At 48.8% G+C, this 103,894-nt stretch overlaps 2 protein-coding genes across 8 annotated transcripts; both read right to left on the bottom strand.

Annotated features, from left to right (window-relative positions):
• Positions 1-3,728: 3,728 nt before the first annotated feature.
• On the bottom strand, positions 3,729-23,696 carry NADK (NAD kinase). Of its 4 annotated transcripts, none has more exons than XM_043923512.1 (12): positions 23,478-23,670; positions 13,941-14,162; positions 12,357-12,440; positions 9,092-9,221; positions 8,737-8,845; positions 8,539-8,624; positions 7,561-7,663; positions 7,054-7,208; positions 6,804-6,903; positions 6,570-6,727; positions 5,886-5,968; positions 3,729-5,460 (listed from the first exon to the last, which is right to left on the bottom strand). In XM_043923512.1, the coding sequence occupies exons 2-12, from the start codon at positions 14,111-14,113 to the stop codon at positions 5,280-5,282; spliced, it is 1,362 nt and encodes a 453-aa protein (XP_043779447.1). In that variant the 5' UTR covers positions 14,114-14,162; positions 23,478-23,670; the 3' UTR covers positions 3,729-5,279. The 4 variants fall into 4 exon arrangements, with proteins under 4 accessions (XP_043779447.1, XP_043779448.1, XP_043779450.1 ...); XM_043923513.1 differs by lacking the exon at positions 23,478-23,670 and adding an exon at positions 22,988-23,287; XM_043923515.1 differs by lacking the exon at positions 13,941-14,162 and having other exon boundaries at positions 23,478-23,696.
• Positions 23,697-27,699: 4,003 nt separating this feature from the next.
• GNB1 (G protein subunit beta 1) lies at positions 27,700-103,611 on the bottom strand. 4 transcript variants are annotated; one of them, XM_043924691.1, is made up of 12 exons: positions 103,364-103,611; positions 60,218-60,266; positions 49,953-50,055; positions 46,004-46,042; positions 44,359-44,465; positions 40,366-40,429; positions 39,136-39,298; positions 32,721-32,787; positions 31,177-31,378; positions 30,254-30,470; positions 29,603-29,718; positions 27,700-29,358 (listed from the first exon to the last, which is right to left on the bottom strand). In XM_043924691.1, the coding sequence occupies exons 3-11, from the start codon at positions 50,007-50,009 to the stop codon at positions 29,612-29,614; spliced, it is 1,023 nt and encodes a 340-aa protein (XP_043780626.1). In that variant the 5' UTR covers positions 50,010-50,055; positions 60,218-60,266; positions 103,364-103,611; the 3' UTR covers positions 27,700-29,358; positions 29,603-29,611. The 4 variants fall into 4 exon arrangements, with proteins under 4 accessions (XP_043780626.1, XP_043780625.1, XP_043780627.1 ...); XM_043924690.1 differs by lacking the exon at positions 60,218-60,266 and having other exon boundaries at positions 27,700-29,355; positions 103,364-103,610; XM_043924692.1 differs by lacking the exon at positions 103,364-103,611 and having other exon boundaries at positions 27,700-29,355; positions 60,218-60,283.
• Between the last annotated feature and the right edge of the window lie 283 nt (positions 103,612-103,894).

Here is a 103,894-nt window from a genome sequence, read left to right as displayed (position 1 = left end):
GTGGGAGACCTGGGTTCGATCCCTGGGTTGGGAAGATCCCCTGGAGAAGGGAAAGGCTACCCACTCCAGTATTCTGGCCTGGAGAATTCCATGGACTGAATAGCCCATGGGGTCCCAAAGAGTCGGACACGACTGAGTGACTTTCACTTTGTTTCAGGTTTGTTTGGCAGCAGCAAAGAATTATAACTCAGGACATGCAACTGTGATAACCACATGCAAGTCTGGTAAAGCAGAGAGGACACTCTTTTATAGAGGAGGAAGGGAAGTTGTTATTAACAAGCAGTCCATTAAAGGAAACATTGGAGTTTAAATAAGGTGGCTTCTCATTGGCTGAGCCGTTGCCAGGCAAAAAGATCTGCCTGGTAGTGGCGGTGAGGTGGCTGCTCTGGCCACAGGTGCTGGGACTCTCTTCCTCTCTGGTTCTGTGTGGACATCGGGGATACATGCCTGAGGACTTCTACCTTGTGGCCTCCCAACTCCATTTTAGTTGAGGTGTCCCTTGATTAATTTTCAGATAATTCCTCTCTAAATATTTGCAGGAGACATGGCTTTGCTGCCTGTGAAGGGCTGTGTGTGACTTCCAGTATCAGAGAAGCCACAGGAAGGATCTGAGTGGTTTTACCGACGTTTGCTGGAGTTTCGACTTATTCCTTTGACTTGATGCCAAGTAGAATTTGGGGTAAAAGACAGTAGACCAACCAGGATTCTTCACACCCTTGTCATCTTCAAATAAGATCGTTTCAGCCTGTTTGCTTATTTGCAAGTTAAATACAATACCTGTTAGGAAGTTGTTCTTATGAAGGAGCCCTAGCCAAACCCCCTACCCTGGCCCCGCTCCCTGAAACATCCTGCACAGCCCCTTCCCTCGCATCCCCCCATGGCATGCTGGTGTCTGCTGGAACCTCTCAGTCCTTCCCTACCGCCAAGCCAGTCCCCTGCCCCTCGCACAGGCTTGGCCTGTATCCATATCTTGGTCTGAAGTGATGGCTGCAGTCAGGTGGGCCCAGAGGAGCCCATGTTTCGAGGGAAACATGAGATAGCAGCAGATGTGGACCTGGGCCCAGGAGCCCACAGGGTCCCGAGAACCGGGTCGTGATCAGAGGGTGGGAGAAAGGGTATGGGCCCCCCACCTCGAACCTCCAGACCCACTACAGCACTGACCCACATGATGTAGCTTCCAGGGCGCCCATCCTGACCACAGCCCCTCCAGGCCCATTTTCTATCGCTGCACATTAGGCCTCAAGGTGTCTCTGTGTTGCACGCCATCCACATTCGCCTCACCACACCTTGGGGTGCTTCTGGGCACCTCTACTGGCCTCCCCTAATTAAGACATTCTGGAGGAGGGCAGGTGGAGTGGTCAGCAGTGTGGGGTCATCAGAGCTGCCAGGGCAGAAGGTGGCGAAGGCTCAGACCAGGGGCAGGTAGCCCTTGGGCACCCAAGGCATTGGGGTCTGAGCCTGTTCTGGGTGTCTGAGGGTGGCGGGATCCCAGGACGTGGTCCCCTGGGAAAGGACTTCACAGATCTTAAGTACCATCCCAAGCATGCGGGCCTTCAGACCCAGCTAGCGGGCAGGGCCTGGAGGGGAGCCCCACCGTCAGGTGAGCCCACTGGGGTCTGTCTGGGCCTGGGCTGGGCCCCTGGCCACCCCAGGTCACTTGACTGGAGGGAGTTGAGGCGTCTGGTGCCCTCCTGGGTATTTCCTTCCAGGCTCTGGGACGCTCCCTCGGGATGGCCAAGCAGCCCTTCTGGATGCTTCCCCTGGTCCTGTGGGTCCACTCACCTGCATCCTGGCTATCACCTCAGCCAGTTGCTTCAGGGGAGCCAGGTTTCCGTCTAGTATGGGCACTGTGCCTTGCATATGGAGGTGGGGGCTGCCATAGCTGCAGCCGCTAGGGCCTCTGGCTCGTTCTGACTGGCAGGTGGGGAAACAGGGACAGCACCACTTTGGCTGCCCTTTGGGTACCCTTTCCACATGCCCAGTGGCATGACCCCTGCCCTGGCTGACCCCCCCCAGTCCCCACCTTGGCCTGACCCTGGGGCTCAGCCTATGAACTCCATGGGGGTGGGAGGGGACATCTTAAAGTCACCCACCGGGCCCCAGGGCGGCAGGTGGCCCCTTGCGGCTTCAGACCAGTGTCCAGGAGTGTCCTGGGGACCCAGGGGCCTCACCAAGCTCCCAGGAAGTTGAGCTGAGGTCAGGCTGTCCATCTGTCCCCAAGGCTGCCTGTCTGGAGCTTCTGGGGGCGAAAGGCCCTCCCCATAGCGTGCCCAGACCAGCCCTGAGTCCTCTGTGGGCTCCTCCCCCTCCTTGGCCTCGCCCACCCTGACCTCACCTCTTTCACCAAACATTCTGGTGTTTCCTGGTTTGGACGCAGCCCAAGCTCCAGCCTGGCCCTTCTGAGGTGAAATGTGCGAACAGTGGCCAACTCCCTGATGTGATGACTCAAGTACCCCCACCCCTGTTCCCAACACCCCGTTCCCAACTTCTCTGGACTCCTCCGATAGGCCCCCCCTTCCCCCACAGGGCCTCCATCTCCACAGCAGTTCTCCCTCCCAGTTGGCACCCTGGCACTTCCAGCGTCCTTCTCGCCAGTGGCTTCTGGGTGTGGGAACCTCAGCAGGACAGGCCTGGCCCAGTCTGCCCCAGGGCAGGAACTGCTGGACGTGGAGCCTGATCTGAGATAGAAGGGAAATCAGCTGGGTGGGTGCCCAGCACTGAGGCCTGGGAGGAGGTCAAACAGGCCAGGAAAGGCCACCACCCTGACAATTGGGATGTCTGCGGGACCAAAGGCCTGAGCCCACAGAAATGCCCTCCCGTCCTGCGGCCTCTGTGCCTCCAGCTCGCCGCCCCCTTCCATGTGCTCTGCAAAGCCTGGAAGGTCAAGGTTCAGAGATCAACAGCCTTTGGCAAGAACGGTGACCCTGCAGGTGGTGCCTGTGCCCACAGAGCCTGCACCTGCGGTCCAGAGACCCCGGCCAGTGGGCTGACTCCTGCCCTCAGGTAGACTCTCTGCTCGTGGAGCAGCAGAGCCCAGCCTGGGGTCCACGCATGCTCAGCTAAGTCCACAGAAACTCGGGCTCCGACAGCACGCCTGCCCCACTGCCTGCAGACACACTGGCTTCCTGGCAGACATGCTGGCCACGGAGCCCCACTGCAGAGGAGATAGCAGAGGTCTCACAGCCACTGAGACTCCTGGGCAAGATGGGGTCATACTCCCACATGCGCCTGGATGCGAAGGGAGCCGGGGAGGCAACCACACACACATGCCTCTGACCCCGACAGGAAGGCCCTGGGCTGCTCCACAGCTGGGGCACCCACTGCGCCTGTCCTGTGCTGGCCTCACAGCAGTGCCCACAGGGTGCTTGTCCCAGCTCCCAGGCTCCAGCCCACAAGGCTGTGTCTGCGTCCAAAGTACCTGCTCAGGCTCTTGGCAAAGCCTGGCCCCAGGCCCGAGACGGGGAGGCCCAGAACCAGAGAGGGGACCATGCTCCCACTGGCCTCCGTGGGGCACCCTTGGCCCAGAGCTTGGGCTCCTCCTGCAGGACAGGCCTGGAAGCCTGTCCCCAGGATGTGACAGGTGGGGTGCTGCTGGAGTGTGACCCCCCCACACCCTACAGGTGTGCCAGGGGTAGCCTCAGTGCATCTGGACTCCCCAGGCCTGCCCACCGACTCCGTGTTTTGGTGTTGGTTACAAAGAACCAAATAAAGTTGTCGCTAAACCCCAATTTTTAAACAAGTCTGTTTATTGAAAGAATCTGAAAATAGTAATAAGGCTTTCAACATTTAACAAATTTCAAGATATTAACAATATGAAACATTAAGAATTTACTTCAAAAACCCAAAGTTTCCTAGGTCATTCCCCATCATTCTGCAGGACTTGGTCTGCACCTGCTCTGTTGTCTGAATGTGTGACCTGCGCTCTGACCACTCTTCTAGACCTAAAGCTGGGGGTGTCACCCCCTCAGCCTGTGGGAGGCCTGGTGGGCCACTCTCTGTGCTGGAGCTCATGGGCAGAGGGTAGGAGCCCACCTCCATCCCCAGCACTGGCTGAGCTGTCCAGACAGCCACTCGGGTGGACAGCACCCAACAGATATGTGAACCGTGGCCACAGTGCTCAGGCTGCAGGGCCAGCCCTAGAGACCCCAGATGCCCTCCTATCAGACCATCATGTTCCAGACAGGCAGAGCTCAACCTCCCGGCCCCCAGCCCTCCAGAAGTGAGTTTGAGAAAGTACAGGCCCTCCATTCTTTCTGGCCAATTTCACAGGTGAAAATGCAGCTCAGAAAGAAATGAATTACTCAAAACCAGGACGCCCATTAGGCACCAGTAACCAGAGGCCCACTGACCACAGCCCCCACCAGACTCCATGTGGGCCCAGCCCCAGGCAGCTGGTCAGCCAGCAATAGAGGCATAGGGGCTGGAATGACAGACATGCACTTGAAGCCAGGCCCCTGGGGAGAAGCCAGAGCAGCAGCAGTGCCTCCCCGGCCCACCAAGCGCCAAACCCTCTGAGCAGAGCCACCCAGCTCTCTAGATGGCCACTTGGGCAGCACAGAATGGTCCCACTTCACAGCACAAGCCCTCCCGCAGAAATCTCACAGTGTGTACAAAAAAATCTGTACGTAAGCACTCTCAGAAAAGTTTAAAAGAATCTCTAAAAAGTAGACACAGGATTGAAAACACCTTCCAGGGTGGGGAGGCACGCCCCTGCTTCCCGAGGAATGTGTGTGGTCCGGGCCCTGCCTGCCGCGGCATCACCAGAAGCAGGGAGACCAGGCCTGGGGACCGAGGCAGGAGGCCCGGCAGATTCAAGATGAATGCCGAGCTGGGGAGCGGCTCTCAGCACAAACTCCCCCCAGTGGCTTTCAGGGACGTTGTGAAGCTGAAGGGAGATTTTTGGCCGTGAGACGTTTATTTTCAAGACTGTAGGACAGACCGGTTCATTCTGATCCCCTCTCAATTTCAATAGACTGATTCGTGGAAGTTTCCTGACAAGGAATCACAAGGAGCCCACCACCTGGCTCAGCCATAACCACCCGGCTCGGCCATCCCCGACTGGACTGGGCTCTGACTGTTTGCCTAGTGGGTGTGCCTGGGCTGACTTCAGAGCTTGTGTGGCCTGCTCACTGGCTTGTTTAGAAATGCAGAAAAGTCAGATTTAAAACGTTAAAAACAACTGATCTGGTCGACACAAGGCAGACTGCAGGCCCTTCCTCTGGTCAGAGACAAGCGGCGCGGGGCCCGTGACATTCACAGAGCACAGACAGGCCACCAGCCTAGCTCCCCGCCCGCTCCTCCCCGCCCTCCTCGTCCGCATCCTCCTCGTCCTCCGGGAAGTGGGCCTGCTTCTTCCGCACATTCCAGTGCAGACACTGCGCCAGGCTCTCGAACCAGTCGCTCACAGGGTCGCGGACACAGATGGAGGGAAGGGGGTAGCAAGAGGTCGTGATGCTAATGCTGCAGCAGAAAGGAGATGAACGTGGCCCCTCCTGGAACTGAGCCCCCTCATGGAACTGAGCTCCCTCGCTGCCCACTGAGCAGGACCCTCGACAGCCTGGCAGGTGGACCACCTCAGCTCTGCTTGCACCACCTGCTGTGTGGCCTGGCCCCATGTCCTCTGGTGTCATGGGCACCTGGCCATTTTCCAGTCTGGCCCTGAGGACAGCCAGGCTAGGGGCTCAGTGGTGCTGTTGTGCTCCCCAGGACAGAGCCGTGGACCCCCTCACTCCACCCAGGTCCATGAAGGGGACTCCCAGGGCAAGGTGGTGGGAAGACGAGGAGCAGGTGCAGCTGGCAGGGTGCCATCACCCAGGCAGAGGTCCACAACTTAAAGCCACCCTAGGCCCACCTGCCTCGGCCGCTGCATCCCACAGTCCACATACCTGTCTCCGTGGCGGATCTCCTGTCTCTTTCGTCCATCGAAAGACACCCATGCAGTGTTCCTTGCCTCTGGTGACAGCATGATCTGAAGGGTCAAGCAGCACATGAGTGGGGGGCTCAGAGGACTCTGATTCTGAGGGTCAGATGCATTCTGAGCACAGCTAAGTACCACGGACCCCACCCTGGGGCACAGCACCGGCCAGGAGCAACTCATAGGCAACACAGTGCCCACTGCATGCCACGGTCAGCTCCAGGCCATGAAGTCACTGCACTATGTGGACACCAGCCACAGGGTACAGAGGCCTGGAGCTGTGTCCAGCAGATGTAGCCCTGCCCGCCAAGGTTCACACCAAGGACGTGCTGGCCCAGGGTGGCCTGCAGCAGGGAGCTAGGACCAAGGAAAGAAGAGGTGGATGTAGAACGGCAGTGAGGCCAGTCAGACACCAGAATGTGGCCCCAAGGGTGTGCCAGGCAGCAGTGGTTAATCGCCTGAGGGCCTCCCCACCCCATTCCCACCACAAGACTGTCCCCACCCACTCAGGCTGAGCGCCCTGCCCCACCAACCAGACCCTCTGGGGCGCAGGACACATGACGAAAGGCCAGAGTGGACAAAGTCCCTCCCGCCCCCAGCAGGGCAGGCAGGCAGCCCCACAAGGGCTCCAACAGACAAGGGTGGGGGCTCTGACCTTCAGCTCAACCCCCGCGGGCACCACAATGGGCCGAAAGGACAGCGAGTGGGGGCAGATGGGCGTGACCATGATGGCGGGCACGTTGGGGTGGATCATGGATGCCCCCGCGGCGGCCGCATACGCCGTGCTGCCCGTCGGGGTGGAGACGATCACGCCTGCGGGACAGGCTGCAGGTCAGGCTCGGGCACCAGCCCCACGCCCCACCCCCGGGCAGGCCCGATGCCCACCTACCATCACCCTGTACTGTGGTGATGAGGTGCCCGTCCAGGTAGACGTCCACGTTGGACAGGTAAGAGGAGGGGCCTCTGTCGATCACCACCTCGTTCAGGACCTGGGGGCGGGACCAGAGCACCCTGAGCAGGCAGGGCAGCACAGGGGCTGCCCCCGGGCTCCCGAGCAGATCCAGCCCAAAGTCCCCGCCCTGCACCCCCTGCCTGAGGGCAAGGCCGGCACCGGGTGAGGGAGGGGCAGGCCCACAGACCTGGTACTGCACAGCCTGCTTCCCAACCTCCATGTCCAGGCTTGCAGCCAGCAACCCGTTCTCGCTGATGCCATTGGGCACGGCCACCTTCTTCCCTCGGGGCTCCTTCACGACCCTGACCTTCAGCCGGCTCCGGAGAACAACAGCTGCGTTCCCTGGAGGCCAGCAGGGGTCACGCCCAGGGAAGTCAGCAAGTGGGGACAGTCATGCCACAGGAGAGCTCCCCGCTCCGCCAACCAGGGACCCCCTCCCATCTTCACACAAATGGAGGTCGACACCCTGGGCTCCTGTGGAAATCAATCCATTGCCGCCCGACACAGCTGGCAGCTGAACTGTGGTGGCTTCAGCTCCTCTCTGTGAGGACAAGGCGTCTGACCCTCAGAATCAGAATCCTCTGAGCCCCAAACACTCAGCGCTACTCTCAGCATCATTAAAAACCTCCCAAACCAAGCAGGATGACTATCCCACATGGGAACTGCTCTCGGGCTCAGGAACATTCCAACTCACCCTGTATCACCTGAGTGACTTGCGACTGAAAGTTCTCGAAGTTGAAGGGGGTCAGGAAGCCCAGGGAGCCCAGATGGAATGCCATGACTGGAGGCACGCTACCCTGTGAGCCAATGAGGCAGGTCACTCGCTGGCCAGTCCACGCGCAAGGCACGCGAGCACCAGCCCAAATGGACCTGCGCCCGGACGGTCCCTGGGAGAGCTGGGGGTGGGGGGAGCGGAGCGCTGCTGACACATGGGGCACAGGGTCAGCCAAACGCCGGGGAGCCAGAAGAAGGACAGCTGGAGAGCCGACGAGAAACGGGGGCAGGGGGACTGACCACTGGCCACAGAGGACAGGAAGGCGCGGCAGGGCAGGATATGGGGGCTCTGACACACAGAGGCCATGCCCAGCAGGCTTGGGAGGGCAGTGGGCCCCCATAGAGATGCCAGGGAAGAGCATGGGCAGCCGGGGCAGGAAGCCTAGGGTGGGACTCAGGTCCCACCAGGTGGCTCTGCAGCCACTTCTGGTGAGGAGGCTCCCAAGGGAGAACGAGAGCTCTGAGCAGGTGGGACGCCCCAGGACCTTCAACCTCGGCCTCTGCCAGTCGCTGCTGCCACAGGCCCTGCTGGACCCCACCCTCCTGCCCCACTGGCTCCCTCCCACTCCCAGGTGTCGCTCTGGGTGCCCACCCAACCTCCTAACACACCCTAGCAAGGTCCCTCCCCGGCAGATCCCTGCCATCTGCAGCCTCCACAGTCCCTCCCCCCACCACACCTCCCAGTCATCCTGGGGCTGCTGCTCTCACCTGCTTCTGACTCTTGGCCCCCTTACTCGGCCCGCATGCCAGCTCTCCCAGGGGTCGCCCTCCTCCCAGCCGAGCCCCTGGGCCCCCATGCATCATCAGCTGGCCTGGCACAGCTTCCAGCACCCGCAGCAGTCCCAGTTCTGTGTCCTATCGCCTGCAGCCCTACGGCCTCAGGTACTGGGGGCCTCACCTGGAAGAGGGAGGAGGCGTACAGCAGGGTCCCATCACCCCCCAGGCAGATGATGAGGTCAATCTGATTGGAGATGTCATCGTAATCTGGAAGACACAGGAGACGTCAAGCACCCCAAAGGCTGGGCACAGGGCGAGGCAGGGGTACCAGAGGTCCCACGGGTTGGGGGCAGCACCCTGCCACCCAGGGACAACTTGCCTTCTCTGAAGGTGCAGAACTTCCTCTTCACTGGCCCGAAGTGGTCATCGCTCAGGAGGGCGGGGTCTTCCAGAACCTTCTTCTCCACATACACAACCATGTTGTTCTCCTGGAAGGACATGGCGGCATCATCCCCGCCAGGAAGACAGGTCAGGGCGCCAGTCTTCTAGAAGCCTCCTTCTGCATCTCAGGCTTTTCTGATGGGGGTGGGGGAGAGGGGCACGATTCCTCTGTCTCTCGGAGGCAAAGTGCCTTTGTTGTGCTCAAGGTACACGCTTCTGAGCTCCTGCGCCTGGCTTATGAAGCCTCCTGACTTGAGCAGATGGGAGGAGAGCCCAGAGTCCGCCCCACTCACCTCCATCAGGTACGCGCAGAGCTCCTTGAAGGGCTGCAGCAGGCTGGCATCCCGGATCTTCTTGATGACGAGGACACTCTTTGGGGACTTGTTCCACGTCAACCTCTGGCTGGCAGGGTCTTGGATGTGCCTTTGAGAGGAGAGGAGCACTCACACGGGCCCCAGGCTGACCCCCTGGTACCTGGTACCTGCACAATGTAGAGACCCTCCCCATGCCCAGCTGTGCCCCTGCCCGAGGTTCCTTCGGGACAAGGCTCACACAGGGACCTGCTTAGAGGACGTCCCACGTGCACCCAGACTAGCCAATAGAGACTTGGGCTTCCCGCTGACCCAGGTCCACACCGCTGTGTGAGCAACTCAGAGGACCTTTGCCTCCACAGGTAAAACTCAGTGGACCTTCGTCTCCATGGGTAAAACTCAGTGGACCTTCACTTCTACAGTAAAAGCCTCTTTTAAAGCCAGTGGCAGGATCTGGAGCAGTGAGACTGTGCCGTGTCATTTCAATGGCGAGGACATGTCACCAAGCGTGTCCACGACCCTGATGTGAAAAAAACTCTGGTGACGATGACGCGTCAGCACAAGTTCATTGTTTGTCACAAATGCACCGGCTTCGGGGATGATGACAGTGGGGAGGCTAGGAGGAGTGCAACAGGGAGCTCTGCACCTTCTTCTCACTTTTGCTGCGAACCCAAAACTCCTCAAAAAATTAAAAAACAAAAACCAAAAGAAGTCAGCTGGGCCTGCCTGCTGACAACAGTTCCAAGAGTCCCGTGGCGCCCAACCTTGGTCACTGGTGTTGTAAGGGCCTGGTACGGTCTGTGGGCAGCAGGTCCTCCCCCAGGGGCAGGGGTGTCCGAGGCCAAGCCCTCATATGGGGGCGGGTCCCCAAGCAGCACCTCCGCCTGTTGGGAAACAGCCCTGAGGGCTGCAGGCCATGGGAACGGCCCTTCTGATGCAAGTTCCCCAACCAAGACACCTGCTCCAGATCATGCCCTATGGCCGGTGCCTCCCTGAGAACCTGATGGCCCCACCAGCAACTTTCCACACCATGATGAGAACCACTAAACAGGTGGTGGGTCCCTGGCTGCAGGCTGTAACTGACTGACCATCACTCACCCTCTCCAGGCGTTTCTGCAAAGGAGCGGGTCACTCATGACCCTCTGCCGGCGTCTCTGCCAGCCTGGGTCACATGCGGAGCTTGGCGGAGGGTGGTGCTGGGTGCCCAGCATCTCAGTCATGCTTCACTAATGGAGGGAGTGCGATGCACCCCAGCCCCCCCAAGACTCCCCAAGTGTGCACTGGCACCATAACCCCGCTGTCTGTCTCCTCATAACTGAAAGCAAAACATAAAGTAAAGTGACTTGCTAAAGGCTGCATAAAACAAGTGCAGAACTTCCTAAAATGAAAACTCAAACTAAACAAACTGTATTTGATCTTACTGCTCACACCATCCTCTTGTCCAATCGCCTCTAACAGCAAAGGAGCCAGACCTCAGACAACTGCTCCTCACCAGCTAGCCGCTGAGCTTTGCCGCCCTGGGCAGTCAGGACGGGCCCTGTCCAGCTGCAGACAACAGCACTGGGCTGCAGAACCGGCTTGGCCCATGGGAGGGGCCTACACGTGGAGGGCGGGCACTTGCAGGCCTCTCGTCACTCCACCTGGCCCTGGGCCTAGAAGGAGGGCAGGTGGAAGTCTGCCTGGTTGCTGAGGTAGACGTTGAAGCCCCCTCCACACTGAGCAGGCAGGTGAGGCTCACAGCCCCTCCAGACCTGTGAGTCGGCCACGCCTAGCCACTGCATCGCCATTGGCTCAGTCTTAGGCGCCAACTGGTTACTCAACTTCCTGCTGGGTCACTGCAAAGAGGGAGGCTGAGGCTCTGGGCGCCGGGCAGCATGGCCAGACACCCATGTGAGCCACAGTTTCAAAAGCCGAAGGCATCAGATGCTGGTAATTCCACATGTTTCAACATAACAGAAAACACGCACTCATTGGTGGGATATGAGACAACCAAATAGAAGATAAGACTCTCGTAATCAGCTCCTCTACACTGTCAGGGGAGAAGTCAGGTTAGCACACAACCCCTGCCCCTGGCCAGGCTGTAGGAGGGGCAGGGACCAGTCGGGGAAGGGATCCCACCCTACCAGGGTGCTCAGCCTATCTGACTGGGCTGAGCCAGGACCAGGGGGCAGAGAAAGTTGCTTGCTCAGCCCTCGACACTTCTGGGGCACCTGCTCCTCTGCTTGGAGCACCCCACAACCCCACCTGACCTTGGGGAGCAGCTCAGATGCCGCCCTGAGACCCCACCCAAGGCCTGTGAGGGCAAAGCACACACACCTGGGCTGCTGTGGGCTGGGCAGGGCGGCAACGGCCAGTTATGGTTGGATAGCCAAGGGCCACCAGGGTGCACGGAGGCCAGGCTGTGAGTGATGAGGCGGGCGCGGCAATGCAGGGCTGGGACACAGGGAGGGGTCTGGGCAGCCAGTGAAGGCCACACAGGGCGGGCACACAGCAGGGCGCAGCCAGGCGAGGGGTTTGGGGGGCCAGCTGCCAATGTGGCTGCTGTGTTGGGTGTGGCCCTTAGCCTGCCCCCCACAGAAGTCAACATTCCACAGCTCCCCCGAGGAGGGGGCACGGATGGTCCATGCAGCAGGCAGCCCACCGCCAGGCCTGACAGCAGAGCTGGTTGGAACTCTGCAGTTTCCTCACCAAGCTCTGGTGGCCAGAGCCATTTGCGCGTCTTCTCCCCAAGACAGACTGCACAGAGACAACAGACAACAACAGCTCCTCTTTGGCAGTGTCCAGCGCTAGGAGGCGGCACTGGACGGGTGGAGAAGACAGCCTAGGTCTAAGTGTCTGTGAAATAACCCAAACTGCTTAGTTTTTAACTAGTTTCTCAGGTGGCAGCTGTTGCTAAAATGCAGGCTTATCTTAAAAAAAAAAAAAAGCCATGCCCACAAGGCGGGACTCAAACAAGTCAACTCAGATTTTCAAAAAACACCAACTGACATCTCTGCATTTCAATAGTAATGAAGAGAAACATATGTGAGTCACCAAATGCATCAGCATGCAATACGATATTTTTTCTCCTTGAGTTTTTCCTGTCGAAGCTCCTATGTCCCACTGTGCCCAAGGAGCAGGCCCCACCACCTTCTCACCTGTGGGAGTCGGGGACATTGCCACGTGGCTGCCAGGCCCATGCCCTGCTCCCTGGAGCATCAGAACCTCCCATAGCTCCCCCTCCCCGTGAAGCCCCCCGCTGACTCACATGATGGTCTGGGGATTCTGTAGCACGCAGGCCTTTGGTCCAAATGTGGTCACTGGGCACGGCCCATGCAGGGAGCGGGTCCTCCTGTGGGAGAGGACGCAGGACGGGCCCTCAGTCACTGAGAGACACGCATGTGGACGAGGCACTAGCTCAGACTCTCTGCCATCTTCACTCCAACAGCCTGAGCACCGCCCTCTGCCAGCACCCAAGCAACGGTCCCAGAACACTCACCTGATCCCCAGAGACGCCCTGAGGGTCACATGCTATGGCACTGCCCTCAGAGGGGGTTCCCAGAAACTCCTTACAACAAATGACCCAAACCAGGGCAGGCACCCGGGCTCCACCCCAGAACAAGGGGATGTACCATGGGGCACGGGCCTGCGGCTCTGAATTCTTGTCCAGGCAAGTCTACTTGAGGACCAGTTGTTGGGCTTGTCCTTGGGAATCAAGACCTCAGAAACCAGCCCCCAGCCATCCAGGTTCTAACAAAACGCCCATTCTGAGTTGTACTGTCGACAAAGAAGACAGCACTTGAGCGGCTCAGCATTTCCAGCCACAACTGAATCACAGGGCACCGTGGCCAGCACACGTCCTAGGGACGACACCGCTCAGTGGCCTTCCCTGTCCTCCCCTCAGGGTCCAGCGCCGGTCCTTGGGAGCCATGTGGACGCCCCACAGTGACAGGACGGAGGTGTGTCCATCCTCACAGAGTGCCAGCTCCAGAGGCTTCGTGGTCCCTTTGGTTATTTTTTGTTAATTTTTGGCCACACCACATGACTTGTGCAATTTTAGTTCCCTGACCAGGGATGTATGCCACCTCCCCACTGGACCACAGGGAGGTCCCCTCATGGTCCCTTTCTGCACCAAAAATACTGGCACAAAGACAGCCAAACAGATGGCAAACTTGCTTTCGTCTCTGCCCATCTCAAGGCTCAACAAACGCCAAATCCCCACATGGACAAGGCAGATTTCCTATTGTCTCGTGAAGGGCAACCGAGCCCAGGAGAGTCGGTCTGGTCAAGGGCTCCCCCAACTCCCCAGCTCAAGAACGTGCAGGAGCGGCCGCGGGCCATGGCCTGGCCTCTGGGGAAATGCTGTTCACAGCAGGTTTCTCTAAGTCTGCATCACAGTCAACCTTTGAGAGCAGCCACCTCTGACCTACTGCCACTGCACCAAGTTCAACGTTCTCTGAAGGGAAAGGGCAGGAATGCCCCACCCCACAGAACCAGCAGCCAAGGTCACCCACCCGCCCACTGGGACTCTGACACAGGAGGGTGACCAGCTGTCCACATGGAAGCTTCTATCATCCTTGGGCCCTGCACCCATGGCAGTGCTGGCTAGGACAGCTTCGCCCTGGACTTGAGTGACGTTCACATGACCAAGGCCGGCACAGCTTCCCCACTGCCCACTATGTGCCCAGGGCCTGGGGCCACGCTGGGCAGCACCCCCACACCTCAGCCTCCACAGTGAGGATGGGCACTAGCCAGGGGGAGGTCGGCTGGGAGTGCCCTCTGGGAGGCCATGCCAGCCAGCACAACCCCCTCCTGCCTCCTGAACGCCCCCACAGGCCCAGGAGGCCAGTACCTGAACTCGCGGGCGCTGGCCAGGACAGGCGCGGCCGACAGGCTGCGGGACTTGGCGCGGCCCCGGAGTGGGTGGCCCGGGCCCCAGTCCTCGTCCCCATGGCACGCGGAACAGCGGTATGAGGACGCCTCTGCACTCGGGTCCTTGTTCCCATTGACTTTTTCTTGTTCCATTTCTGCAATTGATGGATGTGGAGGATTTTGGCCCGAAAACCCAGGATGCCTTGATTTAATAAAATAAATATTATTATTATTGTTTTAATAAAATAAAGCAATGTACACACACACCTATACCCCTCATCAGGGAAAATGGCTGAAGTCCAGCCTACCCAGTCTGGGAAGTCTGTTTTCGTCCCAAAGGCACTTAACAACTCCGGAATCTACCTGTGGTTTTCCATGAATCCAGAAGGGCTGGGAGTCCAAGAGTGAAGAAACAACCAGCAGCCTAGCACGCAGCCACATGCTGGGACTTTGATGAGAGAATTAATGGTCATGCGGTACCTCTCACCCAAAAAAGTCTGGGTGAACACGACTGAAGACCAACCATGGGCAAACACTGCACCCTCGTCCTGCAAACAAAGCCACGCTTTCCTCCAGTGCCAAAGAAACACTTGCCCAAACTGACTTATTTGGTCCTCAAAGAAAACTTCAATTTTCAAGAGCTTCATCTCCCAACCACATGCAGTAAAGCAGGAAAAGATGGAAGCAGACGCAAAACAACAGTCCTCAACCACCTGGGAACATCTCAACTTCCTCCTAAGCCACTGAGGGCACACAACCACACCCATACCCATGTGACGCTGCAGTTAAGAGGGAGCACAAGCCTGGTCCACGCGCCCATCCAGACCCACGTGATGTTATAGCAAAGAGGGAGTGCAGGCCGGGTCCGCACACCCACCGAGCTGCCCCCAGGTCCTTGAGAACAGCAGTCAGCAGCGGAGGCCTAGTCAGAGAGCCGGAGCAGGAATCAAACAAGCGTAAGAGAAGTGACAGAAATATGGCAGAATCCAGAGCGATGACAAGTAGAAAGAGCAGAGCAGAGCTTGGGCAGAAACCACATGAAGAAGCCAGTTTGGATGACTCTGAGAATTTGGGCCAAAAGGTCATTTTCTTAGGAAAGTGCTAACAGGAGAGGCCTGGCGTTGCTGCTGGGGCCATGGGACCTGCCTGTCCTCCGCGCTCACAAAGGCCCAGCAGCTCATCCTGCCTCATGGCTCACGATGCCCTGAGGACAAGGAAGGGGAATGGGGCGGGACCACAAGGCAGGTGCTGGCATCAGAAGGGACAGTGCAGGGGCCACAGAGAAGCCCGGGGCCTCTACGACGAGGTTAAAGGTGAGGGTCCCTGAGTCCCCTGCCTCCACCTGCACTTCACAATCACATCAGGAGCTTGTGAAATACTAACTCCCACACCCAACCCAGACCAAAGGCTCCAGCAGTCATTAAAAGCTCCTGAGACAGGGTGTTCCCAGGTGGCTCTGTGTTTTCACTGCCAGGGCCCAGGTTCGATCCCTGGTCAGGGAACTAAGATCCCACAAGCTTTGTGATGTGGCCAAAAAAAGAAGAAAAATGAAAGAAACTGAAGCTTAAATATACCATTTACAGTAGCACTAAGATATAACACATGTAGGGATGTAGTTGGCAAAAAGGAGAGTAAGCCTCACTTCCAGTTGTAAACTCGGTCAGTCACGGAGTGTAGCGCACACTGTGGTGGCTCCGGTCAGTGATGCTGTTGTGCTTATCTGAAAGGTGCTGAGAGGGGAAGTCTTCAAAGTTCCCACGAGAAAAAAGCCTGGTGATTAAACGTGGTGACAGACTGACTGTGGTGGTCACTTCACAACACATACAAATACTGAATCACTAGGCTTCATGTAACTGAGGGTCGTATGTCAACTCTACCTCAGTTTTAAAGCACCGTGGACAGAACTGAAAGGAAACAAGTCGGTGGAGAGACATACCATGTTCATAGACCAGAGAACACGATATTGTTAAGATCTCAATTCTTTCAAGCCCAGCCTTTTCTATCGGAAGTAACAAGATGATTCTAAAATTTAGCTGGAAACTGGAAACTTAAAAGCTCAAAAAAAAAAAAAAAAAAAAAAAGCCCTGCTGGAGGACAAATGCTACCTGATCTGATGACCTGCTATAAAGCTGCTGCAACCAGACTGTGTGGTACTGACACAGAGACATACACATAGACAAAGGACCCACACGACAGTCAGGGCTTCTCAACGGAGGTGCTGAGGAGAGTCAATAGGGAGAGGACAATTTTTCCTCCGACCATTCCAGGTAAATTCCACAGCCACACCTAACACTATGAAGTTCAGTTCTCCTCACAAGTTGGCAAAGGTCAGCTCATGATGGATTATACACCTAAATGTAAGAATAAAAGGTATAAAACTTTCAAAAAAAAGCAGTAGAGAAAATCTTCATGGCCATGGATTTGGCAAAGATTTTTTAAATAGGATAAAAAAAGTACAAAGTTTAAAACCTGACAAACTGAATTTCACTAAAATTCAAATCTTGTACCCTTCATAAGACAGTGTTTAGAAAATGAAAATATGAGATGACAAAAAATATCTGCTAAATGTATATATGACACAGGACTTGCTTCCAAAATATATAAAGAATTCTTAAAGCTTAGTAAGAAAACAACTCACTTAAAAAACAGGCAAAAGATAGCAACTTTGGGCAACTTCCCCAAAGATACATTGATTGCATCATGAAAAGCACATGAAAAGATGCTCAACATCCTTAGTCACTGGAGAAATGCAAATTAAAAACAGGAGACTTCATCTCACACCTACGGAGAATGGCTGAAATGTAAGAAAACTGACCATGTCAAGTGTCGCGGAGCCTGAGGAGGAAATGGAACACTCAGACAGCACTGGTGGAATGAAAACAAGGCAACCAGTTTGGAAAACAGTTTGGTGGTTTCTTAAAATGTTAATTGAGCATGGTCCATCCTAAAGGAGATCAGTTCTGGGTGTTCATTGGAAGGACTGATGCTGAAGCTGAAACTCCCAACACTTTGGCCACCTCATGCGAAGAGCTGACTCATTGGAAAAGACCCTGATGCTGGGAGGGATTGGGGGCAGGAGGAGAAGGGGATGACAGAGGATGAGATGGCTGGATGGCATCACCGACTCGATGGACATGAGTCTGAGTAAACTCCGGGAGTTGGTGATGGACAGGGAGGCCTGGCGTGCTGCGATTCATGGGGTTGCAAAGAGTCGACACAACTGAGCAACTACTGAAGCATGGTTCTGCCATCTGCTACAGCCCTTCCACTCTGAGACATTTACCCAACAAAAAAGAAAGCATGGCCACACGACTTGTTGAGACACCTCAGCCGTGACACGACCGTCCCTCGGATCTGTGCTCAGATGCCACCTGCTCAAGAGAACATCTGTACCTCCCACTCCTACCCACGCCCAGTTCCTTTTCTCTGCAACCCTGACCACCACCTGCTGCCAAGTTCCTCTTCACAGGGGTCTGACTCCCTTGTAGCCCGAGGAGGGACGCTGCAGAAACTCTGCATCTCTTGGGCCTGACTTCACGTGATCACTACTGGCCAAGGGGAGATGACGTGCTGGCAGCCAACAGTTCAAGCCTAGAGCTTGGGGACATGTGGGGCTGGGCTCTGTCTGCACACGGTAACACTGACAACCATAGAACCAGACAGGCTCTCAGGACTGAACCCGGGGCACGCCAAATGGATGGATCTGGATAAGAGTCTGGGGGAATCCTGGAATGCTTAGTGGAGAACGCAAGAGTGCTAGGGTGCTGGGATGGAGAGCCCGAGGCAGCCCCAAGTGCTAGGAGATGAGGACAAAACCACCAGCCGTGGGGTGGGGTGGGGAGGGGGCAGAGTGAGTTCACGAGTCTGGCTACACAGAAGGGTCACGAGGCCTGAAAGGACACAGGACAAATTTGCAAGTAGTACAAGAAGGCAGGTTTGGGCTCAGTTAAAATACAAAAACTATGTACACGTTTCCCTCATTTCAGTAAAAACTGCCCAAGATAAAAATGCAATCACTAACCTCACTGCTTGCCTTCTCGTGCTGGCCATGCCCTGACTGCCTCACTCATGTATATCACTTAATCCCCAGGAGGACCCCACAAAACTGCTGTGATGGACCCTGAATTCACAACTTAAAGAAGAAACATTGTTTTAACAAAAACAAAAAACTTGCTTTAAGCTGTTACTAAGAGGCCTGGTAGTGGCTTCACTCTGAGACCTGGAAAAGGGGGTTGCAGAGGATGAGATGGTTGGATAGCATTACCAACTCAGTGGACATGAATCTGAGCAAACTCCGGAAGATATTGGAGGATAGAAGAACCTGGCATTCGGCAGTCCATGGGGTCACAGAGTCAGATATGACTTAGCCACTGAACAAGAATAACATGAAGAATAGCTGTCACAGTGTAGGAGTGTAGACGCTTACCCCAGACTAGGACGACCAGCCACAGGGAAGAGCAGGCCAGGGAGGCCAGGATCACAGTGTGGGAGTGTGAACACTCACTCCAGGCCAGGAAGACCAGCAAGCAGCAGAACCAGTGCCGACACTGCCGGGCCCTGTCCAAGCACTTGACTCAAACTGCCTGACTTGCCCTTGCAAGGAGCTGCGTGCGGATGTCCAGCAGACCAAAGCCCTAGGTGACACAGTGAGGAGGGCAGAGCTGGTATCTGGGCCTCTGGCATGACCTCAGTGACACAGACGACAGAACCCAGCAGAGAGGCTCAGGGTCCTGGGAGGAGAGAGGACCCTTCCCGCCTCATGTTCTGGAAAACAGGCCTTTGACGTAGCCCGTCCTGAATGACAATAAGGTTCTCTCAGGGCACACATCCCAGGCTCCAGTAACACGTAAGATCAAGAGACAATGATTACAGGCAGTGATGTCAGAACCCTGGCCAAACAGAACGTGAGGACCATTATCCTGGCGCTGCACCAGCTGCAAGAAGCTGAAACCTGCTTGCCAGGAAAGTGAGACGTGAAAGCTGCTCAGTTATGTCTGACTCTTTGCGACCCCATGGACTGTAGCCTGCCAGGCTCCTCCATGGAATTCTCCAGGCCAGAATACTGGAGTGGGTAGCTGTTCCCTTCTTCAGGAGAGCTTCCCAACCCAGGGATTGAACCCAGGTCTTTCGCATTGCAGGCAGATTCTTTACTGTCTGAGCCACCAGGCTGCCTTAAAGCCAGCTGAGCATGCAGGTGATGCGGTAATCCTAGGAGTGTGTGGAAAACTCTACCATCCCAAGAAAACACAGAAATAACTATCTAATTAGAGCAGTACAATCCTGAGAAGGTATGGATGAAGAAGCAGGTGATATGGTAATCCTAGGAGGTGTGGAAAATTCTACCACCCCAAGATTGAGACACAGAAGTAACTAGTTAGGTTACTATAATCCAGTTAGATTACTATAAACCTGGGAAAATACAGACAAGGAAGTAATTAAATCCTACGATGCTGAAATTTTCAAAAGTCTTATAGCTGATTATATAATCATCGGATTTTTACATACTTTGTTTGCTATTATGGGCAATATATTCATTCAAAAGAACAAATCATTCTCCAAAGTAATTCTCATCTAAATAGCTGAGATGAATTTATGTTTGTTAACAGTGTTTTAAATGCTGCCCCCATCCCCACCAGGGACCTCCACCAACAAGCAGTGCAGAACCTTCTGAGCTGCTCATTGACCAGTAGCCTCTCAACCAACTCTGGGACAAGTGCTGAGATGTCATTTCTTCTGCAGCTAAGTATGCCAGGGATGCTGTCTCAGCTTCTACTTGCAGTTTAAGAATTACATCACACTGACTCTCAGCGTAATGCATTATTTCACACATCCTCAACACGGACACAACACAGAATGTTTAAAAAGGATCGATCGACACCACGTGGGGCGTATCCCAGGAACGCAAGTCTGGCTCAGTCAGTGTAACCCATCACATACACCAACTGATGGGCAAGAAAGTGGAAAAAATTCAACACCTGACGGTGGTAAAAATTCTCAGCAATTAGGAATCAAGGGTAACTTCTTCAGCTTGGTAAGGAGCACCTACAAAAAAGCTACCCCTGCTATTAACTTGATGGTGAAAACATGACTGGGAGCCAGGCAAGGATGTCTGTTCTGACCACCCTTAATCAGCACAGTTCTGCATGTCTGAGTCACAGCAACAGGCAAAGAAGGTAGAGTCTGAAGTTAGAGACAGTATCATCTACAGTCACTGAAAAAATACTCGGATGAAATATAACAAAATACACAGAGGACTTGTATGCTGAATGTATTTTAAACACTCTGATGAAAGAAATCAAAGAAGATGTAACTGAGAGATGCCCTTAATCGTGGATCAGAAGACTCAATGCAGCAGAGATGTCAGTTTTCCCCACATTGATCTACAGGGTTAGTGTAATTTCTACACAAATCCCAGCAAGATTTCTTGGCAGATACGGCCAAGTTTATTCTAAAATGTATGTGGAAAAAGCAAACATACTAAGACTTTTTTTTTTTTTTAAAGAAGGATAAAGGGAGATGAGTGACTCTGAAGCCTTCTCTTTAGCTGTAATAGTCAAGACTGTGGCCTTGGGGGAGGTCAGATACAAGTCAATGGAGAACAGAGGGCCCATAAACACAACCACACAAACACACTTGATTAATTTTTGACAAATGTACACAATCAGTTCAAGGAAGGAAAGATGATTTTTTCAACAAAGGGTGCTGAAGTCATTCACATCTACAGGCAAAAAAAGTAAACCTCGGCCTAACCTTCACACCTGACACAAAAATTAACTCCACATAAACTAGAAAGCCTTGATAATAAAATACAGAAGAGAGGATTCCCTGGTTGTCCAGTGGTTAGGGCTGTGAGCTTTCACTGTTGAGGGCACAGGCTTGATCTCTGGTCAGGGAACTAAGGTCCAGCAAGCCACATGGCATGGCCATGAATAAATACACAAGTAAATAAAACGCAGGAGAAAGTTTTGGGGACCTAAAGTTAGAATCTTTTTTTTTTAGACAGAATCTTTTTTGTACATGATTGCAGTTTAAGAACTACATCGCACTGACTCTCAGCGTGCAGTTTAAGAATTACATCACACTGACTTTTCAAAAAGCACACTTCATAAAGTTTAAAAAAATTGGTAAACTGGGCTTCTTAGAAACTTGCTCTGTGGAACCCTGTTAAGAAAGCAAAAAAAAAAAAAAATCAAGCTATAGACAGAAAATATTTTCAAACTAGATATCCAACAGAAGATCTGTACCTATAAAACAGCAAAACTATCAAAATTCAACAGTAAAAAACAGTCCAACTAGAAAGTGGACAAGAGATGACCGGACAGATGAGATGTGCCCATGGTAAAGAAGCAGGTGAAAAGATGCTCCACGCGATGGGCCAGAAGGAACTAAAAGCACAATGAGATGCCACTGCACGCTGACCGGAACAGCCAAACAATTCAGCGCTGGAGAGGTTGCAGAGAAACACCTGCTCACACACCACCCAGGACCAGAACACGTTCAGACACTCTGGAAAGGGCTGACGCCTTCTTATAAAAACTAAAAACTAAACAGACAGTCTAGCAAGTGAACCTGAGCATCTACCCCAGAGAAACACTGATGCTCACAGAAAAACCTGCGCCTCAACATTCACAGCAGCTTTTTATTTGCAGCAGCCAAACACCACAGACAGTCCAAGCGTCCCCACTGGTGAGCGGGCCCGGTCATCAGAGGGAGTGGACATGGACTCCGAAACCAGCTGGGTGCCCCAGGCTGACTGCAGGGCGAGGCAGGTCACATGATAAACGTTCCCATTTACACAACTTGCTTTTCATCCTTTCTTTCTTTCTTTTTTGGGGCATGCCACACAGCATGTGAGATCTTAATTCTCCACCAGGGCCCCGTGAAGTGGAAGCTCAGAGTCCTAAGCACTGGACCACCAGGGAAGTCCCTTACACAACTTTCTTGAAATGACAAAACACAAGCGCATGGAGAACAGATCACTGGTGGCCAGGGAGTGTGGGGAGCCTGGGGTGGGCTCCCTAGCTGACACCAGCTCTGAGTCTGTGGTGGCGGACACACAGCTGTGCCCCGGGAAAGTGGTGAACCCCAGTAAGGGGTGTGACAGAGGTGCCAGGGTTCACATCACTGTGCCACGGATGTGGGGTAAGTGCAGGAGTTCCTCTGTATTGTTTTTCACAACTTTCTGGGAGTCTAGAATTATTTCAGTTCATTTTCAAAAAACATCCGCACTGGGAAGTTTTAACAGAAAAGTGTTGGAGCATAATAACCAAGATAAAGAACTTCCCCAGAAGGAAAGGAGACACACCGTGATGCCCCTAAGTAAAAGTCACACACACAAATATAAACATAATAACATGATGCCCAGTGCGAGCTCTCAACATACACCTGCTGAAATACTGAATGAAAAACCAAAATTTATCCCTCCTTAACACTGAGGCAATAAAAGGTACCTATTAAATCTCCCCTCTCCCGCCGGTAGGTGATGTCCAGTGCTGGCCAGGACCTGACAGAACTCAGCCCGCAGAGGGGCAGAGCCTGGTGGGCGGAAGAACAGGATCAGAGACGCCAGGGGGGCTCCAAGGTGGCAGACCCCTCCCCCGGGAGAGGACGCGCTTGGACTGAGGCAGGTATTTGCACACCTGGCTCCCTGCAAAAACAGCCCGCCTCCGGGCCACCTTCACCCAGTTCCTCTTTTCACCAACAGTCTACACACGCATTTGCCCGGCCCCACGCACTGAACTCGGGGCTGTGCGACCGCGGGTCGGGGAGACATCGCAAACGACGAGCCGGCAGCCCCACCCGCAGGACTGGGCCCTGTGCCCTGTCGGTCAGCGCCTGTGGGGCGGCCCGCAGCCCCCGCAGAGAACAGACCCCTCTCGTCATCCTGCGGGTAAACCCGGCCTCCCTTCGAAGCAGCCCGGCCCGTCCACCCCCGAATCCGACTCGGGCCCATCCCACGCCCACCTAAACGGCAGGCCCAGGACACCTGGCCACCCGAGCCCCAGGGCCGTAGCCCGCCTGCCGCACCTGCGGGTCCCTGTCCTCCTCCTCGAGTTCCCGCAACGGGGCAAAGGTCACGGCCAGAGCCCAGGGCGCCGTCCAGCAGGAAGTGCGTACGCCTGGGCTCAGGCCCGATCCCCGGCGGGTGAAGAGGCCCCACGAGAACCAGAGCGCGCCGGACACAGAGGCAGAAAGACCGGGGGCTCGGACCCGGCTCAGGCGGGCCAGTCGCCGGCCTCAGGGGTCGTCGGCTGGGCGCTGGGTTCAGGGCACAGAGGCGCTTTCCGAGAATGAATACAGCGACTTGGACCCCTAACTGACCGCCCCGCGTGAGGGCCGGGCCCGCCACCTCGTTCACAGTGCGGTCGCGGAGGTCGAGGTCTGGCCACCCGGACACCAGCGCCGGCGTCCGGGGCAGGGTGTGGCCAGTCAGTGGGCAGGGTCGTTCCCGCCCCGCCCCCACGACCCTGACCCCACGACCCCGACCCCACGACCCCGGGCAGAGGGCTGGGCTCACCGTTCGCTGCCCCGAGCGCCTGCGGGGCCGTCTCCTCGCCAGGCCGCACCCGCGGGTCCCGGCGCCCCGCCGCCGCTCGCCGTCACTAGCCGGCCCCTGGAACCGCGGCCGCCCCCTGCCCCATGGCCGCCTCCGGCCCTACGGCCACCCGGCCCGCCGAGCAGCAATGCCGCCTCGCCGCCAGTGCGCACGCGCGCTCCGCGCCCTGCGCATGCGCGCCCTGCGCCCTGCGCCCTACGCATGCGCTGCGCGCTCGTCCCGCCCCTCGCAGGTGGGGAGCCCCTCTTTGACGCTGGACCCGGACAGGGGGCGGTACCGAGGCCTGGGTTCGGGGCACTGTGCGCAGAGTGCGCGCGGGCTAGGTGTTGCCGTCTGGGGAGGAGCGGGGACCTCAGGGCTACCCTAGCTGCCCACTCACCTCGCTGTGTCCTAAGCACGTTCGCCAACCCGGGCCCCCCGCCCCTCCCGCATCCCTCCCGGTGGGCTGACTGCGGCCCAGCGAGTGCCGGCACGACCTGCCGCGGACTCCTTAACCACTGCTTAGAAGGAAAGTACTGTGGAATAGAACTGCGGCCCTTGGCTGCCAGCACAGGGCACAGGTGGAGGCAGCGGCCTGGTCGTGCCGTCGTGGGCCTGGCCCATCCCAAGCAGCCCGGCGGGTCCTTGCACACTCCCAGAACCTGAGGGACTCTGGGCAAGGTCTCAAGCGGGGCCCCTCGAGGGTGACCTGCCAACACTGTGCTTTCTCACTGGAGGACCTAGAGAGGAGGGAGGAAGGGGCCAAGAGGGAACTGCTCTCCTGCACCCCCAAGTCCAGGCATGGTGGGTTACCCAAGTCTTGCTGAATTGACACCACCAGGGCAGTGAGTCAAGTGTCCCAGTGGTGTGGTGGGTTCCTGGCTGCGATGATGCAGGGCCTCTGTAAATGAGCCCGGGTGAGCCACCTTTTTCCTCTCCCACTAGGCCTCCTGGACAGAGCTCCTGGCCCAGGCCATGTGCAGACAACGAGGTCTTTTGCAGCAGCCTGGCCTCTAAATTTCTGCATCTCCATACCTGCTACTGACATCTTCTCTGGCTGGGAACTCCTGGCCGTGTATTCAGAGACCTCGAACACACCTGGGCACAGCAAAGGACACCTCTTACATGACCATGGGACCATGGGGTCATCAAGGGTGAATGGCAAGTGGGGCAAGGATGGCGGGAATTTGGGAGGATTTCTCAAGCTCCAAACTTCCCCATATCTGGTTATTTTGTAAACCCAACCACTTCCTCAAAGTGACCCCCAGCCACACCCACAGAAAAGAAAAGCCTTTTGAGTTGTATTTTTTGGATATTATTAGCATAATAATACGAATGCTTGGCTAGGCCCCCCAAGAACCTTCTAGGGCAAGCAGAGTATGCAGAGAAGGAAGCACTGGCCTGGTAATTAGACAAGGTCACCCAGCAGGCACCCTTCCTGTGCACCCTTCTCTAAAGGGAACTTGTGTGGTGTGTGTTTGTGACCATGGGGGTCTGTCCACCCAGGACCTCAGGCAGGAGCGCTTCCGCATTTCAGAGATGAGAAGATGGGGCTGTGGCTTCCCTCAACTGAACCTGTTGTGCAATTTCTCCCAGCAGGCCCTGAGGCTGCCCTGGGACCTCGGAGCCTCCAGCTTACACCCTGTGGTCCAGAAGGACAGTGCAGGGAGGGGCACTTTAGGCCTCTGGAAGGTTCCCGGAAGAGATCTTGCTTGGGCTGAGAGCAGGGCTGAGCTGAAATGAGCTGGGCCAGGGGGCAGAGGGAAGGATCAGCAGCAGGAATGCAGGCAGGTGTAGGGATGGGGGATTGATACCAGTCAGGCCCACGTGGGCTGGGCAGGGCTGCTGGTGCGCCTCAGAGGGGCTGAGGGTTCAGGAAAGGCCATGGGCGTGACCTTTCACAGTGCCACACTGCAGGACTCTAATGTTTGTGTTCTTTTCTGTAAACATGGCTCCCCTACCATGTAAGCTTTAGATACCCCAAACCTGGACGCCTCCTCTTCCAAGTGTGGAAAGATGGGGGACAGCAAGGGTGGGGGATGGAAATGGAGGAAGTGGGGCTATAGAGGGAGCAGACAGGGCTGCCTGCCCAGAGCTGGACTCACTCAGGCAGGAAGCACCTTTGGATTTGGGTGCAGGGTCTGGAGACAGCACTTCTCTTTGGGGTCCTGCTCCAAGCTCTTGGGGAAGTAGGCCTCAGCTCTGCCTGGCTGCGGGGGACAGAGTGGAGGGAGGTTGCCCAACACCTGAAGGGGGACGTGGCTGAGAGACATGGGGTCTCCCTGTGGACAGGGTGTCCCCCCCAGTGCTGGGTTCTCTGACAGCCGCTCCAGCACCTCACACGCGTGGGACTCACCAGGTTCTCACAGGGCCTCTCAAAGCAGGTGCTTTCTCACAGGGAATCTCAGGCACAGAGAGGCCAAGTAACTGGCCCCAGGTCACACTGGAAGGATGTGAAAGAATAGGATTTTCTGCCCCTTCCATTTGGCTGGACTCCAGGAGTTGGGAATGGTGGAGATGTGGGGGAGTTGGAGCAAGAGTGGCGGGGGCAGGGCAGCCTTTTCCTGCTCTCACAGGTCAGGTGGACCTCCCTATGTGCTCTCCGTGGAGGGTCAGGAATTGTGTGGGTGCTGGTGCTGGGTGGGGTGGACACCACGCGTGCACTTGAGAACCGAGGTGGGGGCCCAGGTAATCCCAGGCTCCCTGCAAGGACTCAGTTTGTATCCAGCAACCGAGGGTCCGGGGCAGAGTATGGACATCACACCAGATACAGGAATGCCCTCCAGAGTCAGCGGAGCCACTAGGGACGGAGGCTGTGGGATGAGGCTGGAGGAAGAAAGAACAGGCGCCCTGGAGGGGAGGTGGGACAGGAGGATGTCACTTCCCAGGTGCATCCAGGCCCTGGGAGCCACGTGCTTGCGCCTCCCAAGGGTCCTGGGCTTCCAGCATCAAGTCCGAGGTTCACTCCGGGCAGCACAGTGCCAGTGGTGTCACTTAACACCTCTGGCTGCCTGTCCTCAGCGTCCCCAACACATTTTCAGTGACCACTTTCCTGAGGTGGGCCAGTGGTGTCAAGGCAGCAGAAGGCTCAGTCGCAGCATCCCCGGCCCCAGCTCAGAGGATCCCTGGGTGAGCTGGCCCTCGCAGAGGCTCCTGTGCCCACCTGCTCCCTCTGCAGGTGGCCAGCAGCAGGTGTGCCCTGTGCCAGAATAAAGGCTTGCTTCCTGACCCCAGGAGACCCTCCCTCCCCCACCTCAGGCTGCCAGCCCAGGGAGCACCTCAGATGCTCTCTGGCATTCTGTGAGGCAGTTGGCAGTTAAAACATTCAAGTAACAGATTTATTCCAGAGAGAAGTGGGGGCGGAGGTTGAAACCAGGCGAACCCACTGTTCAGGCTGTCAGTCACCCAGAAACTGCACCCATGGTCCTTGCAGAAGCAACCCGAGAAGGTGCCAGTCCCAGCCACCCCTCCCCAGGGGCAAAGCTGGGGGTGGGGGTCGGTGTGGACCTGATGCCTGTGTCTTCCTGATCCTCGGAAATGGGAGATTCAGGCGGGAACACTTCCCACTGAGAGCAGTCTTCGCTTATTTATGAACCTGACCCAGGGGAATACTGAGGCAGCCTTCATAACCTTATGGAACACCGAGGGCTGAAGGAAAACTATTTCCTGCAGCAGAAGCAGGTCTGGATCCTGTGGCGGGGGCGGAGGGTGGAGTGAGGGGTTCTCCTCACTGAAGTGCACTTTCTCTCACATGTGGGGGGCTGATGCTCATTCTTTCTTGTAAGACGCAGTTCTCTTCATTCAAAGATGAAAACAGTCTGATCTGAAGAGAAGTACTGTCTATTCAGTAAGGTCCTAAGTATTCTTGGGGAGCGGAGGGAAGGAGGGGCTGTGGCTCAGGCTCAGAAGAGGAAAGGACAGACTGCTACCCAGGGATGAAGGGCCAGGGCTCACAGGACACCACTGCTCTGCAGGGCCATCTGAGGACCAGCCACACTTTTCATGGGTAAACTCCGGGAGTTGGTGATGGACAGGGAGGCCTGGCGTGCTACGGTTCATGGGGTCCCAGAGTCGGACACGACTGAGCGACTGAACTGAGCTGAACTGTGATGGGGACAAGGGACATGGACAGAAGAGTGGGCAGCAGGGGAAGCAACTGCCTCCGACACCGAAACAGCCCCACAAATGAGCAGTCACGCCAAGATCCCTCATGTCAAACTGCTTTATTACATCTTAAATAACAGTACAGTTGAATATAGGATCTATCTTGCATCCAGCTTCCTTGCAGTACATTGACTTTAAAATTAAATACAAAAGGTGAGGGACAGGGTGCAGAGAGCTCTACAGAGGTGCCGACGGGGGCGGGGGCTCATCCCACTCTCTGCGGGTCCAGGGCACAGGGCGCACAGGATGGTGCAAACACAGGTGGAGAAGCCACTGCTGCCGCTACGGGGGCGCTGGTGCGGGGAGGAGGCCCGCGTTGTCCCAGCACCGCTGCCCAACACTGGACGCGCACGGAACCAGGGACATCTGCATGTTAGAAAAGTGGTCTGCCTCAGCACAAAGGCTGGTTCCCGGGAGAGGCGGGCCGTGAGGAATCCACAAGGGAGGCCGGGGACTCCGTTCCCTGTACACCCCCCACCCCATCCAACAACGATTTTGGAACAGGACTTGTTTTTTAAAGAAAGAAAACAGTGACATCTCGCCAGGCGAGCGTGTAGAGCCGCTAACTGCACGGCCTCCAATGCGATGCGTGTGCACAGAGGAGCGACGCAAAGTGGACAGAGCGCGACGTCACAACTTCAAAGAGGTTATTTCTTAAAAGAAAAAGAACATCTAAGGACTGAGTCCTATATGCACTGTGAGCATTTCTACAGCATGCGGTTCTAAGAGCAAACCCACCCCATATGGCAAACGATCAGGTTTTTTAAAATTTAACTTAGAAAGTTTGAGATCATTATTTTCAAAACATTGATTTGTACATTGTTTCATACACAAATAACTGACTGACTCTCCACGCACAGGACGGCACCGCTCTTGAGGACGGAGGCTCGTGATGGCCGGGTGGGGCACAGGGTAGTGTCGCGCTGTTCTGTCAGCCTCCCTCCAACTTCACAAGGAGACCGGGTGAGACTAAAAACCGAACTGAGGGGAGAGGGTGGGTCAGGGGAAAGGCGCCTGACGCGGTCACTGTTTGTCCGCGTGCTCAGTTCCTTGACTTCTCAGCATCATCCTTCTACACCATGCGCACGACAGTCATGTGACACGAGACAAGAAGTAAAAAAACCAGGGACTAAATTTACATCATTAACAATCTGAGAGAGGCCACACCAGACCCTCCTTCTCTGTTTAACTACAAGCAGAAAGAAATGTATTTTAAGAAGGAAATATGAATCATGTCTGCAAAATCCTGTTACAAACACAATCTAGAATTCAGAGTCAATTACAAGATGAAGTCCTCAACTTGGTTTGCATGAATATCACCAAACAGGATTACTGATCAATATTTCAAATAAACTAGTAAAAAGTTGTGTCTGTCTTACAATTACACTCAAGTTTACCTTCTCGTTAACATTTTTATTATAGTATTTCCTTTTAAATTCATTCAAAACAAACAAAAAAAAAAGAAAACAAAGACAATGGTCCCGGAAGGAATGCACGATTCGTTTTAGTTACAGCACAGAGATTCTTCTCTCAGTGGGAATTGTGCTCTTGGTTTCAGCAATAAGTGAGGGGAAGGTCTTGCCCTTTTGAAGTTCTGAGGGGTGCAGGGCGTCCGCGTTAGTAGGGGTGGATGGGAAATGCTATCTGCAACGCTCCAAGGCTGGAATGGTCTTCCAGTCACTGTGGCGTCCACCTGCTGCTTTAAACAGAATTGAGAGACCATGAAGAGAAACGCAGCACCTGGCCCAGGTGCAGAGTGGCATGGTAGCTGCACCCGCTCAGGATGGGGGCACAGCCAGTACTCAGGCTAACCGCAGAGCTCACCTGCCTGAGAGCCCAGAGCAGCCACATCCAAATGACCCCAGGAGCTCCAACCCACAGCTCCCTCCATGTTGTAAGAAACATGGAGTCGCAAGCAGGGAAGGGTGTGGGCTGCCTCTTACCTGTCAGGGTTAGTTCCAGATTTTGAGGAAGCTGTCCCAGGACCCCGTCGCCACGGCCATCCCGTCATCAGTTACCCCCAGGCAGCTCACGCGGTTGTCATGCCCGGCCAAGACCCCTGGGGGCCGAGGACAGTGTGGTCAGCCTGGGGTCCAACCACTTGCTGAAGTGGACCCAGAAACCCCCACTTCCAGTCCCTGCCAGGCCTTGGTGGTGAAGAAAGGATCCCAACACAGAGGGCTCATGAGGGACGCAGAGGGTGGTCCTTTAGGACAGGCACAGTGATCCCCCTCCCCCCAAACAGGGCACCCCGTGACAGTCAGTGGTCAGTGCTTAGACGATCATCAGCCACATCTTTCCAGAGGGACCTGAGGCTGTATCTCAGAGCACCCTGTGCTGTCAGGACAGAGGCCGCAGACCTGGAGGCACTTGGGGGAGCAGGAGAGGAAGAGGGGCCCCCCCAGAGCAGGAGCTCTACAATGGGAGGGTGCTATGAGGACGCGGCTGGCCCGGTCCTGCCTGAGTGAGCCACACGGTACCGCCAAGAGCTTCTCGTGCTGGGGCCTGGCTCCTGTCCCTCTGCCAGCCCCCATGTCGCAGGTGATGTGTACCCTATCCCTTTGCAGACCTGGTGAGGCCCAGCAACTGCCTACCTGCCCTGTCGGCCTTGAGGGCGTCCCAGACGTTGCAGTTGAAGTCGTCGTACCCTGCGAGAAGGAGGCGTCCGCTCTTGGAGAAGGAGACGGAGGTGATCCCGCAGATGATGTTGTCATGGGAGTACGTCATGAGCTCCTGGTCCGCACGGAGGTCGAACAGCCGGCAGGTGGCGTCGTCTGAGCCGGTGGCAAATGCATTGCCATTTGGGAAGAACTGGAAAGAGCAAGCAAGCCAAGACAGTTTGCCAACGGACAGAAAGACACACTGGAAATGCAGACTGCCCGATGCAGGGTACTATGGGCACAGGAGCTGAAGACCAGCTAGGACCAGGCTCTGGCTGGAACAGCAGACGCTGCGCAGGGACCAGGAGGGACCAGACCTCGGCGAAGAGTTGGCTTCCCATCACCACCATGGTCCCAAGGGAACAGCAGGAGTGTGGCTGTCACCCATGGCTGGGTGCCCACAGGTGCTGGAGTCAGGCTTCCTGCGTGGAGGACGACTCAGCAAGCAGACACTTTCTCCCCCTCCCCACCTCCGGCTCCTCAGATGGCCAGGCCCTCCTGTCAGGGCAACGTGGACAAGGGCAGGCTCCCTCCACTGCTGTGCCCCCAGGGCCCCGCGGAGGCTGGGCTGACAGGGTCCGTTACGGGACTATTTGCCCCCAACAAGAGGAAGCCTCACGGTCAGTCACTGGTCACCCTGGGAGTGGGACACATGCGGGCCTCGCTGGGACAGAGTGAATCACAGCCAAGTCTCCCACAGGGAGATTTTGTCCATTCGACTGTATTTGCATAGAAAAGACAGAACACCTAACCCTGAAAACATTTTCCAACTGGCTGACACAGCTGCAGCTCCTGAGGACTCTAACCTGCTGACCGCCAGCCAGGGGCCCTGACCCACACCTATAACCTCAACTCACACAGATGGCGTTGATGTCAGACTCGTGGCCGGTGAAGGTTTGCCGGCACATCCCTTCTCGCACGTCCCAGAGTTTGGCTGAAGCGTCACAAGCACCAGAGACAAACAGTCTGGTGTCCGGAGCGAGCGAAAGGCTCATGACGTCCCCGGTGTGTCCAGTGAACGTGGTCGTCTGCTGGCCAGTCTCGATGTCCCACAGGGCACTGGGACAGAGCAATGACAGGGGTTACCCCTTGCTTGGAAGACCAGATACACAAACAGACTCCCTCAAACCCCCAGGCCTGCAGCAAGCATCCACGCTTCACCTAAGACAGATCCACATCCAGTAGTGACTTTGCTCAAATGGGTTGTTACAGAGCCAAGCACACACACGACATGGATGAGTCCGCCCGGGGCTTCTCTGATTCTCACACCAGCTCACACATCAGCAGAAGAGGGAGCCGAGTCCCTGTCCAGCGGGGACACTTGTGGACTGGGCCGCACACTTGGGCCCCACAAGGACTCATGAGGGGCAGCAGAAGGCCTCCAGTTGGTGCCCCTGCTGGACAGCTCCATGCCCGCCAGAGACCAGAGGCTGGGTCACTCCGTGGGGCAGAGCCAAGCGTGGGGCCCATGGCCATCAGCTTGAGAGGCTACTCCAGGCCAGAGAAAGGGGAGACACGGCAGCGTGGCGAGGACGCATGCATGGTTTCTGTGCTTCGCCCACAGAAGCAAGGCCATCAGATGCTACTCGTCCCCTGTCAGCCTCACAGAAAACCAGCTCAACTCAGCCCCCACATCCAAGCATGGGGGACCCCTCTCTAGGGCCTGAAGGACAAGCAGGAAGGAAGGAAGACAACCTCCCCCACCCCAGTCCAAAAAACATCCTTCCCAAGTGAAAAAGCTTCCGAAAATACCTTCTAATACAGAGGTTCTTCCTAAACTGGCAGTCAAGACAGACTGCAAATCTTCAGTGAGCGCACACACAAAGGACACCTCACCAGGCAGGGCTGGCCAGGGCGCACCTGCCCCTCCCGTGTGGCTTGCTGGCTCTCGGCCACCACATCTTGCCTCAAAGAGTCAGAAAAACCCACAGGGACAGTTGAAGCCTGAAATGACTCAACTGCTCGATGATTTTAGAGGATATGTTTTGGTGCCACAAGTGAACACTTCACAGAGTTTCAGTGTCTTCCACCAATAAGGTGAAATTCCTATGACACCTGCTACTTTGAAGCTGTGCTCAGAGTCCACAGGGAGGCAGCGCTCACCTGAGGGGGGCTGAAGCGCACCCCCCAAGGCTAGTAACTGTGGCCCACAAAGGCGAACTGTGAGGAAGAGACAAGCCGGTGTTTCACGCAGAGTTCTAGTTTCAAAATCAGTTCTTAGTTGTTCAAAACTGCACCTTCCCATCTACACAGAGCACCATGAACTGGTCCACCTCTTGGCACCTGTGTCTGAAGCCCCGGGGCCACGTCCAGTCACAGTGGCTTAGCTGAGGACTTCCCTGAGGCTCAGCTGCACAGCGGGGAGGGCAGTGTGAGACAGGTTCAGCGCGCTGGGACTCACCAGGTGGTGTCTCCAGAGCTGGTAACGATCTGATTGTCATCCAGAAAACGGCAGCAGGACAGGTAACCTGGAAAACAGACCCAACAATGGCCTCAGCACCTGACTCTACATCTTGTAAATGGAGTGACCACAGTGGGAAGGCCCAGGCAAGGTGAGGCAAATGCCATGTCCACCACCTCTGGCCCTGCCCTATGTGCTGGAAAGAGGAACAAAGCCACACAGACTGCAGGCACTGTGGGCAAGAGCAGAGCCACAGGACTGGGCACCAGGAGGAAGGAGGCACTCTGAGCACACGCGCATCCTGCCAGCCCTTGACATGGCAGGAGCCGCCAGGATGGTGGGTCTGCAGGGGCAAGACACTGGGGTGCAGGGCTGGGGGCAGACTTGTTTTCTGTGGGACAAGTGCATGGTCAGCGTGGAAACTGCTGTGTGTCACTCAGTTCCGCACCCCCCACCAGCATGAGAGGCCCCAGCCTGCATCCCCTTTTGGAATAAGGAAGGGCAAATACAAAGAAGATCCATTCTGTAGAGCCTACATTTGATTTCTCCTGAATAAGCCCTGTTCACCACCATCTCTGTTTTCTTAGCACAAGTGACTCTGAGGACTGCACGTACGGAGTGAGCACCCCACCCGGGAGGCCCAGGGACAGTGTCAGGGCAGCCCCTGACCCCAGCCGGCCGGGCTCCTACCAAGTCTTCCCAGGCCACACAGAGCCACGTGTGATGCTGTGTCACTCAGTAAAACCGAAGACAAAATACACACCGAGAGAGGAGGAGCCCACTGACAGCTGCTGATGTGGAAAGCATAAGGTTGTTGGGAAAACAAAGCCTAAACCTAACATATTACCTCACTGTCTCCCATAGAAGAAACAGAGACAACAGTTTCAGAATATTAGTTCTGTGCCTAGACAAGGACATGTGGTCAAGTGCTCCCTAGAGCCCACATCATGTCCACAGGACATAGGGGACCACATGGCTGCCACCCTCAGCCTCCCCCAGGGGTTCCTCCCAAGGTCCCCGAGCTCCTCCTCTCCAAGAACAGCACTCACTTCCTGGCACACTGCCACCCTCATACAAGCCAGTCTTCCAGGATCCAGTCCTGGAGCCTCCAGCGCTACCCTGTCCAACTGGTGAGCACAGCCGACTGGAAACAGCACTGTGGAGACCCCTGCCCCACCGGCATTGCACACAGGGTCAGACATAGGCACTCCTAGGTCAATGACACAAAGAAACACGCCCTCAAAGATGACCTCTGTCCATTTCCTGCAGGTGGTGGTCACACGGAGCCCATGAGCTTCCTGCCCCGAGAACCAGCAGCTGAATGTTACGGCCACGGCCTTCGAGCACCGGCAACGAGCTCTGGCCTCTTCAGGGCCCAGAAGGTCAGCACACATCAGCTGGTGGATCCTTAGGAACCAGGCAGGCTATGTGTGCCCTCACCAGAACCCCTTGCCTGTGGAGATGTGTGCGTGTAGGTGCCCTCAGCAGAACTCCTTCCCATCCTGTGTGCGTGTGTGTATGTGTGCGTGCCCTTAACAAAGTCCCTTCCTCGTAGGTGTATATGAGTTTCTGTGCACCTGTATGTGTGCGCCCTCATCAGAACCCCTTCCTCATGGGTGTGTTTGTGCATTTGTGTGCACCCTAAGTAGAACCCCTTTCCCAAGAGTGTGGGTGATTGCACGTGAGTGTGCCTGTGCGCCCTCAGCAGGACCTCTTCCCCACAGTTTGTGTGTGCACGTGTGTCCCTGTGTGTGTCCTCAGCAGAAAGGTGGCTGGCCCAGGCACTGGTGCCTTTCCAGAGCCCCAGAGGGTCAGACAAACATGGCACCAAGTGGGGGTGTGCCAAGGCCTCTTTGAGACCACAAGTGGCAGGGGGATGGCCTGGTGCAGGGATGAGCAGGCCATAGCCCAGAGGGAGGAGGCCTGGAATGAAGCAGGACAGGCCCTCTTTCCTCCTACAGCCCAGCCTGCTGGCTCCTATCAAGGGAAAAAGAACAGGCTGAGGGCCCCGGACAGCAAGGACAGCCCAGCCCAGCCCACAAACATGAAGCGCTAGCCACCTCAGGAGGAGCAGGCCATCACAGCCCCAAGGAAGTTCTGGCTAAACTCCTGACCAGGTGATCCCAGGAAGACACCATGTCTGCACTGGGATGGGAGGTTCAGGGAAGAAGGCAGCACTTTCAGGGCATTGCTGATTTCTCAAATACACGATCTAATAATGCCTTTTTGCCAAAACAGCACTCTAAAAGTTATTCTGTATGTAATGTAGTCACAACAACAACAAATACTCTGTCTCAAGGCTGGAAGCTCAGTCCCTGAGCCATTTCCAGAGGGTACCTTGCACTCTGCAGGACAGACAACTTAGAAGGAAAGGTGAGACACCAGAGGACAGAGCACCGTCTGACAGGTGCTCCCTCAGCTCCGCAAGCACTCCCCCAGCCTGGGAGGCCAACTCGAGAGAAGGAACCTCGGCTTGCTCCAAATGGGCCCTGTATCTCATGGAAACAACAACACGAAACTGATCACAGGAGCCTCCTTCCTGAGGCTGCACAAGCTTGATGCCCGCCCCGACTCTGCAGACACCACCAAGCATGAGGGTCTGCTGACAATAGCACCCAGATGGGTTTTATTGCAATTGAGTTCTAAGATCCTTCGAGAAAATGTCCCAACACCAGCTTAACAGAGAGTCCTCAGTTAATGCTCAGGCCTGAGACGCCCGAATGAGGGGTACCAGTGCCCTCAGATGAAGTTAGGAACGACAGAGACAAGACAGACCACACGTGCTCAAATCTGCTGAGTCCACTGACTTTTCACACCCTCGCCTGACTAAAGGGAGGCTACATGAAGCTCATCGAACGTTAACCTTTATTGATATGAAGCATCATGTCTGAAAAGTTACAAATACCCTTAAGATGTAGAATGTTTAAAACACACCACTCAGCTCTCAAGAAGTAAGAGTTCACAATGCATGAAGGAAACACAATTTCTAATGCATTCAAATACTAGTTTTATTTTTTCTTTCAGCAAACAAGTGCTAAAAAATGTAAAAGATTTAATTAAAAAATGGAAGTCCATACACTGAACTGGATATAAGAGATTAATAAACAGTAAGAATGTTTTTTAAGTGTTGCGAGTTCACTGATGCTGGAAGCAAAGTGGTTTATGAAGGGTGCTCACTGGACAGAAACCCTGTTCACAAGGATGGGGCAGGCAGGCCAGGCTGGGTTCCACCCCCAGGAGTAGCCTTCCCACAGAAAACTACTATGAGTGCTGGACAAATATAAAAACAAACTCCTACAAACACTGGAAGCAGCAGCAGACAAACTGAAGGGGAACCTGCACCTGGAGGCACTGGGGGACCTTATTTTTCAGGTGCTGTGCCTGCAGGCAGGTCCCCTCCTGTGACAGCCACAACCACGCAGCCACACCTCAGACAGCACATCTGTGGCCCAACTTTCCTGAGCAGCCAGTAAAGGGTTCTGGGCAACCACAGCCAGAAAGTGAAAGACGAAAACCTAGAAAGGAGAAAGCCATACAAGGCCCTAAAAAAAAATCACGCACCAACTCCCCCACATCTGTCCAAACCACACACAGGCAAGAGAGCTGAGCCCACACAGCATGGCTGCTCCCCACAGGACCACACACCAGGATTCCAGGAGAGTAGTCTGCACAACACAACAGCCGCAAAAGCCCAGGATGCAAATCAAATCACTAGATGCACCAACAAGCAGGAAAATGTCATCTACATTCAAGAGGAACGAGCCACCAAGACCAACCTCAAGGGACTGACTCCTAGAACTGGCAGACAAGAATTTTAAAGGCAGCTCTTGGAACTGCTCACAAGGATCCTAACTATGCTTGTTATAAATAAAAAAAGACAGGAAATCTCAGCAGAGAAACAAGAACTATTTTTTAAAAAGCAAATAAATTCTAGAACTGAAGTGAACATCTGACTTAAATGGCTTGCTGGGTGGTCTTAACAACACCATGGAGGTGACAGAAGTCACATGCCCTAGAGGATGGCTCTGGGGAAGCGGGAGATGGAATCTAAGAGATGAAGTGAATGCACAAAAGAAGAGAGCACCAAGAACAGAAAGTGGACCTCTAAAATTTCCCCAATTTAGTGAAAGACAGAACTTTACGAAGTCAAGGTGTTAAAGCACAATAAACAAAGAAAATCACTCCAAAGCATGTCAGTCAAACAGCTGAAAAATAAAGAAAAATCTTTAAAATGCTAAAAGAAAATAATACCAACCCAAAATTAAATACATCAGCAAAAATATTCTTCAGAGATGAAGGATAGTCAGTATTTCAGGTGAGGACAGACAGAATTCCTTGGTGAGATCCACACCAACTGTAGGAAGCACTAAAGCAAGCCCCTCAGGCTGAAGGGCACCCAGGAGAAAGCGCATGTCTTCAGGAAGAAATGAGCACCAGAAATGGTACAGACTTGAGTAAATGTAAAAGACTATTCAATTTTCTTCAAATGGCTAAGCACGTTTAAAGGAAAAAGTGTAACAATATATTGGGGGCTTATAACACACAAGGATGCAAGACCTAGAAAAAGAAAACTTTGTAAAGGATGAGGAAGGGCAGGAAATGGGACATTTATGGCTACAAGACTCTTGTCTTTCACATAAATGGATACAACATACCTGGCCGAACCTTAAGAATTGTGAACTTACAATTGTGAACTTACATAAACCCTAAAATATAATTCAAAGAGGTAACCAAAAGCCAACAGATAAAACTATAAAATATTATTCTAAACAATCAGGTAACCCAAAAGAAGGCGGGAAAGGAGAGGTCATCATAAACCCCAGTGCATCCGCAATGCAGGAAGCAGACACGAAGCTCACACAATTAGAGAGGCAGAGACATGTACAGTAGACAAGGGACTGTGTTTATAAATACAGTTACACAGACGGAAGAAATACACCATGCAAACAGCCTAAGAAGGCTGGAATGGCTGCAAGAACATCAGATAAAGCCCACTTTCCAGCAGAGGTTCTGAGACAGGAAGAGGGTCAGTTCATCAGGAAGAAACGACAGTCACGAACATAACTGCTTCCACTGAAAGAAGTCAGAATACAAGAAGCAGAAATTTCCAGAATGAAGGGAGAAAGAGAGAAATCCATCCCACCTCAGCAACTTAGAAACTAAAGACACAGAAAATGTGAATAGTGTCAAAGACCTGCTCTGACAAACACGCTGAGAACTGCCCCACAACCTGGCCTCCTGAGCACACGCAGCGTGTCCTTGTCAGACCACCTGCTCCTCAGGAAGTGAACCTCCACAAATGAGAAAAACTCAACCAATACAGAACATGGTTTCTGAACATAACTGCATTTAATCAGAAACCACAACAGGTTATCAAAATGGTGTTAAAAATGTTTCCCACTGAATGACAACATAGCTAAAGCCACACTTGGAGGGGAGTTTACAGCTTGAAAGGCTCAATTTGAACAAGAAGGAAGGCCTAAGGTTCCACCTTAATAAGAAGCTAGAGAGTTAAGAAGGAAGCAACCCCAAAGCCAACAAAAGGCAGGAAATGACACAGGACAGAAATCAGTGCAATACAGGCAGTGTATCTTTAAAAGTTTAAAGATATACAATTAACCGGCCAGAATAAATTTAACAGACTGCCTGAATGAAGTCAAAAGGACACCAGTAACTATGATAATTCTCTGGTTGCATGTGAAGTACATGAGCAGAGGGTGTAGTTTTGAAAAAGAATACAGCAAGAGAAGTAAAATACTGGGGTGAGACCTTCTTTTCCAGAAATGTTATGTCTTTTGTAATAAATAATAACTGTCACAGGTAAATTGAACTTGGCAAAACAACCTACTATCTACCAGTTCCAGCAGGCTCTGTTCAGGAGACCTGGGCCTGTAGGAATGTTCTGCCCTGTGCAGCATGAGTGCTGGTCAGTAATCAGGGTGCGTGTGTGTGTGCACAAGTGGACACAGGTGTATGTACATGGAGTCAGGGTGCATGTGTGTGCACACATGGAGACAGTTGTGTGTACTTGGAGTCAGGGTGTGCATGTGTGTGTACATGTGGAGACAGGTATGTGTAACATGCATGTTTAGATTAGGAAACCATTGTGGAAAAGTGCTCAAGAGAATGAATTATGTCATGCTGATATGGAAAGAAGTTGTCCACTAGCTACTACACAGTGACCCAAGTACCCAGGATCCTTGAAAACCAGACACTATAGTGACTTAAACCAAAAGGCTTCCAACTGGTAAAAGTATATCAAGGCCTGTCTTTGATTTCACTTTCAGAGTATCTCCGGCCATTACTGTAGCCAATCTCATAAAACAACTACTGAGAAGAGACAAGTGTCCACAGCACAGTACTAATGCCTGGCTACAGCACACATGACTGTGACTTTATTGATGAGAATGTGTACCTGTGTGTCCAGCCAGCTCACGACTCACACGTACATTCCCTTCACGAGTTTTCAGATTGTAAATGGAGCAGATGTTATCCAGGCCTCCGCAGGCCACGTAGTTCCCAGAAGGGGCATAAGCGCATGTCATGACCCACGAGGAGCGCAGAGGGATGGCATGGACCTGAAGGGCAGAACACACATGATGTGAGCACGCAGGTCAGACACATCACCTACTGACACTGTGATCCTGCTTCTTGTCTTCAACTGTCATTGCCCCAGAGGTGACACAGCAAGACACTGGCCAAAATTAGTTTAAAATAATTTTTATGGGTGGCCAAATGAAGGTAAAATTTAATTAGAAATTCAGTGCTGCACAACAATTTAATGTAGAGTTTTTATTTTAACTGCTGCACTGCTTGGCTTTTAGGATTAGTTTCCTGACCAGGGATCAAACCCTGGCCCTTGGCAGTGAAAATGTGGAGTCATAACCACTGGCCCACCAGAGAATCCCAAATGCAGATTTATTACAGTCAGGCAGGCACTTCAGGAATACCAGCAAAGCCCCCAAATTGAAATTACATATTAAGAGGAAAACATTTCATTGGCCTATCAAAATGACTATAAAATTACTTCACAAACTCAAGTATTTTTAGTGAAGTAATCAAACTAGACATTACTATAATTAATCCTACCACACACCTCCCTGTGTCTGAGATTTAAGTACCGCAATCTTTTTAAACACATTTGGTATTCTCCAGCAAAATATAACTGAATTTTGTCTGTTATACACATTTAGACCAATGACAATACTTTTTTCATTCAGTATGGATTGAACAATCTTGGATTAAATTTTTAAAATAATTTATACTTTAAAGTACAGTATCTTTCAGATTATTTCTTGTGAAAACCAGTCACTAATGGAAAGCTATACCTCTGCATTTTTAAATAAAACATGAGATTTCCCATGAGCTAAAATTGGATTCCTGGCTCCTAAAAACATGGAGGAGGCCCTCCCTCCACCTGCTTTGCAGGAAGACCAACCATGGCATAAGAGTGTAGCCTGGCAGCACAGGCCACACGTGCCAGCTACGTGACCAGGTTTCCATTTGGCCCAAACAACTTTACTCTAAAAGCGACACCCCCGTGCTCCTCTGCCCTCTCCTTTACAAACTGTGCATAAGTGAACCCAGAGTTTAAACACCTGCCTTTGCCCGGGCTGGTCTTCAGGGCATGGTCTGCAGTGCCTACCTTGTTTGTGGTGTAGCTGTCCCAGATAATAAGTTTACCATCCTGCGAGGCACTGACTAGAAGCCTGGAGCAAAGAGACAAAAGCAAACCCGTCAGCAACACAGGAGCCTCCCCAAAGACAGCAAATGAAAACTAAATTCTCACAACAACTAACACATACTTCAATGTTACATTCGCTTGAGATAATCCCCAGCAAAATTCTAATTGTTAGACCAACTCTGAAAGCATGAAAAGAAAACACCTTCACAGGTAAGAGTGCAGGCCTGATGGTGCCTGTCTTCAGGTGCAGCCCCAGCCGCAGCCCCTCAGCTATTCAGACAAGACACACTGGTTGCCTAGCGCTGCTCTCTCAGGGTTTCTGGTCACCATACACCAGATCTGATGCCCAAAGATCGTTCATGAGTCAAAGGTGGTAGGAAATATTTAGTATATAATTTTATGTTCCATTCTGACACATAAAAAGCATAAACATAAAGGACTAATAAGTTTTTAGATACTCAGAATTTATAAGCCATTTCTCACCAAAAAGGGAATCCAGGTCTCCTAGAACCATGAAGAACTGCCTTCCCACCTGCCTTGAAAAGAGATGCCAATCTAAAGCAAGCTGTGCCTGTCCCACAGAAGAGCCTAATGAACATTTTTTGTGCCAAGTTTCTTGCTCTGGTCAGTTGGGCTAAGTGTGGACCCTGTGTGTTGAAGAGGTGCTTTGTCTGCATTTGCAGAGAGGTACAAGGATATTGCCTAAGGAAAGCATGACCAATAGGCAAACGAACTGCAAACACAAGTACTCCAGGAACCAGCCCCTCCTGGACACCCTGGGGACTCTGCCCTACAGGCGACACTGCTCCGGGATGGGCGAGAAGGTACCCATGGAGAGACCTATGTCAGTGGGGTGGACAAGGAGAAGGGTCTGCTGTTTCAGAGACTGCATCAAAACATGGTCTCAACCATCTCAGACACAAGTGCATTTGGCTTCTTGAACTGCTCAAACCTGGAGGTATTATCACTTGAGTCACTCTGACAAGTGACCTTATGTTCTGATGCACAGACTCTATCACGTGGAGTCTGGCAGGAACACACACATGTTCGGCTCTGCATGACAACACTAATTGCAGTGCAGGCTCCAACTTTATTATTTTGGGGATGCAATTTCTTAGAGCAAATCCCTGCCTTGAGGTGCAGTTATAAATACATCAGGCACTTGAAAGACCCTGTGTATCAGATCAAGGGTCACTTGGCGGCTCTATTACTTTCAGGCCCCTCTAAGTACAGGTTGGCTGGAACATCAGAGCCAACGTAAAGAAGCTCATCCCCTGGAAAGGTCACCTCTACAAAGGTCTCCTCATCAGAAAGCTTAATATTTGCTGACGTGCCCAGGGATGGAGAACCTTTAAGCAGCCCTGATCCCCCAGAAGGTGAGAGAAGACACACCTCTTAATCCCTAAGAGGACTGCCATGAGGACCTGGCTCCTCCTGTCTCCCACCTCCTCGGAGCACAGAGGCAGAGCTCGGAGAAGGCCCAAAGCCCCAGTCCAGGTCCCAAGGCCTCCCACTTCCTGCACACTCACAGACCTGGATGGATTAGCAGTGTTTCCCTCTCAATTGTATCACTTTGGCAGATTTTAGAAAAGGGAGAAAAGGTTTAACATTAATTCACATGATTGAAAGAAGACTCTCAAACATTATAAAAAGTAGACTTTATGTATAAAAATTACAATATATTGATAAACATATCATAAATGGACATATAATATGTACTGACACAAGCACACCCATAAGCCTCACTGTAGGCACCTCCTAGAGCTTTATCTCTCCCTGAAAATTCTCTAAATTTATTCACTTGTTTTTAAAGTATTTATTTGGCTGTGCCGGGTCTTAGCTATGGCATGCAGGATCTCCAAGCTTCGTTGGGGCATGTGAACTCTTAGTTTTGGCATGTGGGATCTAGTTCCCCGACCAGGAATCAAATACAGGCCCCTGCACTGGGAACGTGGAGTCTTACCTACTGGACCACCAGGCAAGTCCCTCTCCTATAGTTTTAAAATACAACCAGCTAACCACTGTGATAGTCTGAGAATATCCATGAACCACACAAACATAATAAAATAACTGGTATTCCCAAATTATTATTATGACTCATTAACCTTGAGTCATGAAAAGAAGTTGTATAATAAACTTTGATGTCTATGAAGATTCCATAAACAAAATGTACATCCAAAACATTAAAAAAAAAAAATTTCTGATGTTAAAGAAGAAAATTTTAGTTTCCAGAAAACATGGCTATCTAGGGGGAAAAAATCTCCAAAGGGCTCTGGATAGCAGGAGTTCTCCTTGGTATCATTTTTTGTTTTCCTGGTTTATAAGACAGCCCTCGTGTAAGGACATTATACCAGTAATTGCCATTTGAAGAGCAGCTGTACAACACACGTCCATGTACCCTACATCGTCCAAGAAAGTGAACAAGCCAGGTGGTGCCCAGCAGCCTCCCCAGTACTCTGCCTCACCCTGCTCCGTGGGCTCCATGACCCTGAACCGGTGCTGCTGCTTCCTCATGTTTGCACCTTCCACCACTGGATTCCCGAGCACAGTTTGTGTTCGAACCAGAGGGCATGCAGAGCCTCGAGGATGTACTCAGGACACCTGCATGATCTACGGGCTCCCTGCCCCTAAGGCCCTCTCTTCATTGTCACAGCTCTGGCCACACACTTGCCATAGTTCTTCAAACACAGCTCTCGGTCACCTCTTAGGACACAAGTGACACATCACTGTCCATCCAACTTCCTGTCTAACCAGGACACTGATGTTCCCAAAGATCAGGAAAAGACCCCAAAGGTAAGATACTATATGATTACCGTCTACTTTTTGAGAATAGAATCTAAGATGGATGGATTAGTAAGGGCAATTTTCCTTTTTTCCTCTTCTATTCTTTCTGATCATTGCCATCATTAACAGGATCTAAGTTAGCTCTCATTTGCATTTGGAATTATATGGGATACTGTACAGAACAAACTAAAAATAGAATCTTTTGTTCTATAGCTGTTGACACACTAAAGCAGCCAATTTCACGAACAAAGAAAAAAATACCAAGCAGAAAATTCCTCTCTGACAATTAAAACATGAAAAAAATGCAACTCAGAGAAAAGCATCTAATCCTCAAAGTATAACATGTTAGTTATTTGAAAAAACACATTACAGTCACAACATCACATGGCTTTTTCTTTAATTATTTGAGAGGAAAAGTGGAGAAAGATTACCCAGTACCCTCCAACAGGAAGACAGAAGGAGCTGGATGGATTTCATTTCAGCAATGCTGCAGGTGAAGGGAAACAGGACAAGGAAGGGGAAGGAGGCCCAGAGAGCAATGGTGACTAGTCATTTAGAAAGAGGTGTGAACACAGGCAGAATTCAAGGAACAGAGGGATCGCTAGAGAAAAGGGGGTGGGGTGGGCAGGCCAGGGACAGGCAGAGACAACACCTCTCAGGTACATGCTCTGTGCCCCAGTGCAGCCCTCAGGACACACGCATCACTGTTTTAACTCTCCCGACACCACATGGACTGGCTTCTGATCCCTGAACCAGATCACCAAAACCACGAGAGGGTGTGGCCATGAGGTCACAAGGAACGGGCTGGAAAGAAGAGCCACGGCATAGTGGGCAGGTCACCCCTCAAGATGGCACAGAGGGGACAGGTCAGCACCCCCCGGTAACACAGAGAGGACAGGTCACACCTCAAGGTGACACAGAGGGGACAGGTCACCTCCCCCAGGGGACACAGAGGACAGGTACCGCCCCCTCGAGGTGGCACGGGCACTGTGCCATGGAGCTGGGAAGACAAAGGTGAGGGGAAGGTGGTGACAAGGGAACGGCAGCATGGCCAGCTGTCCTGCCTGCTACATGTCTGACAGCAGTGCCCAGTTTTTTCTTTACCAATCCCAGCCTGTGAGCTCTGGCCCCACCCCCCCACCATGAATGCCCATGTTCCCGCCCACACACCTGGAGTCGGTGCCCCAGTGCATGGCATAGATCTTGGCCAAGTGTCCCCTCAGCGTCCTCCTGGTGCGCATCTGGATTCTTCCCACAGGGTCAATGTTGTTTGTGATCTTAAAAATAAAAGTTACCAAGAATTAACTCCATGGGAGGCACACTCTCCCCCTGCCACCCCCCTCCACCAAAGTCTCCTTCATGCCCACCCTGCTCAGTGACACCACTGCCCTGGATGGCTGTGCCTGCCTGGCTCCTGCCAGTCAGCCCATCGTGTAGCAAGTCAGCCTTGTTCCATCGTGAGGCCCCACCCCAGGCGCAGCAGCTTAGTGCTGGCCCAGAGCCTCCTCCCCCCACCTCCATCAGCACGCTAACTGGCCATCCAAGTCCAGCTCCTCCTGCCTCTGTTCGGCCCTGGAAGGCTGCTCTTCCTCCTAACAGGGCTCACCATCTAACAGGGCTCCAGGAACATAGACTGCTTGGTGCTGTGTGTGCTGAGCTGGACAACAGTGGTCATCTCTTCTGCACTCTGGAGTTGAAGGCACAAAATTGCATGTGCACACTACTGTTCACCCAACACACAAGAACCTGATGTTCATGACTCTGGGTTTACAAATGGAGTAAGTGTGTCACAACAGTGGGCTTTAAAAAACGTAGAGTCCAAAGTACATCTGAGAATTCAAATGTAGGTGATCCTGGCATTCTAACTTTTAACTTATTGTTTAACCCCATAAACGGTAGCTTCTAAAGCATTGAGATGATGTAAAGAATGTAATCATCCTCAACAGAAGGAATATAATTTTTCTTTTACATTTCTGTTCAGTGTTTGAGACAAAAAAAATTTTTTTTCAATGAGGTGAAATTCACCATCTGAAAGGATATAATTTAGCAATATTTAGTATATTCACAACATTGTTCCACTATCAGTGGTATCTGGTTTCAAACCATCTTCATCATTACCCCCAGAGGAAGCCCCTCATCCACTAAGCAGTCACTCCCTACAGCCTCCTCCTCAACCCTGGGCAAGCATGAATTTATTTTCTGTCTCTAGAGGGTGACCTGTTCTGGACAGTTCATGTACACAGAATCACACGCCGTGACCTCCTCTCACTGAGCACACGTGTCTCAAGGTTCACCCTTCTATGGCTGAGTAAGTCCCACTGTGTGGACAGGCTGTGCCTGGCCCTGATCTCATCCCCCGAGGGCACACAGCTGCTGGGAGCAGTGCCTCCGGGAGCATTCGGACACTGGCTGGTCTGAGCATCAGCTCTAGTCTCTCTGGGTGCATACCTAGGAGTGGAACCATGGGTCATAACTCGGGTTTCAATCTCTGAGAATGTGCCAAACTGGACCTTAGAAATTAAGGTTCTAAGGCAGACCTAATTAGGGAGAGGAACTTCAAAACATCCATATTGAAACTGTAATAATATTTAGGACTCTGACCTCTGTAAGAGGACATACTTACTTAAGGCTAGAGAGATATTTATTTTTTATCTAAAACTCACCACAGTCTATGCCCAGCATTGACAATGACCTGCAAATGAGAACCTTCAAACAGGGGCCCCACCCTTACTGTGCACAAAGTCAGAGCAGCTCCTTCCGAGGCCCAGAGCACCAGCCTCTATAGCAAATCAGTGACTACATCAATGGTCCTTACCTGAGAGAGAGTCGCGTCTGCACACGCCTTCCGAGCATCCTGGGAAATGACAAGGACAATGAGATATTAGTGCTGCTCCCAGTACAGGCTCCCCCAGACCCAGGCTGCAGCTTCAATCAAAGTGAAAGTCGCTCAGTCATGTGCAACTCTTTGTGACCCCATGGATATACAGTCCATGGAATTCTCCAGGCCAGAATACTAGAGTGGGTAGTCGTTCCTTTCTCCAAGTGATCTTCCAATCCAGGGATCGAACCCAGGTCTCCTGTGATACAGGCGGATTCTTTACCAGCTGAGCCACCAGGGAAGCCCAGGAAATACTGAAGTGAGTAGCCTATGCCTTCTCCAGGGGACCTTCCTGACTCAGGAATCAGGGTGTCCTGCATTGCAGGTGGATTCTTTACCAGCTGAACTACACAAGGGAAGCAGTCTCAGAGCCTCTACCAAGAGCCTCCCCACCCTGCCTTGAGCCCAGGGCATGCTGGACACAGAACCAGCCACACACGGACATGTCTCAGCCTGCAGATCACCCCCCTAACGCACAACACCCCCGTGCCCACACTCCTGCCTGCAGCCTCCAGCACCTTCCTACAGCACTGCACCGGCGTCCTGAGTCGTGGGGCCCAGAGAAACAATGTCTAGAAAGCAGTGAATGGCCAGCCCAGGGAATCTTTCTTCTAGAATGCATTAACTCAGGACTGTGTTTTCAAGCCAAACAATCCTGATGCTGACCTCTATGGAAAGGAGCAAAGGGTCTGGAGTCAAGGCAACCAAATCTCTGGCTGGTCACATCCTGCTGCTTGCTTTCTTATCTGTGAAAAGACTTTGTGAAGCAGGCAAGAAATGTAATACAAAAGGATGTTCCTCAAGCTAATGAAGATGTCCTTGTTGTTCCTAAGCGATCCAAGCTGCTAGAAAATAAATCTGGAAATCTCAAATCTGGATATGACTTTTACAAACAGAAAGCCATATTATGAAGGGAAATGAGACACTGGCTTTGAAAGGATAAGACTCTGAATGTAGGAGTGGGGCCTAAGAAGAAAATTGGCTGTAGGAATAATTTCAAAGGAAACAGAATTTCTCATAAAACTCTGCCATTGTGTAGCCATCTGCCCACCCGCGCTCACTGATACACATCTGAAGGCTCATGTGAACACTCCTGAAGGCGTCCAGGAGACCTTCTCCAGGGGCAAACAACCTCACTGCTAATTATTTTTACTTCATGAAGCTGGTGGTAGTATTTGTCAACCTAGAACATGGAGATATACTCAAAGAGATTGCTATTATAAATGTACCAAATAGCTAGATTCCAAATTCAACTTAAATTATCCTATTAGAAGCCATTCTGCTCAGTTAATTCTGCATATTTAATTACACAATTAAAACAGGAAAATTATATAATTGAGTATTTCTGTGCCAGCACCTATTCTGGTGTCAGGACCAGGCAGAAGGGCGATCCCAAGCAGGTCTCCCATGCGTGGTTTTGTTACGGTCCCTACGTTCAGTATTAACTTCTGAATACCGTTCTTACTGATGTTATACATGGCTTTCAATTTTAAAAAATAACAAGAATTTTAAAAAGTTTTTGGCCATGTCATATGTGGCCTGTGGGATCTTAGTTCCCTGACCAGGGACTGAACCCAGACCACCGCAGTGAAAGCCCACAGTCCTGACTACCAGACACCAGGGAAGGCCCTGGTCGGGACTCTAGACAAGAATTATTTTAAAAGAGAAAGCAAACCAAGGACATAAGCAGCTTTGCCCTGGTTAGTGTCCAGAGACTAAAATGGATTTTGTAACGTCCATAGCAGACTGTGGTGACACAAGAGAACAGAAAAAAAGCATTTTAGAAACTAAACACAGGACCCACAAGTGCTGGTGTAAAAGTCTGCAGCACTCCTCAGGACAAGCATCTACACTGTGGAGACAGCCTTCTCATGGGAGCCATCTCTGCAGCTGCTTAAGACTGACAGCGCTGTCCAGCACTCTTCAGACTCAATTCCAACTAAACGGCCTGGGGCTTTGTCCACAATGCCTTATTGTTTAGCCAAGGCTCCTGTCTGTCTGTGCTGAGAAAAATCACCACCCTGCCCCTCCGCAGAGGAGCACATCCTGGCCCGCAGTCAGTTAGGCTGTATCTGGGTGGATGTCCCGCTGGCACAGGACAGCACGTGGTGAGGCCGTCCACTCAGGCCACAGTAACTGCAGTGCCTGCACATGCCGCACGGCCTGGGGCGCTCACAGGCAGGGTTAGCCCTGGAGCTTTCCTTCATCTGTCAGAAGCTCTCATGTCTAAGACACATCACGTTTCAGTCAGCATTCCTCACAGACACTACCACAGGTCAGATGAGATGGTGCCTTGGGGTCTTTCAGCTGAAATACCAAGCTAGGAAAAAGAGACCCTCCTAGCGTCATCCACCATCTGTTGGGACTCACTGTCTGCTTTCTTTAACAAGTATGTGTTTCTTCGGCAAGCAGGAAAAAAGGTTTTCCTTTGTTAGAGAAAGTCTTCCATTCCTGTTTGGTGTACAGCCAATTCTGTTTTGTGCAAAGAAAAAGAAACCAGCAGGGCTTCAAAGGCAGGGCTGTTCAGCTCGTCAGCTCTCCTGGGGACGGTCCATTGGAAGGGGACGCCACGGAGATGCCAGAGGTGCACAGTGAGGCAGTTTTGTGCCAGAGACACCGAATTGGCAAGACTGAGCACCAACAGAACGTAATGCAATAAACGGACTTGTTAATTACGTGTCAATATGGTAATCTTTTATATACACTGGTTTAGGTACAATTGGTAAAAATTAATCCTACCGGTTTCCCTGTACTGATTTCAAGTCCATATGCGGCTCACAGGACAGACCTGTCCCCTGTGAGGAGGGCGGCACGTGCTTCACAGAAAATGGGTTAAGATGCAACACTTACTTTCCAAAACCTTTATTTTTTTCCCACAATATCTGGATTTTTTTTTAACCTATACAAACTTTATTTGCTACAAATAGATCTAAACCCACTATTTATGAACAACAACTTCTTGTCAGAAAATCAAAGTTCTGATTTCTATATTCCAGAGTGTGGCTAGACGTATTAAACAAATCTGCTAAGTCTTCCTTATTCTTACTGAGCTACATTGTATCTTTTAAATGTTGAGATTGGAAATTCTTACAGTAGAAGGATCTCTTCTGTCTCCTCTTTGGTGCATATCTCAGATAATCTCCTTATCTTTTCTCAAGCTCAGTTAAGAAGCTGGCTAAAATGACACTGGTCTTTCCTTCCAATTACCATCAGGCCTTTGGAGCATATAACTGGTCATTTAAAAGGAAATAATTAGGTTCCCCCTTGAAATACCCGTGGCTTTGCAGCACGCCTCTGCAAACCCACCAGCAGACTGCATGGAGGGGTGGTGAGGAGGTTCTGGACAACTCTGCAACTGTCCTTCTTTCCAACAGGCAGCTGGACAGGACCCAGCTATTTTTATCTTCAAGTCAGTGTCTCTGTTCTAACAGTCAAAACCCTCCCTAAAGAGCACTCAAGAACAAATCACCCACACCTAGAATACCTCTATTGTTGTTGTTGACATTCTTGCTTTCTTAAACAAGTTTTCTGCCCTCAACTCAGAGGTCACAGTGGGGAAACAGACACCACACTCTGTATGGTGACCAAAAGAAGGTCCCAAAGCTAATTCCCAAGGTTAAGAAAAGAGGCTCTGAAAGATGTCTGTAAATTTCTATGAAAACATTCTATGTGTATTCAAGTAACAATATACTAGAAAAAAGTCCTGAAAATAAGGTACTAGGCCAAACCTCTGGATCTATAGTTTCTACATCCTGGGCCAATTAAGATTCAATTTCAATCCAAAACAAGGAATAGCCATTCTGAAACCCATCTTTCCTTAAAACGGTAACATCACACCTGAAATTCAAATGATGAACAAAATGAAGCACACAGGTAGTTTACGTACTCTAATTTGGTTTTTAAGCTGTTCGGCCTCCTGCCGTAACTGGTCAAGTTCACTCATCTTCTAATGTTAGTGCTCTTCAAAGCCACCTCAAAGAATCTGAGATCTGAAAGAGAAAAACAAGTACCAAAATGAATAAACAATGACTGAGTCACTTAACGAAGCTGGTGAGAAAAGGGAATTGAAATTTTGAGAGCTGTGGTTTCATTACAAGTCAGAGAACTTTTCTTTAGCCTTCATCAGAACATGTAAAATGCCCACAAGGGCTGGGTCAACAGAGTGTAACTACTGTTGTACATGAGCCTCAAAAAATGACAGTGTCCAGCAGACAGTGCAGAAGGTGGTGGTGGGCTAAAAGAGAGAAAGTCTGTCTAGAAGCAGTTTTCATGGAGGATCTGGACCTCACTATAAACTCAAGAACCTAAGAGTGATATTTAGAACAGCTCTCACGTGAAAACTCAGGGCAGTTAGTTCAGGATGGGGCACAGTGGCCACCTGGCAACCTAGCACCTCAAAGGCATGTCGATGACCCTGAACCCATGACTGCCCAGAGGACATCAGCAGGTCACACAACAATCCCAGAAGGACTCAGCTTGGTGTCCAGCAGGCCTTTGATTCAGAACAACTTACTCTCCCACCAAAATGGGCTCTGGGATCCCAGGAGACTCAGAAGCAACACCACAGCCCTTCCAGGCAAAGGCCCAAGAGGGCTCAGTACAAGCAACCCTGCTGCCCACTCCTGTCCCAGCCCCACCCCTAGGCTCAGGAGACATTATTCTTGAAATCACTGTCAAAACAAAATTACCTGTTAAACAAGAGCTGTATTTTCCCGGGGGAATGCCATAGTTGGGGGTTGCATTTGTGACCAAGAACATAGCTGTTAAGTCCATCCTAACTGTGACCAACATATCACAAAGCCAAAGAAACAATTACAAACATCTTTTAATCACTTAAGAACACAATTAGCTCCCACCTGCAAGCACAGCATATTTCAAGGGCCTCAATTTCCTATGCAAATACAAAGGGGAAGATTCTTCCATCCTAGATTTTGTGTGAAAGTCACAGGGTTATTATAATATACACCAGATATTTAATTAACAGTGGTCCCTTCTTTATTTTCTTGAGACTGGAGCACATCTGGGGGAAATTATCTGGATGACCCAAGAAACACAGTTGTTAGTTCCCAATCTAGATAGTCTTTAGACTTTCTTTTTCCTCACAAAAGCATTCAAAGTAATTGTGATATGGTTTGTATTGATGTATATTTATTGAGAAAATAAGAATACTTTCCCCAGTAAAAAGCACCTTTGAAAAGCACATATTACATCCTGGTTGCTGCCCTCACCTGCCCCTGCAGCCCTGGTCTATTCACGGAACAAATCTCTCTGGCTGCTGGGCGCATCGCGCAGGAAGCACAGAAGTGCTGGGCTTCCACAGAGAGCAAGGCACTGACCCTAAAAGGAGATCCGCACCACTGCCAGGAAAGCACTAACGGGGCCAGGACGTGGGGCTGAGGCATTTCGGTCAGTCAAAGACAGGGGAGGCAAGCCCAGTGACACGAGAGGCGTTGCTTCAAGGGGGTGCTGTAAGTTTCACTCTCGCAGACCCCCGGCATCTCCCTGGACAAGCAGACCCGGCTGAAGTTACCCTCCACGATAACTGGGCTGATTCTCTCGTCTTCACATGTAAACTCAAAGGACTGCAGCTGATGAATATTAATGTGTGAAATAACAGGGCCAAGAGAACACGAAATCATTTTAAAATAGAAAGCTGTGCTGATGCGCCCCTGAGCTTCCAGACTGTGCTGCACACCCCACCCTCCTGAGCACGTGCATCCACACGTGATCAGTTATTATTATAAGGAACAGTCCGCTGAGTCGGGGGTAGTTTTGCCCCAGTAACACCCCCGCCCCCATCAGTAAAGAACTGTTCTTAGTCTGTGGATAAGCGACTTCCTTCAATCCTTCCAAAATCCGCATGAAGAAAACAGCTAACATTATCATGAGGTACACTGAACTAAATGGTGAGTTTTAATCAATAAACCATACATTCTGATCTTAGTTTAAACACTAAAAAGCTGAGCTAGTTTTTTTTTTTTGAGCTAGTTTTTAAAGTAAGAAAAAACCAATAAACTCCTAGGATCAAGATAAACAGGTCAAGACCCAAATTCTAGTATTAGGTGGAATCGCTCTTGAGATCTTAAAATTAAATATTTCTTGTAACTAGATGATTTTTTTACATATTATAAAAGAATATATACATGATAATCATCCAGATGTATTGCTTCAAACTAGAGAAATTAATTTATTGAAAACCTAAGTATCTTTAAAATGACAAACTCCAACTCAGTTACCTCACAACATTTCAGAAGCAGTAACAGTACTTGCTGACTTCAACCTTCAGCCACAAGCAAAGAGAAGAAAACCAGATCTATTTCTTTCATCATTAAATTATTAATATTGCCTCTTGATTACAGCTCCGTCTATGATCAGTGGCCACAGTTAAATCTCAAGAGACCCAAAATTCGTATTTGTTAATATTTAAAGAAAAGGTGCTCAGTAATGTCCCACTCTTTGCGACCTTGTGGACTGCAGCCTGCCAGGCTCCTCTGTCCATTGGATTTTCCAGGCAAGAATACTGGAGTGGGTCGCCATTTCCTTCTCCAAGGGAATCTTCCCCACCCAGGGATAAAAACTGGGTCTCCGGCGTTGCAGGAAGATTCTTTAACCAACTAAGCGACCAGGCTACTACCAATAAAAATAAGAGTCCAGAAAGGTCCAAAATTTTTTATCTCACAGTCTGGTGAGAAAGAGAAATCTATTGGCAGACATTTAAAACAAAATTCAACCACATTCTATATTCTGCATGTTGAAGAAGTTGTCTGTAGAGGGACTTTCCCTGATAAAGGGGCACCCAGGGGCCCTGGGGTTCACTCTGACCTGGCACCATCCAGGGCCTCCTCCTTCCCGGGCTAATACTGGCCTCACAGGATGTGCATGAAAGGACCAGGCAGTCAGGGCTCCCCCAAAGAGAAGCCGGCACCCCATTGACAGCAAGGAGCATGCACACACATACAGAGCAAACTGACAGGAAGCAGGACAACTCTGAACTCCCACAAACTGAAAGTTCACCCCAAATGCTCTTCTGTGAAGAGACAGCAAATGAAATAAATGGGGTACAGGAATGTACATAAATGATGAAACTTCTCCTTTTGTGTCTATAAAAGAATACACAACTATGCTCATATAAGTAAGCAATCTTTTTTCTACATACATGAGAAAATTTTAATGGTTATTTTTGGAGAAACAGAGGAATAGTGGGCAGTTCTGATTTTTCACATTATCATATATATATGGATGGATAAGGGGAAAAGAAAAATTATATATATATGTATATAATATGTATATATGTAAGTTAACCAGTTATCTGGGCCTTGAACCAAAAAGCACTCACAATTTTTCCTCCATTTTTCAGTTAAAAAAAAAAAAAGCAAACTAATTGATATTAACTTTTTACTGGATGAACTATTAAATATCACTAATAACAATAACGAAGACAGCATAAAAACCCCGAAAAATGCTCATTAAATGTGAAATGAAAAACAAATGTGTGTGTAATAATTTTAGCTATTTTAAGACCAAAACATAAGAACAGCATTTTTGTTAGAATTACTGGTCATACTTTCCTCTTTTTTCCAAAGGCTGGACATGCCATTCATATTCCTTCGATGACAAAGACGAATGAACACTGAAGGTTTCACTTACATGTGACGCCTCTGCTGCTCTCTTCACTGTCCTCAGTCCCCCAGAGCCTCCAGGAAGCCCACCATCGATTACGTGGCCTAGGCTCCTTCTCTCCTCCAGGGCCAAAGTCACAACTAAGTACTGGCCACGCTGACTCAGCGCCCTGATCAGTCTAATCCACTAAGACAGGACCTGCTGAGAGCCTCACTTCTGTTCTTTGTGACCCACATCTGCCACTAGCTTTCACCTGTTTAGGAGACATTTTCCACAGAAATGTAACATAAAAGCAAGTACTGTGAAATGATATGTCCAGCAGCGGCTTCGAGCAGCTTCACAGCCTAGCAAGAGCCCAGTCCTCTCCACTGTATCAAAGTATAATTTGGGTTCTGGTTCTGCACAGACAAGGAAGGTGACGTCCACCCACTCACTCTCCACTCTGGTGTGCAAGTGCTGGGGTGGAAAAGAGCACTAGCGAGACCACTGCAAAGGGCTCCAGAAGCCTTTCTGTGATCAGCGATCAGATCACGGAGTGCACCCTCCACAGAGCAGCCAAGAAAGAACAGTCGGGCTCAGCCCACTGAAGGGCAGGCGGCCAAGACACCAACCACCAGGGGCCCTGCTGCACTTGACTGCCTGAGGAAGCAGCAGCCCTGATGGTATCCTGTGCCCCAGGGGCAGGAGTCTGCTGACCTGCTTGGCCAAAACCAGTTCCACACCTCACCTCCAGATAGAGCAGCATTTGGAGAAAGGAGTTTTGCGTGAGGCATTTAAACCAATTTCACCAGCTTTTCTGTTTTTTTCCTTCATTCCCAAATCCAAGTTAACCTCCAGAATTGAGGCGGCACAACTCCACAGGGCGAGGGACAGGGCACAGGACACCTCCTCCCAGGGCACCCCCAGGCTTCCCTGGGGTGGGGGGATAGATGCTGACAGAGTTAAGAATAAAATGCTGGGTCTGAAATTTGATTTAAAAAAACTGAGGAGGGAAACGGGAGGGCACAGAAAAACACGTCCGGCCAAAAGTTGGTAATTGCTTTAGTCTGGTGATAGGAGTTCCTTATGCTATTTATTAACTTTTTCTATATTTCAATTTTCCATTAGAATAGTTTCTTTTTAAATGTTAAGAGACCTTGAATCGATTTAAAATCCAAATGTACAGAAAAAAACAGGACAACCTGAATATGGTCTGGGTATCCGATGACAGGGAGTGGCAGCTCTTCTGTTCGTTGTCAGAATGAAGCTAAAACCCGTAACTATTAGACATGCTTCTTACTTCTGAGGGAAATGAGACTCTGATAGGAAGAAGGGAGGTTAAACAAAACTAGGAGAGTTCTGTTCGAGCTGTGTGATTTTAGGTAATATTCTTCTTTTAATCTGTTTGAACATTGTCTTAAAATTTTTTTTATACAGTCATTATTTCTTGGTACTGTTTGACTCCAAGTATATATGAAATTTGTCATGTATCTTGTTTTAAAAATATAGACACATAGGTATTCCTCAAGCAGATTCTGTTGTATTTTGACATGGATTACACTGCCATGTTAGCTAATTGTTCGTGAGAGTCAGTCCCAATAATGCCCAAATTTGTCTGAACAACTCAATGGTTGACCCTGGAGGCTTATATGATTCAACAGTGATAAAAAGTAAGTTTTGATGAAACATTCATTACATTATCTTCTAAGAAGTAGCAGATATCAACATATTCAACACTCAGTAAGCCATAACTAGCTTTTATATAAGTAAAAGATGGTAATGAAGACTAAGATAGGAGATCCCATTACATGTAGAATTCTCATCTGGCTCTGGATTTAAAAAGCATCCAAGAAAATTGTTACACATGTTCTTTGACACTGTGTTACATTTTCTTAGAATGCAATGACTTAGGACACCCCTGGTGGTCCAGGGGATAGGAATATGCCTGCCAATGCAGGGGGCATGGGTTCCATCCCAGGTATGGGAAGATCCCACATGCCACAAGTCAACTGAGCCCATGCACTGCAACAAGAGAAGCCAGCACAACTAGAAAGCAGTCCCTGCTCATCCCAACTACAGAAAGCCCACACACAGTAATGAAGACTCAGAGCAGCCAAAAATAATAAACAAAACATTTTTAAAAGAATGCAATGATTTAAATAGTCTGCCCCCAACATCTAAGCTATCTCATGAGATTTGCCTGTTTCTCAATTTTCTGATGCAAATTTTATTTATTTTTTAGCCAAACCACACAGCAGATATGTGAGATCTTAGTTCCCCGATCAGGGATCAAATCCACAAACCCTGCATTAGAAGTGCAGAGTCTTAAGTACAGAGTCTTAACTGCTGGATTGCCAGCGAAGTCCCCCAAATACAAGTTTTTAAAGAAAAAGCACAACCCCCACTTAGTGTTTACTGCTAGACAATGCATACAGGGAAGACTTGCTTCTCACACTTTACATTTACAACAATGTAGCATAGCCTCCTTCTCAATCTACTATCTAAGGCCAATTTAAGCATATTCCCTGAAGCACCAGTACAATGTAAAAATGTAACCATTCTCACCAGAAATCAATTGATACAATGATAGTATATTAGTTCTGTAAATTGAAAAAAAAAAGATACAAGATAGACTCTATAGGGAAAGTGAATTTACCTATTAGTGCTACAAAGGTCTGACTGGCTCCAGGCCCCCAGCTGATGTTCTCTAAGCGGGAAGAGGAGTCTCAGTGTGTGCTGAATCACTTCAGTCCTGTCCTACTCTTTGCGACCCCAAGAACTGCAGTCCATCAGGTTCCTCTGTCCATGGGATTCTCCACGCAAGAATACTGGAAGTGGGTTGCCATGCCCTCCTCCAGGGAATCTTCCTGACCCAGGGACTGAAACCACATCTCTTATATCTCCTGCATTGGCAAGCAGGTTCTTTACCACTAGCGCCACATAGGAAGCCCTTTCAGCTTACTACCTTTTGAAAATAAATGTTCTTATACTTTCAAATCATAATAAAACGTACACAGATAAATTCACAGTCACTGACAGCTAAAAGCCACTTCCACGCAAACTGAATTTCAGAGAACCTGTGTATCAACTTAAGAAATCCACGCAAACCCAGACATCAGGGCAGAGGAAAAGCCCCTGGTGCCATGCAGGCATCTGGTCTGCTGCCTGGAAGTGGCTCCCACACCCTCCAGCCACACACTTCCCTGGTTTCTCAAGACCTGGCACCAGTCCTTGAGTGAGAGGGACCATCACAGGGCTAAAAGCACCCAGAGGGGTTTACTGTGTAACAAAAACTAACCACACAGCAGGAACTCCCCAGCACTCCAGTGGTCAGGGCTTGGCACTTTGCTTGTCAGGCTCATGTTTGCTCCTTGGCTGGGGAACTGAAATCCCACAAGCTGCACAAAGCCACCTCCTCCCACCAAAATAATTTCTTTAAAAAAACCAACCATGTACCTGGAGACAGTAGGAAAATACTCCAGCTCCATGGACAGACTGCAGAGCACACAGAAAGTAAAAAAGTACTTTTTGTAAGGCCGCTCCATCCTCCCTACACAGAGATGGTATCAAGTACTGCCCATTCCCTATTTTGTTTACTAAAGCCCATCACTCAGAAGGCACTATCTAGTTTTACCACCATACAGAAGGTAATTATGGCTCCTATGCAATGTCACATTTGGAAATAGTAGTTTTTCTATCTTCAAAATAGTAAAATGCAAATGAAGAATTTACATTTCATAACATTAAAACATCTAATAAGAAGCATGTTATAGAAAGCTTTTAAAAAGTTGCAAACATATGCTATTGTACTGAATAATTTAAAACTCAGACTTATTTAACCTAGCACATGAATACTATTTTGTGCCTGTTAAGAAAATTCTTGAACCAGAAAGGAACATGCATCTCAGTCCACCTTGCATTTATACGTAACAAAGCATCGGAGCAGACCCAGGAGACCCCAGGGCCCTGGCAGCACTGCACAGTGGGAGCCGAGGAAGCCCAAGCAGGCAGGGCTGCAGGGTGCAGCGGGCAGGTTCCAAAAGGGGAGAGCCGACCTGCTGCCCAGAGCCCACCTTTGCAGGCTGTCGCTCCCACAACCTGTGAGTCCAGGAAGCCTCTGCAGCTTCCAAATGCTCAATGGTTCATGGGGAGGGCCCCCCCCCCCCCCCAGTACTCAGGTCTCCCCAGACGCCCTGTGAGAGTCAGGAAGTTCCACTTTAATGATTTCACAGCCAAGTTTAATACACAATGGACGCCATCTAAGACACCCGCACCCAGAAGGAAGGAAGGGCTAAACGGGAAAGGTGGTCGGACTGGAAGTCAGCCACACGCGACAGAGGCCCCTCTGAGAGGCTGCCACCCTCAAGCTGGGGGAAGACTGCTCTCCACCGTGCCACATGCACACCACTGTGCAGATAATCTGTCTTTACACTCACTTCTGGCAAACTACGATGAACTCCACTGGGTGTCCCACGTGCCTTAGCAGGCCTTGCTGGTGGAGGCAGTGCGGCCGCACGTGGCAGGGGTTGCACATTCATCCCCCAGGCCTGACACTCGTCAGCAGGTGTAACCCCTCTGAGTCTGGCTTTTGGTCTGAAAATGGAGACACAAACAATCCCTACCTCACAGGCCACAAGGACTCAATGAGGATCCACAAAAGGTCTTTAACACCTGACTGAACCACAGCAAAGTTTCACTAAATAGAACTTGTTACAAAAGCAGTTAACAGGATTTTCCACCTGAAACGCTTTAGTAACAGAAAACCACCTCTTCCTTCACCTGCCGCACTTCCTACCCAGCCAGTGAAATAGGTCTCTACAGAGGCGGAACTATGCATAACAGTGGCTGCCAGGGTAACCAACCAGGGACTCATCAGACTGAGGCCGGGGCAGCTCATCAGCTCATATGCTAACAGTTCCTTCCAGTTTAAAAAATATTTTTTGAAAGTAAGTAACACAACAAAACAGATAGTTTGATACATTCTGAAAGATTAACACACCTCTGAAACCACACCTCCCTGAAGACAACCAACATGGCCACACCCCGCCTCCCGTGCCCCTCTGTAACTGCCCCCACCCCCAGCAACCACAAGTCTGCTTTCTGTCACTTTACACACGTGAATCCCACAGGACGCACCCTCCCGTGCTCTGGCTGTGTGCCCTCAGCATGGTCTCTACATGGACACCTGCCCTCATCTCCCCTGGGTAAGCACCAGGAGTGGAACGGCGGGATCATATATAACAAGCGTGTACTCAACATATTCGGGAACTGCTGAGCTGTTTTCAACACGGCTGCACCATTTTCCACGCCCACCATCCGTGCCCTGGAGCCTGATGCGGCACACCCTCAGTAGCACTTGGGTGCGGGTAGTCTTCTCCGCTTTAGCCACTGGCGTAGGTGGTTAGTGGTGTCTCGATGTGGTTTTAATTTGCATTTCCCCAATGGCTAATAATTCTGACCATCTTTTCAGGTGCTCATCTGCTATCTCATTATATTCTCTGGTGAAGTGTCTGCTCAAATCACTTGCTTTTGTACTAGGTTGTTTGTTTTCTTAATAATGAATTTTAAGAGTGCTTTACTTATTCTGGATACAGGTTACCTAGAAGACATGCGATCTGTTAATATTTTCTGTGGCTTGTCTTTTCATTCTCTTAAGTATCTTAGAAGGAGCAGGCATTTTAAAATTTGTCACCATGTCCAATTTAAAAATGTTCTCTTTAATGGACTGTGTCTTTGACGTCACTAAGAAATCCTTGCCTCAGAATTCCCCGGCAGTACAGTGGTTAGGACTCCATACTTTCACTGCTGAGGACAGGGTCTGATCCCTGGCTGGGGAACCAAGATCCCACAAGTTGCATGGTGGCCAAAAAGAAAAAAGGAAAAGAAATCCTTGCTTAACCTGAAGTCTCAGTGATTTTCTATGTTTTCGTTTAGAGGTTTTCCAGTATTAGGCTTTACGTTAAGTTCTATGATTCATCTTGGGTTAATTCCTGTCTGTGGTGTCAAGTTCACCTTTTATATAAGGATTCCCAACTGTCCGAGCACCTAACTCATTCAATTTAGTCTTGCTTTCTAATTTTAAATTATTTCAACTTACAAAGAGTCGGAAGAAAAACACAAAGAACTAGATGCCCTCACCTAGTCACCCCTGACAACTGGGACACTTTTGCTTTCTCTCTCCCACCTCGTACAAACATACTGGAGTTTTTTCTGGATTTCATGGCTTCACCTTCAATCTGTATCATCAGCTGGTACTCCAACTAAGACCTGATTACAAAGGGGCTCTCCAGCTTTCTCCTGGAAGAAGTTGGAGAAATACTGCTCTTGTCCAGAATGTGGACCATCATCTCCAGAACCTTACCCCTCCATGCTGAACAACGGAGGGAGCCTTGGAAGAAAACACCTTTCTCTGGATCAGTCTATTCTGAAAACCAACACTGGTTTAAAGATGGGCAAAACTAACAAAAACCCGGTTCTTAAAAAGAAGAAACCCTGAAGAAATGTAAACATTCTACTTTAAAAACTGATAAAATCAAATTATATCAAAATTACCTTAATTCAGAAGTGCTGCTGGTCTGTTCTCCCAAACATGTAAAATTGTCTGCAACAGAGAAAAGGCTGTATTTGCATTGATTAAGGTTGTGAGACACAATATTCCATACACTTTAAGAAGCCATGAATTCACCCCTTCCCTGTCACCATTTCTTTCCCCCAAATCACTGAACAGTACTTTGTATTAATATCATTAAGTTCTTCAATGTGCAGAAGAAGAAAGATGATCTCAATTTCTTTAAAAAAAAAAAAAAAAAACTTAAAAATGCCTCAGGGAAAACACTTTGAATTAAACTGGAAAGAATCAGGGGGAAGGGGTATTACCAGAAAAATTACAGCAACAACAAAAACAGAAAAATCACTGTAATTCAACACACTTCTAAGAGTAACTTCCCCCAGAAGATCTTATGTGAATGTCCCCTCAGAGCAGGCAAGTCCACCTAGACAGACACCCTGCCCACCCCTCCAGCTGCCTCGGTACTGTCCAAAACGGACCTCCTGTCCAGGATGCCAGAGAAGAAGACATGGCAATAAGCCTCTGGACCTGCCTCTCATCATACTGCAGCCAGCACAAAAATAAATTTCATTCTAGATTTCTTTGGAAATACGTGCTTGTTCTTTCCCAGAAACTAAGTTTCAATACATTTTAAAATGCTCTGGTAATCTCTCCAAATGACACTCTATCTGGAAGGGCCACTTTGGGATGTTTCGCAGGTTACCTCCTGCCTAGTGATCAATTCACTATTATGTTTAGAAACTCCCATACATGCATCTAATCTGGGCGTTGGAACAGGCATCAACAAGCTGAAATGTCCCCCAGCTGAACTGTGAATTCTAAGGCATTTATTTAACAAAATAGTTTTATTGTAAAATTATGCTGCATATGTTATAAGCAAGCACATACTACTTATCTGGCAATAAAAGTACGGAAGAAACAGTGTGGGGATTCCTCAAAAAGTTAATCACAGACCCACCACACGACCCAGCAATTCTACTTGTAGTTATACACCTGAAAGAACTGAAAATAGGTACTCAGTCCCCACACATAAATGTTCACAGCAGCACTAGTCACAACTGCCAAAAGGTGGCAACAGCCCAAATATCGGCAGATGAACAGATAAACAAAATGAGGCCCAGCCACACAATGGAATCTTGTTCGTCCATAGAACAGAATGAATGCTGATACATGGACAACACCTTGAAAACATTATGCTATGTCAAAAAGCCAGACACAAAAGGTCACATACTGTATGATTCTGTTTATGTGAAACACCCAAAACAGGCAAACCCACGAAGACAGAAGGCAGGGGTTGCAGGGACTATGAACAATAACAAGGACACAGGCTCCTCCTGAGAAGATGAAGGTGTTCTGGAGTTAGGGAGATGCAGCAGCTGCACAGCTCTGTGAATTACTAAAATGCCACTGATAGTCCACTTCAAAATGGTTTTAAGAACTTTACCTCGGATGGGAGGAGGAAAAAGTGCTGTTAAAGGTGCATGGAAAACAAAACCAGGGACTTCCCTGGTGGTCCAGTGGTGGAGACTTCGCACTGCGGATACAGGAGGCAGGGGTTGATCTCTGGTGAGGGAACAAAGGTCCCACATGTCTTGGAGGCCAAAAGATCAGAGAGAGGGAAAAGAAAAAAAAACAAAACCCAAACCAGCAAGTATGGAATAAGAGGGAGACAGGGTAGACTATGGCTCACCCTCACAAACCTACTGAGCGGAGCTCTGAGGAGTGGGCACTGAAGGCTTCACCCAGACATCAAATTTAAAAGAGGGGAACCCAGTCTTGGCACAGCTGATTTTTGAGACTGGCTTGTTCTTTGTGGTGGGGGCTGCCCCATCTCCTGGGAGGTATTCAGCAATTGGCTGGGCCCAGCACCCCTTCCCCAGCTGCGACAATCCCCAATCTCCAGACACCACTAGTCATTCTATGAGGAGAGCAATACTGGCCCCAGGTGACAGCCACTCCTTCAAGGTGACTGCTGCCCTCAACTGGATCTCCAAATGCAAGTCCTTTCAGGGATTTTTCACATCAAGAGACAGGAACACAAAAGTATAAAAGTCAGAAAAATGTATCACAGTCTGATCTAATTCAAAGGCCTAGACTGTCTTGTGGCCCAAGGCATGAAACAGTTCAAGATGCCTATTCTGTGGGAGCCAAGAGCATTTACCCTCTAGCTACAGAGGGTGCTGAGAGCACCTCCAAACCCCTCCCATTCCCACCCCACTGCCCGAGATTCACAGGGAGTCCTGCCCAGACTCATTTCTGGCTGAATACAAGACCCAACTGTGGGTCTTCTTCTGACTGCCCAGCCCACAGAACCCAGTAGAAAGAACAAGATCACAGTCTCAGACAGCAGTATATATTCAGTTCAGTCGCTCAGTCATGTCCAACTCTTTGTGACCCCATGGACTGTGGCATGCCAGGCTTCCCTGTCCATCACCAACTTCCAGAGCTTATTCAAACTCATGTCCATTGAATTGGTGATGCCATCCAACCATCTCATCCTCTGTCGTCCCCTTCTCCTCCCACCTTCAATCTTTCCCAGCATCAGGGTCTTTTCCAATGAGTCAATTCTTCGCATCAGGTGGCCAAAGTTTTGGAGTTTCAGCTTCAGTGTCAGTCCTTCCAATGAATATTCAGGACTGATCTCCTTTAGGATGGACTGGTTGTATCTCCTTGCAGTCTAAGGGACTCTCAAGAGTCTTCTCCAACACCACAGTTCAAAAGCATCAATTCTTTGGCACTCAGCTTTCTTTATAGTCCAACTCTCACATCCATACATGACTACGTGATCCTAAACCAGAAGCACCACTTTTACAGGGAATCAGATAAACAGGGATTTAAAAACCCAAAGTCTACATTTTATGAAGCCACCACACTGACCAGAGGCAAAAGCACAGTGGCGGGTGAGCCACACCTTGGACCCCTCAGAGCCCAGCACCTCAGACTGCTCCACTGAGCCTGGCTGACTGGCTCACAGGGGAGTGTGCAGCGAACAGCACAGTCAGAAGGAAGCATGGCCCCTGGGCAGCAGGCGGGCGTGCGGACACTCCAGTTACCCTGAAGCCCACCAGGAGGGTGCGGCTACAGAGGGGAGGTAAGGGGTGGTATGAGCACATGCTGAGTATTTCTTCTTTAATCTTCTTAGAAAGCAATCCAGTTAGAAAGAGAAGTTGGAGGAAAATACAAACATAAACTTCAAGAAAAAGGCTCCAACATTTAAAGATCAACTTTTAGTCAAATATAAAGTATGTAAAATAAAATTCAAATTATAGATTCAACAGGGTAAACCACACAACTGTAAAGTCAATTTTACAAGCAAACCAAACATTTTTAATACCCCAAATAAACAACGCTTCGCCGATCCTGACACTGCTTTTAGACAGTCTTCCTCTGACGAGTGGCGCACCTCCAGGAAGAGGGGTGTGAGCCCTGTGTTCCTCCCTCTGGTCCTCTATGGATGGTCCAGCTATGTAAACCTATGCAGCACGAAGTTTCCAGACCACTCCCTCGCAGGGACAGACAGCTGCACACCACACCCCTCCCAGCTCTGGTCTGGGAAGTCAAATCCCTTGGACATCCACTCACTCAAATAATTTCCATGCCTGTAATGTGAGACAGTCTGCCAGACACTGAAAACACAAGGCAACAAAACCAATGTGTGTGCCACCTGCCTGGGTCCTGCTACAATGCAGAGGAGAAAGCATGAGAAACTATCCCGGGAGGCAGAGGACCAACACAACCAGACTAACACAGTCCAGAGCAGAGAGGCCACTGCACAAAAGCGAGGGGCGGGGTACTCAGCCGTTCTCAGGGCCACAGACACCTGGTTCCCTTAGTCAAGGTGCTCGACTGCCAAGTGTACTAGGCTAATATCCTCAGAGCAGATTTTCAGAAATGCAATTATTATTATTATGTCAAAGATTAGGCACTTAAACAGTCTTGATAAGATCAACTAAGCCAATGTTTTGATTCAGTGTAGTTGTTAATTTAGCAATATTAAATATCTCTGTGATGAACTTCTTTGTACATATTCTAGTACATCATGAGATTTTAAGTACCAAATACTAGTAATTGTATGACTATTGTTTGTTTTTTTTCAGTATTTTTCAAAATCTAAAACCCAAACCCTCTATAGAGACACACCTAGAGAATTCTTTTACTGATGATGTTAAAATTTCAGATCAAGGGAAGGTCCTGGGAATGACTCCTCCTATATCCAACACAACCCCAAGACAGCAAGAGCATGCAGGTGCCCGGTTTCTTCTCTGCAGTTCTGAGTTACCCATACCTGGCCAGAGCAGGCATGAGGACAATGATCAGTCCTTACCCTGCTCAATGTGAACAGTCGTGTATTCTGTCACAAACTCTGAGGTGTCTAAGTCCTACTGGTGGCACTGAAAATCTGACACACACACACACCTTCATCTTTCTAAAACCTGAAAAAGGTTGAATTCCAGAACAATCCAATCCTAACAGTTCTGCAAAAAGGACTGGGCGCTTGTACGAGACAAAGTAAACTTCTCAGTTCTGATTAATTCTTTAGCGCAAAACTGTTCTTAAGAGTGGGAAATGATAATGTGAAGAAGGTACCCTAAACAAATTTAGGAGTAAGTCTGAGGGTAAAAAGGAATAATAACTATAACAGAATATATCTTACTGGAAACACACACATACACAATAATACTCAAATAACAGATAAATAAGACAGAAAGAAGAAGAGGTAAAGCTTTTTACAGGAGACTACAAAATGTAGCAGCCCTCAGGAGACATGACAACAAAATGTACACTTGAACTTGGTTAAACCCTGAATTTAAAAAAGGGCATGAAGACATTCTGAAGAAAACAGGAAATTTAAATGTGGACTGGATTCGGCATCACTGAATCCATGTTCAGATTTTGGGATAAGTGTAAAAGAACATCCTTGTTCTTGGGACAGGCTGAAGTTGTAAAGATATAGTATCATGACACCTACAACAACCAAATGGTTCACCAGAAAGCACACAGAGAAAGAAAATGTTAGAAATTACTAAATCTTGGTCAAAGTACAGAATGTTCACTGCTCCATTTAGCTTCAAAAGTTATTCAAAACTAGGTGTATAATACAATCGACATTTATTATAGAAAAACTTCAAGCAAGGGATTTAATCAACATGTATTTGAATTATTCAAGGGCTTCCCTGGTGGCCCAGATGGTAAAGAACCTGCCTGCAAAGCAACAGACCCGGGTTCAATTCCTGGGTTGGGAAGATCCCCTAGAGAAGAAAATGGCTACCCACTCCAGCACTCTTGACTGGAGAACCCCATGGACAGAGAAACCTGGAGGGCTATCGTTCATGGGGTTGCAAAGTTCAGACATGACTGTGCAACTAATACATAGAGTGCTCAAGTGATCAGCTTAAACTCCCTCCCCAATATTTAGCGGGATGCAAAAATAAAAACTCTCCTTCAACTGTTAAACAAATAAATAAAACTAGGTGTCTCAGTGGTCAAGATTTTACCTGCCAATGCAAGTTCAATCCCTGGTGCAGGATGATCCCACACACCTCAGGGCAACTAAGCCCGTGTGCCACAACTACTGAAGCCTGCGCCCTAGAGCCCATGCTACGCAGCAAGAGAAGCCACTGCGATGAGAAGCCGGAGCACTGCAACTAGATAGTCCACTTGCCACTACAGAAAAGCCTGCGCAGCAACAAAGACCCAACACAGCCAAAAATAAATGAATAAAAATAACATTTTAAAAAAAAAAAAGCTAGGGGAGGGAAATAGTATGGCCAACCGACAGCAAACATAGATTTAAAAACACACCCTTGCAGTGATCAAATAAAAGATGAGATTACTTGAAGATAAAGTCAGAAAATAACATTTTATAATTAAAGATTAAAAAGAAAAATTTTTTTTCACTGACCAATATAGTAAGAAAGAGCTTCTGTAGTAGCTGGAAAACTTGGCACAATAATACGTTCATGATTTAACAGCTCAATCAATGCATTTTAAGAGTACATTTTTAAAAGCATGAATTAATACTTAACTTTTAGTTTTTCATATTTCATTAATTAATTTTTCTTCATTTTAACAGTGTTTTAAGTGCTATTTTTCTCAGGCTGGCTAGAGGTTTATCAATTTGATTTTTTCAAAGAACCAATATTCAGTTTCACTGATTTTCTCTACTGTGTTTCTACATTCAGTTCCACATAATTCTGCTCTTGTCATTATTGTCCTCCTCCTGCTTGTTTTAAAATCAATCTGCTCTTCTTTTAGCTTCTTACAGTAGAAGTTTAGACCGGTAAGACCACTGTTTTCTGTAGTCAGCATTTAATTCTTTATATTTCCCTATAAGCACTGCTTTCACTATGCTCCACAAATGCTGCTATGCTCTGTTTTTGCTTTCAATCAAATTAAAATACTTTCAAGTTTCCCTTCTGATGTAATCTTTGTTGAATTTACAAATATTTGGGGACTTTCCAGACAGTGTTATGTTACTGGTCGCTAGTTTAACTCCACTGTAAAGCCCCTGACAGCTCCAACCGCTGGGTCCTTTCCAAGTCTGACCAGCCTGTAGAACACTACCAAGCCACACGTCGTGGTGACGTGGTACAGTGACATGTCAGGAGTCTCATGTCCGCACCATCATTCTTGAGCAGTGTGAAAATGAAAGAACGCGTTGGCCTGCCATTCCCACCATCAGAGTCTGGGGTGAGCCAGCTCCATGTGAAGGTGCAAGTGGCGCCCAGGAATGCCTGTGATGCTCCAACCAGAAACAGTTCTGGCTAACTTCAGCTGTCAAATAAAAAACTTCTAACCAAGTTCAGTTGTTTTTCAAATTATCCTGTATTTTCTTGCGTTCATTAAAAGCTTTAAAAAAAAGTCACACTTCAAAACCATGCATGTGGTTTCCACATGTGACAATAAATCTCTTGGGCAAAAGTTATGAGGGAAAGTACTTATTTTTTGCAGAAGGGTGGTAACCTGTGCAATATGACCTGCAAAGAGCTCCAACTTTCTCCCAATTTAGGTCTGCCTAGGAGAATAGCTCAAATGTTTGCAATAAAAGAGTAACTTTACCATCAAGCAGAGCAGTAACTACGGAGCATTTAACACATTCTTGGAGGACGAGCTGTGGAAATATATAGCCAGGGATACATCAGTGTGGGAAAATGAATGAAAACAGCAATATGCTCGGAGCACAACTACACCACCACTCTTCCTGGCATTGATCATTTCCTCCTGGAACTATCTCAATCTCCAGGTGGAAAAGATGCACCATGGGCCAAGCATAATGAATGAAAAGACACCACTATCAAGATACATCATGTTTCAGAACACCAGAGGCAGGACCCTCAAAGTTTCCAGATGGAACAAATGTGCTACACAGATCAAGAGTCAGCAGCATCTTACTTCCCAACAGCAACACTGGGTCTAACAAGTGCGTACTGCTATCATCCTTCCTTGGCATTTCAATTCTACAAAATTACAGAAAAGATACCTAAGGCAGAGGAAGGTCAGTAACTGGGCTCAAAGCTAAGACCAAAGGGCAGAGCTGGTATGACACCCGGCACCTGGATTTGAGCCCAGGGGCTTACCCTGACACAATACTTACTGTCATTTAAAAACAAGTCTGTGTGCAATTTTTAAAAGAAAATCAGATAAAAAATTAAATGTGTTCCTCTGCTCAGAATGTCCTTGCCCTCTCTTCCCCTCTGCCAGGAAACAGCACTCGATCTCGAGACAAGAGCTGATCACACCTCCCTGACCACCACGCTCCCCAGCCACCTGGCTCATCCAGTTCTCTGACCACTGCCGTGCTGACCCCAAGAGGCAGTACCTTGGATGGTGCCAAGCGTTCACGGCTGTTCTAGAGGGAAGGGGCCTGTCAGCTTACAAACCGAGTTCCTAAGAGCTGCCCTAACTGCTCCTCCTCCAAAACCTGGTCTCAGGACTGTCCCAGGCTCCCCGTCACCCCAGTCAGAGCTGACCACACCAAGGACAAGTACCCTCCAGCCAATGTCAGACCAAACTGTGTCCCCTGATGCTGTGGAAATAGAAGCAGCAAGTGAGACATGAACTTGAGGCCTGTGGCAGCCCACCCACCACAGCTTGGACTAAGCAGCAAAAAGACGAGCAACATGGACACACAGGAGGGGCACACTCCCCACGGCTCCTGTCCTGTCCCAGGGCTTCTGCATTCCAGACTTATAATTAATTCTTCTTGCTTTTCTTAATCTTGACTTCAGCTGGTTTGTTTCTTCCAATCAAGTGCCTCTAGTAAAAATGCCTGGACATCACCCCATACCAGCACCAGGGTAGCCACTCCCTAAGTGCTAGCAAGTCAGGCCATGACCTCTTTCCTCATTTTATGGCTTCACCAAAAGTGTCTCTGAAATTCCCACCTGTCCTAGCCTCCAATCACATAACCCATGCCTCCCACCTGGGTAATGGCAACCGCGGACCTTGGTCCCCTTTCTTTTGTACGAGCAACACCTGGCGTGCCAGTCACCTCCTGCTCCCTGAACACCAGGTGAGGGGACCCTGCTCTTCCTGCTGCGCCCTTTCCTGGCTGCACCCTAGGTCCTGCACTCTCAGGCTCAATCCCATCACAATCACAGGCTTGCCTTTCCAAACCCCCCGACAGTCCATTCTCCACCCTCTTCAGCACAGAAAACTCTACCCCAAGCTGCCACCCAATCCCACCAATCTCCCTTTCTCCCACCCTGGACTCACTCCCACTGCTGGCCTCCTTCCAGCTCAGTTTTCACGGAGCCTACTATTAACTCACTCCCCAGCCACCTCTTTTTCTCTCCAACCATCTTATTCAGCATCACCTGATTTAACTTTCTAAAGGAGAGCTCTGACATCTGACTCCTCCTATGGAAGAAAGTTGAAAGGACTTGTACCTTACCCACCACACATCTGGGCACCTTCCCCAGGACTCGGATTCACTGAGTCTGACGACGGCCAAACACATGGACACAAACGCTCCAGGTGAACTTGGGTCTCTCTGCCAGATTTGAACCATGATCCTGACCATTAGTCCCTCACAAAGAAACCTGAGAAACATGAGTGTATTCTTCCCTTGAAGAGTTATTAGAGACAAATTTTAAAAAGTAAAATATTCCCCCACATTCAAGAATAGGGACCTGCTTCCAAAACTTACAGGCTGAAGACATGAACATATTTCCTATAAAAATGGAAACATGGAAGGCACTCTGAGTTGAAGTGTCTCTGAAGCCACTGGGACTTATAAGGGGACCTGGAAGGGAGCAAGAACAAACTCTGTGCCTTCAGGCAGTTCAGAAGCCGGCAGTGCTCTGCACTGTACAGTTTAGCTGATGTCTGTATGGATCACGTGGTCTCTGTCAGAAACGCATTCTGCAAACCCAGCCCTGTGCGGGCGCGGGTTCAGGACAGACTGAGGCAGGAGCACATACAGGCAGACTGCTTGACTGCACTTGGAGATACTGCATTTTTTTTACAAACTGAAGGGCTGTGGCAGGCTCGCCCGTGTTGAGCAAGTCCATTGGCGCCATTTTTTCCAACAGCATTTGCTCACTTTGTGTCTCTGTGTCACATTTTGGAATTCTTGAAATATTTCAAACCTCTTAATTATTACTGTATCTGTCATGGTTATCAGTGATCCCTGCTGTTACTAATTTGACTCACTGAAGGCTCAAACAATGGTCAGCACTCTTTAGCAGTGAAGTGTTTCTCATTTCAGGTCTGCACAGCTGTTTAGAGAGCATGCTATTGCACACTTGGTGCACACTTACAGTGCACGGCAAACACAACTGTCACTTGACTGGGAACCCACAGAGTCGTGTGGCTTGTTTTACTGAGGGAGCAGGACCGAGCCCACAGGAGCCCCTAGCTGTGCCTGGACTTCCAGTTTGAAAACACAGCCACACTGTCCAGCAGCACTGAAGCAGGACAGAAGCTGTAAACTGATTACAGAACCTCCAGCAATGAATGGTCTATGAGCCTTCATTCACACACTCAACACATTTCTGCCTGGTGCCAGGCACTGAAGCAGGGGTCCACACACCGACCTGCTCCCGCACTTAAGGCTCTCACCTGCGTAAACTAAACCCTGATGGACGCAGACAGGAACAGACACAGTAACTTTGTTTTCCCCACTCCTGAATGTACTCCAATTGCCATCCCTCTCTTAAATGCAAACTTGTTGGTACAAAAAAGTTCAGTCATCAAAAAAAAGGAGAAAAAGGGTAGGGAGGGAGAAGGGGATCACAGAAAAGAAGTGGAAACACAGCAAAGAAATGGGCATCAAAAGTCTGTTTCAAGAAGGATCTATACACATCATACACATATCATTTTGGTCCCAGACTTTCCTTCCTAATTAAACTTTAAGGAAGCAAATACTCAAATACTCTTTGATCAAAGAATCATTAGTCGTAGGAATTCACCAAGAAGCTTACTGAATATAAGAAAACCAAGGTATAAAAATCAAAGTTCCATCCAAGTTACTCATTTATTAGGAAAGATTAACAAGTATATGACATAAATAACTCCCCTCCCCTCAAAGGAGTAATAAACACTCGGCCACTGTGCTTATGTCCAGGGTAAGGAAAGCACTCCTTGGAGAGAAGCTGGCATTTCCCTGGCCATGACAGAAGGACGAGGGCAGATCTTTGCACAGAACTAGATGCTGTGAGCTCCTGACCTACAAGAGTTAAGTGAGGACACATAATTTCGGAGACCTGAGAGGAAAAGTATCCGCACACGCATAGCCTGGCACAGGGGCGCAGTCATCGGACTCTTCACCCTACTCTTGATGCCAAAGAGTCTAGCATCAAGGGGCCTCCCAAATATTTTAACATTTCTTCACTTTTTTCTTTAGTGGACGGTATTTCCTCCTCCCAATCATACTAATGCAGTAATTAACAATTTGGTGAAACAAGGGATGATTAAGAATGTAAATTCTGACAGTTATTTTTCTTTTAAAGCCAAAAATAATATTGGGGCTTCCCTGGTGGTAAAGAATCCGCCTGCCAATGAGGGGACATGGGTTCGATCCCTGATCTGGGAAGATCCCACATGATGCGGAGCAACTAAGCCTGTACACCACAACTACTGAGCCTGTGCTCTGGAGCCCAGGAGCCGCAACTACCAAGCCCACGTGCTGCAACTACTGAAGCCCGTGCACCCTAGAGCCCCTGCTCCAAAACAAGAAGCCACTGCAATGAGAAGGCTGTATATTGCAACCAAGAGGGGGCCCCACTCTCTGCAACTAGAGAAAAGACTGCACAGCAAGAAGACCCAGGACAGTCAAAAATAAAATAAAGTTATATTATATTTTAAAGAAAGAAAAATCACATTAATTCAGAAAGGAAAGGGAAAAGATTCACATACTGTTGAACCTTCTGAGGGATGTGTCCTGGAAAACAATGACACAATGAAGACATTCAAGAAAACCACGTTACATGAACAGCATATTCTGACTTTTAATCATTTCGTATTTTCATATATTATCAGTTCAGTCACTCAGTTGTCAACTCTTTGCGACCCCTTGGACTGCAGCACGCCAGGCTTCCCTGTCCATCATCAACTCCCAGAGCTTGCTCAAACTCATGTCAATCAAGTCAGTGACGCTATCCAACCGTCTCATCCTCTGTCGTCCCCTTCTCCTCCTGCTTTCAATCTTTCCCAGCATCAGGATCTCTTACAATGAGTCAGTTCTTCCCATCAGGTGGCCAAAGTATTGGAGTTTCAGCTTCAGTGTCAGTCCTTCCAATGAATATTCAGGACTGATTTCCTTCAGGATGGACTGGTTGGATCTCCTTGCATTCCAAGGGACTCGCAAGAGTCTTCTCCAACACCACAGTTCAAAAGCATCAATTCTTTGGCCCTCAGCTTTCTTTATAGTCCAACTCTCACATCCATACGTGACTACTGGAAAAACCACAGCTTTGACCAGATGGACCTTTGTTGGCAAAGTAATGTCTCTGCTTTTTCATATGCTGACTAGGTTGGTCATAGCTTTTCTTCCAAGGAGCAAGCGTCTTTTACTTTCATGGCTGCAGTTACCATCTACAGTGATTTTGGAACTCCCCAAAATAAAGTCTCTCACTGTTTCCATTGTTTCCCCATCTATTTACTATCTACTTCATATTATCAACTACGTATATTGTCACTGGATAAATAAATACACTGTCCAATTACCTGTGCCATTTGTCAATGGTGGGGGGACATAAAGAAAAAAAAGAACTCTGACATTACTAAGGACTACATCTTTTAGGAAATTATTACTTCTAGATACGAAAGAATGACTTGACTTCCCCTGCCCTCAACCCACCAGAAGGTTTAACTGGTCTAGTCAAGGCTCTTTTGTTTGCCAAAAAGAGAAAATTCCCATGGGCAATGGAGGAATCCGACAGGTCCCAGGACAAGCACAACAGCCTCAGGGTGTGGCACTGGACACGAGAAAACAGGATGCAGCGCCCAGTGACTGGCTCCTGGCAATCCTTCTGAAGTTTGGCTGGGGGCACTTTCCCTATCTTTCACCCTCTGTCTTAACGTGTGTGTGGGCCAAAGCTGACTGCAACCCAGGAGGGGATGGCTGCCCCTGAGATGGGGTAGGTCCCTAGAAAAGAACACAGGTTGGACAAAAAAAGACTAGTGTCTTTAATACAGTAATACGCTTCTCCCTGCAAGTTACATCTGTATGTAACTTGCTGTATGTTACATCTGTAAGCTGTAACTCTTCTCTCTGGTACCATTTAACTAGTTGGCAAAGAGGAGTCATAAAGCATCATACATAAACCCAAATAGATACAGCAAGTAATAATTCAGTTCTCAAAAACTTAGTCAACACATGAAGCCCTAAAAGAAAAAAAAAATCTGCAGAATCTCTCTAATATAATTTTTCTTTAAAGCACTCATGGCTGTCCCCACCGTCTTACCACTTACATGTCAAGAACAGGACAAAGGGCCATGGCCAGAATCAGGGCATCTAACAAAGACAGCCACTGTTATCTTGGTAAGTCATTTATGTTTTCAGTTCATTTGTCACAATTGTCAAGAAAAATTACAGGCTACCGAAGGTCGATTTTTAAGTTCCTTAGATGATAAATTTCACTTTTTCCATAAAACACACATTATAAATGCCAGTAAAACCTCTTTATAAAAAAAAAAAAAAAAAAAACTCTTTATATTTGACACCACTAGTTTTCCTGCAGGTCCTTCAACTTCCCCTCTGGGGAAAGACAGTCCAGAATGACTGAAATTTGATTCCTGGACAGGAAAAGGTCCCGCCTTCCACCTTCACCTGGCTCCTCCAGGGGGTAAGCCCCTTCTCCTGGAAGCCCCCGAGTCCCAAATCTGCAGGGATTAGTTCAAGCCGACTGTGAGCTATTAAAACCACAGTACTCAAGCTGCATGGAAAGATGCAGCAAACTCCCAGGGTGTAAGACAGTTTGAAGTTGAGACGAGCACAGAGTAACCTGAGAGGTGACAGACAGCACGGAAGCAGCTAGCTCGAGACGGTACACAGTTCCAACAGCAGGTGGTGCTACAGCCTTTCTGATGACGTCATATCCTTATAAAGCGGGGTTTCCGCGGCTGCTTAGAGAAAACAGCACTGCCCAAGAATCCAAGAACCAGGAAACAAAGACAGTCATGTCCGGGCACGTTTTTTTTTTTTTTTTTTCTGGCACATTCTGAGTGTGAGAAGCTATACTGCCCATTGGCTAACAACAATGGTTTGTAGTTGCTGTTCACCTGCTAAGTCGTGTCTCTTTGCAACCCCATGGACTGGAGCATGCCAGGCTTCCCTGTACTTCACCATCTCCCAGAGTTTGCTTAAACTCATGTCCACTGATAGTCAGTGATGCCACCCAACCATTTGTCCTCTGTCGCCCCTTCTCCTACTGCCCAGCGAGTCAGCTCTTCAAGTCAGGTGGCCGAAGTATTGGAGCTTCAGCTTCAGCATCAGTCCTTCCAATGAATATTCAGGGTTATTTCCTTTAGGATTGACTGCTCTGATTTCCTTGAAGTCCAAGGGACTCTATAAAGAGTCTTCTCCAGCATCACAATTCAAAAGCATCAATTCTTCGGCGCTCAGCTTTCTTATGGTTAAGAATAAAATAAAAAAGTTTCCTCCAATTTATGGGTATTACATTCTCAAAGGGCTATAAGTTCTTTTTTTTTTTTTTTAAGGGCTATAAGTTCTTAAGACATAAATACTTATAATGAACCTAAGGTCTCAGTGCAAAGAAATAGACAAAAACAACAGAATGGGAAAGACTAGAGATCTTCAAGAAAATTAAAGATACCAAGGGAACACTTCATGCAAAGATGGGCTCAATAAAGGACAGAAACATTTTGGAACTAACAGAAGCAGAAGATATTAAGAAAAACTGGCAAGAATACAAAGAACCACAGAAAAAAGACCTTAATGACCTGAATAACCACAACGATGTGGTAACCTAGAGCTGGACATCCTGGAGGGTGAAGTGGGCCCTAGGAAGCATTACCACAAACAAAGCTGGTGGAGGTGACTGAATTCTAATTGAGCTATTTGAAATCCTAAACATGATGCTGTAAAAGTGCTGTACTCAATATGCCAGCAAATGTGAAAAACTCAGAAGCAGCCACCAGACTGGACAAGGTCAGTTTTCATTCCAATTCCAAAGAAAGGCAATGCCACAGAATCTTTAAACTACCGCACAATTGCATTCATCTCACATGCTAGCAAAGTAATGCTCAAAATTCTCCAAGCTAGGCCTCAACAGTACATGAACTGAGAACTTCCAGATGTTCAAGCTGGATACAGAAAAGGCAGAGGAGGCAGAGATCAAATTACCAACATCTGCTGGATCATTGACAAAGAGAACTCCAGAAAAACATCTACTTCTGCCTCACTGACTATGCCAAAGCCTTTGACTATGTGGACCACAACAAACTGTGGGAAGTTTTTTAAGAGATGGGAATACCAGACCATCTTACCTGCCTGCTATGAAACCTGTATGCAGGTCAAGAAGTAACAGAACCGGACATGGAACAACAGACTAGTTCCAAACTGGGAAAGGAGTATATCAAGGCTGTATACTGTCACCCTGCTTATTTAACTTACATGCAGAGTACATCATGGGAAATACTGGGCTGGATGAAGCACAAGCTGGAATCAAGACTGCTGGGAGAAATATCAATAACCTCAGATATGCAGATGTCACCACCCTTATGGCAGAAAGCGAAGAGGAACTAAAGAGCTTCTTGATGAAAAAGAGGAGAGTGAAAAAGCTGGCTTAAAACTCAACATTCAAAAAACTAAGACCATGGCGTCCAGTCCCATCACTTCATGGCAAACAGATGGGGAAACAATGGGAAAAGTGACAGATTTTATTTTCTTGGGCTACAACATCACTGTAGATGGTGACTGCAAAGCCATGAAATTAAAAGACGCTTGCTCCTTGGAAGAAAAGTTATGACAAACTTAGCATATTAAAAAGCAGAGATGAAAAAAAAAAAAAAAAAGCAGAGATGTTCCTTTACCAACAAAGGTCCATACAGTCAAAGCTATGGTTTTTCCAGTAGTCACGTATGGATGTGAGAGTTGGACTATAAAGAAAGCTGAGGGCCAAAGAATTGATGCTTTTGAACTGTGGTGTTGGAGAAGACTTTTGAGAGTCCCCTGGACTGCAAGGAGGTCAAATCAATCAATCCTAAAGGAAATCAGTCCTGAATGTTCATTGGAAGGACTGATGCTGAAGCTGAAGCTCTGATACTCTGGCCACCTGATGCAAAGAACTGACTCACGGGAAAAGACCCTGATGCTGGGAAAGATTGAAAGCAGGAGGAAAAGGGGACGACAGAGGATGAGATGGTTGGGTGGCATCTCCAACTTGATAAACATGAGTTTGAGCAAGTTCTGGGGGTTGGTGATGGACAGGGAAGCCTGGCATGCTGCAGTCCATAGGTTCGCAAAGAGTTGGACACGACTAAGTGACTTAACTGAAGGACTCAATAAAGGAAACTTTTAGGCATTTATTTTAGCCTGGGGCATTGTGAAAACCCCAGGGACACTAAAGGTGCCATGAACTGGGGAGTCTCTTCATGAAGACTCAGAGGAAAGTGGAAGGGATGAGAGGGAGGGGAGGCAGAGCAGCAGGGAAGGGTGCCCCACAAACCACCACTGTGGGTCCCACCTCCACCCAGAGCCTCACCTGGCTCTCCGTCCCCCTGCTCTAGGTATGGGCTGTAAAACTGGACAATAACCATAAATTCACCAAGAGTCAAGAAGTGACTTCCTAATCTTTGTGTTCCTGGAACAACACTCAAGAGGAACTCAGTAACTGATTACTGGAGGGTACATCCCAGGGCAGCTGGGACATGTATCCTGAGGGATGCACACACAGCCCTGAGGGCAGGTGCTCACGGTGACCTGCCATCCCTGCAGGGAGCTGGTGCTGAGGGACCAGGAGATGGGGTTCGGGCCAGACCCTCCAAGTGGCACAGAGAGCATCAGAAACACTCACCAGAGAAGGCCCAGGATGCAGTACTTGTGTGGTATCCTGCCCCAAACACAAAATCTAAATCTAACCCTGAGAAAGCCCAGACAGACCCAAAGAAGGGTCATTCTCCAGGACAGCCAGCCTGCACTCTTTAAAATGTCAAGGAAAAGAACAACAAAGGCAGGCTGTTTCTGATTAAAATAGAACAGACCTGACCTCTAGATGCAACACGTGTTCCCTGACTAACTAGAGCCAGACAGGGAGGAACAGATGTAAAGACAGTATGGGGACAACCAAAGAAATGTGGAGAAAGTAGACAGCTCTCAGTGTTCAACTTACTGATATTAATAGCTGAACTGTGCTTATATAAAAATATGTCTGTGTTCTCAAAACATATGCACTGAAGTATTTAGTGGTAATGGGGGGGAAGTGATGTAAATTTTGCACTCTACTTCATGATATATTTACTTTTGTTTTAAAATACAGTGGCGTGTGCACTAGGAGAGGAGGCACACAGGGCCTGGCTGGCAGTAAGGAGCACGTCCTCCACCAGGTGACAGCTGGAACCCGTGGCCCCCTTCTGGTAGCACCCCCAGAGCCAGGCCTTTGTGTGGGGGAGGTGACCATAGCAGGGCTGGCTCTTTGCTCAGAAGTGCAGTGTTCCTCGAAGAGGCCCGGGGGGACAGGAGGCAGTAAGGTGCTGAGCCCTCTCCCTGGTTCACTACCCACTGTTGTAAAGAAAAACTTTGTTTTTCTGGAAGTTGATGGAATGTGCCTAGCAGAGAGAGGAAGAATCTAAGGAGAGCTCAGTGGAGGAAACAGATTTGCAGAAATACACGGGCAGGGGACGCCCAAGGCCACACAGCGCCCCAACAGCCCTGCCATGCACCAGCCCCACGCCAGGCCTCACCTGGCTGAGGTGTCCTGGGCCTGCAGGGTGCTGGGCCGCGCCCCCCACAAGTTTCAACAACCCCAAATGTCCCTCCCTGCCACGGGTGAGCAGAGCAGACTGCAGGCTCCCGACAAGCTGAGGGCAGCAGAGGCGGCAGCACGGCAGGGGGGCGTTACCAGGTAAGCTACCACCATGGAGCAACTTCACGAGCACATGATGGAGTCAGACCCCTGCCTCCGTGAGAGCACATGGGCAAATCCAGACAGGTGCCGCCCGAGTGCCTGCTACCTTGGAAAGGAGGTGGGGGCTGCTGGCCGCCAGAGCACACACACGGACACTTGACAGAGATAACTAAACGCTCTACCAAATGCCCCCTGAGGAGATCCAAATGCCTTTCTTGTGACTGGATCCACAGTGCTCACGTTCTGATATCCTTCACATACTGCTGTCCTGTTAACTACAAGAGAATTTAAAATTAAACCAAAGAACAAACTCCTTGCCCTCAAAGAGGTTATTTTTAGACCCTCCTCAGCACAACTTCAACAGAGGAATTCTCCTTCCAAGGTACTTCTAGTATTGATACACGGACATTCCAATTTCAGGTATCACAGTGAGATTTCTAAGGGAATTTAATTTGGAAGAATTTAGAAAACTTATCTATTCTTCTTGTGTACAGAATGCCCCATTAGCTTAGTGTAATTAGCATACAACTGGTAACAGAAGATCTTAAAAGAAAATAAGACACAGAATGCTTTTACTGTGGAGGCTGTGCTGCACAGCAGTTAAAATCAAAGGTTCTGAGACTCGAGGCTGCTGCTCTGCTGGTGAGGCCTGCAGATGCCACGCTGACCAAGAGATCAGCTCAGGAGTGGTGGCAGTTTCCTGTAGAGGCCCAGAGACACATGCCACAGTTCTGGGTGCATTTTCCCATCGCAAACAGACAACACACAGAACAGACGTGGGCACTCCAATGAAACTGCCTATGAACACAAACTTGAATTTCGTATTACTTACTCATGCCACAAAATAGCCTCCTTTCCATTTTTTCACTATTTTAAAAAGGAAAAACCATTCTAAGCTCATAGGACACACACACACACAAAGAGATGGCAGGCCAGAGTTTGCCAACCTCTGGTCACAGGACAGTGCCAAGCAACTATTATCTGGGAAAACAGCCTGTAAATCCCAGTCTCAGACCCAACACCTGGCCCCTACTTTTATCACAATGGTGTTCCCTTGCTGGCCAAATCTGCTCCTACTGCTCTGCAGTGGTGTCTGTCAAACCGAGGAGTACATGCACACTTCATGCCAGTACATGCCAGAGGTATCTGGCACCCTACAGTCCAGGAGACAGGCTTTGAGTCTTTAAATCAAGCTATGCAATCTTGCCAATTAACTGTGGAAAACCCACTATACAAAAGATTCCCCCGCTACATGCAAATGAACACCTAAAGTAGAATTCTACCTCTGAAAATTGACACTACCGCCAAGGAAGCTCCATTTCGGATGACTGTCCCCTGTGCCCTGGAGGCTCATTACAGCTGTTCATAGGTCTCTCCACTCTACGACTGTGACTTCAAGTTGTTACAGCCACCAGGACCTTGACCAAATACAAGTACACTTCACGTGGTCTTCAGTTCTGCCATACTGCCCCCTGAAGCCTTCCTGAAGAGTGTTACTATCTAACACTGAGAAGTACTGTCACTAAAAACCAATAGACTGCAGTTGTGGTGTCAATGAAAACACACAAAAAGCATCCACTGCATTCATTCTCATACAACAACTAGTGAAAGGATGCAGGAAAAAACAGGAATATAAGACGCCACAAGAGAATTTCAAGGTGGTCCAGCAGTTAGCACACCACACTCTCACTGCTGCAGATCCAGGTTCCAACTCTAGAAGGGGAATGAAAATCCCACAAGCCATGCAGCATGGCCAAAACAAAAAGTGCTACAAAGGAGCAGAGTATGGCACCAATAACACTTTTTTACCTCAAAGGCAAACTTATTCAATTATACCTTAACAAAAATAAAGGCAAACAAACCAAGACTATGACATTTCTACAATATGCTCATTACAATCAAGCTAACTTTGAGAGCTTCTAATACTTTCAAACGTAAATAATCTGCTTTTAAACTTCTCCCGAAGTGAAAATATCTTTTTCCTAATAGTCATGATCTTGGTGCTTTTACACAGAAAAATACAGATAAAGCATTACCTTACTGTACAACATGCTCTTGTCCCCACTACTCCCAAGAAACAACACCCATTCCACAGGATGAACAGGGGTGTGTACTTCCCTTCAGACCCTGTTTGCTGCACTGTGGTCATCTCCTCAGGACAACGAAGAAGGGCCACCTCAAATCTCTGAGCAGCCCCACAGGGTTCTGCGTGCACCTTAGTCTAACCAGTCCCTGCAGATGGGCTCTCAGACTCACCTACTCAGTCTTCCAAGTGTTTTTGAAATGTACTATGTTTCAGGCATTGTTCTAGGATATGTCAGGGAATAAGAAAGACAACAATCTATACCCCCTGGAAATATATTCAAAATATGTTGAGATACATACAGGTACATAAAATATAATGCCATTTATGTTTAAATAAAAACTACCCATGGACTTCCCTTGGAGAAGGCAATGGCACCCCACTCCAGTACTCCTGCCTGGAAAATCCCATGGATGGAGGAGCCTGGTGGGCTGCAGTCCATGGGGTCGCGAAGAGTCAGACACAACTGAGCGATTTCACTTTCATGCACTGGGAAAGGAACTGGCAACCCACTCCAGTGTTCTTGCTTGGAGAATCCCAGGGATGGCAGAGCCTGGTGGGCTACCGTCTATGGGGCCGCAGAGTCGGACATGACTGAAGCACTTAGCAACAGCAGCGACTTCCCTGGTGACTCAGTGGTAAAGAAACTGCCTGCCCATGTAGGAGACATGAGTTTGATCCCTGACCTGGGAAGACCCCACGTGCTGTGGAGCAACCAAATTTGTGCACCACAACTATTGAGCTGGTTCTCTAGAGCCTGGGAGCCACAACTACTGCAGTCCTTGAGCTCTAGAGCCCATGCTCTGCAACAAGAGAAGCCACGACAATGAGAAGCCAGAGCACCACCACTCCCGTGCTCACTGCAAATAGAGAAAAAGCCCGAGCAGCAATGAAGACCCAGAACAGTCAAAAAAAGACCAAGTATAGCCAAATAAATGTTTCTTTTTAAAAAACTACCAATGTGTATATTTTAAAGAAAGATCTGTGGGGACTTCCCTGGCCGTCCAGTGGTTAAGACTCCGAACTTCCAATGCATGGGGCACAGTTGGATGGATCCCTGGTCCAGGAACTAAGTTTAAGTTTCCACATGCAATTCGCTACAACCAAAAAACGTTTTTACAAAAAAAGAAAAGATCTCTGCCCTTATGGAACTTATGGGCTTCACTGGTGGCTCAGTGGTCAAGAATCCACTTGCCAGTGCAGGAGACATGGATTTGATCCCTGGGTCAAGAAGACCTGAAGAAGGAAATAGCAACCCATTCCAGTATTCTTGCCTGGCAAACCCCACAGACAGAGGAGCCTGGTGGGCTATAATCCAAACTATTGACAATTTTTTGTTTTCTGATAAAAAATTCTGGGTGAAGATTTCTAACAAACTTTTTAATATTTTATTTTTGTAATGAATGTCATAATAAGCATTTTCTTTATTCCTCCACAAATAATTTTGAAAAATAAACTTGCTGAACAATTTAGTTTGGAAATGTTTTTATACTAAGCATATTAATCTCTTATCATATATATGTCTATTTCTAATATTTTCTCCAATTTGCTTGTCATTGAACTACAGTTCGTCTATTATTGGGGCTTCCCAAGTGGTCCAGTGGTTAGGACTCTGCCCTTCCACTGCAAAGGGCACAGGTTTAATCCTTGGTTGGGGAACTAAGATTCCACATGCAGAGTGGCACAGCCAATGCCCCCCCTAAAAAAGTTCCTCTATCAGATGTCTTTTGCTACAGGTATATTCTGAGCATTCAAGCAGATAATCTATTATGGCTTAGAGCCTTAGTATCACACTAAGAACCCTTTCCCTAAACACCCTACCTCAAAGGCTATGAAACATTTTTTGTGATATTTTTAAATATTTCCATGTTTTTAATTTTTACATTTCAATCTTTAATTTAGTCAGAATCTCTATGTGCCACAAAACATATAGAGCTTTCAAATATTTTTTCCAATAGACTGCCAATGATTCAACATCTTAGCCATTCCCAACCAATTTAAAATGCTGCACTAAAAAAAAAAAAAAAAAAAAAAAATGCTGCACTAATCATGAACTAAATTCCGATAAATATAGATCATCATCTAGACTTTTTTCTACCTACCTATGCTTTATGGAACTTTCCTGTTCATATCTAATAAAACACTTCCCCCTCATCTTTCTTTTATAAAACTGACTCCTCGCAAATATTTATCCCTCCAGATTAGGTGACATTTAAAAAATATCCCAGCATGTACATACAGGAAAACTGCATTCAAATTCTGTCATCAGGTCAATTCAAGTTCTTTTATCTCTTCAATAATGCATCTAAGTTAGGTTTTCTAGCTGACTTAAACATGTTTTCCTCTGAAAAAGGAGGAAAGTTTTAGGCTTCACAATCATAAGAAATGACATTGGCCAATTTTCCTAAGAACCCCAAAAAATTATTTCTAAAGTTAGTTTCTATAAAGGAGTAAGTTATTTACCAAAATAAGCAAGCTTCTGTAAGACCTGTGGGTCTTGTCAATGAACCTCTGCTCTTGGATTTTCTGACCATTCATTATCTTAGAGTGGTTCAAATTACTGACCTCCATATTGACACTAAAAACAGCAGCTCACTCTAAAGCAACCATAAAGTTTATTTCAGGTAATCATTCGGGGCAGAGAGCTTAACTGCAGGCATGGACTGTGGCCCTGGTCTTTCTCCCTGGGTATCTCCGAGGTAGACAAGGTCACGGGAGGGCAGGCGCAGCAGCACAGGTGCACCTGGAGCTGCAGCCTTCTTCTCGGGCCCTGCTTCCTCCCCGGGGCATCTCAGCCATCTCAGCTGCAGGAATAATACATAGGAAAGACAAGGGGGTGGCAGTGAGAGGAACTTGTTTGTCTAATCACAGTTATCCACCAAGTACCTGGTTCCTCCTTTCTGCCTCTCCCTCCAGATGACCCAATTACCCTCACACTTTCTCCCCCAAGAACGCCCCCAATTTTCTAAGAGGCCAGTATGTAAAAAGCTTCAGAGCTACTTATGTTCAGTTTATCAGGGAATATCTGTTAGCCTGCACCTATTTATAATGATGTTTTGCTGTATGTCTCAGATTAAAAAAATCTTTTAAGTTTAATTCCTCCCCTTCCCAATCAAAGCCATCTTTCTTGATCTCACCTTGTCTCTTCCAAATCTTAAAATTCTGAGCTTAGCAAGCATTCTATGCAGACTATTAAGTATAGCAGAGTTGCTGAAATGACAATAAAGTATTGTTTGCTGAAAGTTAACTAATTAAATTTATTTTTTTCAGACATAACTTCAATCTGATGCTAATTCAAGCTGCTGTTTAACCTCACAAGAGTTAATGAAAATAGGTCTATCACATGTCCCATGTCACTGGAAACTTGCTCAGTTGGAAGGAGTGGCATACCAATTAGCATGAATTTTGAAACCATGAGACAAACTGAAACAAAAGCCAATCCAAAGAGCTGGTGCCAGCAATGAGGTAGGTAAGAATGTCCTCCCCCTAGCTTTCCTAAGGCGTTCAGCCTTCCATTACAGCACCAGTCTCCTCTCCCAGCCAGCTTCTAACATCAGCAGTGCTTGCTTCTCCAAGTGTGGCCCAGGGCCCAGCACCACCAGAGGCACCTGGGGACTTGTTAGGGAAATGCACTCACTTGCCTCCCCCCACCCCCAGCTGAATTAGGATCTGCATCTAACAAGATCCCAGGGGATTCATTCTCAGCTGCACCCAATTAAACACATGACTTAGGATCTCCCTATTTAAAAACAGAACTCTCCACTGTTTCCACATCACCCACCAACTATGGAGCCCTTTCCTTGGCCTCCTCCTCCCACAACTAACCTTCCTGAAGCCACATCTACACAGGTGGTCGCTCCTACCTCAACTCATGTTTTAACTCCCCGAAATCTGGCTTTCACTCCCACCACCTGGGATCTACAGGTCCTAAGTCTAGGGGGCCCTTTCTCCTCACCCCTCATCAGCACTCTATGCAGTGATCCCCACCCTCCTCTTGGGGATCCCCACCTCTCCTTCCTTCAGTGGCTGGGTATCTATCCCCTCCTCACTTTACTGCCCATGCGCAGGTGAGAGTCTCCATTCATAAGAACTGAAGTCTACCTATGACCTTCAGTCTCAATTCCAGGCTACTACACTTATGAGCCAACACTTGCACTGGTTTTCTATGTCCATTTCAAGTGTCCCAAGCATAACTCTCTCATCCCCAGTGGACGCCAAACAAGCCTGCACCACCCATCTGGCCTCATCTCAGCACCTGACATAACTGGCTCCTAAGTTTGCAAAGCAAGCACTTAAGAACTGTCATAGGAGAATTCCCTGGCAGTCCAGTGGTTAGGCCTCTGTGCTTCCGCTGCAGGGGGGCACAGCTTCAACCTCTGGTTGGGGAACTAAGATCCCACATCCCACATTGCACAGACCCCAAAAAATAACCATTCTCGGTCATCAGCACAATAGCTGGCTTGAGATACACAGAAGAAATGAGTCTATCCACTTATATCCCTTTCCTCAACCCACAGTCTTGGCCAAGTCACATCATTTCTCATCAAGTCTCCTTTAAATGATTCTTGCTTCTATTTTCACCGCAACAATCCATTCTTCATTCGGCAATCTGAACCATCTTTTAAAATTCACATCTTGTCACAGTTCTGCTTAAAACTGTTCACTGGTGTCCCACTGCACCAAAGGGAAAAATACCAATGTTCTTCCATAGCACAGCAACCATAAAACGTACTGTCCACACCAGGGCACTTCTAACAGTCAGAGCAGGCACTCCCCTCTTGAATCCTGGCTCACCAGGAGTAAACTGACGCTGTCCTGGGCAACCCGGCCAGGTGACCAAAGCCAGCTTCCTCTCCAAGCCGGACTCCCACCATCCTGCTCCTGGGCACCCAGTTTCAGCACACTTGCCTCTCACCTGGGGCCTTTGTAGTCACTGTTCTCTGTACCTGAAGTGACCAGGCTCTCCTCCTACCTGGCTTCTCCCTCTGTCAGGGGCCATCTACTCAGAATGGCCTTCACCTAACCAAGTGCCCTCTCTCCATTCTGGGTCTCAGGGCACTCATCACAGGTCTGAAACTTGCTTATTCCCTAGTCCGCAATCTCCCCCAAAAGAATAAAAGATGAGCAGCTACTAACCAGCACCAATCACAGTGTCCTGCTGAAAGTAAGTACATGGCAAATATCTGTTAAACAAACAAGCCTTTAAGGAGTTCATTCCTGGAATCCATTCCACAGAAAATTTGACAGTAACTGGACATCCTGAAGCAGACAATTCTAAATGTCATGATACAGAGAGCTCTGTGATAGATTAAAAAAAAAACAGCCAGATTCTTTGCCGCTCCTCCTGTAAGAACCAGAGTCTATTTCCCTCCACTTCCCGTCTGAGCTGAGCCTCATAAGCTGAGTGGCCAACAGGCCGTAACATGCGTGACACTGTGTGACTTCTACAGATGGCCGCAAAGAGCCGAGCACCTTCTGCTCCTGGCCCTTGGAACTCAGTTACCATGAGACGCCTTAATCAGCCCTCTGCAGAGGCCACACGGAGAACAGAGGTGCAGCCTGGCCAAAGTCCATGCAGATAAGGTGGTCCCGGAAGTGCAGACCCAGCCCTTGTGCCAGCTGACTGCAAATGCACAGCCCCCCACACAGGGTGAGCTGAGCTCTGAGGCCCTGACCTAACTGGCAAGGGGGAACACACAGCTATTGTGTGAAGTCATCAGGCTTGGGGGCCAGTTTGTGAGGCAGCAACAGGAAACTGATGGAAGGCCTCGAGGAAGAAGTTTTTCACAAGCAGAATGCATGTTAGTTGAAGTCACAGTTCTCACTCTTGGCCCTGTGATGTTCTGGGCTGGCTCCCCCTTGGCGGTTAAGCAACAACCCTGTAGCCCAACCGCACCTTATGACAAGTAACTACCGGTGTCCCCAGACAAGAAACAACGAACCCAGAAGCAAGGGGAGAGCACTGCCAGGGCCCGGGGGCCGGGCGCTTCCATGAGGGACGGAAGGGGCAGAAGGGGTGCCCCGTGCCATCTCCCTCTCCATTTCTGATCTGGGTCGACCCGTGTGTCCCTTTTCCTCCTCCCTGGTCCTCAAAGGACAGCTGGTAGAATGAACACTGGCAGCAGCCTCTACCCATTCCTGTGAAAATTACCCCCAAGGACATCATTCTTTTGTTCCCATGACAGAAAAACAAGATAGCCACAAAAAAAACTTGGCTTAAGAGCCCTTCCAGCACAGGGCCTGTCTTAGCTCCCCAGACACTCAAAACCCTAGCTGGTGAATGGGCTCCACAGACCCAGAAAACAGAGTTGACTGCCGCTAGCCAAAATGAACATGCTTTAAGCCCAGCAAGTTTAGGAACCCTGTGTATTTAAAAAAAAAAAAGCAAAATATTTAAAAGTAAATCCGATTACAGGAAAGGAGAAATATCGTATGATATCCCTCATACAGAGAATCAAAGAGACTCACAGACAAAGAAAGTACTTATGGTTGCTACAGGGAAGGGATAGTTAGGGAGTTCTCTACACACTGCTATACTTAACATGGATAACCAACAAGAACCTGTCGTAGAGCACATGGAACTCTGCTCAATGCTATGTGCTGGCCTGGACAGGAGGGGAGTTTGGAGAAGTATGGATATCTGTGTATGGATGGCCAAGTTCCTTCACTGTTCACCTGAAACTATCACAATATTACTAATTGGCTATACTATAATACAAAAGAAACGGGACGCAGAGGATGAGATAGATAGATAGCATCACCAACTCAATGGACATGAGCTTGAGCAAAGTCCGGGAGATAGTGGAAGACAGAGGAGCCTGGTGTGCTACAGTCCATGGGGTTGCAAAGAATCAGACACGACTGAGCAACTGAACAACAAAACAAAAAGTTTAAAAAAAAAAAAAAAAGTAAATCTGACCAGCAAAACTCCAATTATATATACAAACTCTTCTTTAAAATATACATTTATCAATCATGTTTGATCAACACTCCAAGATTTACAAAAGACAATATAGGTTCCTAACCTCAGATACTGCAGAAGGGAATGGCAACCCACTCCATATTCTTGCCTGGAAAATTCCATGGACAGAGGAGCCTGGCAGACTACAGTCCAGAGGGTCGCAAAGTCAGACATGACTGAGCGACTAATACTTTGTTACAAGAAAGGAGAGAATGGATACTAGGGGACAATGAGTCATTCCCAGCACAGACCGTGAATGGAGGGAATAGATGTGGTACAGTAGACAAGGAAAAAGCAGTTGGACATCTGAAAAACAAGGCAGTAGCCTGAGGAAAAGATGTACTCCATCTTGAGCCAGGCAATTGGAAGCATATTAAGTTGTGTTTTATGAAGGAAACCAGACCCATTGTTGCGCCCCAGAGGGTAGCTGTATAAATCCTCTGGGTCCTATTTTCTCATTTGTAAAATGGGGAGATAAGACTGATATCTCAGGGCTGTTGTGAGAATTAAATGTGGCACTGGTATGTACAGATTTTATAAATTCTAAATTGGAGGTTAAGTGCAAGCTATTATGATTATACAATCATAAGATAAAAATTTGTTGTTTCTGGTGGTCTGTGAGGAAGGCAAGTGTCCGAATAGAGCACTTGGTGGTAAAGTTGTTTGTGCTTTCCTCATGGGCTCAGTGAACTAGCTAACTAGCCTTCCTTTAATATTCCTTAGCTATAAATTCTCTGATCACATGACAGCCACTGGTGGTGTTAAAAGACAAAGGACACAACTTTAGGAAGGGGTTTTGTATTTCAGAAAGGTCTATACAAACACAAGGCTTCTCAGGTGGTGCAACGGTAAAGAATCTGCCTGCCAAAGCAGGCAACAAGGATTTGATCCCTGGGTCAGGGAGATCCCTGGAGAAGGAAATGGCAACCCACTCCACTATTCTTGCCTGGAAAATTCCACGGAGAGAGGAGCCTGGTGATCTACAGTCCATGGGTTTCAAAGAGTTGGACACAACTGAGCACACAGGAGCAACTCAGATATACAAAGGCTGCTAAATATTAAGTCCTAAACATATTTTAATTTTCCCAATTCTCACCCTCTTATATGAAGACTTTTCCTCAGATCTCCCAGATCTCTACAGGACCATGCTATCCACTATGGCTATTTTTGCCATGTGTTTTTGTTTTTATTTTAATTTAACCACGTATGCGTGCCTGCCTGCTAAGACGCTTCAGTCAAGTCTGGCTCTTTGTGACCCCATGGGCTGTAGACCACCAGGCTCCTCTGTCCATGGGATTCTCCAGGCAAGAATACTGGAGTGGGTTGCCATGTCCTCCTCCAGAGTATCTTCCCAATCCAGGGATCGAACCTGAGTCTCGTGTCTCCCGCACTGCAGGTGAATTTTTTTTTTTTTTTACTGCTGAGCCATCCAGGAAGCCCCTCATTTAACCATGAAAGTGAAAGTGAAAGTCACTCAGTCGTGTCTAGTTCTTTGTGACCCTATGGACTACACAGTCCATGGAATTCTCCAGGCCGGAATACTGGAGTGGGTAGCCTTTCCCTTCTCCAGGGCATCTTCCCAACCCAGGGATCAAACCCAGGTCTCCTGCACTGCAGGCAGATTCTTTACCAGCTAAGCCACAAGAGAAGTCCAGGAATACTGGAATGGGTAGCCTATCCCTGCTCCAGTGGATCTTCCTGACCCAGGAATCAAACCGGGGTCTCGTGCATTGCAGATGGATTCTTTACCAACTGAGCTATCAAGCAAGCCCATATTAAAGCTAAAAAGTCACGCAGGTGACATTTCAACAGCTACATGTGGCTACCATATTATATAATACAGACTACAAAGTATCTCCACCTCTGAAAAAAATTCTACTGTTCAAAGCTCATTTAAACTACAGAAATTAAAAGCAAAGTCAAAAAACTTTTGCCTGTGATAGGGAAATTACCATTTTCAGGAGCAGAGGTTTTCCCCTTCTATATCTACTAAATAATTTCAGGTTACCAAATGGTTGGAATTGTTCACCCCCTGAATCTCAGCAACACCCCAGCAACTCCAGGCACTCTCTTTGTCCAACCAGCATCACCTCAATCTGTGAGTACATGTTCAGACCAGAAGAGATGCTGCTGTAAAGCTGAAGAGCAGTGCGCTACCAGCAGCTTAGCCTTTTCCTGAATATGTCATGTTTTAAATTATGGGAAACGTATGCAGTCAATTCCCATATCTTAAGAAATTGTACAGAGGATATGACAGTCTGTTACTGATTCAGAAGCACGTTTTAGATGCCAAGCCAATTAGTGTCCAGCCTCAAGTCCATCGGTTCCCATGAAGGCTCCATGCCCCTTTCATTACCTCTCGGATCTACAGCAGCCACCCCCAAGCCCACCCCTCAGCGGTTAAGCCACCTCAAGCCTTTCCAGCAGTCCCTCGTCCACTCTCAGGAAAACTGCCTGCAATTCAGGTCTCCTCAACCTGGCTGTGTGGCACAGGTGCTCACGGCGCTCCTCTAACCCACCCGAGTCTCAGGCTTACAGATGGACTGATGGACTTTCAGGAGGTCTGACTCAGTCAAGTCCAAGAACTAACCCTGCCCACACAAATAGCCCCAAACGGGTGCACCCTCTACTTCCAGCCTGCGCTAGGGGAGGGTAAGAGACAGGGCCTCACAACTCGGCACCGTGAGGCAGTAACTGTGCTCAATCAACATGACCAAAAGCAACACTGCTGGCCAGAAAGAGCCTCTCTGAGGAGCTGCCACTCAGGCTGAGAACTAAAGGATCAAGGACTTAGTAATGAAAACAGCAAAAGGAAGGAGACTTCAGGTAGACAGGCAGGCAGACCAGCCTGGAGGTCTGAAAGGCTGGGGTAGAGATACAAATTTAAGAATCATCGAAACTCTCAGTAAATAGCATTTAAAACAGACAAGAACAGATGGGAATGGCCACGATCACCTAAAGACACCCCCCAATAACAGAGGGAAACCTGGAGTCAGGATGGAGAAAGACCAGACCACTGAGGGTATGCAGGGCTGGCCAGAGAGGAACCTCGGAAGGCAACCAAGAAGGACAAACAAGACAGCAGAAGGAGAACCAGGAACCAAGAGAAGAGTGTGATGGGCAGAACATGCTGAAAACAGAACATGACCATTTCAGGGCTCTTTCCTCACTGTGCAGGTGGCCTGGCACACATGGAGAATGGACGAGAGCAAGGCAGGGACTCTCCAGGGTCTCCATCCTCTGAGACCACCCTGGACTGAAAAGCCCAGCTCTGTTCCTGAACTTTGGTTCCATGAGACACCCAGAATCCTGATAAGACATTTATCTTTTCTACCTAAGTTCTCTCTATTGGTTTCTTCAAACTGCAACTAAAATTCTCTTTATAAGCTCAGCCATGAAAGGAAGGGAAAGACGTGGGCCACTGGGAACCAGGAAGGCGAGGGGAACAGGCCTGGGAGGAAGCTCCAGGTTAACTGAAGTCGGTTGAAAAGAGGCCTTCAAATATTCTTGTCCACTTGAAACATACGAAAGTGATTTATTTGGAAAAAAAAGGTCTTTGCAGGTATAATTAGTTTTAACTCACAATGAGGTCACATTGGATTAGTCCCTCATCCAATGACTGGTGTTCTTACAAGACCAGAGACAGACTGAGAGAAGGCCATGTGAAAGAGGCAGAAACTGGATCGCCAACAACCACCCAAAGCCAGAAAGAGGCACCCAAGGGAACTGTCCTGCCAACACCTGGATTTCAGACTTCCAGCCTTTGAAACTCTGAGAGAACACATTTCTGCTGGTTTAGCCCCTCAGTCTGTGGTAATGTTACTGCAGCCCCAGGAAACTAACACTTCAGAGCCAAACAGAAGAACCCCTGAAAACCTTAAGTGAGACAGCATCCACAAAGACAGAAATAAAGAGCAGGGGTCAGATTGGAGAAGCACGTGAGGAAAGGAAGAAGACGAACAAGGTAGAGGTCACCAGCAGGGGTGGTAAAGGAAGCGGACATGCCAGTGCTTGCACCACACTAGGCACGGGGTAAGCATTCCATTTGCACCATCTCAATTCATCCTCACCACTCTCCTGGAGATGGGGAAACTAGGAGAGGAGTTAAATAACCTGCTTACCACCTCAAAGCTCAGACTGCAGAGCCCGGATGTCCAGTTCATGAGCACAGGGAAGCCAGGGAGGAAGCAACGCCATCAACAGTTGCACAGTTAATAGTCATGTTTTCAAAGATGACCTTCAGAAATACACGTAATGTATTAACAAAGTAGAGCAGAATTTAAAAATCTAAGTATACAGTGTGCCCTCCAATCTGGAGAGGTATCTCTGAACACACGTGCACGAGCAATACAGAAGACTAAGGGAAATACAGCATTACAAGGCTATTCCAGATAGGTCAGTGATTGATTCCCCCTCATTTTTATAATACTGATGTTGTACTATAAACAATTAAACACTTTTATTATTAAAATAAAAAATTTAAAGATAAAAACTGGAGACAATAAAATAGACTTGCTGAAAGGACATTTTTATAAAAATAACAACAGTGCTGGCTCAGGGGGAACAGGAACAGGCCCTCAAAGGAAGAGGACAGGAGGGACGGAGGAACTGAGGTAGTGGAGACAGACCGCCTGTCCACAGAGTTTAATTTTAAATAGAGAGAGAAAAAAAAAGAATAATGGCTGAAAAAGACACCAAGATTAACTGGGAGGTTGACTTATATAAGACTTATTAGTCACATTTGAAGGTAGAACAGAAAGAGCCCCGAAGAAGAAACTAAAGATAAAAGTGTAGGTGAGCACATCCTCAAGTGGAAGAACCTTCTCTTTAATAACCTATGAAGGAGGCAGAGGCAGACACAATAGTCCTAAGAGATGGGAGACTGGAGAGGCATGCATGCTAGATGGTCCATGGTCTAACAGGTAAGAGCTCTGGAAGCAAATAACTGACATTCAGATATGGGTTCAGCAGATTCCTAGCTGTAATTCTGGCCAATTACCTCATCTCCCTGACAGGTTTAGCCATCTGTGAAATGGGTCTACTCACAGGACCAGGCTCAGAACTGATGAGTAGATCAGAGTGTAATACCATCAAGCTCTTGGTATGGCATCTAGCTAACAGACTAGGTGCCTAACAAGCATGAGCTAACAACACTGGTCACCTGCAAAATGCAAATTCATCTACTGCCGAGGGAACTGCAGGTGGAGGATGGAAGGGCCATGGTTTGAAGTACTTTATTTCAACAGGGTTATCTTCAACCACCTCTTCCAACACATTTTATATATAGGAACATCTATGCCAAATGGAAAGTAACATCCATTTCCCAAGCCTTCATTTCAGTTCCTAGCTCAGTCCTGTCTCAGGGCTTCTCCCTTTGTCCAGATATCTGCCTGGTTCATCCATCCCCTAACCTCCTCCTGCACTCGACCTCAAATGTTTCCACCATCCTTTTCTTTAAAAAAAAAAAGAAAAAAAAATTTATTTATTTGGCTGCACCGGGTCTTGGTTGTGGCATGCAGGATCTAATTCCCTGACCAGGGATTGAACCAGGGCCCCTGCTATGGGACCACGGAGTCTTAGCCACTGGACCACCCAGAGAAGTCCCTCTACCACCTTTTAAAAGGAAATCCCAGCCATCTCTGAAGCCCTGCCCTAACTTCTTTTTCAGCACCTTTTTCCTTTTCCTGCTCACCACTGCCATCGAACAGAAACTTCCCTTGTGGTCCAGTGGTTAAGGCTGCACTTCTACTGCAGAAGGCAAGGGTTCAATCCATGGTCAGAGAACAAAGATCCCACATGCCACACAGCACGGTCAAAAAAGAAAAAAATAAGTTAAATTAATCCCCTTCCTTCAGAGCCTCCCCCTACCCCACTGCCACTCATCGGCCCTGGGAAGTCCTGACCACTGAACCCTCGACGACTTCTCATTCCCAACCAAACCTGCTTCTCTGATACTTCCCTCCCCCCACCCCCCAGAGACGCTCACAGGAGCTGACACTACTATGATGTTCTTCCAACTCTTTTCACTCCTCTGAGCAGCTTTGCCTCTGCCCATCCTGCTACACGCAAGCTGCACCCGTGGGTCTTCAACCTTTAGAGAATCTCCAGGTGGTTCTTCTCCCTGGGAAAAGGCACAACCCTACACCTTAAGGACACATCAGGCCAGGGTGCCTGTCTCCAGAGAAGGGTCTCACTGGTCCCTGCAGGCGCCTGGCCAAGGCCCTCAAGTGGTCCTTCAAGGTAAGCACTGCACTCCTCTCCCATCGTGCTGCTCAGAGGCCGAGGCTCAGGCTTCCTGTACGTTCTTCACTGGTGAGGACCCCAGGGGCTCTTGTTTACATAGGTTAGATCAACGGGTATTTACTATGTGAGAAACTAAAGCAGAGACTTTCTAAAAACGTTCAATAAGCATACTGCCTGTTACCAAAAACAATATTTTTACAAAGTATAACCAGAAAAATAACTTGGAGAGAAGAGTAGCAACATTGTACATGTGAGCAAAGCTGTTAAGTGTCTGCCCAGGGGTGGGAGGGGGGAAGCAGGTCAATCTAGTGCCACACTTTGTCCAGTTGAAGGAGGTGAGGAACATTCTCACACAAATACGTGGTAGGAAAAGGGAGTGACTTAGCCTTCTCAAATAAATGTCGACTGTCTTCTTTGATACTACATCAAAACTTGAAAAGTGGTAAGTTTCTTAAAGTTCTGATGTGGAATCTGAAACCCTGTCAGTTAACTGTTCACACTGTTACATCAAACACCAGGGGCCTCACTCCACTCTGATGCTTTGAATGAATCTTTTACCTATCCCTGAGTTCCAAGCATCACATACTGGCCATGGGAAAACATCACCTCCCTGAGTTAAGCAGATCTTCCCAACGTTGACACATTTTATTATATAACATTAAAAAAAGAAACATTTCCTTAACATCTCCACCTATCTTGAAAGAAAAGTACCAGGAAGCTGTCAAGCTCATGATAGCAGAATCAAGTTTTCCAAAATTCAAATTTCCATCTGAAAGCTCAAATTTTATCACTGCCAACAATGTCAGTTATTTTCCTTGAAGTATCTGGTTCACTTCATTCGTTTTTAAGAAAATATCTGCCAAGTTCCCCTGTCTAAACAGTCATCATTTTCTGTCAGCTGTTCTTTCAACTCAAGTAATGGCATAGCTGCTGTCCAGACTCTCATAGGTGAAGATGCTACATTAGGATCAGTGCTTTATGCTGACTTCCCATTTTGTCACAGAGACCAGTAAAAAGATGAGTACTCAGGTTGCAGTTTAATAAAACTGACTTTTATTGCTTCATCAAAGACATTAAACTGGATTTTTTTTTTACCACAAGTTCACAGCGGTGAAGAATACTATGACTACAATAACCATCAAGAACTTCCAGATGTACAAGCTATATTTAGAAACGACAAAGGAACCAGAGATCAAACTGCCAACATCCTCTGGATCATAGAAAAAGCTAGAGAATTCCAGAAAAACATCTACTTACGCTTCATTGACTACGTTAAAGCCTTTGACCGTAGATCACAACGAACTGTGGAACATTCTTCAAGAGATGGGAATATCAGACCACCTTACCTACCTGCTATGAAACCTGTATGCAGGTCAAGAAGCAACAGTTAGAACCAGACATGGAACAACGAACTGGTTCCAAATTGGGAAACAAGTACGTCAAGACTGTAAACTGTCACCCCGCTTATTTAACCTATACACATAGTACATCACGTGAAATGCCGGACTAGATGAAGCACAAGCTGGAATCTCAAGAGAGCTGGGAGAAATATCAACAACCTCAGATATGCAGATGACACCACCCTTATGGCAGAGAGCGAAAAGGAACTAAAAAGCCTCCTGATGAAAGTGAAAGAGGAGAGTGAAAAAGCTGGCTTAAAGCTCAACATTCAAAAAATGAAGATCATGGCATCCAGTCCCATCACTTCACAGCAAGTAGATGGAGAAAAAATGGAAACTGACAGACTATTTTCTTGGGCTCCAAAATCACTGTGGACAGTGACTGCTGCCATGAAATTAAAGGACCCTTACTCCCTGGAAGAAAAGTAATGACAAATCTAGACAGCATATTCAAAAGCAGAGACATCACTTTGCCTACAAAGGTCTGTATAGCCAAAGGTATGATTTTTCCAGTAGTCATGTACAGATGTGAGAGCTGCACAATAAAAAAGGCTGAGCACCGAACTGATGCCTTCGAACTGTGGTGCTAGAGAAGACTCTTGAGAGTCCCTTGGACAGCAAGGAGATCAAACCAGTCAATCCTAAAGGAAATCAGTCCTGAATATTCACTGGAAGGACTGATGCTAAAGCTGAAGCTTCAATACTTTGGCCACCAGATCCGAAGAGCCAACTCATTGGGAAAGACCCTAATGCTGGGAAAGATTGAAGGCAGGAGGAGAAGAGGACAACAGAGGATGAGATGGTTGGATGGCATCACTGACTCAATGACTTTGAGCAAACTCAGGAAGATGGTGATGGACAGGGAAGCCTGGCATGCTGCAGTCCATGAGGTCGCAAAGAGTTGGACATGACTAAGCAACTGAACAACAACAAAAATCACTGTAAAAGGGTTGGTACCACAGCCCTGATTTGTGCTACAGAACCAGCAGTGTCAACCACCACTGCTTTTGTACCATTAGTGGGAATGTCAACACAGTGAAAGTCAAATGACATCTTAATATGATCCTAACAGTGAAAGTGTTAGTTGCTCAGTCCTGTCCAACTCTTCGTGATCCCACGGACTGTAGCCCTCCAGGCTCTTCTGTCCATGGGATTCTCCAGGCAAGAATACTGGAGTGGGTTGCCATCTCCTTCTCCAGGGGATCTTCCTGACTCAGGGATTGAACCTGGGTCTCCCACACTGCAGGCAGATTCTTTACTGTCTGGGCCATTAGGGAAGCCCAGATCATGACACTATCTTGGACCTAATGAGTCCCAGAGTCCACAGATGGTAATCCTCAGACCCCTCACTCTAAGTAATGGTGACACCCAAGACTTCAACCACCATCTAAATACTAATAATTCATTCAGACCACTCCTCCAGGGCTCTACATTCACAAGTAACAAAAGTCAACAATTCGACAAACACTTCAGCGTTTCGGAGACTGGTAATACTGCAGTTGAACCAAAGTGCCTGTCTTCATGGAGCTTAGACCTAGTGGGCAGATCAACATAAAGATTAGGGGGACAGAGCAAGGGAAGAAAGAGATTAACAGGAGTGGAGAATGGCCTCAAGGAGGGGATATGGGTACAAAGACCTTAATGAAGGGAGTGGAGGGTACCAACAAACCTCCAGAAGAGCTTTGCAAAGAGGAGTAGAAAGAATAAGAGCTGGTGTGTTCTGATGCAGAATATGGGAATGTCTCCTGGGGTCCTCAAAACCAAGGTGCAAAGTTCACTGTGTCTTCTCAGCAAACCACTGCTCATTTTAGTAAATGCAAGACAGGCCACCCAGATATCCAGGACAGAAACCTGTACTCACTCATTCCCTTCTGACCTTCCACTAAGTCATCAAGGAATCTCAGTCACCAGCTACCAGCTTTTCAACCCTGACCCAGACTCCCTTCCTCTTTATAGTATCCCATCTGAAATTCCTCCTTCCTCTGAGCATGCTCCAAGTTCAAGTACCAAGTGACTCGTTCCTGATCAGGTAAATCGTCTTAAAACCCTTTGAAAGTTTCCTAGAGCCCTCAAGGTAAAGGTGCAAGTTCTTTACCAAGGCTCTGACCTCTTGGGTGTCCGTTTCTCACCACTCTCCAGCTCTGTGGAACTTATGTCCCTGGATGAATCATGTTTTTTCATTCCGTAATTTTACTGAGCACCTATCCTGCAATATGGGCTTCCCTTGTGGCTCAGCTGGTAAGGAATCTGCCTGCAATACAGGAGACCAGGGTTCGATCCCTGGGTTAGGAAGATCCCCTGGAGAAGGGAAAGGTTACCCACTCCAGTATTCTGGCCTAGAGAATTCCATGGACTGTATAGTCCATGAGGTTGCAAAGAGTCGAACACGACTGAGCAACTTTCACTTCACTTCATATCTCGCAATACAGGGCTTCCCAGGTGACGGAGTGGTAAAGAACATGTCTGCCAGTGCAGGAGATGCAAGAGATGCAGGTTTGATTCCTGTGTTGGAAAGATCCCCTAGAGAAGGAAATGGCAACTCACTCCAGTATTCTTGCCTCGAAAATCCCACGAACAGAAGAGCCTAGCAGGCTCTTGGGGTCCAAAAAGCCAGACACGACTTAGTGACTAAACAACATCTTACACTACCTGGTTCTAGGTGTTGGAGGCAGTGAGTGAAGGCGGCCAACTGGTTGCATGAAAAATACGGTCCATCTCCTCAGCCTGGAACACTCTTTCCTTCTGCTTCACGCACCAGGCAGGATCCAACTGGAGAATTCTTCCAGTCTCAACATTTTCCAGCAAACCTGCAAGATGGTGGCAGCCCTGCTGCTCCAGCCCCTCGCCTACCTGCCTGCCCCCTGGGAGCTGTCAGCTTTGGCTTGGCACTCACACGAGACTGCAGTTGATTCTTATGAAAATCCCTGAAACCTGAGGTCCCCTGGCAAGACATCTAAAAATGTTGGAACCGGATGGGTGGGGGCTCCAGTGTGTAGTGATGAAATGAAAATACAGATTAAACTGGATTAAAAGAGAAAGATGGTGAACACCAGGTTTAAAATATTTGGCTGTGGTTCTGCCACTCCCAGCAACTGGTCAGTCCCTGAATGGGTGAACGGGACGATGGTGGAGGAAGCCTCTACCATGAAGAACACAGATACCGCCAAGGAACTCTGCCTTCTGTCTGTGAAACTGCACTACTCCACACTGGCCAGAGAGGCCATCAAAGCCGCCCTGGCTGACTACAAACTCAAACAAGAAAGAAGAGGACAAGTAGAAACGAGCCCTTGGGGAAGCCTTTTGCAGGTCACATGGGGGTGCTCCCCACTCCCACTCTGCAGTTCCTTGCAAATAGGTGTTCAGAAGCCCTAGCACTGAAACCAGAGATGCGGGGCTTGGACAGCACCTGCTGCTCACGCTGATTCTAGTGCAAGAGACACAGCGAGCTTCAAGTCGGCACAGTCATGAAGCACACAACTATCTAGTGTTCCTGAATCCATTTGGGGGAAGATTACCAGTAGAATACCTTGGCAAGACTATTCGATAAAACTGAGCAAATATATAACACAAGCCTGCATGTATGTAATAAATCAAGAAATGTAAGACTCTCCCCAAAAGAAACATTTTCCCTAGGAAGCCATGGCTGAACTCTAAAGCAGGTTAGGTGCCCCTGTGACCCATCTCCCTGTTTTTCACTTTGTAACATAAGGCCCTGGGCCACGCCCATTCTACAACAATTTACACTCAATAAGGAGCAGCAAAGGTGCTGAATAAGACACAAATTTCAAGTTATGGCACTTTTGAGAACATATGAAAAATATTTCATTGTCACTAGTTGACAAATTAAGGGATGCCAAAAACTGTTTTGTGAACTCTCAAATAATTTGGCATCATAAACGAGGGGGGGGGGGGAGTGAGATCTTTAAAAAATAAACAATCGTTTTACCAATTTCAAAATAAATTATAGGATCAAAATTACCCTTTAAAGGTAAAAGAAAGCCTTTTGAACAAAACGAAACTAGACACAAAGCTATTCATACGATGCACAGAGAACCAGTGGTGGCCAGAAAGGGGCGGGGGGCAAAGTAAGTGAAGGGGAGACAAGCTGCAGGGGCATAACACACAGAGTAAGAAAATGGTCAATATGGGAATTCCCTGGCGGTCCCATGGTTAAGACTCCAAGAGGTGGGGGTCAGGAAATTAATATCCCACCTGCTGGGCCCTGTGGCCAAAAAAAAAAAACTGTTACAAAGCAAGGTCAACAGCAACAGAAATGGTGCTCTCAGCACAGAGAACTGCCAGTCAAGCAGTGTTCCAAGTGCTGCACACACTCCTTACAACCACCCTAGGAAGGAGGGGCTTGTGTGCCTGCTTTACACATAAGGAAACAGAGACATGGAAGTCAAAACCAAATCCAAACCTGCAAGTTACAGAACTGAGTTCTAACTCAGACAGTCTCAGTCCTTTGAGAAACGAGTGCATTTCTTTCTGTCCCTGATATTCAGAAATTATCTTAAAGTTCCCATGACAATTTTTTTGGGGAAACCTATTGTAGAAACTTTAATACTCTCTTGTCTAGTTAGTAGTGTTCAAAATTTTTTTAAATATTTATTTATTTGGCTGTGCCAGGTGTTAGTTGCGGCAGGCAGGATCTTTACTTGCAGTATGTGAACTGTTAGTTGTGGGAAATGGAATCTAGTTCCCTGACCAGAGATGGCCCTGCACTGGGAGCATGGAGTTTTAGCCAGTGGACCACCAGGGAAGGCCCCAGAATTTTTTAAAGCTTTACCAACTACAACACTTGGACAGGTAATCAAGAGAATCTGTATCTGCATCAGGAGTATATTTTACAGTTGCCACAGGACTGAGTCAGAAGACACACAGACAAGCATAAAGACACAACAACCCACAAGTAAACAAGAATATATTCGACCAAATCCCTTAGTACTCTAGTCCAGACAGATTAAAGAACAGCTTTGCCCCCTTGATAAAATATACTATTAAGCCTGGAGCAGGAATTCCCTGGCAGTTCAGTGGTTGGGACTCCTGGGCCCAGGTTCAATTCCTAGTCAGGGAACTAAGATCCTGCAAGCCACAAGGTGGCCAAAAAACAAAGGGGGATCCTGGGGCAACTCATTATTAAATTGTCAACTTTTATCAGTGGCAATATGGATTCAACTTGATAATCTCTTAGAATTATTATTTTAGATAATCTTGGTCTTTTTAATCATGAGTTTTTAAAAATGTTTTTTTTCCCCAGAATTTTTACTTAGTCAAATAAGGGAATCCTCAAGTTTCTAAAAGAAAGAAAAGAAAGCAACACTGCTCTATAAAATGGGAAGCTTTTCTATCATTGGAAGTGAGCAGTAATTTCCATGGATAACTGCGGCACCTAAAGGCAAGCACTGCCACAAGAACAAGGGGGCTAAAAGGTTTTAAATGCTATTAGCATTCCTCTAATCCACTGACCAATTCAAGTGTCTACAGAATTGCCTGTATTTCTTAAATGAGAGTTTAAGTCTGGAACAAAACCCAAAGCTCTAAAAAGAAGTGGGACTCCATTCTTTTCCCAGAAGAGTCAACGTGCTGTTCCATTACTCAATACACAGCCACTCTCTCCACGTACATTTGGACCTATCTGGACCATGTCTTCCTTCCAGTAATGTTACACAATCAGTTTTGTAAATTACTTCTCTGATATCAGTTTCAATTTCAATTTCTTTTTACCCCCTCATTCTATGTTCACTACACCACTCACTCAACTGAACTGCCTGCTTCATAAATTCTCAAACCACTCTTATCTACAAATGCAAACCTGAGATCAGAATTTACACCAACGTTAAAAAATTCAGAGTCTGACTCTGTGATCCCATGAACTGTAGTCCACCAGGCTCCTCTGTCCATGGAATTCTCCAGGCAAGAATACTAGAGTGGGTTGCCATCTCCTTCTCCAGGAAATCTTCCTGACCCAGGGGTTGAACCCAGGTCTCCCACACTGCACGCAGACTCTATTGACTGAGCCACCAGGGAAGCCTAAAAAATGCTAAATTTTTTCTGTTCAATGCTTTATTAGACTCATGCTAAATAAGGCTTTTAAAATAATATGGCATGCCATATGGTCAAGCTGAGATAATAAAATTGGGAATATCTATTACCAATCCACTAATACTAAAAGCCAAAGTCTGTAGACAGTAAGAACTTAATCCCATTTAGAAACCAACATGAGCCAAATCTTTTGGGCATAGAAAAAAACAATCAAATGAAGACACTACAATAAATGCCAATACTGCATGTCACCGTTATCCATTAAGGTGCTCGCTAAGAAGACAACTGATTGTAGGCAAGTCTACATAAAGACCCCTTTCAAAGGTATTTTTAGAAATACAACTTTTCCAAGCAAGCTAAAGGATAAAAAACAGAAAATTTTAGCAAAATAAAATGTAACAGAACAAAACTTTGAGAAATAAATAAACTCCTCATAGAATCAGTGCTCTTCTCATGTGGTCAACATTAGACCTAGGTGATCCAAGCTTTGAAATCAAAGTCACTAAGCATGAAAAAGACTTGACAGCCTTTTGACAATCTTTCAAATCTCTTCTGAGATTAAAATGAAATCTGAGGAAATTTACTTGAACTCCTCCCAAAACAGAAGTAACTCAAGACATCAAACAAAGAGTAATCCTTATTAAGGTATCACTAAAGAGGACATTCCTCTTAGTACTTGCCAGATAATGTAAATATGGCTGTGTCATAAACTCAGGTAACATACAAGCAGAATGGTTCCTACCTGGTGGGTGTTTTCATTTAAGAAAGTGTCAATTCTGAAGCAAAACTGCAGAGTTGAACGATATTCTCTATTAGCATACTCTTGCTCCATTTCTGCAGGAGAGGAGAGGCAGGCCTAACACGCGCCCCCAGGCAGAATTGGGAATGAGCCGCAGGCACAACCATAAAACTCTGCTTTCCTCAACTCACACTTTCTAAAGAAAAACTTGCAGCAATCACAAGGTCTGTGAAACCAGAGGCTTGGTGTGACAGAGGGAGTGAGTCCCGGGAGGAGAGAGGTCCGGCAGTCCAGCCTCACAGCAGCCGGAAATCTTCCCGAACAGGATCCTGCCAGGGCGCCCTCTGACCCTTCCAGTTGCACTCCATTTCTGACAGCTCTGTCAGAAAGTTCAATCCGGCCAAAAGCTCCCGCCCGGTTCTGCAGTCTGGAGGTTCTCAGACCTGTTTCTATATTGGTGGCAAGCAGCCCTGTCCCCAGCCACACACACGTATTAGTAAGGAAGCAAAAAAGGAACTGCCTGTTAGCTTTCTTTTTGCAATGTGTACCTTCCGGAAGAAATCCAGAACAGGCCCTATCTATCTAAATAGGACTCAAACTAAAACCTTCCTTTGACATAAGAATCCCCTCCAAACCAAAAAAAGACTACAGCCTCAAATTAGAAAACGAGGACTCATGTAAAAATTTTACGGATAACAATGGTCTTCAGACCTTATCTAGGGTCTGGGGTTGAAGGAACTTCTCATAAAGCTAAAACTTCCATTTATTTGCTTATCATGAAAAATAGCTATATATTTTTCCTAATAATCTCGTAGGCAACTGCTTAATCATTAAATATTACTTAAGATCACTGTGTTAAACAAGTAGCAACATGGAAATAGAAAAACAAAAAGGCCTCTAACCTAAACCAAAACTACAGATGAAAATATATACATCGTGTATGCATAAACTCAGTAATGTACTCTTTAACTGTAAATGTCCACCAACTTCCTTTGCCCAAATAAACACCCGTTTCCCCAAATAAATACACTGCTGTTTTCCTTCAGGCCGTGAGTCTCCCAAACCTAACTCAAAAGGGTCCATGAAAAAGACACTAATCACAGAAGCTCCCGCTACTCAGGTATGCTAACTCGGTAATTTAAAGGACACTAGAAACGTGTGGACACCACTGGAGTCAAATAGCAACTCGCAAGGAAAAAGAGGGTTTTCAAAGTCCGATGGCTCAGCGACCCCCGGGAGGAATCTTCAGCGCTCCCCACCCCTCCGGGGCCAAGGGGGGCCCCGGGCGCGCCCCCGGGCGGCGCCCCCGGAGCCCCGCGGCGCGGGCGGCGCCTCACAAAGGCCGCGCGGCGGACGCGCCATCTTGCCGGGCCGCCGAGGGCCATTCATTCGGCGCGGGGCGCGGGGGCCCGGCCGCCGCCCGCAGGCTGCGCGCCGGCACCGGGGCTTCGGGCGGCCCCGCTCGGGCCGGGCGGCGACCGTGGGGCCGGGGCTCGCGCTCGCTGGGCGCTTTGTCCGCCCCGCGCGCCCTCGGCGCCGCTTCCTCATTTCTCCGCCGCGGCGACGCCGGCCTCTCCTCCAGCCGCCGAAAGGCCGCTTTTCTCGCAGCCCGTCCTCCCGTGGCCAAGGATGGCGCCCACCGCCCAGCGTGGGACAGGGCCGCCACCGCCTTTGTTCTCGGACCATTCGGAGCCCCTCCTCCGGGCCACCTCCCAGGCGCCGGCGGAGGGGCGCCGGCCCCAGACCCCCAAACCACGGAGTCTCCGGCCCCGCCCCCACCGCGGACCCCAGGACCCGGACCGCAGGCCTGCACCAGGGACCCCAGACCAGAGGCCCGGACCTGGACTCCAGACGCCGGCGCCCCAACTCCCGGCCCCGAGCCCAGGACCTCGGCCCCAGGCCCCGCCGAAGCCCGCGGGGTCCTCGTCGCCCCCGCCCGGAGGACCCCACCCGGGCGGGGCAGGAAGACTCGGACAGGCAGCCGGGTGGGGGCGGGGAGGGTGGGGGCGGGGCGGTCCTGGCGGGCGGGCGACCGGGGGGCGATGGGGAAGGCTGGTGGTGGGGAAGACGGCCAGGGCTAGGGGTCTGGGACAGAGATCGCAGTTGAGGATGGGGCCGTCGCGCTCACCTCGACGCCGCGTCCCGCCTGCCGCGCCCGCTCCCCGCCGCCTCAGCCGCCTCGGCCGCCGCTCCAGGAGGTGGTCGCGCTCCGGCCGCTCCGCGGGCGCTGCGGGCAGGTGCGCCAGCGAAGCTCGGTCCGGTCGGTCCCGCGGCGGCTGCTCCGCTCCCGCGCCCGCGCCCGCTCCCGCCGCCGCCGCCTCCGTCCGCCCCTCAGACGCCTCCAGCCATCGGGATGGGCGCGGCGGCCCCTGCCCGCAGCCTCGGGAAACCCCACGGTCGCGTCACCGCGCACGCCGCGCGCGCACGCCCCGCTCGGCTGAGTCTCAGGCGCGCGCGCGCGCGCGCGCTTCGTCCCTCCGCCAGCCCCCCCCCGCGCGCGTGCGCGAGCCGCTTAAAGGGGCAGCGCCGTACCCTCGCGGAACCTCCCTAGTAGCCTCCAAGTCAGACTCGCCTCTCCCCCTGCCAGGCTCCGCTCCGCAGAGGCCGGAGCGCGGGGCACTGCGTAGGGTGGTCTGCCCGCTGTCGACTCAATAGGTTC

Source organism: Cervus elaphus, chromosome 14 (genome assembly GCF_910594005.1).
Source record: "Cervus elaphus chromosome 14, mCerEla1.1, whole genome shotgun sequence".
Classification (NCBI taxonomy): domain Eukaryota; kingdom Metazoa; phylum Chordata; class Mammalia; order Artiodactyla; family Cervidae; genus Cervus; species Cervus elaphus.
Note: the sequence above shows the minus strand (reverse complement) of the source record. Positions and strands in the feature narration are given on the sequence as shown.

What these genes read in the sequence shown, in the direction of transcription:
- GNB1 (XM_043924691.1), bottom strand. Translation starts at nt 50,009, where the DNA reads ATGAGTGAACTTGACCAGTTACGGCAGGAGGCCGAACAGCTTAAAAAC. An exon ending in ACAGCTACACCACAAACAAG is followed by an intron (nt 39,299 to 40,365) that starts GTAGGCACTGCA and finishes TCTGCCCTTCAG; the next exon opens with GTCCATGCCATCCCTCTGCG. An exon ending in CTGACATCAACGCCATCTGT is followed by an intron (nt 30,471 to 31,176) that starts GTGAGTTGAGGT and finishes TGCTCTTTCCAG; the next exon opens with TTCTTCCCAAATGGCAATGC.
- NADK (XM_043923512.1), bottom strand. Translation starts at nt 14,113, where the DNA reads ATGGAACAAGAAAAAGTCAATGGGAACAAGGACCCGAGTGCAGAGGCG. An exon ending in AGCAGGCTGTGCAGTACCAG is followed by an intron (nt 6,904 to 7,053) that starts GTCTGTGGGCCT and finishes TCCCGCCCCCAG; the next exon opens with GTCCTGAACGAGGTGGTGAT. An exon ending in CACCACAGTACAGGGTGATG is followed by an intron (nt 6,728 to 6,803) that starts GTAGGTGGGCAT and finishes CCTGTCCCGCAG; the next exon opens with GCGTGATCGTCTCCACCCCG.